General features: G+C 39.4%; 1 protein-coding gene across 3 annotated transcripts; it reads right to left on the bottom strand.

Moving 5' to 3' along the window:
• Positions 1 to 50426: 50426 nt before the first annotated feature.
• LOC135471826 (inactive tyrosine-protein kinase transmembrane receptor ROR1-like) lies at positions 50427 to 137806 on the bottom strand. Of its 3 annotated transcripts, none has more exons than XM_064751195.1 (13): positions 137586 to 137806; positions 103842 to 103913; positions 96302 to 96371; positions 79102 to 79154; positions 65743 to 65944; positions 62114 to 62220; positions 60735 to 60831; positions 57094 to 57230; positions 55806 to 56006; positions 55278 to 55433; positions 54962 to 55114; positions 54367 to 54468; positions 50427 to 53635 (listed from the first exon to the last, which is right to left on the bottom strand). In XM_064751195.1, the coding sequence occupies exons 2-13, from the start codon at positions 103909 to 103911 to the stop codon at positions 51954 to 51956; spliced, it is 3030 nt and encodes a 1009-aa protein (XP_064607265.1). In that variant the 5' UTR covers positions 103912 to 103913; positions 137586 to 137806; the 3' UTR covers positions 50427 to 51953. The 3 variants fall into 3 exon arrangements, with proteins under 3 accessions (XP_064607265.1, XP_064607264.1, XP_064607266.1); XM_064751194.1 differs by lacking the exon at positions 137586 to 137806 and adding an exon at positions 114510 to 115038; XM_064751196.1 differs by lacking the exon at positions 137586 to 137806 and adding an exon at positions 114510 to 115038 and having other exon boundaries at positions 65743 to 65941.
• Between the last annotated feature and the right edge of the window lie 6373 nt (positions 137807 to 144179).

The following is a 144179-nucleotide window of genomic DNA, read 5'->3' as shown; positions in this document are numbered from 1 at the left end:
GCAAGAGGCTGTATTTCACCCGTTTACCATTTTCCATCACACTGTCGTCGCTCTTCTGGTTTTACTCTCTGTGCTGTAATCGTCTATATTAGAAGTTATACTCTATAGGTTATTTAGCAATGCATATTACTAATCCAGGTAAGAAAACAGGATCACGTTTCACCTGGGTATTTTAAACCAAGCTTTTGAGCCTCTGTGCCAAACGCGCTGTAGCTTTTCGAAGACAAGCTATAACAGATATTTTACATATCTGAAGTTCGACGGAAGGCGCCCGTATTGGCCAGTCAGATCTGACATGCAAATGAATGACCAACAGCTGTTTTATAATAAATTCCGTTGCTGTCTTTTTCGGAAATAAATTAGTTTCATTCCACTCTGTAATTATCCGCATGTCAAGTGGAGAATTTGTTTTTGGCGATTTTCTTGAATACCACGTTGCTGTTTTAACACTTAAACAATATGTTTCCAGCTTACATTGTTTCATGTTTCTGTGATACCCGGTGGCATGCCCTTAAACTTCATGGAAAAACCTTCAGTTCTTGCCAAAAAAGAAATGAATATCCATTTCACCGAATGAACGGCATTTTTAGTTATACGTTCTTATGTTCTAAAGCATAATATTTTACTCTGTAGATTAAATATGATAAAAGACTACAGGACAGAGAGTAAAACCAGTGCAAACGACCGACAGTTGTCATTGTAACTGATGAAATATACGGCGTCTAACAGACTTAATAAAAACGCTCCATAACGTAATGTTTCACGCTGTAATGTTGATATTCCAGACTATCTTTAAGCAAATGTACAATAAATCAACCTTTTGTAATACGGAAGCGAAGGGAGCCTGGTTCGAATTATCGATGCTGCAAGTTATTTTTATGGTTCGTAAATTGAAAATTATTACCAAAAATTGGGTAAGGGTAGCGATAATAGAAGGTCCAACGGGACTGATTTTCTAGTCTCAACAAATTTGTCGAAAGATTAGCAGTAATCAAGTAGGGGCTGTGGTTATCACATTTTCTGGGGCTGTACCAAGGATTCATCCCCCAAGAGTACAGCCCATGGCGACAAATATGCTTATGACCGGCCCTAAAGCCTATGACTCACCCGTGCACCACACAATGCAACATTATACAGTGTTGTTGGCAATACAGGCTTCTCTACCCACGAACGTGCGAATTGTCTGCACCAACCACTTAATCTGTACCACTGGTATTCACTTTTGTATTTATACATTTGATTGCTGTTTTTCCCCGCCCTTGGCATAAACCGCGCAGCTATATATACACTAGTGAAGATATTTATTTATTTATTTATTTGATTGGTGTTGTACCCCCTACTCAAGAATATTTCACTTATACGACGGCGGTCAACATTATGGTGGGAGGAAGCCGGACAGGGCCCGGACGAACCCACGACCATCCGCGGGCTGCTGCAAGATCTTCCCACGTACGCTAATGACAATAATAACACACATTATCAATCTCACCTGTATCCTTCTGTGTCACGTCTTTGACAAAAACATCGTTATATCACATACATACTGAACGTGTGCACACAAGGAAACATGTTAAGAACTGGCGGGAGAAATACATGTATAACGTAGTTACATTGTACAACGCCAAATATGCAAGTTTACATTGTGAAGTATGTAAAGTATAAATTTATCGATAGATTGCTGCAACATAACTAAACGTGTAGACTATCGTGAGTGATGCTCAAAGAAATTTATCTGTTAATTTTAACAGAAATTCTGTTGTCTGAGTGATGCTAGAATGTATTCAACATAGTGATTCTACTACACTAACAGAATATTATGTTTAATATGACAGAATATTATGTTTAATATGATACAATATTATGTTATAATAACAGAATACATTCTAGCATCACTCAGACAACAGACTTTCTGTTTAAATTAACGGGTTAATATTTTGAGTGTGCGAAATCTGACAAATCCAACCTTTAACGCACGACATAAGATCACTACAGTTTGGCTATAGCAGAAAATGAATTGAAATTAGCGATCGTTTACCTTTTGATTAATATTTGTACAGAAACAATGTTTGATTCAATCTTCATCATTCATTGATGATATATACAATGCAAATACAAGCGTTTTCAGGAATTCAAGGCTCTATGTCAGGATGTCGGCCGATAATGGAAAGATCTACATCCAACGCCAAATTCACATCAAACAATGCGGCATACAGTTGTAATGCATGAATCTATGGTTTAACGCTGGAGCGAGTCACCTTAGGATAGCCCTAAACAAATAAAAATGAGACACCAAAAGTTGAAAAACATGAACATAAATATAAACTGTGTAAGTTGCAGTCATTAACAGAAACTATATTCTGGAAGCGACACAAAAATATATTTGGTTAATCTACATCGTATATATTGAAAAGTTTTTCATTCCGTTAAAACTAGCATTTGCTCTCGTCATTCCATCACTAAAGTTGTGATCTTACTATTGTGTGAAATTGTGTGAAATTACCGGTAATTGTGATAATGAGTCAAAATTTCAACGTATATATATAGTTCGCTAATGTTGCTAGTCTGCATACACTGTAGTATTATGTATTATAACCAAAAATAGTTCTATATACAGACGAGGTTTTTATTTTATCCATGCGTGTGGCAAGTAAGACAGATTATAAATGTGTCTTTAACACTTATATGTTACGTCAGTGGCCAAATGTTGTCAGCTTATCAAACTGTCAGTTTTGAGAATCTGCCACAGCAGAAAAAGGTAAACTTTGTCGAGGTAAAGAATTCCGAAATGAGCAGTTAATGTGTCTGCTCGTTTTAGTGCCATTGGTAACTGTATACAGGAATAAAAACAAATATCAGTGTGTCAGACCTTTAGGCGATGTTCACAGTTCATAGATTAAAACAAGAATGTACTATATTAGCCTTTGGCACATTGGGAACACTTTGGTAGAACTCGAGGGAGCTAATTCTGACCAGTTAGCCGGTTGACGCCTGTCAAATAACTGCATGCTCGGCCATCGACATTTACCATCATTGAAGCCTGCGATATATAGTTTCTCAAGTAACCCAGGTCACAAGTCAATACATTGTTGCAGTGAAATTTATCGATATGAAAGGACTTTTTAAATTTAATATTGAGTTTTAAATTTCTATTCTTCAGCGAAATCGACCCATCGAATTTTTAAACACGTGAGAACCAAACTGCAGTGTTGCACTTGATTTATTTATGTTGACAATTTGTTATGGCTTCTACTTGGAATTTAGCCATTTCTGCTTGTGGCACATGTCAAAGCGGAGAAGTACCACACGCACGCGGACCGAGACGAAAGCAGGTCTGGAAATGACCCGGGGTAAATACACTTAATGCCTAGTGTAACACTAGATGCCAACACCTGTTGGGTTAAGCTTAACAATTTCCGATACACGCCGTCAATACTTACACAAGAGACATGAACGGAGCAAAGTTGAGGAGCACAGCTTGCTAATGGATATTAACCTAATTTATGAAATGTTGCTTAAAAGCTAATTATCTGTTTAGTTCGTCTCACATCCGCTGAACCATTTGCGTAACCCCAGAAAAGTAGTAGTTATAAATAAAAGGCTTTGATATGAGTTTGGCTTTAAAGTCGTTCAGAAGCTAGAGATATATATATATATTAAATGTCACAAATGCCTCGCAAAATCCGGCTTCTATATTGGCCACGTCAGAAGGTTTGTAAGATTTGTTCCATGTTAGCTTAGATTACCCCCAAAAAATTGTGAAAATTATAAATTTAATCCCTGTTAAGTTTCATTTCGGATTTCAATCTTCTTAAAAATGCAAAAAGTTAAACAAGACAAACTGGCCATCAAAATTCACATTTGAATTCTGTTTTTTTTTCATTATTGAATAATTACGAAATTAGAAAACTGAAAATTGCTACATGCAATATGCAGTGACTCACTCTATCACTTTGTTCGATTGGCCTTAAAACTCGTAACTAAAAAAGCGCCTCCAGTGGTTATACCTGAAAAAGGCATTGTATTTCCTTTTACATGTGTTTCCATGCCAACGGACTGTAATTATACACAGGTCACCAGCAAATATAACTTCATGTAGCAGTGGGTCAGATTTGAAGATTGAAAGTAATTATTATTCTAAAATAAGTGTTCAAGTTTTAAATTAGCGCGAGCGCCTCTGCTGGTGGCAAACTGTCCCTAATATACAAGACTAATCATACGATAAATTGAACAGTGGAACGATGACGTAATAAATGAGTCACGCTCGAAGACACGTGCATGATGGCGACCAAACAGGGTTTGCAGAAAAGTTGTGAGGAAAAAATTCCATGGTAACTTGACAATGTACAACATTACTTGGTAGCTTTGGAATGCTATCATAGTATCTCGAAATTGTTTTGCGCCGGTAGCTATGGACGGAAATACACAAATGGGACAAAAGAGATGCTATAGTCTTACTTCTGCCAATATGCAGTCACATAAAGTGACGTTCACAAGATGCGAGTTGTCGCGTCGACTTGTCAAATTCCACAACTGAATGCATGGAAAGAAAATGGACAAGCTGCTTTCAGAGGTTGTGTTCAGACGATGTGACTTATAGAATGCTACAATTCCGTGAAATAGCATATTTCCTATTTTCACTGGACTAGACGATTTCGACCCGCCGACTAATAAATCGAAACGTGTGAACTGCCTGAAAGATAAGTCCTAGAATGACAGTTGGCTTTCATTTAATTTGTTCTCTTACTTATCATTATTGGTAAACGTTTGACACGTCATTCAGTTTGTTTCACATTCTGCTAAAAATGTAACTTTATCATGCTTGAATTTTATTATACCAAGGTTATTCTATTAATTTACGAGGGGCGTAAATTATCGTTATGACATGCAGTGACTCGCCTTGACGTGGATTTGCCCTTAGTTCATATTTTACCTGCCCCGACAGCACAGGTGGTAGAGCGTCCGCTTCGGGAGCGGTAGATCCAGGGTCAATCCTGGGTCGTGTCACACGTAAGACCTTAAAAGGGGAAGTTGTAACTTCCTCGCTTGGCGTTCAGCATGAACAGCGTTTAATGACTGGTTGACCCGTATCAGTATAATAGCTTGGGCGGGGCGCCTTACTTGCCTTCGGTAAGGCGTCTGGGAGAAGCAGCACTAGATAAAAGAACGGTGGAAATCCGTCCTGCAACAAGGAGGCACATTACACACACTCTAAGGATTCCTTCATCGTCACATGACTGAAAAATTGTTGAGTACGACGTTTAACCCCAAGCCCTCACTCACTAACTCATACTTAAGTTACTGGCGTTTTTAAAAACGCATACAGAATATGGAATACAACTGACTTTATATATCCCTCAACTGACGAAAAATGTTCTGTAAATAATATCGCAAAAAATTGAGAGATATTGAATTAGATATTTTCTGATACAATTTTCATGTCTTTGTTGTCTTTACTGGAGGCATGCCATATAGAATATTTAACGGAGTTCGGCACCTGTATCTGAATGTGAAGATGATGTCGTGGCGTCTAGATAAGAACTTGAAGAGAAGTGTATTGGATTGTGTGTTTCGTTACTCATCGACACCTGGATTTGATATTGTTTAAATGTTTACGTAGCCTACCATTGTACTCACTCTAATGTGTGATTCAACGAAAATCGCCTCTCTGATAAATTAACTATCATCAGTGTAATTAAAGTAAATCTACGTGACCTTTCGGATGACACGTGAACACCCGTGCACGTGCATGCTTGCCCACGTATCCACACGCCTTGGCATCTCAGTTTAACCCCTAAGAAGTATATAAGAAATTGACGTTTACTCATCTTTTTTCCCGGACAACAGATTTATTGCCAGGCACTGTATGGTATATATTACCAGAATATCAACATTGCACGAGATATATAGATCTGGAGACGCGGGTGTGCACCGGGTGGTCGGTAGAAGAGACATGTGCGCAACACTCCGTCGATCTGAGCACCAGACCAGACAGAAACTATCGCAGACTTACCTCACCAATTAGCGGTTACACCGTCCACTTAATCAGCGCTAATGTCAGTTTTTAATGATGCGCCGCCCACTTTCTCCAGGATGTTTCGCAAACGCTGCAATATGTTTGTTGGTTCTGGTCGACTGTTTAGTATAAGCGGTCCTAGGCGGATGGATTTGTATACAGCCATACCCTCCCCGGCAACCACACGGACTGATAATGTGCAATCCATTAAGCTTGAAATGCTTATCACATGTACGCAACGTTGATCTTCAAACCAGCCAAAATTAAGCGGTATCTAATATTGTCTGTGGCCAATTCTTGAAACTTTTATACGCTTATATGGCGATGCAAAGTATGAAGGCCCGTGGTATACGTGTGATAATGTCGACTTTTGCCACATCTTATCAACAAGCTGGTAGCTTAGTTGATTAAGTTTTAGTACGAAATTTTTACATATCACACGCGGCTTAGACAAAACGTTTCTGACAACTCTTAGTAAATCCCAATCGTACTTATATATTTGATTGATGTTTTACACTCCACTAAAGAATATTTCACTTACACGACGACGGCCAGCGTTATGGTCATATGACGACGGCCAGCTTATGGTCATACGACAGGAAACAGGAACCTGTGTCCATACACAATGAAAAGTGTTGCTTGTATCGTCAACATAATAGAATGTAATGTTCGAAGGCTGAAAGTATCCCCGATTAGAGCTTGATCCTTTTGAATCTTTTTCATGTAAGTGTTTATCAAATGTGGTGACAATACAACCTTTTGAGTAATTCTAGACTCGCGACGTCTAATATCTTGCATTTAACATCACTGTATTTTATCTATTTCTCCGTATGGCTATAGAGGACGTCTAAGTTACATTACACTTATATTTTAGAGCCCTCTGTGTCTGACATCCCTGCATGCAATCGTCCGATTAGAGTCGCTATATTTGAATGCAATCTTGTCTTGACTATATCACGCCAGGTGGGAGGTGGAAGTAGGCCTATATATATATATATATATATATATATATATATATATATATATATATATATATATATATATATATATATATATATATATATATATATATACCAGTGATATTAGACGTCACAAGTCTAGAATTACTCAAAACATCTTGCTTCTCATTTCTCAAAGACAAACTTCTCACGGAAATGCTTCCCTACTTCTTGCTCTTCAACCCGTTTTATAAAACTCGTACAGATCAAGGAATGACAAACAAACCCAAAGGTCTGAACCTTTCCCAGCTGTTGTTCATGTGCAGACATGCCAACGTCTTCGTGCATATATGAGCCGTACAATTAAATCCTTAACAAATTGCACCAGTAAAGTTTAACTGTACCTGCATTTTGGTAACAAAACTCGTTAGATTTTGAAGACTAAAATGTGCTCTTTAGTTAGGGCCATATATGAATATACTAGAAATGATAAAATAACCTCTTCAAGCTGAAGTTCAAAACTGAGAGATTTTTTAGTACCCTTGATAAACTATAAAACGAGGCATATAGAAGTTGCCCACATGCTTTATCATGTGCATGTTCCACTATTTAAGTTCACACTGAGCGCAACTTCATAAACAGCAAGTGCTTCGTTTTAACGATACCATTGACTCAACACCTTGGAGCCGGTTATGTATATATGTATATAGTGTGAACATCAGGTAGCAAGACCTTGTTTTGAGGTTTAATTCCTCTAAACGTGCATAACTACCTCGGAACTAGAGCAAATTACAAATTTACTCTGTATTTTTATAATTTTATTAAGTCATTATATTTTCACCTAAAGGAGACATATTTCGTTTCGTAGTAGACTGATTTTGCAAAGCCAATTAGGCAAAGCTGATTACGTCATCAGTTTGATTTTAAATTTATAACCATATAGTTACCACATTATCAGTTCTTGAACCCATTTGTTGAAGAGCTGTTTGTAGAAATCTACATTGATATTAAATAATAGTTTGACGTAGAAACTGAACAATAATGATGTAACTTGATCTATTTAGTTGGAAAATATTTAACAATAATTGCTTACAGTTTTTTGCTGTAAGTTGTCAACTTTCTGTTTCTGCCAAGATGCTTTTTTAATTGCTGTTTACGGCAAAATGTGTTTTTAACATCTTGTTGTAGAGAGCTCATGTCTCCGACGTTATTTTTCTATTGTCTTTACGTAACAGGACGCAGACACTCGAACGCCTAGACCACCGTCGCGTCCAGCCAATCCTACATATGCTTGTTATTAACTTGGTTTAAAGAATGCGCGAATATCTCATGGTTGACAACGTTATTTTCTCCTGAGACTATCAATTTCAGAGATAGCCAGGCAATTTCGAGGCAGTTCTACCAATGTCTGTGTTACATAACGATAAAGTTTTCGGAAGAAGCCGATCCATCATGGTACAATCGCCTGATGGTTTTACCAGATGCTTTTCCGTCGGGTTTTTGCTGTTATACCCGGCACAAATGAGTCGGTAAGGCGAGCTATGATACCGTAATACGGGTTTCATAATGTCGCAATCTGATTACGACATCATCAGCGGTGACAGCAAGACCTGACAAATCTTTGACGGATCACTCCATGCCGAAGTATATGATCTGATTATACCGAGATATCTGGCCTAATGGGAGACATTTCTTGGGCGTCCAATCTCAGATTTCCAAAGATTGTGTTAAAAAAAAGTACCAAAGAAATAAGTCCGTGCTATGTTAATTGTTGAAAAGTTTCATCACAGATTTGATAAAAGTGGAGTGTCACTTTATATAGTGCGCACCACAGGATAATATTGCTTAAACCCAACCTCTCTCCGATTTAATTTTACAAAAACATGTCCTTGGCGTATAATATATTTTTAGAACGAATTAATCTGGAATCAAAGCACAATTGTCCGTAGACACTGCTGCTGAATTCTGATTTTTTATTTGATTGATGTTTTAGGCCGTACTTAAGAATATTTCACTTATACGACGGCGGCCAGCATTATGGTGGACGGAAACGTGGAAGAGCCCGGGGAAAACCACGACAATCCGCAGGTTGCTTGTTGAATTCTGATACCTACTATTCTTCTGTATAGCTGAATATACTTTTTGAATGTCCCCGCACAGTTGGAGGTCCTGACTACACACGCCCAAGCACAGTCTACATGCTGTTTGCGGAAATTCAAAATAGCAGGACTCCATAATAGACAGTTCAGTACCACGCACTTTTTGCCTATAAATTTTCTATAATACATTGCTAAGTATGTCTCGGAAAGTAGGGATTTTCGCATTTTGGCTAATGCGTTCCACGCAAATGTTTCAACTTTCAAACAATTTTCAAGTTTTCATGTTTTTTTCCAATCGGCTCGAGAGCTAAAACTTATGAAGGATCAATGTACATATTTTACTCAGTCTTTGTATAACAAGGCCACGCTTGTTAATAAAGAAACTATTGAGCTGTAACTTCCACATACGTGTAGTAACCACCGTCCAATTACTGTGTGTACATCTGTTCTGGTTATTACGTTATTCGAACGTTATGCGTAAGCTCTCCACGACTAAATCCATCCTTGACAACAAAGATAAAGATACGACATCATTAGTCTGACAACAGCCCACTGCGCCATTGTCAAGCCTGGGAAGGCACCCAGTGTATTGGGCAGGTACGGTGTCAGATGCGATTATCAACGCGTCTGTATAGGGATTAAGCCAACGGGAACTTATATGTTGTACATTTGACTCCGTATGTGTGCTGACAAATTTTCAACAATTCAATGGGGATTTTTTGTTGTTGGGTTTGTGTATACGTGTGTCAAACTAGTGTGAGTTCGCTCACAAAGGGAGACTGACCTGACAACCCCAATATGACATCATGAAAAAGATCACAAAGAGCACCTGTCAAGAAACCCTGACGAATAACCGAACAGTTGTGACAAAAAGGTTGTTTGTGTCAAGATGGGCGCCATGTTCTATTCCCTACAAAGTGTCTGTTTCGACGTATAGATTCACAGTGAATAAATCCTCATAGCATTAAAAGAAAGGCCGGTGAGATGATGTGCTGGACCGAGCACTTGAATGTAATTTTGTGTATTTTGAGGTGTAAGTCTTTTCATTTGGTGTACGGGTGCATGCTTGGTATCAAAATGATGGAAATTGTCCAAACTTTGAGCAGGTATGAGCTTTAATGATGAAAGTTTGAAATTCTGTGCGAGAGGACACAAGGAGAGAGGTGGTGGTGAGGCTGCCAGCGACGTCCCCTAAGCGTTGCTAGGCATCCCTCCCAGCTGCTGGGACAGGAAGGTCCAGATTTTGATGGTCATCCTATGTCAAGATTTTTATGGCTGCTTTCTCACAGGCTGGGCCAGGTATGCACCAATATTTATTGACCACGGAGTGTTTGGGACTTAGTGACAGCAGGAAACGTTAATATTGTTGCGTATGGAAAATGAATAGGGGTCTCAGATCTGCTATTACGAGATGTGGGTGTATTTCCTGACCTGTGTTTTATAAAACGTACATCTTTTCTTTCGACAGAGAGGGCTACACCCTCCGGAAAGCAAATATGTATGCGCACGCTCGAAGAGTTTTTAGAAAAATAATGTTTCTCTCCTCAACCAATCAGACGCGTTCGTTTCATTGCATTTACGCGATCAGTACATACGGCAATACCTGCATAAAATCAAAGACCTTTAAGGAAGTACATTGGCACACATGGCGTGCGCAGAAAACTGCGCGCTATACATATTTTGTCGATCCGACGGACTGCATGGGAGCATTTTGTTGCTTGAAGAATTATACAGCGTGGTTTAAAGTTTTTTAACGAAAACATTACATTTTGCGAAGTCATATGTGTATATCGGGTGGGCATAAAAAATGGGCCGCGCTTTGACACTCAATATCTCCGAAGCCCTCTTACGTCAGCTTCTAAAAAATTACACACTCAAAAGCCATTATGTCCTAAGTATACACACTAAATTTCAATTTCATCCTTTAAGATTTCTGCTCATGAGACCAAAATCAAAATGGAGTCAAAACGCATGTTCCGGACATTTCAGAATGTTGTTCTACCTTGTTTTACTTGAAAAGGTGATCAATTGGTCCTACGTCTTCTCGGCAGACAGCACGCAAAGGTTTCTTCTATGAACTGATTGAGTCCCGAATCTCCTAAAGATTTATTTTTTTTCCAGCAGTCCTTGATGCGGCTCACACAGGTGCACCCTCTACTCATGACACCTGACAGGTGATGATATGTGAGTCACCAGAACGTGCGTTTTTGAGGCTTTGTTTTCATTTTAACACTGTGTACAGACTACTCAAGCTATGACCTTGAAAATTGCTCAGTGTATTAACAAAATCCTGCCAATTGAATGTCTAAAGTTTGAAAGGGTTTGAATAAAGGATAATGGAGCAATTTTTTTTATGCCCACCCGATATCAAAATTAAAGAGGTCTATATTTTTTATATCTCACTCAGAAGAAGTAAGTTGTGTCAACACATGACATGCTTAATACAAATATATTTACATATGTATATTAAAAGAACTGGTCGCACCACCGAAATTTGGAAATAGATTGTCTCCCTTTATAGCAAAACTACTTATCTCTTGAATTGTAGAAATAACTCTTATTTCAGATGGCTGAAAGGTTATACTTTTATCTTCACCAGTTATCAGTTCACTTGCGTGATTGAAATATCATTAACACTACAAACCCATTGCAAACACAAAAAATAGGGTAACGTGATGTTCCGAAGACGACTCATATTAGTGCAGTAATACAAATGTCATAGGGTGCCTCAGTAGAGTGTTGACCCATGGAATCAACTTCCAGTATACTCTGCCGCAATATGGTATATATCAGGCAACTGTCGTTGTACATAATTAACAGGGTGTGTATCTCGCATGCTACTAGCATCACGGTTGGAATGCACACTTATGTTAAAGCCTCTTACTGCACTCATATCGCATCACACTGAGCTTTTACTTCTGGAAACCATTCAGCCCTGAAGTAAGCTGCATTGATTACACTCGATAATGTACGTAATACAATACGTTTGCTAAACTCGCGAGAGCCGATGAATACATCATTTGCTTTTTGTGGTATTATTTTTACCTCAGTTGTTTTTTTTTCTTAGAAACATATCGCTGACATATGTAACGCACTAATGTAACGCTAATAGAACACCGAATACATATATGTCCTTGTGCACACACTCTTGCTGTTTGTTTTTATGTCAGTATCCAGGCTGTATCCGGTTTCCTTAGGCCATAATGGTGGCCACCGTCGTATGAGAGAAAAATTCTTGAGTATAGTGTAAAAAAACGATCAAATAAATAAATCAAATCGTTATTGCAAGGCAGGAATGTATAGCAGAGTACAGAATTTTGCCCCGAATTTCATTGTATTTTAGACTGGAATCACTGCATGATTTCGTCCAGCCACTTAGATTTGATTTATTTATTTATTTATTTATTTACTTGATTGATGTTTTACGCCGTACTCAAGAATATTTCACTTATACGGCGGCAGCCAGCATTATGGTGGGAAGAAACCAGACAGAGCTCGGGGTGAAACCCATGGCCATCCGCAGGTTGTCGGAAAGGAAGCCAGCATGAGCTGGACTTGAACTCACAGCGACCTACCACGATAACCGTATAAGAAAACAAAGTTTTTTTTCTGTAGGGTGTTTAGTTCTGTCGATGCAGAAATAAATTCCGCTTCTGCTACCCGAGGAAGTTGTATAACTCATGCACAGCGGCAACTCAAGTCCATCTTGCTCTTGATACATGGAGTTTATTACACGAGACAAATGCGCCAAATCCATCACAATAAAACATCTTAAATCAACCTCTAGGATCTGCCCAACTCTTTTGAAGTGTGTCACTAACCTGAGAATGCTACAGAATAACGACTCGTTGTACAGTTGTTTTACCTCTAAATCAATTTTTTGTGAAATGGAAAACAAATTAGTATGGCGCTGTGCAGTCTTCTCCAAAAAAAAAAACAGACAGACGACCTGTGTTTTACTGGACACTTATTTATGCCCTCCTTCGCCGGTGTTCCTAAAGAGAAAACGTCAGCCAGGCCTGTGACTAAGGTCAAGAATTACCGCTGCACAGGGCAAATGATTTCTGTTCGCTGTAGGTCGGCACGTATTTGTCTTTCGGTATTGTATAGATAAGGAACCATTAGCACTTGCCTATTTGTCATAATAAAATTCTTAAGTTTTTCGTCATAAAAAAAACACTGAAATAGATAAATAAATAGTATAATTTTATGTCTTAATTTTTGGACATCAACTAAGAAACTATTGACACATATCTGTTTGTCCTCACGAAATTCTGGTTTGACGTTATAAGGGGTTAGCAGCAACGGAAACGGCGCAAAGACTCAGGGGCTTCTCTCTAATGCGGTCGCTGTGAGTTAAAGTCCAGCTCATGCTGGCTTCCTCTGAGGCCGTAAGTGGGAAGGTGTGACCTGCAACCTGCGGATGGTCGTTGGTCTATTTTGGGCTCTGCCCGGTTTTATCCCACCATAATGCTGGCCACGTAAAACGTACGGCATAAAACACCAATAAAATAAAGTAAATAAATAAATGAAACAAATAAAACTGTTATAATAGATAAAATACCCTGGCCGGATGGTTAAGATGCATGTCTTTCAATAGCTAGCATGCACGTGGTGTTGGTTCAATCCCAGCCTTGGCGAGGGAATTTTTCATCACCGCTTCCACTGCTCCAGAGCCGTGGTGAAGACGAACGCTCGATCGCGCTCATGTGGCCGTTAGTGCGGAGTTGTCTATACATGTATACATAAGTCCAAAATTATCGCACTGGTACAGCTTCTTTCAGAGGCATTTAGGAATTGGGATGGTATAGATTGACAGAGGCATTACTGATGGATAACAACTCCTGGATTTATTATGTTGGTGACGTTTCAATGTAGGTTCTTACATCGTTACCAGCTTTAAATCCCATCGAGAATCAAGTAAACGTAGAGAACGTATAGTATTTCTCTGTGACTTATTATGGAATAAGAAACTCTTAGCATTGGACCTGTTAGCATTTGCCCATCTGTTATAATGGGCATTGACATCACAAAGCTCCAAGTCGTGTGATATCCTTTACGCCTTGGTTAACATATCCAAAATTATAACTGCAGCCATGGTCCACAAACATAGTATCGGATCAAGCATGTAGGCTTATTAAAATTAGTGGTACGTAGGAAGGTCTGTTAGCAACCTGCGAATGGTCGTGGTTTTCCCCCGGGGTTCTTTTCGGTTACCTCCAACCACAATGGTGGCCGCCGTCGTATAAGTGAAATATTCTTGAGTACGGCGTAAAATACCAATCAAATAAACAAATAAATAAATTAAAATCAGCAATCTAGTACATAAGTATTGGTTGTTACTGTGTCTTCGACATAAACCTTTCTATATCAGAATAAAGCGATTTGGCACACTTTTATGGCATTTCACTGAGACAAACATTTCGGCATAGAAGCAAACACCATGGTGGAATGACGGCATGAAATAACATGGAAAGTATTATACTCCAAACCGCTTCCCAAATAATATCTACCAGTTTGACATAGTTACACATTTGTTTGATAGCCAGGAATACCGTGAATTGATATCATGGAGGGCATCGACCGGGAATTCACGAGTTTTAGCCTCGCTTTGAACAAACCATGTCCACACAAGGGAATTCATTAAACGTTTCAGCTGAAATTCGATGTCAAACCTGATCAAAGCTTCTCACCTGACTGCAACACCAGATAACGGTATAGCCGTCAGCAATGGTCTGATCAGAGATAACTCTCCTATCTGTGCGTCTCTAAAGCGCCACATGGTGTGATAACGTGTGATTAAAACCTCTGGCGATTTCAGTCACATGTATTACGAGATTCTGGTGACATTAAAATCTCCAAACAACGCACAACACTTGGTTGAATCTACTGATTATTCGTACAAACCAGGACAGAATGACTCCATGCACACTGAGTTCAATAAAGTCATTACCATCTGCTCGTGATCATATATATAATACATTTGATTCATTTTATATTATAAGAAAAAATGAGGAGCCTAAGTTTATTAAAGATAAGTGACAGGAAAGGCTAAATATAATGAATGTTTTGTTTATTGTTTTGAATTGGCTTTTTTTCAAGGATTGTTGTTTTAGTTTACTCTATTTGGGCTCTATAGAATACGGTGAGTTTAAAGTTGTACACTTGCAGCTTCATTTTTTTTTTGTTACGTAGACTGTTTCATGTCATTCTTAAAAATGTTTCATTTATTCAATTGCGTATAGTAATGGTGGTGGCAATTCGATTGCCTGGAGTAAACCATCGACATTTGGCATGTGATTTTGGTTAATGGCGATCAGTCTGCATCGAACGTCATGCAGGAGAGGGCCGCCGACCATTTCTTGTTGGCAATGCCCCGAGAATAAAGTAAAGGAAAGAATGGAATCTAAACAAATTCCCCTCTGTCTGACAGTGGGATTGAAACCGTGTCTAAGACCTTGCTATTGATTCATTTAATTATTTATTGGATTGATAGTTTTTCGTCGTACTCAAAAATGTTTCACTCATACGACGACAGCCAACATCATGGCGTAAAGAAACCAAATAGGACCCGGATGACCTATAGCTGGAGAGGACTGGACTTGAACACAACGATCGCATTGGTGACAGGTTCCTGGGTCAGCGTACTGTGGTAGCTCTCTAGCAACTAGGTCACAGAGGTCCCATCGCCATGATTGAAAGGTAAGCACCTTACCTACGGTTCGACGGAACACTCCTCTACTGTATGTGTGTACCGTAATATGCTTTCAACATAGTTACCTCATTATAAGCAAAAGCCTAGCTGCTTACAACTGTATACTTCAGATCCATGGCACTTTGTATGTATACTACAAAAAATGTGCTATGTTTAAAAGAAAACCTGTTCCCTGAGTGATGTTACAGGACGTATCCTGTTATAATAACAAGATACTGTATCATATTCAGTGTGATATCCTGTTAGTCCATTATAATTTGTATAGAACGAAAGTGCTATATTTAACAGGATTGTCTGCTACCGTAACAAGATAAGCCCCTGAAATAACAGAATACATTCTAGTATCGGTCAGGCAAACGATTTTCTGTTGAATTTAACGGATAATTTCTTTGAGAGTGTAGTGCAGGTCTAACTTTATCTTCTCCAGACTTGTATATCACGGAGAGCAGGCTCCCAGGTTTTATTGGTTGGTAATTACCACCACGTGTCCGCCTGGCTTAAGCTAACTCCCCAGCAGTCCCATAAACCTTCAACAGCAAGCACCACTTCACACAAAGTTGATGTAAAAAAACGTAATCTTGCCCTTTCCCTAATTGCCTCTTACGTAACCCTGTTAATAAGAAATTTACACACACCAACCCGCGCCCTTAGTCACACTGTCTCTGGGCACACCACAGAAAGTCAGGTCGCTGGATCATAAATAAGCACCGTAAGAACGAAATTTTATCTTATTTTATTTTTTCCTTCGGCACATTCCGCGATGTGTGTTCAGTGTAGAATCACACGTATGTACCTCCCAAAACGGTTGAATACAGACACAAATGGCACATCGCAAAAAGCATGCACGCCTTTTTGTTTTGCTTGAGCCTAATTGTGGAATTTTTATATTATCGAGAAATCTTTTATAAATTTTGTATTTTATATAACATTCTAAAAAAAAAGAAAGGGCATTTTACATAGATGATTTATTTTGATGATGATTGTTGTTTAACGTCATACTCAAGAATTGTTCACTTTTATATACGATGGTGGCAAGCTTCATGATTGAAGGAAACCCAGGGCACACCACCGACTAATTTACTGAAGGCCTTTCCCATATATGTGATGTACAGAGTTGCGCATTGGTCAAACGGTTTCCTCCCACCATAATGCTGGCCGCCGTCGTATAAGAGAAATATTCTTCAGTACGGTGTAAAACACCAATCAAATAAATAAATAAATATTGATGAAAGAAAAACTGTAGAAAATCAGTTACATGTACCATGGAAACTGCTTGAAAAGCTTGAGTGCAAATTTCGAAATACATCCCAACCATATCCACGTACGTGACGGCCACGGTAAACGAGAAGTAGTTTTCAGTGATGCCAGAGAGGCAGTCGATATTCTAAAGGCACGACATCCAGTTCAAATTTCCAACCCACAGTTCATCGAAGTTGATAGCTGTAACTGTAAGTACAATGGTACTTTGTTCGTTTATAGCTTGTATATATTACTAACCTACCATAATATCAGTTATCGTTTATTACCACTGCGTGTCCAAACATTACCTCAAAAAAGTCAATATTGCTCTGTGCACTGAAGCGACAATTACATGCATTTACTGAAAATATGTCATTTACCTCAAGACTACAGACTCAACCATCCTTTCAGTCTGTATTCACCATTCTTGAAAAAAAATATGCTAGGCAGTGGGAAACAAGAAGTGCCGAAGAATTAAATTTTAAAACAAAATAAAACCGATTGCTGTTGATTTGAAAAACACTTGATATTACCTTTCACATAACATTCCAGTGTCACCCCTGTACAACACAGAATTCAATTAGCACCTTAGTGAACATGATTCTCAGGGCGGGTTCATTCTTCTTCATGGAGGTAAATTGATTCTTCGGGCAGATCGGCTAGAGAGATATTAAACTGACACATACTACAGTAAATGATAGTTTTCATTAAGGGTTGTGTGTGCATTACCCCGGTCGTTCAACCTAAGACACCAACATCCGGTCGCTTTAAGTCTATACATTTCCAATCCAGTCTCCATGTATGAGTCACCGACGCCATATTGTGTAATGGTATTTATCCCGTTTCACAATCTGCCATGCCCCACCCCTTTATTGCATGTTTATCGATTTTTTTCTCGGTGTTCGCCTAGAAAATTAGATCATAAATTACTAAATGTGATCTATATGTTCCGTGTCTTGGGTTTCTACGAAGTGATTCAGACCTGTATGGGGCTGTTCTCCGAGTAGTGTATAGATTCTGCCACTTCCCCCAAGCCCCCACCGCCAGGAAAAAACCTATACACCCTGGTGAGTCACACCTGTGTTCAGCAAAGTCATTAGTTTTTTTAAACATGCAGCCCTATTCAGGTAATTGTGGCAAAATTAACTAAGCGAGAACATCAATTAACAAAATAATCAGGTGTAACAAAATCCAAAGCTTCAGCACAAGACACGGTGTGCGTTATTTCTGGATCATTAACGGTTCAACGTAATAAGTGATTACGGTACATTGAACATGGGTGTCTCGATATACCCGTCCAAACTACCTCCATCGTTTGGATACATAGTCGGTGAATACTGCTGAACAAATACCTCTAGTATCAACTGTCTTTAACGGCATTTGGTTTTCAGATTAAAGCAACAATATATTTCAGCTGATCGCCACAAATAATCGTCATTTTCACAGGCATGGAAACAAATTACATCGACAAAACGTAAAATGTATGACTTGACTAAATAGTTCAGCATATCGGCCTGTTTGAATTGAGAGCTTTTTGAGACTACATAAAGGATAAATCAAAGCAGTCGAATTAGCTATATATCCCGTTTACACTATTTCTAAAATTACTTCCACTTGTTTGTACCTCCGCGATGGAGTAGATCAACACGTGGAGTACTGGCCTATCGTGGACCTACACCTTATATTTAACCTTACCAAAACGACCAGTAATTTATTAACATGCTTCCACATTTAGCCTGCAACGTAACAATATGTGTTGACAAAGCTTCTTATGGAAACACAAAATTAAGGTATTCATCAAATCGAAATCGACAGTGTCGCAATTTCATCGTTTTTCTGTAACGTCACCAGTTGATTAAATTCTAAGCTTGTCTTTGATGAATATATTTACATCTCAAGAACAATGAATATATTGTGTTCCCTTAAATTAAAAGCATGTCAAAAATGTTTTGACAATAGCCTATATAGAGGTTAATAACTGAGCAGGGGGATGTAAGCGAGTAACCAATATATACTACCTCCTCATTATAAATACGACAATGCCTATATTGTTGGTAAACTTCTGGCTCCCAGTTTCGTCACCACAGTATTGATCCAGAAACGGCTCATAGTCGTTTTACCCGCTATATGCTTTTTCACTAATATCGCAATGACACCAAATGCCATTTACAGGAATTGTTTGGTGTTTTACGCCATGCTTAAGAATATTTCACTTATACGACAGCGGCCAGCATTATGGTGGGAGGAAACCGGGCACAGCCCGGGGGTAACCCACGACCATCCGCAGGTTGCTGACAGACCCATGTCATATACTGTTATGCCATTTTATAACATACCGATCTGACTGCCACATGAATTACATGCCATTTCACCATACGCCAATCTGACGAGACATGTTGTCTAGAGTATTTGTTGCGCCACTTGACCATATACCAATCCTGCTACACATGTCATTTCAGGAATTGCTATGCCGTTCGATCATAGACCGATCCAAAGAAACTTGAAATTTTCTTGACCTGTTATGTCATATGACCAAATACCGATCGATCGAAACCTGTCATTTTCAGGAACTTTTATGCCATTTCACATAATCCAATCCAAAGAAACTTGTCATTTTCAGGAACTGTTATATCATATGACCATATGCATATCCAGCGAAACTTGTCATTGCCAGGAAGCGTTATGCCATTTGACCATATACCAATCCAACGAAACTTGCCATTTTCAGGAAATGTTAATCTAGTTGATCATTTGTATCAGTGTATCAAATTGCAGTCATACAATCATCTATACATTTTATCTATCTATCTATCATCATTTATCTATCTATTTTAGTAAATTAATCAGTCTGAAAGATTGTAGCTTTTTGACCATATTCAGATCCAACGAAACTTGCCATTTTCAGGAATTCTTATGCCATTTGACCATGTGCTGATCAATCTAAACTTACCATTTTCAAGAACAGCTCAGTCATTTGATCAAATACCTATAGGCGAAAATTTTCAGAAACTGTTATGTCATTTGATCATCTGTCCATTTAAGTAACTTCGCCATTCTGCCATTTAACCAAATGCATATCCAATTAAACTTGCCATTTTCAGGAACTGTTATTCCATTTGGCCATCTTCTGATCAAACTAAACTAGTCATTCTCAGGAACTGTTATGTCATTTGGCCATGTGTAAACTCGCAATTTTCAGGAATTCATATATCCTTTGACCATGTATACTGATCAATCTAAACTTGCCATTTTCAAGAACAGTTCAGTTATTTGATCAAATATCTATTAGCGAAAATTTTCAGAAACTGTTATGTCATTTGATCATCTATACATTATCCATTTAAGTAACTTCACCATTCTGAATGCTTACAGCTTTGTATTTCTCCATACCCATCCGTGATAAAAAAGAGGTCGAGTAAAGCAAAATTCCGGCATTAGAATAAGTCAAAGAAATATGTATGTTTGCTGACTCTGAAAACGTCAGGATCTACCACCGATTTCTTATCACGGTTGTTTTAGAAGAATGATGAGTTTTCTAAAATTATTTTCACTTTCTTTTCGTTTAAATGACTAAATAACCTGACAGACAGTATCTGTGGTGATTATGGGGCAATTACACATTACAATAACTCGTTTGTCGAGACCCACAAACAAGCTTGGGTTATAAACTCGTCTCGCCGTAGGTCTCCTCGCCGTACACTTCTCCTAACGCTGGAGGAGTGTGGAAGGTTAGGGTTATGATAAGATAACACTCAGCAGAGAGAGTCCGTTAAAATAACATAGACACAGATAAGCTTGAGCCGTGTCTTAGCGAATCAACACCAAACGCTTTTTGCTTACGCCTAGAACGACTTTTACGACATAAATCCTAGATCTTGCGTCAGCATTGTTTACAATTTGTGATATGAAGTCAGCCCGGTGACATCTTTATCACCGTGTAGCCGAGCTGGGGACATTCCCCTTCCGCCCGGCCCCCTGTAAATTTTACCGACCGATAAAAAGGAGGAAGGTATGAGAGAATCTGGCCATCTTTGAAAAGGCTGGCAACACCTGAAATGGCAAGAACATTCCGAGTATCTTCAGAGTATCTCATCAATGTTGGCGAATAAAGACGTTGATGGAGTTAAATTATGAGAGAGGAGAACAAAGCTTGACAGTGTGGTTTAACTGGAGTATATATCTTCTCGTCCATAGAATATTTCACCATTGCTAAGACATATGCCAATTTTTAATTTCTCAGTAGGCCTACATCTAATGCAGTGTCCTTGTGGCGTTCATGTAATTAAGTGCACTGCAGTGTCTATAATTCACACCTATGGAGTTTCAAGGCAGATAAACTTGTCACGTTGAACTAAAATTACAATTGTGTGACGCTTATATTTATAGCTGTGTGTTGTGATTTAAGAAAGCTAAAAAGATAGCTCTCATTTATCATAAACATGTCACGTGTCTATCTCTATCATTTCACTCCAAATGCAAACTTCAAAAAACTAACTTTAGTAGTGGCAAAGTGAATTAATCTAAAACCGAGACGATGGTTGGATAATTGGCGTTTGGTAACCTACAACGGATGAAGTATGGCCTCTCGGCACTTTTACACAGTCGTTTTATGACAACAACATTTTCTCGTATCGCTGATATTGTAGCAAGTTCTTAAATAAAACACTGGGATTTGACTTCAATTTTGATTAGCAGTATAATTACCAGATTATCTATCAAACGAATCAAAACAGTGTATATATTATAAAGAAACGTCTTCACCAAACAATCGAACGTCAAACATCATCCGCCCAGCTTAGCGCGAATCCCCATGCAGCCAGCTTGCCCTGAAATACCATAAATTCAGCTTAACAGGAAACACCATTTGCCCAAAGAGCAACCACATCAGCGCATCAGAGAAACTTGTCTCTTGAAAGCCTTTTCGGGAAAATATAGTCACCAAATGATTAAAATAAAATGCTGAGAATGGAAAAGAGAACTTTTGAAACAGATGCAACGGTACAGATAATATTAACACAATCTCTATAAATCTGCACATAATGAAAAGCGTCTACTCGCCGACGCCATCTTTTTAGATATTCACAGTTATTGTACTTGTAGGCAGACAAGGCAAGATATCTTGAGAAACACAGCCAGAGATGATTCTATGATCTCGCTAAAATGAAAACAAATTTCTGGATAAGGAAGCAGAAAGATGTTTACCATATGCTTACGATCCGAACGCAGCCAAGACTTGGCTGAGAAAAGGCGGTCTAAGCACGCCAAAGATAAACACTGTCCCAACTGGGGCACAACCACTGTCCCCACAGGAAAAGCCTCTCAATCTGGCATCTATTCTAATATCGAGAGTTTCTGAACGCTATTCCACCACACACATCCCACCTCCTCTCCTTAGGTGTACATGTCTTCTTATGTGTCATATTTATTCAGAAATTCAGTACCGAAGTTGAGGTAACCGAGACGCTCATTGACTTCAGCTGATCGTGAGTCCACACAGGAAAACCTGAGGAGGACAGAAATGTCTAAACGAAGACGGTGACTCCTCGAATTTTCCCACCAAGCAATTAAAACGTCACGCAGGTCAGTAATCATAGCCTCTGACAAAACGTCATGGCTTACTTCCCCTTTCCTGTTTGTCAGAGGAACACCAAAGGGACACAGTGGCCAAAGATAATCAACAACTCAGTAATTGCGCTATAACCTTCACTGGATATTCTCTTGGCCCTCAATTAATTTTCCATAAACAAAAATGTTAACCTTTAGTGCTGTTAATTCAATCACAAACTTTCCATGTCCAATAAGTATTGGTGCCTGCTTTGCCCAGCCTATAAGTCAGTAGCCATAATATTTTTGACAAGGATTGACCGTTAAAATCTGGACCTTCCTATGCTAGCAGCTGAGAGAGCTTCCTAGCAACGTCAAGGGATTGACGGCGTAAAACTCCAATCAAATAAATAAATAATCCAAGGCTAAAAAACGACTTTACACAGGAAAACTCAACTGGACCTTTCTACGCCAGCACCTGGGAAGGGTGGCTAGAAACACCAAGGGGACGTCACTCGCAGCCTCATCACCAGCTGTCTCCTTGTATCCTGTTGCACTGAATTTCTAACATTAAAACTCCTACATGCCTAAAGTTTAAACAATTTCCATCATTTTGATACCAAACATACACCCGTACACCAAAAATGGCAGACTGACAGCGAAAAAAGACAATACACCCTAAAATAAAGTTACATTCAAGTGCGAACAGGGTACTGGTTCCTTATTGCCTTGTTAAATTACCGGCTTATACAATCAACAGCCACAAGGCTTGGCGTGGACTTGGAAGAAAGTCTTTACTGACTTAGCAAAGGTCGATGGTTTACACTTTTTAAAAAAGTTTTTGCTGAGTTGTTGTTTTTGCTGTTGTTATTGGTGCTGTTTTTTTTGGGGGGGGGATGTTTGTTTCTTTGTGGTAGTTTCTCACTTCCCGCTGTATTTCGGCTACCAATGGAAACTTAAAATAGGTTCTTCGACACTCATCAATGTTCTGCTGTACTGACGGGTGTGTGTGTTAACACAGACTGAAACTCTAACTTTTAACATGTGAGATCTTGTTTCGCTGTTTCAAGGGTCTCAATATATGAGGTAAATAATGACGTCGCTTTCGATAATAGGGTTAGATGTTTCAAAAGTGCTGTTTTTAGGGTCAGTACATTATACTAAGCCCGAAGTTTACACGAAACTGTCGAGTTTCCTGGGGTTATACAAAACTGTGTGGGTTGAAGTTCAGATTTATGACCATGGCTATCCGTCAACGCCGTCTAGGCATGAGACTTTATCGCCTTCAGACGTCACTGGGAGGAGAGCAGCCTTTGACCAGCGGACACAGAACACCACAGTGTTAAGACACTGTGTACTCTAGACGGGGCACCCTGATGAAAGACAGCGTGAAGACAAGGGTGTAGGTATTAGCGCTGAGGTTGGGGCGAGAGTTCGTTAACAAACAACATGTCATAGACTTGCGAGATCCACGTCACCTTGTGATGCCATAATCTTAAGGTCCGTACGACAGATACTCTCTGACCCCAAGCCACAGACGCCTTAAAATTCCACCCCCTCAGCGCGGGCCTGATAGAAGCACACCAGATGGATCGAGCGAGATATATTTTGACGATGATAAAGCGAACATTGACAACCTGGTGTTATGGTATCTAGATATCTCAATGTCATTCTCAATGTTTTTTGGCTGCCTACCCCATCTTAAGCAGCCAAGGTGATCGGTCAACGGTATACGCAATGGATTGCCATTTGTTCACAATTACTTTTTTGCACATTGTCTAGGCAGCATTGGAATCATCGTAGCAGAGCTGCCGAGGCAATCTGCCCAGTCCTATCGAGCGGACGGGCGAGTTGCCAGAACCGAACAAACTGAAAAGTCCTATATTACAAGCTTAAACTCCTGGCGAACCTTGATCAATGATTATAATACTGGTCTACGTCGGAATTTCAGCATTTCCAATCGTTCGGTATAGTTTTTTTCTCTGTTGCATAAAAAAACTATCTAAGTGATATAGAGTGAATCCTGTGGCTAGAACTCCCCAATGTTAATGATTTTGCAAGCAAATAAATTCAAGTGTAGTATTTTACGAGACAATTACCGACACGGATTGGCTTTGGTCAACGTTTTTCAGTGGCATTCTAAAGTAGCGTAATTGCGATATACCAAGAAAAAGTGATAGAAAAAACCGAAACTTTCATTTATTCCGCATTAGGAATAAAAGAAAAGACAAAGCAAAAAAGAAAAAAAACACAGAAAAATCGAAACTTTCATTTATTCCGCATTAGGAATATAATAAAAGACAAAACAAAAAGGAAAAGAAATAGAAAAAATCCAAACTTTTATTCATTCCCTATAAGGAATAAAATAAAATAAACTGCCATCCACATGTGCTCCTGCTATCACTTGTTCATTCCTAATTCGTCAGCTTATGGTCTAGCCAACATATAGGAAGGTTCCAAAAATAGTATATGATACAGATTAATATAGGACAGAATCATAAGTCTCGTGTTAAGGGAACTAGTTATAATATCCAGGTATTAAGTTAAACACTTACACATAAACCAGAATCATTCAGTATAGGCCTATTCCATTAATCCCAAATTTCGAAGTCCAAAATTCACTCACTTCTGATTTTAACAGAGCAGGGAATTTAGAACAAGCCACACAGCAACAATAAGTATATATGCACTACGAAGAAAGGTAAGAAATGCACCGATGAAGGTTGTTCGATGCATCCTCACTGACTTCTTGGGTTTCCACCTTACGTCACATGCGTCGCACTCTACGTTCACTTCACATCACTGCCAGCACTACGCAAACTTGACCTTGTAGGCTTGCTTAAACTATAAGTCCTTCCGCCGACCTATACTCAGTATTCGTCAGTAAAGTTGTCCCAGGTGTCCTTTAAAATCACGTTATGCATGCTTTAGATTTATTTATTTATTTAACTGATTGGTGTTTTATGCCGTACTCAAGAATATTTCACTTATACGACGGCGGCCAGCATTGTGGTGGGAGGAAAGCGGGCACAGCCCGGTGAAAACCCACGACCATCCGCAGGTTACTGCAAGACCTTCCCATCTGGAGAGGAAGCCAGCCTAAGCTTCCCTGACATAGGTGTAAAGATACATGTAAAATGCATTTAAGAACCGCCCATAATCAGCCGTTCAAAACTTCTCCACAGCTGTAGCTGCATTATACAAGAGAAAACACTCTTGCCACGGAGAAAAGAGAAAAACAGCCCCACGGAAATTCTAGATAAGGTTGGGCTCGCATTTCAGAGTTGAGCAACTTCAAAGAAAGATGTTAGCGAACACTAATCGGCTTCACTACCTGCTTCTAAAATCCAAAAGAGTATTATTACTGCTAGAGAGATAGGGGATATACCATATCAATGTCTGGCGTTGCCAAGAGTTTGTCTTGTTGCCGCTTGATCTTAAAAACAAACGCAATGTTAAAATCTGACCGACAGACAGATCGACCTGTCTGTAGACCGTCACACAGATCGACTAGTCTGTAGAGCTTCAGACAGATCGACCAGTCTGTAGAGCGTCAGACAGATCGACCAGTCTATGGACCGTAAGACACATCGACCAGTCTATAGACCGTCAGACAGATCGACCAGTCTGTAGACCGTCAGACAGATCGACCCGTCTATAGAACGTCGGACAGATCGACCAGTTAAATATGACAGAATATCATGTTATAACAGAATACATTCTAGCGTCACTCAGACTTTCTGTTAAAATTAACAGAGTCATTTTTTCAGGGTAACGTAATTGCATCCATCGATGAACACTGATAGGTCCGAGTGAGGACACCGTTGGTGAAGCTACTCCTAGACAATCCAACAAACTTGTCTAGCAGTGGTAGTGATGTTAAGCCAGTGTAGACAGCAGTTGCCCCTGGTCGTCTCCTGTGTACAACACGTGCTTTCAGCATGAGCTTTGTCATATTCCTGGTGAAGTACGATGGTTTCCTCAGGTCTCTCCTCGGTTTCCTCCACCAATAAACCCTGGCCGACCTCATATAAGTGCATGGAGTATACCATTATTTACCATAGGCGTAAAATACCAATCAAATATTTTTTTTATTTATGTGATTGATGTTTTACGCCGTTCTCAAGAATATTTCACTAATACGACGGCGGCCAGAATAATGGTGAGAGGAAACCGGGCAGTGCCTGGGGAAACCCACGACCATCCACAGGTTGCTGAAGATCACCAGATCAAATAAATAATTAAATAAATGAAAACACATCCTATTATTCTTTCTGTGGTCGCCTCGAGTTCTATGCCCTGTGTAATAGACGTAGGCATATATCATCTCGATATATTATACCTGCCTAGTATTTACGGTTGGCTTGTGATGTGGTCATATTCAAACGTATAATTACTCTGTAATCATCGATAGACAGAGGATCACGGGAGTACAATCACTCGGTGATCGTGGATTACAACCACGCTTTGGTCATGAAGACAGCCTGATCGGAGTTTTACGCTGTACTTCAAGAATATTTCACTTATATATAGTAGGAGGAAACTCGACAGAGCCCATGGAAGCCCCATAAAAGTTTGCTCGAAGACCTTCACAAGTACGACCGGAGAGGAAGCCAGTGTCAGCTGGACTTCGCATTGGTGAACGGCTCTTGAGTGCTGCGCTAACACTCTAACCACTGGGCCACCGAAGCCCTCGCACAATTAGACGACTGGTCCTTAAATTAAACACGTCACATCTCTATGTTTCGCGTTTGGGAAACCTACTTTGAAGTATATACAGTGTCAGAGGATCACGCGCGTATCATTACGCTGTTATCACAGATACAGAAGACTACGGGCGCATAATTACTCTGGGATGATCGAGGACTCCCAGAAGCAAGGTACTGTAACCCTTACATGATGGATCGCTTACTTAAGCCTGTCACATCGGCGTGGCGGGCGTTTGAGGAACTTTCTGGAACTTGTCTAGTAAAAGTCTGAACGAGATCTAAGCTTTTCTGCTCAGGCTTAAGGCGACTGTGCTGTTCCTTGTCACCTGGACTTTAACTCGTCACCGGATGTAGATTGGTTGCCTAGATGGGAGACAATAGCCACGGTAAGCTGCCGCTTATAGGAGCCTACGGCTGATTGGCAGCCGATCGCATTGGGCAAAATGGCAAAGAAGGAAATATCCGGCGTGGGCTACAAAAAGTCAATGCGGAATATCAATGGAACTTAAGTTGAAAAGGTTAAATTCGTTAGACTCGGCTGTCTCACCTCCAGTCTCGGTGAACGAGCTCCCAGCCAGTAATTGTGACCCAACCGCGCGGGCTGAGAGACTGTTAGTGAAGCGAATGGAATGGTTAATTGTCTGTCATGGTACGATGTCAAATGTCACCTCCAACTGACTCCGCGCACCTTGCCGTTCGGGTTAGCAATATTAAGCCTATACCTGGCCATACAGATCGAAAATCGATTACAAGCTTGATGGTATCTAGCCATGAGGAGAACCCGTTACGTGAGAGTTCGCATCAGTCACGTAATCCTTTACAGAAAGGTTGACGAATCTAGTAAACCATCGAGGTGTAATTACTGAACGACGTCACTGCGTCAATCTAGGTTTGATCAGCAGTAGACTCGTGTGCAGCCGTTTTGTTGGGCGATCTGCGGTTCGTTCATTGTCGCTCTAAAGGAATCGTTAAATATAACCTATAGTATCATGAACAGGGTTTCCATGAACCTGTCCATCCTGCTCATATTGTAGATACAATGGACAGACACTCGAATTATGAAAGTTGGGAAGTAAGAAGGACACTTTTCTCGCTGTTTCTTCAAATAAAAGTGACGCCCTCATCCACAACTGTGACTGATAGTTGTACACTGTATTCGAGTACTTACTTCTCAGTAAAATTCCACAGACAAGTAACACAAGAAAATCGCATACCATTTTTCCTCTCAACACATTATCTTTAGTTTCAAACTGTGACTCTGAGAGCTAAGTCCTAAATATTTGTAGCTACTCGTTGAAATACACATTTTCACAACTGATTGATAATTTTTGTTAGGTCTATGTAATCACATTTACATAGGTCCAGAATAAGACAACAATATTCATGGCTGGTTTGAAAACACTACTGCAATACATCAATGACAACGTTGCTAGATACACATAACAAATTTATTAGAACCATAAAAATATGATGCATAACAGCATTGTTACATACTTAACAACACTGTTAGATCTATGACAACGTTGTTAGATCCATAACAGTATGGTTAGTTCCAAAACACTATTGCTATAAATTCATAACCACAATCCCAAGTTCATAACAACTTAAATAGCTGGAATTATAACAAGACGGTTATATAAAATAAATAATAACAATATTTATTTCATTCTTGTTTTACGCCGTACTCAAGAATATTTCACTTATACGACGGCGGCCAGCATTATGGTGAGAGGAAACCGAGCAGAGCCCGGAAAAAATCCACGACTATCCGCAGGTTGCTGCTGACCTTCCCACTTACGCCCGGAGAGGAAGCCAACATGAGCTGTACTTGAACTCATACCGACCGCAGTGGTGAGAGGCGCCTGGGTCATTACGCTGCGCTAGCGCGCTAACCAACTGAGCCACGGAGCTGAGCGTGACGTAAGTACGTTCAGCTAGCTTTGAGCTAATAACAACATTGCTAGATCCATAACAACATTGTTAGATCCATAACAACATTGCTAGATCCATAACAACATTGCTAGATCCATAACAACATTGTATGATTCATAAAAGAATCATCAAAAACTTCGTCAGACATAGTCGTTTTCCAAGCTTTGTTTATACCTACATATACTTACAAAGTGTTACTCATTATAACCAGGGTGACTCTTAACAACCCCTCTCAAAACAGGGTTATGCGTGTGGCCTTAGCACACATGGAAGGTTTTAAATATTGTCCCGCTGCCCATGTGTACATTAGCTTGGCTCCCTGACTTCTGCGTCTAAGCCAGTGGTCATCACCGTGCTTTGACGGGCTGATGTACCGTTATAGTAGCAGCGTGCAGGGGCATGTGTCAATCATCGCTAAGTCAACTCGGTGCAGCTGAGCAGATATGACCGGAAAGGCGACCGATCACAGCAGCGTGAACACCATACCGTCCAAACTGCATAACAAACATCTGTAAACTGGCCTTTCTGTAGGGGCGCCCGGCCTTTACCGCCAGCTCGACCCGACACCTCTCAGCAGATAGTAATGCTTCTTAATGTTTTTTCTCAGTGCGCTTTCCAGTCGTTTTTAAAGCTGCGACCGAAATATCACGATAAAGAACGAGAGCCAGATGAGGGTGACGCTAAAGTGCACCAGGAATTATTGTCAGGGGTCAGCGCGGCTTCAGTCGAATATCCAAACGCAGAGATTGGTTTGATTGGTTGCTTATACGTGTCCTTTATATTCATCGGCAGCTCACATGGGTGAAAATGGACACAGTTGTAATATATAAACTTATATGTATCTTACATACCAAATTTTCATAATTGTGTTAAAATTAAAATGTGGAATCAAATTTTAATAGAATTATAGTCTTGATACCTATTTATACTTAAACCATAGTGCTAAGTCACGTGTAATTTGCTACTATTTGTGCATTCACATGAACAGTTAGAATAAAACTTTGACTGAGGTAAATTGACAAGACGCCGTTTTTCACCTGTTACGCGTGACCATTTGCTAGCCATCACACCGTCGTCGCTGCTCCGGTTTTTTCTCTCTATGCTCTACGTCTTAATTATATTCTTGTAGTTCCGTTCTACTTTCCAGCAGAAACATCCGTTCCCCTTGTGAAATAGCTCAACCGGTAGAACAACATTGAGTACCTACCTCTGATTTAGTGAGGTCAGAGTTGCCCTGATAAGAAACGAACACGAATTAACCTTGTCACGAGGTGGAGAGCATGGTGGGACACTGACTATTCTCGTATCGTCCATACATATTAAGTGCAAACCAACTTTTAGTCGTAAGTTTATTTGATACGTCTGATTTGCTAGGACCACCTTCTCTATTCGTCCACGACGTGAAACCATATAACCCGGAGCAATGCGCTAATGTCTGTTTCGTAAAGTCATTCTTTGATTAAATTAAAATTTAAACTTTTTCAATTTGTCTCTCAGTTTACATCGAATTAAGTTCAAATTTCAAGTTGTTCCCAAGCTTAAAGCAACACTGCCGTTGTAGAATCATCCCCTATTATTGAAAAATAAATTCCTCTTGCTATAATCCTACATTGGTAAAAAAATAGGCTTAATTAATTGCTCTTCACTCTTAAAGATGTTGAAATTAGCATTAAAATACTTAAGTTAATCACCCGAAATTAAATGCACCTTGAAATCGATTGTGTTTGAAGGCGATCAGCGAGAAAAGCGATACTCGAATGCCCACGCTAAACCCCGTTATTGGTCAAATTATCTTGTCATCTCGTGGACATATTCTGTCCTCAACGTTCGTGCTATATTTGACATTTAAGTACAGTGAGCAGAATTGTGCCAGGCTGGGGTCAAACAGGCGATTTCAATGGATAAGACACATTCAGTAGTCTTATCAGCATTTCCGTTGTGTTTTATTGGTTTTTGTACTGTCCGGGAGTGGTATTCACTACCATCCATATTCGGCAGTCTTATCAGCATTTCCGAAGTATTTTATTGGTTTACGCTCATACCGGAAGTAGTATTCATTCAGCGCGTTGAATGTATAGTACAAAGATTGTTATGTGGCTGAATACAGCTCTATATGTTGTCCGGCATATATTAGGTTATTGCCTTAAACCACGTATTTGTAAACTTTGATTTTCACCGCCTTATCAATACCATACATAGACCTTTGTCACAGTTTTTAATTTGCTGTGACTAGAAAGTTACAAAGAATGTAATTAAGGTTGTTGACAATTGCCTTGTTTTTTGTAGTACAAAACGAGATTTTGCCTTGGTCATTTTATCTTGTCATCTCTCAGCTGGGCATGTTCTATCCTCAAGAATATTTGTTATATTTATTGACAGTTATATAATATAGATTTGTGTCAAGCTGTGGTCAAACGAGGGATTTCAGTAGTCTTATATTTTTTCCTTTGCTCTCAAAAGTCTCTGAGCGGGCAACTGGCGGTTTACTATACCATTGTAAAATAGGATTTCTGCATTCTTTTGATGTAGTTGCAACGCAGTTGCACATTGGTTTAGGACCATTATCCTGTGTTATGACAAAAGGCTCGCAAACGACCAGCTGGCAATATTTAGACTAACAGACTTTGCCAACCGCATTTTACCAAAACATGATATTCATTCAATTCCCGAGTTTTTGAAGCGACAAGAACAACAAGCTGTAAAGCCGGCCACCGTGATGGAAAATTGACTTTGTATTAGCGAAGTTGACTCATGAAGCGGAAAAGCCATAAATTAAGACCAGTTTGGATCATGTGCACGATTCTCGTTTTAGAAATAGCACACAGCTGCCGAATAAATCCGACTTAAGACAATTGTGTGTGTGACGTATAACCTTTCGGGCAAAAAGGTTTATAAAAAATGTTTCATTTTAAAGACATTTAGTGTTTTCTGTGTGATCTGGATAGGAAAGAATGCCTGGTATTGTGAGTTTTATCTGTGATACGATAAAGAAAAGGCTCACGCTATACACATCCCGCCAACCAAGCCGTGGCATCTTGTGTGGCGAATGCACTGTCCGTGCAGAGTCGTTATTGATCAACAGCATAATACTGAGCTTTATTGACAGGAAGATAGGAGACACGTTTGAGATAAAATCACGTCGTGGTCTTTATACACTGTGCTGTCGTGTGTTATATTCACGACGCAATGAAGAGGCGATCGTCAAACAATCACGTCTCCGTGTGGAGGATTATCTGAAATTTTACAACGACAAAAGGATTTGTGTGGGAGCATTTTTTTTCTTTTTGCCATTTTAATTCGAAGATTACGTGTAGAAATAAGATGCTTTTGTCGACTGACGAACAAATAGATACCACAAAGAAGAGCTGCTGCTATCAGTGTTGCGGTATCAGATTGTATCTGCTAAAGCCGTATCTACTGAGGCCTTTGTATCCGACAGATTAATTGATTGATTTTGGTTATTGATTTTTGTTGAATTCTTATAGGATTTGCCCTATGAATTTGTCCTCTGTGGTATATAGTAAAACAGCAATTCCGCTTAATAAACATATTAATTTATTTTGACAGGCTAGACTGCTAAATGTTGCTGGTGCTAATTGGATAAACGTGTCATTGGACAAGCAAAGAAACAGCAACGATTTGCTGCTTAACCACTTTGGGAGCTATCAGTTCGGCTCAGAAACCGTTTGATGTTTAATTTAAGCGGATTTGAAAGCCACAATATCATTCTGGAGTGTTCTGTTTGTGTGGAACTTTGTTAGACGGACTGACAACTTCGTGGGTTTGAGAGGAGCAGTCTGGTATAACCCAGGGGGTTTGCGCTCAGATCTGAGGTGCGATGAACAATGGCTGTTGTCACCGTCACATAGCAGATATTGGATCAGTGCCAATCGACCCCCCATCAAGGTTCCACTGATCTTCATCGGTCGTCGAGGAATCAAAGGCCCTCCGTCGTATTACAATATCACTGAAAAAATGGCTAAATATACAGAAGCTGTGGAGTGGGATGCCTTATACATGACAGCGAACGTGATGCCACAGAAGGCTCAAGGGGGCTTACACACATGTAAAATATTGATAACTGCGAACGCAAGGATAAGCAAAAATCTTGCTCCAAGACAAAGTTACCATGGGGTTTACATCATTAGCTCACAGACTGTATTCTGCTCACACGGTTTGCCTCTTTACCAGACTTATGGAATTTTCTCGAAGATATATCCATAATCCATAATTTCTATTCCCGTTTGGCATAGCCTTACTGCCCCCTCCAACACGTACATCCTCTTATTAATAGAACTACATTGCTGTATTATTACAAACTGCTATTTCTCCTCACGTTTACATTTTTCTATGTTGATCGATTTCTAGCTTTGTTATATATACGTTTATCAGGTCGGGTACTGTTCAATTTCCTGTCGAGGAAAATGTTCACGACCAGAGCTTTCTTTAGCTTTAGAGACATTGGCATGTTACATAATTGTGGTTTTATTCTCCATCAAACTGATCATTAACACCCCAGGGAAGGAATTTCAACTTTGAAATAATATATAAATATGCGGCATTTTCAAATACGGTATTTTCGTACATCTGAGAATAAAAATCAATGCACATTGTTCGATTACACGATGTGAATACTGATTTCACTCATACATGTATCTTCCGTCTTTCCAACGTCACAGAAAACTATTGGCTGTTTCTCTTTGTACGATTCCGTTCTAAGTTTGTACTTTGTATACTTTTTTTAGTTCTTTGGTGGTTTTGTGTTATACGTTGTTCAGGGAACTTGCCTTGCGATTATTGACCTGGGCCGTCCATCTTAGTTGACCGTTGGGAGACAAATGTCTCTTTCAACGGCTAGATATGTAGTTGTTTATGAGAATTGTCAAATGCGAATACTTGTTTCCCCCTAAAATCAACGCATTCCCCATGCATTCTTCCAAATAAATGTAACGAATTAAAGGTTTAAAGTTTCATCATAGTGCCATTTACAATGCAAAGATAACATTCCTCAGCGCGACAGGAAAAGCATGATTCGCACTGGTGGGTTAGTGTTGATTAACCAAATAGGATGCCATGGCACGCCTTCTATTTATACAAGTAGTATGGAACAATGTCAGGAGGTTTGTCAGGCACCTGGGGTGGGACGTAATCCTTCTTCATGTACTCGGAGTGTCATTTTAAACACTGAGTCGAACCTATACTTGTGCTTTTGAAATGATACCCTACACAAAAACTGTTATATTTCCGTTGCTGTCTGTAGAAACAACCCCAATGTTCATAATTCAACCCACAAGGACATAAAAAGAACTTGCATTTTTGGTGCAGGTTAGTTTGATTACCACTAGAACGGACTAGTTCCAGTTCCATCGAGATGGCGTTTGGAAATTTGAGACGACTATTTTGAGAGGCTAGTATGGACACAGTGTTACTATGAATGTAAGAATTTGAAAATAGCATGCTTAGTTATCTAGATGGATTAGATTTGAATGTTTTATTTGAATTCCTAGAGTGTAACAGAAATACCTCAATCATTTAAATCAACAAAAATATAAACAATATGGAAAATCAGCAAATAAAACCATAGGAAATGTATATCAAAACGCATGTTAGATCTACACTTTTGAAAAGGATGTTTTCAAAAACATTCATTGAACACGGAACCATAGTTATAGTTGTATTCCGTAGTCTGTCAAATCTTCATGTTTTGAAAATCACTTTCCTCACTCTGCCGAAATGTAATGCGTTCAAATAATGTCACAAAATACGTGACTCGGGTCGCCATTGTGCGGGGGGAAAATTACCTCAATGCCCCTGGAAAATCCAAGCCGCTTTTAATTAAACAACCTGCCCAATTCTGAGTGAATCTCGCATTGTCGTCACGTCTGTGGTTTCACTCACTTTGCTAGTGGGTGACTCTATGGGTAGATTAAATTTGTTGACTCACTTTGCTGTTGAGTAGCCATGGAATGGATTGACTCTCTTTGTTGTGGATTGACATATCTTGATTTGGAGTGACTCATTTTGCTGTCAAACGACTCAATTTGCTGTGGCACGACTCATTTTGTCGTGGATTGATTCCTCTTTCTATGCGTTTAATCTTTTTTTGGTTATCAGATTCTTTATCTTTCGCGGCATGTAAGCCGATGTCGTCTGATTCATTGTCTCCTGTAATCACACAAGAGTTACCAACTGTGACCAGTTTCCAAATAAATATTTAGTTACGTCGATCCGTTTGTCACACGACTCCATGGCTGATCGCACGGATACACCGAGGACATATATATAGATATTTGCGCCTTTATGCAATTGTTTCCTTTGATCCGGAATTTTCGGATCGGGTTTAGAAAAACTTCTATAAAGCTGTCTAGAATCTCCAAGAGCAATGGCTCATTGTACTGCCACAAAAATTCATTGATTGTGTATTTACGACTGCGGATGAGGTAACTGATCCCGCTATGCTACACTATAGTTTACAGCAACCTTTTCTCTTTGTTTGTCCCGTAAGGCAATTTCCATAAGTTGAATACATCCGATGTTTGATGAGTAGCTTTTACAGTTCCCTCTATTGAGACAGATCGACTGACTTTATTACACGGGTATTCCCAACTTTCCAGTCGGTTGTAATTATACTTTAGGTCTAGACACACCTCCTATTTGTTTCTCCCATTGGCCCCAATCATGGTTTTCGATTAAGTAGCCACTATTATCTTTACTATTGTCCTCAGTGTCATTGATGCCTATAGTTCTAACCTACACCCAGAGATGTCTATATATGTATAGAGAGAGAGGAAGAGGGAGAGAGACTCATTGCTCACCTTGTTTCCTTTATGGGCGTACACTCGTCGTGTCTACATCGTTGATTACTCTGTGGGAATGGCAACCGCTAGTGGACCTTTATACTTATACCCGACCACTTTTCCAATTCTACAGGTATACTCTCGACGATTCGAGACGATAAATGGCGCTTCTACGACAACCCGTAAGCACCCTGGAATTTACCCGTATAGTTTCGGGAATAAGTGGCCAGACCCATTGCCGTTTGTAATTCTGTCTCCAGTTGTATAACATCTCAGGGTGTCTGATGCTCTCGTTAAACAAGCGGTTTAATCTACCGCCCAGACCATTCCAATGGAGGGCAGCTCTTTACCCAATCGAGTCTCTCATCGAATCCGTTGTGGTCAGATTTATTAGAAGACATCCTCCGATTACCCCCCGAGTGGCGCTCTCGGATATTACCTTAACTATACAAACCATTATTACCTACTAAATGACGTTGGTTAAATGTAACCCAGTGTTGATGGTGATGAAACTTATGTGATCCGGGAGGACTGGTGAGAATCAGCGTTGAGCTACAAGAAGATCGTCGTAGAATTCCTACAACATTTCATTTCAAATAACACCGGTTCCATCGGTGAAACACAAGTGATGTGAGTTTAAAACCAGATTCAACCGTTCTCACTACTTGTGGAGTATTAGCAACAATATATTTATCTATTTGTTTGATTGGTTTTTAACGCCGTACTCTAGAATATTTCACTTATACGACGGCGGCCAGCATTATGGTGGAAGGAAACCTGACGGAGCCCGGGGAAGACCGATGCACCTTGGTAACAATAACCCGTGGTCGTTTGAGAATTGCATATGACATTTGTTCAAGACCACTTGTCTTCTGCGTCATCCTGCAAGTAAACAATTCGTGAATATGGTTTGAAGCAACTATCAAATAAATAAACAAACAATGAAATAAACTTTTTGACTTTAGTGCTTGTAAATAATGGTCATATCATTCTTCCTTTTTTATCATATCTGGCAGAAGGTTACCATGACTATTTCAACAGACTTGCTCACTCTGTTAATATAGGGAAAACAGAATGCTCGGGCATTATGCGCAGTGTTGATAAATTGGATTCTTGTGTCAGTATAAGGTAGTTTTGACTGGTGAAGTTAAGTCATTGAGCTTGTGTCGTCCTGTATGTACATAGAATGTATAAAGAAGGATTACTCTTACGAAGAGATAGACATTTATTTATTCCATGTAACTAAACCTTCTGCATATAACTGCTTACCCGTCTGTTTACTGGATGCATTTCCTCAATGTTTTTTTCATGTATGTAGTATGTATGTATGACCGTTTTTTGTTTTGAATACATTGCTCCACTCATACCCTTGCATTGTTTGTGGCGCATATCATTCGGCTGAATTGAGACATCAATAACTTCAACAAACCAACCAATAAAGTGATCGAATGCGTAACCAACAGTAAAAGTAAGAAGTAAAACTGATTAGCTTTACCATTTCTAACATGGCTGGATGAAAACTGCCCAAAGTATATATAAGTACATGTAATATACGATAGCTGATAAATTTATGAAACGTATTGCCTTCCCGTTGGTGGGAAGAAAATGAATTGCCTTTCTGGAGGAAACAAGGAGGAGCCCCGGGGGAAACCCACGATGAACACTGGGCCTCATATATCAGCGTCTATATAGCATCCCACATAAAGTTTAAAAAGTGCATCCGGCCGTACGTGCGTGGGAAGGTCTTGCAGCAACCTGTCGATTGTGATGTGTTTCCCCCGGTCTCTGCCCGGTTTAGTCCCATCAACTTAATAAATAAATAAATAAATAAATAGATAAATAGATAAATAAAAAATGTACCTTTTTTATTGTCATGATGTCGCATAACCGAGATATCGTAGTTTAAAAGTAAGCAAAATCACCCACACTGAGAACATCGAAAAACAACTCCAAATTCAATCAGGTTTCTTCAGTTCGTTATTTCTATAACTCGAGAACGCAGCTCCTTTCGCTGAAGTCACGCTAATCCTGTATTGCCTTTTATGAGCTTAGGATACGGTGACCTAACATCGTGTTTCCGGTTTGTCTAGAACGGCGGTTCCCATGGCGTCGTAAGAATTCCGGGCTGAACCCTGATTTACAGAGTCACCAAGCACTTCAGGACAATCGGCGGTGGTCCCTTAGGTCTGTTTATTTCCCTCTTCCGAAATAACTAATTTTATATATTCACAAAAAAATAGCCTGTTAAATTTAACAGAAAGTCTGTCGTCTAAGTGGTGCCAGAATGTATTCCGCTATTGCACAACATTATTGTGTGAAATATAATATAAATATTCTTATGTTGAATGAGACAGAATATTGTGTTATAATAACAGAATATTGTTTTATAATAACAGAATACGTTCTGTTAAACTTAACAGATTATTGTTTTGTTTTGTTTTTAGTTATTTGTTGTCTAACTGTATAACCAATAGAAAGAAATCCATTTTAGTCGCTCAAAAGCAAAAACCATTCTGAGTACCTACTAACAAGTACTTGTTACTTTACCGAGGGAACCCAAACTAAGGTTGTTCAATGGTTAAATCAATACTTTCCACGTTTTGTTTTGATTTTCTTCAATATGTCTCCTTTGTCACAGGAAGAAAAACACTTAATTTTCAGTGAATTTGTGATCCAGCTTGATTCATGGCTGCAGGCTCATGTTTTATTACGTTAATATCAAATTTGAAATGGAATTTCATGTTATACATGCGTGAGAGTCAGTTATTATTTCTGACTCACAAAACACAGGGTTAGTTTAACATGTCATCCCGTAACGATAAATTGCAGTGCATAGGCTGCTTTTCTCTGTCGTATCATTACAGAGCTTCACGGGAAAACTGCACGGGGAAAGACACCGCGCTCTGATCGATGGCCAGGCCTCTGTTATAGGCAGCGCAGTATGACGCGGACAGCCAACAGCCCTCCCGAACCGATGTGCGGATAAAAACATAAAGAGTAGGGATAGAAAGCTGAAAAGCTTAATGTGCTTTCAGGTAGATGTTTCACCTGAATGGCGCATGTGTGGATCGGAGCATGGCTGGCTGCTCACCGTTTCGGGGAGTCGGGGAGGAAGGGCAGGGGGGTCAGGGTCTCACGGGAGCCACATCGATCCCAATTTCCTGCTGTTAACTGGTTATTTTGTGAACGCCATTTAGACCGTGTGTAACAGTACAAACACACCAATAAGAAACATGCACGGTTTGTTTTTGTTTGAGCGATTCCGCAGCTTGCCTGTCAACACGTAGGTCGCCTGTCGGTCAGTGGAGGTAATTGAGCTATTACGGCAAGGCCCAAAGAATCATGCCGCTCCTCAAAGCGTACATGGCATAAATACTCAAATACAAAGTTCCAGAACGGCGTTCTTTCTCTGCAGTTGTGCCACGGAAATAATTCTGTTGGTTAAAAAAGAAGCACTACTACAGTTACACATTTTGATTATGGCGTTAAAACGATCAGGGGTATGCATGCCCCTTTAATGGCGATGAAAACCATGATGGCTACGAATGACAACAATATCTACTCTATGGAGTGATTCTGCAGGGCAATTTCAAAAGTGATACAAAACACACGCACTGATTAATAATGTTTACTTGAGACGAATTTTGGAGGGTTGAAAATGGCACATTGAAAACTGATTGCGCACTATATATGTAACTATCCAATTGTTTTGTACACGAAAAGAAGCAGATCATATCTCTGTATAGCGCCAACTGCTATTCATCACCAGAAAGCAAGTTAGAGGCCCATTAAATATTGGGTGCGATCTCATTTGGTGTCGATCTAATACTGTACACGATATTAACTTTGGAAAGAAGCCATTTGGTCTAAGATAGAGAATTTATGAATGTGGTCAATTCGAGAGCACGAGAATTACAAGTTATTAGCTAGGGGATTGATAACCGCTCCTGGAAATGGTGCAGTTAGTTTCTCCTTTGTCACATTTTATTGACATCTTTGCAAACGAAAGCGCCTGACACTCAGCATCAGTAAGTCTGTGTACAGAGGTTCAACCTGCTTCTGCTTGTTATCGCACCGTCTCTGAAAATATAACGGGGAAATAGACTCCTGCGAAATAAAATTTATAGCCCAAAAAATTCCATCAAAATAGTTTTCTGGCGTTCTGCTGAGTTGTGAGCTCGCCCAGTCTGGCGCCAAAGAATCGCCGTGAGAATCGCCTGTACGATGAGTCCGGTGTGAATGTTAGGTAACTGTGTGGCAGGCAATTAGAGAAACACAATAAATTGCTTGCAGTATAAGAAACAGTCGTGTTTTCTTTCAATTTGATGGGAATTGTGCTAGCACAGGCTGCACTTAATGGCTTCTCGGATACGAATAATATTCCTATAATAGCGACATACAACACCGGTCGGTGTTTCTGATTTTTCTCGTAAAATTGATTTAATAAAATCACATCCATACCACAATGGACACAAACGTACTGTATAAGCGAAAACAGACGGCTAAAGACAATTGTAATGTTCACCTAGTCGCCTTTGTATATTGACTTAAACATTGTTTTGCGGACATGCCTGAGGCGTGCTATTATGAACAGTCATGTAAATGACAGAGCACTGAAGTCTCTTTTCGTGCCGAATAAGATGTTATTAATGTGAAACCAGCATGTGTGGTACGTACAGCCCGTTTTCTCCGATAAAATTTGCAAATGTATTACCATGCGTAAGTCTGGCATACATTACAAGGCAAACGCTGTCTATATATATGAACATAATTAAATTATAAAATTCCTAACTAAGCTATCTTTACATTGATTTAAATGTACATATTAATTTATGTTTTACGCCGTATTCAGGAATATTTCACTTATACAGACCACCACAGCGAGTATTATGGTGAGAGAAATCCTGGTAGAGCCCGGGGGAAACTCATGACCATCCGCAGATTGTGCGAAGACCCTCCCATGTAAGACCGGAGAGGAAGCCAGCATGAGCCAGACTTGAACTCACAGCGATCGATCGAACTGGTGAGAGACTCCTAAGTCACTGTGCTGCGCCAGCACGCTAACCCCCTGAAGTGTTTCTCCTGGAAGAAACTATACGCTAGTTCCACGCATGGATATACAATTGAAAGGGAACACTATATAGTTGAAAATCGAAGGAGAATTTCATATGTCTGGACGGCTGTTCATCAACTGTTTGACAGGAAAAGTTCAGCAAGTTGACATTATACATATATTTACTTTATTTCTATCCTTTTTCACTAATTTTTATCCTTGTTGACCAGGTCTCGTATGGCTTAAGGTCGGAATCATGGAATATGCATGTAACTGATTGACTGATGGTACAAAAAAAGTCGATAGACAAAGAAGCCGAATGGCGCGATCGTGACGTAGATGGCTGAGCGATACAGTTTTATCGTGTTGGAAATACTTTCTTTTTCATGTAATCTGGCGCTGGTACAAATCAAATGTCGTCTGTCGATATGTTTTTATATTCTTTACATATATCACTATCACTTACCGTGAACAGTTAGAGAAAGGACAATTAATTACAAGTAGATTGAAAAACATCTAAATAAATGTCTCAGCCTGTATTCTCGAAGTCTGTATACCTATAGGTTTATAGACAAGATAACAACCAAAAACAATAATAATCTGTTCAATGAAAGTCTATTGTTTGACTGACGCTAGAATGTATTTTGCTATGGCAATAGGTTATTTTGTCAAATATAGCGCACATTTTCTCTTAATTCAACATAAAGATAACACTATATTTCACAGCATTATGTTATAATATCAAAATACATTCTATTATCACTCAAGTAATAGTCATTCTCTTTAAATTAACAGATTATTGTTTTGATTATTAGTATTTTCTCATCCTATCATAATTTGTGAGAGCAATTCTATACACCATGGTCGTGCAAAAGTGGGTTTTGGTGGATAGTGTAGTGTTTTTTGTGTCCCTGCTCAGATATAATTATGAATGTATTCTCATTAGACATACGAGACGCATTCAGGTCTTGGCATCAGGGATGTCTAGACCGGCTTTGTAAAAATCTTCTCTCTTCGTCACCCGGAAACGCTCTAAGGGTAGGTCTACGTCTGTCTGTCTGGGACGATGGTATTATGAAGGCATCACTATGATTCACATCTGAAATAAAGATACTGTTACGTTAATTCGGAAAATTGTTTATTACGTATCGCGGTAAAAAAAAAAAAAATACTATAGTTGTGAGGCAGAGACAGAATGACTGGTTGCCTGTAAGGTCACTGTCATCGCATTCTGATGCAATGTTTTGTGTCGGTAGCGCGGGTTACTAGACGCAAGGGTCCGCTACTCTGTCGTCAGTCGTACATCACTCCCGCCAACCCCGCTCATAAATCTCCTCGGGAAACCTGTCGGCGAGAGACGCCTGCTGTGATTGGCTGCTCCGTCACCTCCTGCTCGTGAGGGGCCGACCCGTAGCTCGGCCATCTTTCCGCACCGCATATGGCAACACTTTCTTGAGTCGTTCCGGAATTTTAGAAATGAAAATTTTCAATCAGGCGAGGGTCAGTTAAACAAAGTAGGTTCTGAGTGATTTGTCTGGGGTCATTGCTTGCATTCTAGTGCGGCTCCTATCGGTACGACACGGGTTAACTCGGTTCACGGGTGATGACGACTACTGGACGTATACCTAGCCTTGTGTTAGTCGTTATGGTCAACGCTATGTTGATTCTTTTCGATGGGTCCTATCTGTATCTCGCTTAGCAGATTTTTTGTGCTAAAATTTTGGCTTTTAAATGCAGTTGAAAACACGAGTGTATATGACAAACAGTTTTAACGTTAGATTGCAGTTTCACATATAACCATGTACTTACCTCAAAGCGGTGAAAAGCCCGTTAACGTCTTTCCGTTTAGTACGTTCTATACTGTAAGAACTAATCTGTTAAATTTAACATAATATCGTGTTCTGTAAGTGATGTCAGAATAGATGCAGCATAATAGTATGTTGTTAGCAACACACAATATCATGTTACACCGACAAAAGTATTCTGTTGAATTCACACATACAATGTGTCATGTATAACATAACAAAATGCAGCAGTAGCTGAGTATATTCAGTCACCACAAAGAAAACGCAGCATTCTATGAATTTAACAGATTATTTGTCCAAATCGTTTATCATTTTTTTTATTAGAGGGCTTTCTACTTGGCCTAATCCTTTATTAAATATGAACATGTAAAAGCAATATATGTAACTATGTACATTTTGTCAGAATCCTATCCTGCTTCCTCTGAGGCGGCTGCGGCTTTACGTTATAAATGTTGTCAAAGTGCAGTAGTTTCTTTCACCAGTCAAACTGCTCTTACTTAAGGGGAACATTGCTGTTTTGTATGTAGGGAGGGTTCTTGGTGTGGACTGATTCATTTTTTCGGTCTGCATGATTCATCTGACAGACGAAACCACTTCAGTATATCTAAACTGTGAGTTAGTGAGTGAGTGAGTGAGTGCTTGGGGTTTAATGTCGTACTTAACAGTTTTTCAGTCATATGACGACGAAGGAGTCCTTAGGGTACATGTACGTGTAGTGTACCTTCATTGTTGCTGGACGGATTTCCACCGCTCTTTTATCTAGTGCAGCTTCACTGAGACCGAAGGCAAGTCAGACGTCCCGCCCGAGCCATTAGACTGATACGGGTCAACCAGTCGCTGCACTATCCCCTTAATGCTGAACGCCAAGCAAGGATGCTGCAACTCCCACGTTTAAAGTCTTGGGTGTGACCCGACCCAGGATTGACCATGGATCTACCAAAGCGGACACTCTACCAATCGTGCTACCGGGACCGTCAATGTCAACTCTACAATAATAAGCTATGTCATTCACATTGTATGGCTATGACCATTTTATTCTACTTTCATAATCTGTTAGCCACAAATGTCTTGGGAGCTAGTGTTAAACGTTGTTATGGAAATGGATCTTGCGATTATCGACTTGGAACGCCTTTTACGGACTACGAATGGTATATGAATGTCGGACATGACCCTTATATATATCACCCATACTATGTGGAATTTGATTTGATGCTTTTTCCCTTCCGACAGACAGAACTGGACGTGCTTACATTACTGAAACTCCTAACATGTATTATTCATGTGTTGACGTTGCATCATAAGCTAGCTCTTCAGTGCTTTATTATAGGGTCTGTTGATGGTTCACGCATGTTGCTTTATTATTGTATTTTAGGTCATCATAAAGTTATATGGCAGCGCGGTTTATCATTTTTTTGCTTACTTATTTACAAAGTATACGAAGATTTTTCTTTATTTAAATTACTGACAGTTAATGCCTTTGGTGTGTTGTGTTGTTAATTCACGACTGCTTCAATATAACCACTGTTCAGATCCAAATGTGCGCAAAAGACTGCATTAACGGAGATAGTTGTGTTCTTATACCGCGCTATTTCCTGTATAGAGCCTACAAAGTGGTATATGGAAAAACACAAAACGTAAAGAAAAAAACGGGTGACAAGTATAGTGACTGTGGTGGACATTTGTACAGAGAAATATTTGTCAAATTTAGGAACTGTTGTACAGAATTTTGTATGTTTGTGACTAAATGTGAAATCTTCAAGCAGATGTACGTGGGACGGTCTGACATCAACTTGCGCATGGTCGCGGGTTTCCCCCAGGCTCTGCCCGGTTTCCTCCCTCCATTATGCTCGTCGCCGTCGTATAAGTGAAATATTCTTGAGTACGGCGTGAAACACCAATCAAATAAATCAATCAATCAATCTGACGTTATCCATTGTCAAAGTACGATATATGATGACTTCCGTGATTTAATTTAAAGCCATGCATACAGGTAGATGAACACCTGTTTGGAAATCCATTACATACTTGGTGTGCTAATTTTACATGTACTATTACAATGTTACAGCACGAAGAGTAAAACTAGAGCAGCGACGACAGTGTGATACTTGGCAACATGTGACAAGTATAACCGTGGTGAAAACCGGCCTATTACCGGTCAATTTACAGTTACATGACCCCGATGTCTAGTTTATAGCCGTAACAATGGATCTGGATAAACTATAATCGGTGCAGGAAATAGGCAAAGTTACGATGGTGGAGAAAAACCAACTTTTCTGTCAGCAAAAAAGCAGATTCCAAACAGAAATGCCTGTAGGAGATGATCCACTGGTGAACTTCGCTGTTCGTAATTTACCAAGTTTGAGATCAACAAACCGGAGGATAGGGTGGAATTACAGATTCCCAGAGAGTCGGATCAAAGGAAGCCTTGGCAGTGATACAAGTGAGGCGTGAGTAACGTATATTCTCAGCCACAGTGTTGTATGTATACACGTTATCATCATCAATCACAACGAAATTGTTAGCTCAAACAAGCACCTTCATTTAACCCAGTGGGCAGTTGCTTAACCGTTATTTGGTGAAATATTTGTCTTGAGTAAGCAACACTGATGATTTAGTTTTTTATCTATTTATTTATTTACGCGTATTTCTATATTTTATTGTTGTTTAAAGCCTTACTCAGTTTTTCACTGGTACAGTTGTGGTCAGTTTTATATGTGGAGAAAATCGGAGTGCCCGGTTTAAACCATCGACCTTTGGCAAGTTACTGAGGGAACTTTCTCACATGTGGTGAAGAGGCCTCCGTGGCAGAGGTGGTTAGCTCGCCAGCACGGCGTAATGACCCAGGAGTCTAAAAAAACAATGTGGTCGCTGTGAGTTAAACTCCAGCTCATGCTGGCTTCCCCTCCGGGTCTATCAGCAAGTCAGTAAGTGAATTAAGGTAAAATACCAATATAAAAATAAATAAATAAATCATCATATGGTATAGAGAGGTTCGTTGAACGTTATAGACTGTCCAAACGGCGACACGCTTATTGTGTCTAAGTCATTGCGAACTGTGAAGGCTGGGGGAACAACAAGCAGGGAGGCTCTTAGATGAGATTCTGGGCTAAACACAGCCGTGGATGAGCCGTGATAGGACCGTTCTGGATGAGATGAGGTTCTCGGTTAAATACAGTCGTGGATGAGCCTTAACAGGGCCCCTCTGGATGAGATGAGATTCTGGGCTAAATACAGCCATGGGTGAGCCGTGACATGGCCACTCTGGATGAGATGAGGTTCTGAGCTAAATACAGCCGTGGGTGAGCCGTAACAGGGCCGCTCTGGATGAGATGAGGTTCTGGCCAAAACACAACAGAGAATGGATATGAGAGGATCGCTCTGACTGAGCTGAGGTTCTGAGCTAAACAAAAGTGGGGTTGCGCCGTAACAGGGCCGCTCGGGATCAGATGAGGTTCTGGGCTAAACACAACTGAGGTTGGGCCGTGACAGGGACGCTCTCTCTGAACTGAGGACCTGAGCTAAAACAGGGCCGGTTTGGTTGAGAGGAGGTCGTGAGCTCGTGACAGGGCCTCTTTGGCTGAGGTAATGTTCTGAGCTAAACATAACCGAGGCTGAACAGTGACAGAGGCTGAGCTGAGGTTCACAGAGCGAAACACATTCGAGGTTGAGCCGTGACAGTGACGCTGTGGATGAGCTGATCTGAGCTAAAGACAGCCGTAGATGGGCCGTAACAAAAGGTGTGATAGGACCATTCTATTTGAGAAGAGATTTTGGTCTCAACCCTACTGTCTGTGCTTGACAAGAATGACGGGTAGAGACAGCGATTCCGCAGTTAAGATGTAATATTATATTCATACATGACGTTCTGATAATTTGCCAACACATGCAATAATACAACTTTCGAATATGTCTCGTCTGGAGTTAGGTGTAGGCCCTATATATGTAAGATCAAAGAACGGATTAGATTTTAACGATCAAGAGCTCTCCTATTACGTCCTGACCATATATTCAAATGTACCGTTATATCTGATACTGGAATGAGAATTCCATGAGGCTAGTCTGGCAGCACTATTCCTGCCGCTATTTGACAGCGCCTTATCATCACTCTTATCGGCTACAATCCTCACATGAGTACCTGGTAGGGATTCAGTGGCGCCTTACACGTAAGACATAGACACGATGTTGTAACAAGGACTGAATGCGCATAACAGTCCAAAACTAGATGCGTTTTATCCACAGGATTTCGTATGAACTACTTTTTGACACTTTCACAATCCTTTCTTAGTATACTATGTGGGATGTCCACAACATTTACAAGAAAATTCCGAAAACTGCCTATTACTAATCAACACGACGTGATGATAGTACTAATACGTTTAAGATGAGCACTGTGCTTTATTGTTGCACGTTTCTTGGTTTATGATAAAAAGTTCTTCACGCCCGTCATCGGTCAGTACATGAGCCGTCCTCTGGCTGCTTATATATATATATATCTCCACATCAGGATTCTGCCCAACGAGATACGATGCCAGGCAAGAAATATACATAACTCCATGGGTACATTGTTATACTGTAGTTACACATCACATTAAACGTCTTTTTGTACCATCTGCAAAACTGACCATCAAAAAGACGTCCTCAAAGGATATTGTTTAATTCTAAATTGGTCTTTCTTTTTGCTTCTCGCTTGAGCCTAAAGACACTGCACCCTTCAAAATAAATCATCCCGTTCAACGTCGCTCTGGTTTAATCAGTCCGCCTCATGTTTCCAAAGCGCCAAATTTATTTGTGAAGTTGTCCTACGAAAATAAATGCAGGTGTTCTCAGCTGAATGGACATGCGAGTGTTCGTGAGAAACCCTTTCTGGTCAGTGCCCCACGACCAGAAACATGCGCGTGCGTACATGGTGTCACCTTGACCAGGACACATAATGGATACCCATCTACATTTGACCCTGGTGACAAAAATGCGCAGTAAATTCCAAAGCTACGACGCCCAATAGATTAAAGTTCACACTTATAAATAATTAACAATGTGGCTCACTTTTTTGAGCAATTTTGAGCAATTCTAAGTTAGTGATGTCTAATAAAATTCCACGTAATGCCAATACTCAATTTATGTCGTCCTTTTGACTTAATTGGTCTGTGTTTGTATAGTTTGGTGGCTCTATATCTGTCTTCCTTTGACTCGATGGGCATATGTCCATTTGATTTGATGTCCGAATCTATGCTCATTTCATTCGACGGGCTTATGTACATTTGATTTGATAGGCCTATATATGTCTATAATTGCGCTTTGATAGACCTACATGTCTCGATTATAAGTATGTATATATTAATGATTTGATACGCCATTTGACTCTATAAGCCTTGGCTCCATGTCGATTTGATTTATAGAACTGTATGTAATCAGTTTAATGGGTCCATTTGACCCAATGGACCACTGTCCATTCCACTTTACGGGCCGCTGACCTCACTAGAATACGACACTAAAACTTACGCTTATACCCTTTTGGCTCTTACATCAAAATCACTTGCGAGTATCAAAAGGTCCACGGCCATCATATAACATCGGGCGAGAGACGCTCTAATCACGTGCATATGGTTGATAACAAACATCTATACGGCGGTTGCTAATGCGGTGTATGCAACAAAGATGGTCGCATGAGATATCTATGCTCAGGTTACCAGATAACTCAAATGCACGGGCGCTCAGCGTTTTGCGACTTGCACAATTAAACCTTTTGGCACGGCACGAATACCTTATATACCTGATGATTGTTGTCTTCGGCATGATGTCCTGTTTAAAAGAGATTGATCTATCCGTCTAAACAGACATTCATACGACAAAAGCACGCAAAAAGAAGTAGGTTTTTTAGATCAAGCCACCATCGTGATAAATGCCGATGTATCTTGTGTGCGGCATTTAGCCAAAAATGAGACAGATGCTTAAGATAACATTATATAACAGCATTGATATAACTTTGAAAAATTTTTAATCGCAGGCGCTGGGATGACCAGCCAAGTATTGAGTGCCCAAAGGAATTACATGTAGAGATTGTGCACACGAGATATTTAAACGACCACCATCCACAAAGGGATAATGCATGTGTTTCTCACACACCGCTTCTTCAAAGGATTTTCTTTTAAATTACAACCCAGCATTATATCTTAGAGGTTTAATCGCAGGATGCTGACGTCTTGTAGATCACTGGGTACATGGCTTCCCTGGGAACTTCTCATTGACTTTCTTAAAACCTGTCGTGTTTGCAGACAGTAATGTCAGCGAATGATCCTTAGAGTGGACATTTTCAAAGCTTGGTTACCGACCAAGCATTTGGTCGTCGGGAGATTAGCAGTCAATAAAACTGGCGGCTCTGAAGATGAGGCGGTGTTCTTTTCGTCTGTATCACTTGAGGTATTTGACCAGTCGCTCTTTTCAAGTGCCCTTGGACACTTTGATAATTTCACCCGACACTCCCTATGGTATATGCCAAGAGGCTTTTCTTACAGACAAGGCACTTTCTACAGGATACAATGTAAAGGGTACTGTTAAAGGGACAGAAAGCGTTAAACGAAAAGGGGAATAATGACCCAATCATGGAGTTCGTGCAAAACTACGCACATAATACAAAACTTCTGCACTGGGGTTTGGTTACTTCTATTACAAACATTGTTCCACACCAAATAGGCTTAACCGCTGATACCCTCATATATAATGAATACGTTTAAGCGGAATTATATATGTACCTAGACAAAAGGTGTGTCCATACAGTAGGTTAATGTTCATAGTTAACTTTTTGAGTGTATTGGGCTAAATATGTCAGTACATATTCTCTCCTGTAACTGTTAAGGCTATTTCTACATGTATATCTATAACCATTAGAGCGAGGCCAAATCACAAAAACCGTACCAATGTCTTGATAGTATGACATGACTTTGTGGAGAATGTCTAAATATGACCTTTACGTGTAAATAAGGGAGGGTTGGCATATGCGCGTGCGTATCAGAGCAAGACCATATCACAAAACTGTCCCACAGTGTTGTAACATTACTTTGTGAACAATGTTTGAAAGTGACGTAGATAAAGAACTGATCTGATCACGGCTATTCAACCATGCTCATATTCCCCCAAATCGCCCCGGGCCTCGCAGACGAGCTGGGAGGGGATAGGCGAGCTGCGTCACTCAGGCATATGAGTATGTATCTATATTGATCTTTTTCACTCCTTTGATGTGTTTCGACCGCGCTTGGCCAGACGATGGGACATCAAATTAAAGCCGTGGTAAGTGTCTTCTTGACACAGCTATCATTGGGTAACCGTATTGAGACTCAGCTCCTCAAAGTCCTTTGAGGCAGGAAGCCCGTTAACAGTCCAATTCCAGTCTGACAAGCTACGGGAAATTCATTTTGTATGGAGCATTTTTTAACAATTCCAGATCAGAATTCGATCAACGTCTTACATTCCCATGAGGAAATTAGACCCTTCAAGATCATGGCATGCTTTTACCCGAGTATAAATACACAAAAACACAGCGATGAAGAAAAAAACACAGGGCACATTCAGGCTTATTTACAACTGTTGCATTTTATTTGCATTCCTTTTTTAAAATATTTAAAGCATTCGGATAAGCAAATACAACTCGGCTGTATGCACAGTATAATAATCTCATACCCAGTTTAGATTGCAAAATGACTTATTTTCGAAAAATAGCCTTAACAACTGACAACAAATGCATAACAGTAGACGATGTAGAAACAAACTGCAAGACTGCAGGAATTCAGCCTATATACAAAAATTTACAATTCCAGAAATTCTGAATTCTTGCAAGCCTTCTGAAAGTTAATAATCCAAGCTGAAAGCGTGCCACCGTTGATTATCGTAATGTATGTAGAGGCACGAATTATCGCTTTTGGCGCGTTTGGCACAGTTAACGCCATGGCACTTTCCATAAAGCTGTCTACCTTTGCAAACGATGACCATGGTAACATTACATGGAGGTAAAGCTTATGATTTTGTATCGGAACACATGAAAACATTACTACATCAGTAAGCGTTTCTTTTTTTCTTAAACTGTTGATGCCGAGCAAACTGCTGTAGAATATCATGAATATTTGCTTGAGGCTATTAGAACCGGTTATTGCACAAAACTACGAAGGCATTATGCGTAGTATATGCCTGTTAGAGGCCGCTGGGTCAGTACACTGTAACAACAACGCCCAACAGTGGGTAATCTCGTCAAAACAAACAATCACCAGAAGTCTAAAGTCGCTTCCGACTCATAAACTAGTCCGTTACTTTATCTATCAAAAACAAAACAGACACTTAACAATATAAATTAAACATATAAAAATCAATTGGTTTTAAATAATTGGTAAATTTCCTTTTTTGTGGTAAGAATAAGGGAAGATGGCCAGGTGTCCAATGGGCTCACTGTAATCGTGTACTTATCAGTTATTCTATTCCCTGTAAATTGTAATCTAGTATTGACTTCAATCACGTGATGGGGCTATGATTCATTCTCAGTACAGGTTTCTCGTTAAAAATCTCGTCATTTTTATTTATTGAGCACTAGCGTTATGTTCAATTCTTGTCAATGGTTTATCTGCCAAGAACTAGTTCTATCCACAGCTGGGTGACTATAGCTACCCTACATACCTCTACAGACCGCGCGTGCGCATGACGATCGTCACAGACCAGGCAGAGAGGCATCTGTCTGGATGACATCATCTTGACACTGTAACTCTTTTATGATTGGGTTGTGGTCCAGGGACCCTGTATCTCTAAATCATTACATTCAGCCCAGAGGCCACACTTTGTCCACTCGCACGTTCTCAAGCACACCAATGCAGATTCCATTACATCCCAGCACGTACACGGCACAATCACACAACGGACATCCGCATAATTAAAACAAGATAAGAACTAAAACAGAGCTTAAATCCAGCTGTCTGGGACGAGTCATCTGTCAAAATGGACCATCCAATATTCTAAAGATCACGTAGGTTGCTTAGAGCACTTATACAAATGTGAAATGCTGTTTGTAATCCACTGATATCTTAACACAGGCTTGCACTCACGTGTCTAACGGCAAGACAGCTAGTCAGTCTTACATTTCGGAAGTCCTACCTTCAGGAATGTATGTGGTATTTTGCATTAACATATTACTGAATTTTCCGGAGTCAGCCTGGTTCACTGCCATGGCGCAACTCGCCGGAGCCGGCATGCTGTTCATGTTGTTGTTGTATATAGGATTTGGCGGCAACGCCACCTGATTTGGGGCCGTCACGTGGCCTGGTCGGTGGAAGTGTTCTCCAGAGCTATGTGACCCTGAACTGTTTGACTGGTGGCTGGCAACTGAGCCTGGTGGCGATACTTTGGCTTGTAAGTAGGGGTTTACACTGTTATACTGCGGCGGAGGTCTATAATTATTAGAATAGGTCGGCATTGGTGCCATTGGCATTGGGTGTCCAAATGTCTGCAAGGGTATGGGTTGCATATAGGGCGCCGGTGCCGGAGGGGGTGGGCGAGGCTGATAATGCATGGGGTCCGAGTTGTTGCTGACAGCGGTGAGGCCCGTTGTTGCCGTATTGTTGCCTGTGCTGGGACCAGAGCAACTGTGGCGACTGGGCTGACTGTGTGAACTGTGTTGAGTACTGCTAGAGTGCCCGGAGTGACTTTGGGACAGGCAAGTGCTCCAGTGAGGGTTAGGTACCATGGCTTCACCTTTCCACGTTCTCAGTTTGTTGTGCACTTCAGTGAAAGTGGGTCTCCGCGTGGGTATTTCATGCCAGCAGTCCACCATCAGGGCGTAGACTCTGCCAGGACAATCCTCTGGACACGGCAAAATCTGACGGTTCTTCACCATTTCGATCACTTCCTGGTTTGAATACCCGAAATAAGGCTGTACTCCGTAGCTAAATATCTCCCAGAGAAGAACCCCGAAAGACCACACGTCGCTTTCCGTTGTGAATTTGGCGTAGAGGATTCCCTCTGGGGACATCCATCGTACTGGTATCAAGGACTTGTTTTGAGCACGGTAATAGTCAGATGAATAGAGGTCTTTAGAAATACCAAAGTTGGATATCTTTACAGTCAAGTTATCCCCTACTAGAATGTTGCGTGCGGCTAGATCGCGGTGAATGTAGCGTTGGCAGGAGAGGTACTCCATGCCGGCGGCCACGTGGGTACTGATATGAAGCATTTCCGTGTACTCCAGCACACGCTGATGTCCTTCGTCGTCACTAACAGACAGGTCCGAATGAGGAGAGTAGCGGTTGAGAAACTCGTGCAGGTCGCCGTGGGGCAGATACTCGAACAACATGCACATAGGCTGTTGCTTCATGCACACGCCCAGTAGGCAAACCACGCTGGGATGACGCAACTCCGTCATGAGGTCCACCTCGCGACGAAAGTCGTTCTGGACTTTTGGAGAGGACGTCTCCTTCAGCGTCTTAATGGTGACTCGAACTGGAGCGTTGCCTGGCTGAAGCCCCAGGGCCTCCCCTCTGTACACCTTCCCGTAAGTACCTTCACCCAGCTCCTGTACGAAACGGATTTGCTGCAGAGGTATCTCCTTAATCCTGGATCCTGATTTTCCCGTCAGCGGGCTGAGCTCCATCTGCTGGTCTGGGTGATGTGGAAGGTTCTGAGCCTTTTTGTTGTTCTTCCGGCGGCAAAAACAGCATAGTGCCGCAATGAGGATCAAATACACAAGAGGCACTGTGATGCCCGGCACGAGAATATAGACCAAACGGTTGATATCGCTATTTCCTGCAGGCGTGGGATCTTCTACAAAATAGAAATCAAGAGTGTTTATATGGCGCTTTTATCGTCAAAGATATGTTGTGAAAGTCACCAGTAAATATGAAAATGTAGAAATTCATACGTTGTTAAGTTTAGCGGCTAAAATCACTTACACCTACTTTATTTGTCCTGAAATTTTGCCCATGACTAAGTAACTCATTTTGCCTGATCCTGAGAAGATGCACATTTTGGGACAAAGTTTTTCAGGCAAACAATTTTCAATATGAATAACCATAAATTGACACATATGAACTTCAACTGTTTCTTATGAAGAACGGGAACTTTGTAGAGTAGTACTAAACAAGTGGACTAAAAAAATTTGGCTCAAACACAACTGAAGTCATAAAGGTGAATGCAGCCAATCTATTTGCCACCGTCAATGTAACAATAGTTCCCGAGAGTGGTCCAGACAGACACAAGCTGCCAACCCGGGTTAATTCAGGGGGACTTACTGCCGCGTGGGGAAGCACGAGGTACCCAGACAAATTAATCCTGTCTGCTGCTCTTCTTTTTTTCACAGTGGATATCCCTGGAATTAGTCTTAGGTTGATTTTTAATAAGGTATGGCTATATACTGTACAGTCTAGCGTCAGCTATGTGCATTTATCCCGCTTAACTGGATTAGTCTATAAGAGCTGGGCTTAAGTTTGTCCTAGTTGCACACCACCAGAACCTTGGCCTGTGCACCACTGATCATCAGCAGATACAGTACTTACCACAAACTGGAATGTTGCACAGTTCTTTCTGTACATCCTTATTGGTAGTGAAACACCAAGGTCCCTCTTCTACATTTCCAGGATTGCGACAGTAATTGTGACCTTGAAAACCAGAACAATGAAATCGATGAATTCAAAGAATATACCAAGGAACATCCACACTTTGACAGAGACAGTATACTTGTCTGTGACTGCTTTACGTTATCAAATTAGGATCACTAATCCATTGGTGGTTTTGCTGTGAAGGCAATGTGTATGCTACCATGTAATGCTTTTTGGACCAAAATGAACTCACACTGTCATGAACATAAACACCTTCACTTGGTTTGATACAACACAAACCAATCTCTTCACCTTTGATCATATCTGCTTTAAAGTCTTATCTGAATGACTTTTTCAAATGTACAAAAGAACGGTCACACGGTTCATAAAATACATAAAAATTAATACATATACATTCTTGGCCGACAAATTTCTCATAACAATGATGTTCATGAACATAACAGGTTTTACTGAATCTGATTAAAACACCTTATTACACTTTAAACCTGGCTTCTTCTCCTTTAATTAAGATACAGATTAAGTATTTGCTTACCAACTAAGGCTCTGTAGGCTGCCGACTGCTTAAACAGCTCAGCAGGTAAGTTTTTAGTCCATGGCTGACAGAGATAACCAGACTTGGTTCTGTTCACTGTTCCCTTGTAATGTTCACCTGTGCCATTGTAGCAGTTTTTCATTTGTTTTCCACCTGCGAATAAACAAAATCATGACCACAATTAACAGAGGATGAGAAATATTCTAAAGCAACACAAAAATTTTAATTTTGAATCACAGGCGAAACTTTTTTGACTTTTGCCACAGGCTCACAACTTCACAAAGATTAATAGAAGAGTCTTAAAACATTTCCTTACCTGTATCCTGACCTGGGCTGTAGCGTGCACCGCCACCAGAACTACCAGAATATCCCCCTCTTGGAACCCCTGGTATCCCCAGGCGTATACAGTTCTGAGCGGCCACAGTGCCAGGCTCTGGAAGCTCTGCACAGTTTGGTAAGACAAGCTGATTCACTGCAAAGCAAGAATATATTTATCAATAAGAACTGAAATGGGATGCACTCTTGTGAGTATACCGCACTTTTATTTAAAATAAAATACAACTTTGAAGCTAAGTTCAAGCTAATGCGGCAAGTATTAAAACACTGTGAAACCTTTTTCACCTCCTACTACAGCTAACATCAGCAGACAATAAACTTTTCTCCAAAATGTACATATTAGAAAAACTTTATACTGAATAAAGGCCATAATATACTAATTTTGTTGCTGAAAGTAGATGTCATCTTAATTTGGAAATAAACTAAAGAAAATACTTTTCTAAGATCAACAGAACGCTCAGAATTGGATCAAGTGAGTAACTCAGACATGGTTGAAATATTCCCTTACCAATCAGTGGGTATTCCCTAGCCCTGATGTAATCCTCCCTGCATATCTTGTTCTCCAAAAACTCACACTCCTCCTTGCATATCTTTCTGGGTCTCTGTTGCTCACCCTGGTCATCACACAGAGGGAAGGCATGGTAACAAAGGGAGGGAATTGCATATTCATGGCAGCTCTTGGACAACTTGCTCATTATCGTGAACGCAGCTGAAAAACGAAGAAAAAAACCCTTAAATCTTAATGTCATCCAAACTGCCACATAAGCATTCATAACACACTCCATATTAGATTATAATATCTCTCAAAAATGGAGTTTATTAATATACCTGTTCAGGACTGGTAAATGAGGAGATGGGGAAAAGTTTATACCGAAGTAAATAGGTAAAAGTCACGGGGGAATTTAAGCTTTCACATTTTCACATTACCCTCCCTTCTGAACTGTTAGAATCCAATTGATTCTCTACTTCCATGCGAACTACACGTTTGCTTTTTTCTTTCACAATTTATTAGTGTACCGTGTAAGTTGTTGTTGTTGATCTGGATGAATGCTGCCAACGCATGACAGATGGGCAGGGTAAATGCCTAGAGAATAAGCTAATAGGCACGCCATTGGCTGTCAGAGAGGGGTGATCCCTAGCACATCCTTATGAAGGCCTAATCAAGTTACCCAGCAGAGGCTATCATCAGCGGATCTTGGTGAAATACATGAGACAAATTTCGATTCCATAACTGGTGGAAAATCAATCCAATTATTATTCATATGACATTTCTGTAAAAAGTCTCAAGGTATTTGTGAATGTGCTTTACAGGAGTGTGTGAAAGAGAAGCCGATGATCAGTGTGTACCACTGGGAAGGGTCTCTTGGGGTAATTAAGAACAACTGTACTCTGCAATCAGCATCAGGCTAGATCTACCCAAAAAAAATGACAGGATAATTTCTACTTGCGGATTTTCACATTAGAGTATTATAAAGGGTTGATTACATCCAGAACTGAATCTGATTTTCGCTCCCATCCGTTATCCCTAGTCTGCATCAATGTACAATCTATGTGAGAAACATCCACTTGTAGTCGCACGCGGCCATAACAATGGATATGTCATTAACATGGAGGTATTTATGCTGAAAATTAGGTAGAATCTTGAAAACTCGATACAGTGGGTACCAAGTACCCCTATCTACCATCTCATTCTGTCGCTGTCGGTATTTAAAAAAGCATTTTAATAATACCTATCCTCGAAGTAGTGTTTACAGATTTCCAAATATACCAATGGCCAAGTCTGAGTTCCAACTTACCAATAAAACGCTGTTCATTGCTGTTTTGCATAGTTCTGGACGTGACAAATATGCTCTTATTACCGACAAATTTGGAACATGTCGCTCCTCTGTATGGTTGACAAAAGCCAGCGCTGTTGTACCCCGGTGTCCTACGACTGCAACAACAACACACAACAAACCTCTTTTTAATCTCCACTACAACTATCTGCTATCAAATAAGTGTCCAGATACTTAGGGGTCACTCATTATCACAGAAAACGGAGCAAACGATGTCATTATCATATGTATGATCCATTGTCTACGAAATGCTACATAATTCCAGAAAGCCAAAACCACATCAAAAGACTGTCAAGAAAAACTGAAGAGATGAAATTCAAATCATACGGCAAAATGTGATTGCAGAAGCATGCCTCGCCCGTTCAACTGTAATTGACGCCACTGAAGTTTTGACAAGTAAGTGAAGTGAATGAATATTCAGGAAATTAGATCATAAGATCACCATATATATGTTGTTTTTTTTTCCTGAACATTTCTAACTTAGAAATGACATATTCATTTAGCAAGAAGCAATTCCACAAACTAGACAAATCACACCCCATAGATGTGCCCATCATTGAGATCTGTAATTGAAGTGGTATATATTGCATGCCTACAATATGAACCTGTATAATATGCCTGAGAGAGAATTGACGGAAGAAGTTGTACAAGTGTTAGGGCACAAGCATCATCATCAAGTAGCACAAACTGTGTTGATTATCAGGCCCTATTGACATATATGAGGGTGGAATAATTACAAATCTGTCAAGACACTGACATGAGAAATCTGCACCAGTGCTGTGATGAGACTGCACTAGGCATCGTTCTGCAGTCAGGGGCCATCATCTCAACATCCTGCTGTCAGTTTTTGTCCCCCACTCTGGTACCCGCCCACAACTGACAATTTGCGAGGCCTGCACCCTAAGCCCTGCCAATAATTGACTGTGTATAAGCTGGGTGTCACATTCAATCAGGAAGTGTGAGTGCATGCAGTTAGCAGCAGGTTACGATTCAGCTGCTTTTCTTGCAGCCGGATTTATCGCCTTTCCCGCAGTACTAAGTCCGTGCAGCATTAAACAACTGCACTGGTCTTCAGCACAGTGGCAAATGTCAGGACCTTGCCAATTAGACCGCCAGCACTGGACACACAACACCCTTCTCAGAAGCCTCTATTTAATGATGCGGGAATAAATTTCTCCCAACAGAGTATTCAATAAAGATTTGCAATTATGATACAACCGGAAAATTACGCCATTGAAAAAGTGCCATTTCGAAAAGGGATGCTAGCAACCCTGGCAAATAAATGTCTTGACTGATCACATAATAACCTCGCCTTTATCGCCCTTAGGGGAGATGGGCAACTATGGTAAAAACAACCCTGAGAAATTGTAATCAGTTAAAAGAGAAGGGAAAAAAAAATAAAGAGAAAAACAGCCTGGCTATTTGTCATGTCTCCTACACTTCAACCACGGCATTTCACATCAAAGGACTGTCCAGTAAAATTGGAGAGATGAAATTCAAATCATATGGCAGAATGCGATTGCAGAAGGATGCCTCGCCAGTTCACCTGTAATTGGTGCCATTGAAGTTCTGAGAAATAAGTGAATTGAGTTTATATCCAGGAAATTGTAATACCTCTGGCTCTGGTCTATTAACAACGAGAGAGTGGAGGGGAAATGACATAGCTTTATGAAGGAATAAAGGACTGCTGAAAAAGAGGAGCAGAGAAAAGGAGAACTGACAGGCCTTGCTTGCTACAGAACACAAGGTTCATGTACGACAGCTACATCAATATGATCTGACAAAATAACAAAAACACCATCAAGAGGTACTGAATGGTCAACCAGTGTATAAGCTCTGGTAGTTTACATGTACTTCTGGTGTCTTTTAATTTGTCATGTTCATTATTGTTTATGCACTGCGGCTGAGGTCCTTCAATCCAGCTAGATTAATTAACGCACAGAGAATTGATTCACCAGGATAGATTATACAACATTATATTCAAGGGTTCAAGTCGCGGTCAAGCTACCCTTCCCTCTTTGTTAGAGTATACCATGAAGCAACGGTCTTTCTGTCTGTTACACAATCTGATATCTAAAACTCATTGATTTTGCTGATAACAAACCAGCACTCCACTGCACCTGGAGAAGCTGTTATTAACAAAAGCTGCAGGAAGATCACAAAGGTGCAAAATACAACACCTACAAGTCAAGATCACTAATTCATGCTCACCACCATTGTGGAATTGTCTCTTTCATCCTCAAAGCACAATAAATCTTAACAAAAATTTATCAGAAAATGTTATACTAGTGGTGATGCTCGGGAACTCAGGAATATACAAGTTTGACAGGTTTCACTTCATGATTCACATGTTTGGGAAAAACCATCAGCTGTAATCTATCTAGCAATATGCCAACAGTATCCCAGGTATCATGAACATGCAAGCTAACACTCAAGCTGGTTTCCCTGCGACCAAACACTGCACAAAGACGGCCGAAGCAACTGAGACATGCCAAGAGACATTCTTTCTCAAGGGAGCATTAAATGAGGTGCTTAATGCTGTCAGAGAATTAGCCGCTGGCCAAAAACCTTGCACATAAGTGTACACTTAATCACCTGGTGCTTCAGCTGCTATTACAGTGACTGACACATAGGGAATTTAGCACAGCCAGATAGTATGCCATACATGCAGCCTGAAAAAACACCATGTAGGAAGCCAGAGAGAACACCATTCAGGCAACCCAAGAAAACACCATGGATGAAGCCTGAGAGAACAACATACAGGCAACCCAAGAAAACATCATGTCGGAAGCCTGAGAGAACACCATGCACTCTGCACAGCAGAAAATCACACAGGCAACCAAAGAGAGCACCATAAAGGATGCCTGTGAGAACACTATGCACTCCGCACAGCAGAAAATCACACAGGCAACCAAAGAGAACACCACAAAGGATGCCTGTGAGAACACCATACATACAGATAGCAGCCTGAGAAAACACAATACATGAGGCCTGACCAAATACCATACAGGCTGCCTAAGAAAAAAGATGTCTGACAGAACACCATGCCACCAGTTTGAGAGCCGGCAATCTGCCTTGTCCAACTCACGCCATTTGAATACAGGCTTGGCACAGAGCAAAACTTTCTTTTCAATTTATATTGACCCATGCATGACACAGTACTTTCTGACAAGGCAGCCTGAATCAAATTGCATCCTTAGCATTGCTTTTTTCATTCCAGAAAAACACAGAATGCTAAATGATACCCAACGAAATTTACCTCATTTCTCATTTTTAAGGGCAGAGGCAAGCACGCACACATGACAGAAATCATTTTACAATTTGCTATGAATCAACAGGGCCCAGTATAAATATTCAGCGGCATTCCTCTACATGTGCCAAGAAGACAAACAAAATGGGCTTATTTTGTGGCAGATACTATACCCACCATGACGGAAAAAGCAGTAATTCAATGGCAAAACAGGGCTATTCACAATCTGAACGTACCTCCAACAACAGAACAGGGAGAAAAGCTAACCTCTCTTCCTTCATGCCCGCACTCCCCACACCGCCCGAAAAAAAAAAAAAAAAATTACAAAAAAAGTGCAATGGCTTAGACTTACTCATCATTATCGCTGGTTCTTGAATAATGATCAGACCCGGGCAATCCTTTCGGGAATGGATCAATGGCTAGCGTTCTTTCCGCATTAGGGTTTGGTTCTGAAAGAAACAAGAGACGCTAATGATTATGTGAGTTTATCTTCCGCAAGATTTTTCTCTCATCCTGCTGGCAAAGAGCGGCAAATAACTCCTCCAAATGTTATAATCCCTGAAGAGATTGTCTGAACACACCTCCTCAGCTTAGCTGGAGTTGATCACAATTATATTAGAACAGGAGGAGAGATTAAATCTGATTTGGTCTGTGGACTTCTGCGGTATTGGACTTTTGTCTTCGAGCAACCATTAGTGGTATCAATCACTAACAGCTCCTAATCGCTGTGATTTCCCACAATTTCCAAACAGCAGTGGCAGGGAGAAGAAAAGGCAAATTTCAGTGCAATCAAGACTAATATCCGAGTGCAATTCTGACAGAAAATTCTCACTTACAAGGGAGTACCTAGAATGATCTGTGTGTAGTCATTGTTTCTCTGAGTCAGGACACATGCAGTTAAAGCTTGATCAAGAAAATTGCAATTTTTAAACTGCAATCAAGTTCCTCATGGAAGTCCAAACTCCAATCATTGGACATGAAATGAGCGCTATTTTTCAACGTAAAAGAGCTTTACTTTTTCAACATTCTTTCCCATTATTGGAAAGTTTTGTTTCAGAGTTAATGTCTTTTTTGCTTTTTATTATAGTTGTATGTGTTTGGAAGACGAACATAATGATCTAATGCATCAACAGAATTGCATGTCTGTTTTCCGCAACAGCAAGCATAAACTGAGTGAGCCAATCTGCAATAACCATTCAAACCAAGCAACAGTGGTCCAAATTGGCAAAAAAAAAACATAAAATCAAATAAAAAAAATTCTGATGTGATGGAAACTTTAAAATGCATTTCAGTTGGTTGGCTATCCTGCCAAATTGCCTTCTGGAAAACTTATCTATGGACATCCTTTCTCATCTCATTAAATAATTCAACCTAAAACCAAATACCCATGCACATCTACATGTCATAATAAGGACTTTGTCAGAAGATGTCAGCACATAATTCAAAGTTCTGTTATACATGTACTGCTGCAAAAGGTCTTTGTTAAACTTTAAATCAATCAAAAACTGCTAGTGTTTTACCTGAAGTGTAGCTTTTTGGCTTGACTCTGATTGACTCATTCACCTTATACGCCACTTAAGAGATTTTTGCGAAGTGTTCAGTTTGATGAATTTCTCATGAGAAAAACTTTGCGCACTTCTTAAACAGCATTTCTTGCTGGCCAATCTTTAGGTCAAATACAATAATTGTGCAAACTGTGAAATTAAATGAACCCTGGAGATATCTACTTACCATTTCTGACAATCAGCTCTCCTGTAGACGTAGCCTGACCAAAGCGATTGTAACCCATACATGTGTAATTACCAGAGTCTTCAGGCCTCAAACTTCCAATAGAAATTCTGAAAAGAAAAGAGATTTTGTGAACGGAGATTTTATGAAAAAATATGCAAATATATACTCTTCGTCTATCCCTTGCAACCAACCTCTGAAATGCGTCCATAAATATTCATGCTAATTAAAAACTCTTTGTACAGAACATCAAAGAGAAAGATTTGACAAAGACTGTCTGCCGCCAGTGTGTCAGTCCAAGCATGGACAGGGTGGTCAAATATTGGTACCTGAGCATTTTACAGAAGAATAAACCCTACTGACCTACATGTAAACCTTAGAAAAATGTCAATTGGGCACATCATTCCTTTATTGCTACAATTCTACTGCTATTTAGATCATTTTAGAGGACCAAGAACACTGTTAGAGAGTGGAATATATGAGACCATTCACACATAAAAACTCCACACAAGTTACAGGTGCTCTGCTCCAAAACTGAATTATACCCACACAAGTCATATTATAGTCGTAGCTATTTAAGTGCCCCTATACAACAAAACTTCACAGCTATTGGTGTGTGTGTGTGTGTATGTGTGGGGGGTGGGGGGTGGGGTTGGGGGGAGAGGGTTCAATTATATGGAAATATCCCTGCAGAATGGGCCAGCAAAGGTAAATATTTGGTGGGTGTGTGATAGTAATGTGAAAACCAAACAGCCATTTTCACACCAGATTACTGAGTATTTGGTTGTAAATCTGGGGAACAGCAGCTGAAAAGCCGAGTCTCTATTGATCCACACGCAGGCTGAACAGGTACACACAGCCCCGTCACTATCTGCACACCACAGCCTTACTGATCAGTAATCACCCACTTTAGTGGCCAAATGCTGGTAGAAAATGCTTCCACACCCGTGCTACAATGCATAGGTCTTAATTTTTTTATACTTTCTCCCTGATTTCACTAAAATACCTATTTTCCAGACCATTAAAGTTATTTTCAATGAAACTAGATGATATAAGAGTGACTTGAATTATTTTTAATAAAATTGAAGTTCTATACAACCTTGGTTACAATATATAGAGGCTAAAAGATGAATGGTGACATTTAAGTTTAGCAAGCAGATATGTAGAGTTTATTATCATATATTCTTACATATGTATCTCCAGCCGTTCAAGGGAAGGTTTGCCAGCAACCTGCGGATGGTCGTTGGTTTCCCCCTGGCTCTGCCCGGCTTCCTCCCTCCATAGTGCTGGATGTTGTTGTATAAGTGAAATATTCTTGAGTACGGTGTAAAACACAAATTAAGTAAATAAATAAATACATAGTTTTGAATCAAAATCGAACTGTTGAACTCCTGAAGAACTGGATTCACTAATGAATACATTAAAGGTATTCAACAAAAATGCATACATTTCAAGTCTGATAAGAGAAAGATACATCAAATCTGTACATTCCATGGAAGGCAGAGCAAGAAAATAGGCTGTTTTCCAGGAACACATGTCTGCTAGTTAGGTACAAATCAATGCAAACAGCACTCGATGAATTGATTCACCAGGCCCAGGAATGTGGAACGGAATATACACGATTTCCCTGTCAAAAAAACAAAAAACCCCACCCCCTTTAACAATGAAATACCGCCAAAAGTCTGACGATTGCAGACATGAAAGTGTGCCAAGATCAACACATTGCCTCATCAGCATATGTAGCGTACTAACAAGCCAGGTTGTGATAAGCCTTCTCTCATGGAGAACAGACGATATACACACAAGATGACTGCTGCACAGCGTCAAATACCAGAAGCTCCCTTTAAGCCAGAGACAAGAAGGCAGATTGGACATCAACTGCTCTTTTATCTCTAACCCATTGATCCAGAACAACAATAAACAGTGTACGGGGATCAGGCCATTCTGTAACCTATGTTATATTGTCTCGAGATACTATTTCAGATTTGTTCACAAGAATGGTTCTGTGTTTACGACCCTTGTGTCAAGGAACTGCTGAGGTTTTATGCATTGTAACAACTGCTTCCGGATTGTCACCAAACTAGCTAAAGGATTAACACCAAACCTGCAGACAGGCTTGTTGCAAACTCGATCAATATAACATGACAAGGTTCAGACTTCACCGAAAAACATGTATATTAAAGTCTTCACTGTCTTAGATAAAGTATTTTAATCTCTTAGAGATTTTGTTTCTTAACATGTATGAGATTAAGTTTTCATCCCTGCACTCGATGGCCGCGCTACCCTAGGGATCAGTGAAAACTAGGGAGCAATGTGGCAAAAATTGGTGTGGTATCATTCGCCTGTGTTCTCAATCAGCACGTCCTGGCTGCACAGTGCAAAGTCTGGCAGGGTCTGCATGGGTGTGGAAAACACTGCTCCAGATGTACACCTTTGGCACCACCAAACAGAGGAACAGCGCAGCCAATCAACACAGCCTCATAGCATTTCAGAGAGAATCGCTACCAAACAAATTAAGTCATTTGTCCAAACAATGCTGTTCTGTGCAAGACAGCAATGTTTCCTCGGCAATTTAAACAGTGGAAATACAATATCCAGGCACCAGCTAAAAATTATCTGTACATAACACATATATACACTTATAAACCACACATGGCCATCATCTGTATTTTGGAACACACCAAATGACTACCATTATTTTTCATTTACTGACAACCTGAATTTGATGATTTGTTGATTGCATAATATTTTTTCACCTGGCAAATGGTAGATGTCTTAACATAGTGCTGCATGTGGGTAAGAAATGAGCATCAATTTTTAACTTATGCTGGGCTCATATCATCGATTAATATCTAAATCTGTTGATTCTTGAGAATGCTTGAAGAAAATCTAATACTTTAGTACATAGAGGCATTTAAGTTTTTAAGACTTCACATTTTCACCTCACTAATCAGCAATGCAGGCAAACACTCTGGTATGGGTTTTTACAAATGACAGGTGTTGAGCTAAGCCAGTTTAACTGAACCTGGCTTCTCCAAATCCATCCTTAAGCATTCCTGCCACTTTGGATGAGTCTATGTTATGTGGGAAATGTAACCGGTCTCTTGCCAAAGGTTTGGCTCATCACTCTTAACGTTGTTAATTGAAGGCTATTTAGCTTTTGTGTCAGAAACGAGCATGTAACTGGCAGTTGTTGTGGTTCTTTACACAGACGCTCGACTGAGAGACTATACCAAACGACTGACAATTGGTATGTTCTCATTGTTTCCACTCCATTATGTAATCAGCAGCAGCTGAACTTCCAGCAGGCAAAGACAAGTGGATTATTTTCCTCACTGGTACATTGACTGAATGCTCTCGCTGTTTTTCCAGCTCTAACACACAAGGCCACACTGAGACAGCAGATAATGGATGGCAAAACAAGCCGTAGATAAGCTCAAGTCTACAGCATTCCCAGGCTTCACAAAATCTCCGTAAGAAACTCTCGGGTTCATTCCTAGAGATGTTATGGCTGACTGTTCTAACATTACAAAAAAAAAATAAATCAAAAAAAAAATCTAACAAGCTATCCTTGCAGGCTTTCATTGAATTTTAGCCTGTTTGTCACTCCACAAAAAAGCCCGTCTACTAACCTTGATCCCCAATTTGTCCTCTTTATCTTGAACTTTCGATCGTTCTCGCTGATAACAATATCATCTTTGTACCACTTGTACCGAGGTAGCGGATCGCCGGTGATTTCGCAGCTGATCTTCACTGCCTCATCCCTGTATTTCGTGAAGTTTTTCATGGGAAAGTCCACTCTGACATATCCATCCTGTTTGTATATGCTACCTTCTGAAATCACAAAAAAAAAGAAGGGAAAAAAACCATTAGAATACGCAGATTTCTCCATGGTTATAAACCAAAGAAATGAATAACACTTTACAAACCACACTAAGTCATCTTTACTTCCTGTACAGAGGAGAATGTTGGGAATTACATGAAATAGCTGTCCCAATGTTACATATCAAATATCCTACTCTTTCACCATGGCAGTTTTATAAGTCACCAACTGCCTCGTCTTCTCTCTGTTGTCATGGGCTTTTTGGTTAAACTTTTTTCACATTCTAGTCTTCAGTACTAACCCAGCAGGATTTGTCTCCTGGGTCACCCACAAAGGCTGAAGTGTCACCAATACATTGGAATTCCACAAAAAAGTTTTAAATTGGAGATTTTATCATTTTTTCTTAGGACAGCTGAACTCTGTATTCCCTGACCACATTTATCAAGAAACCTCACTCTCCCTCCATCACCCCACATCTTTTTTCCCCAACCCTCACCCTCATATGGGTGCCTTATGTTGCTCAATGAAAGACACTCTTCACAAAGAAAAATTATATTTGCACAGGCTCTAAATTTAATTCTGTGTTACGTCTTGGGACATTTTATTAAGGCCAGCAAACTCCATGTGGATCTACTTGGCACGGCAGGAACTAGCATCAGCATCAGAAACAAGATACTAGAGCAAGATAATTAAATCGGGTCCCAAAGATCGCATCTCTGGTCTCCTGTCCATAATCACATGTATTTTTTGTTCTAATTTTTCACTGTTAACCATAATATTGAACAGGAATTTGCTTAATTAAGTTCCCAGTGGTTACCCTAACCTGTCAATCTTGACATGAGAGGAGAGAAAAAAGTCCCAATTACCCAGCCGCCCCAAAAAAGTGCCCCAAATTGAACGACAGGTGCTTTCTGGCACGCGATCCTCAGAGACGTCCATTCTGACAACAATTTGAAACAATGGGTGGGCGAGATGTTAAACCTTGTCAATTTTAAGGCTCAGTTTAAAGTTCTTTGTGTTAAGATAACATCTCAATTTGAGGGCAACTGGATGTGTAATAGCTTAAAAGGAAGAGTAACACTGGCCCAATGTATCAGACCCATGAACATAATTAGACATGACAACGTTCTTTCTTGTGCTAAAAACTATGTCAAAAACAGGAAAGTGGGGGTTTCCATTACCCGTGCAGCACACAAATATTCGCTAATTACCCAGCTATATCAGCCTAGTCACAGATGGTGAGTTTTACATGAATATTTATTACCATATGCTGGTAAACAGTTATGAATAATGAAAGAGCTCGCTAAAAGTAAAAGTGACCCAATGTCATTCATACACTGATTTATATACTTATTTATTTATCTGACTTGTGTTTTACGCCGTACTCAAGAACATTTCACTTATACGATAACGGCCAGCATAATAGTGGGAGGAAACCGGGCAGAGCCCGAGGGAAACTAACAACCATCCACAGGTTGCTGTCAGACCTTTCCACGTACGACCGGAGAGGAAGCCAGTATGAGCTGGACTTGAACTCACAGCCACCGCATTGGTGAGAGGTATCCGAGTCATTGTGTTGCTAACCCCCTTGGCCACGGAGGCCCCTTATTTATACACATTTACATGTCTATGAGCATGTATTCCATTGGTTGCTCACAATGCACTGCAGAACACTTCACATAATCAATGACAATCAAGTTATTTGGTATAGGAGTTATTCTCACAATCTTTACTAATAGTGTTGAAGACAGACGCAACAAAGTCCCGTTAAGATTTCTATCCACGAGGGTTTAGATACTATCTTGTACTTTTACACCATAGAAAGCAGCATAGCACACACTCAGTTCCAACAGCAGCTAGAAATTAGGCTCTAACAGGGTGAAGATGGACCCCATACCGTGTGAAGATTCTCATCAAAATGAGCTAAACTGGCCGCAGGATGAGACTCAGCTGTTCCAGGCCACAAGTGGGTTCAATTTGGCCGGTGCTTTACGATTCTCGGCACCAGCCTATGTGCTCAAAACTTAGGTATATCAACACCTTCACCTCAAATGTTACACTCAGAGATGACTAATTACCACCTGGCAACAGTTACCTTTACTTGGATGTTGCTAAATACGTGGTTCTATTTTGAACGGTCAGAACAGAGTCAAAGGTATATAACATACATACAGATGTCTCTATGCCAACAAAGCAACTAAATACAGCTTAAAAGTGACCTGTTCAATATTCACTCCCAACAAGGTAGATGTACTGACAAAGTATAAAATGTATCAAAATTCAAATGTTTCTGATACATTTCCATTTGCATTGTTGTAATGTGATTGTACTGTATGCTAAATCCAATGACAACACAGCATTTTGATTCTAGAGCAGTGAAGTCTGACAATATGCAACTACAATTTACCTTGCCTGGTTCTGCTTAAGTCCTGGCTCCAGGGTGAATGTATGTTGATTTGTGTATTTACATGAACAGTTAAAATAAAACCCTTACTGAGGTAAACTGAATAAGTAGACTTCACCAACGTACGGTTTCGCTCTCCATGCTCTAAGTACGACTTTCATCATATTTATTCACGAAACAGGCTGCAAATCTTCCAGGTTCTACCACTTGTCACTTTTCTGTATATACATAGTATTTTATGACACACCTCTCTACCAACATCACCAAAAAGCAAACCAGCTGCCTTTGACCCCAAAGGTCAGGGTTCACTGAGGAAAAGCACTCTCCAGACCTCAAGGTGACAGGTCATATGTTGTTTTAACTTCCTCAATACTTTTTTTAAACTGGAGTTTGAAAATGTGGTTAAAATTGAAGTGATATTTTGACACAGTCACCATGTGACAGCTAGCTGTTGACACAGCTTTAATAGTGATCCGTTCCTCCTGACCCACAAAAAGCAGGCTTCATGGGAGTTGGTGTCCACCATGACGGTGCATAATGTCCAAACCAGATCACAGCCAACCAGGGGGAAAATTGCTACCACCATAATACACCAAGAAACTGTTGTAAATGTGGGCCATTTGAGGGAGTGGCGTTTGGAGGGTAGTTTTGATGGTCCATACATGTGCACTAACTGGAAAAGCCTGACAGTCTATTTTAACAGATCTCTGAAAATTGGATACTTACATTTAAATTTAATTTTGTCTATATTTTTACATCACTGTTTTCATTTTTTTTTTCATTTCAACTAGCTTTAAGGAAGTTTTAATCAAAAAGTTGCTTGAAATGATGAAATGAAAGTCTCTTGGAGAAAAGCATTTCATTCTGTTATGTGGGCCATAAAATTTTTTTAATCAAAAACATAACCCTTCCACACATGGACTATGTTAATAAGTGAGTCACTCCAGTGTACAGACCAATACTATAAGAATGTATCAAGATTTTACCCTTATTTTTTTATATATTTTTTGTTGTACTATCAATCCGCATTAATTTTATGCATGATGACAGGTGTATGTCATCTTTGACATGTACATGTATAGCCAAATGTGTGCATTTACCATCCAAGTGTTCAGGGCCATTAACTCTTGTGAAAGTCGACCAACACCTATAAACCTAGCCAAAAAACATTAGCGTCAACTTGACGTCAACTTGGCCTTTTGAGAGGACACTTTTTTTGCCCATCTTGGAAATATTGCCAGAAAAGTGACCAAAAAAAGTCACAAAGTTTATTTGGATCTGGAGTCAGTAAAATTCCTGAAGTCAAAGTGATTGGGTTGAGCTTGGACTAATAAGCCTGAATAAACACAATTAATGGTAAGAAAAACAAACTTTGAAAATAAGCTTCCAATCAAAGTTAACATTGCCCACAGCTGCAGACCTGGTGTTATCAAACTTCAGTAGAAAATGATTGGAGTTCTTTTCCACAAGCATGCTTTTCCATGCACCTCAACCAAACGTTCACACTGGTTCCACATGCATATAAGTAAGGAGCCAATTTTCTCACTCAAAATAAATACCCGACTGATAATCAAAATGCATGCAGCCAATCCCTGATGGTTGGTTGGTGGCAAACATGTCTTCAAAGTAATTGGCCCTTGAAAAAAAGAATTCACACCACATGCACCTAAAGTTGTCTTCACACAGCGAGATTTTGAAATAAACTTATAGGGAATGTGCTATTTCACTTGACAAAACACAGTCCAAACGCAGATTTATGAAGTCTTACACTCTATTCAAATGGTCAAACTTGACATGTTGATACAACAAATCACACTGTATGAATTAACACAGATTTTGCCAACTGATTCACTGACTGACTGAATTATTTTTTGGTTAGTTTATTCAGGCACCTATTTGTCATAATACACTGATCAGATGTCACCAACTCGATGATTCCATAGAAAATCAGTCATTGCCAACAGAATCAACTACAGTATTATTAGATCTGCCAAATTACTGTTTCAACAGGAAATGGATCCAGTAATACATGCCAATATCCACTGACAGTATTATCATCAATCACATAAGTGCTTTTGTCACTATGGGGCCTCCGTGGCTCAGTTGGCTAGCGCGTTAGCCCAGCGTAATGACCCAGGAGTCTTTCATCAATACGGTCGCTAAGAGTTCAAGTCCAGCTCATGCTGGCTTCCTCTGCAGTTGGTAGTGGGTCCCCCCCTGGTTCTGCACGGTTTCCTCCTGCCATAATGCTGGCCTTCATCTTATAAGTGAAATATTCTTGAGTACGGTGTAAAACACCAATCAAACAAATAAATAAGTAAATAAATGCTTTTGTCACTGTGTCCAACAATATAGCCCCATGATGACTTGTAATATCATCATCATCTGCCACATATGCTTTAGTTGTCAGTGCGTCCAGCAGTCCTACTCACTGTGACGTGTGGTATCATTAGATGTAACAGGTATCAGTGTACTTACCTATGTGTTGAGCACTACCAATACTTGCTAGTGCATGATGAGTTATAGTAGTCTCCTACTATAATAGAGTTTGGGCCAAAGTTCTCCAGCAATACTAGCCACTATTACCAGCAGCGTTCATATCAGTATTTGAAACACTGTGTCTACTCTCTTCGATATGTGGTATGATTCGATTCTCAGATCTGCCCCATCAATGAATGTACCAATGTGCTGAGCAATGCTAACCATGCTTTATACATTATACTACTATCAACAATACTAGCCTCTATAGCCAACAGTATTATGTACCTGTGTATTTCATTAATTAATACACACCGTGCAATACCGTATTCAGATCTACATGAAAACCAACTGTGTTTTGTCAAGTATTTTTTATTTCAGAGTTTTATCAATAAGATCAATACATGTAAGTGATCTGAATGCATGCTGCCATCAACATCAAACAAAACATCACAGAATGCTTATTAAATCCTTACATTTGGACTGAACTGTATTACATCACTTTATGAGGAGCTATCATAAAAAAATTTTTAAAAAATGCAATTTAGCATTTGTTTAATCCAAGCACTGACTGGACAGAAAAATAAACAAACATCCCTTCATAAAATATTTAGAAAGCAACTTTTTCAAGTTCAAAAAGAAATAAACAACAGAGCTTCTAAGCTGCAATTTTACAAAAAAAGCAAGTTGAAAAAATGAACTGAAATGACAAATGGCCTATGATTCATCGGACACAGAATGCAAGGGGGAGGGTCGTAAATAAGCTGTAAGTCCTCATACATGAACATAATAAATTTATCCCACAGCCAATGCAGGAAGCTGTTAGTGACATCCTATGGTTAACACTGCTGATTTATGGCCTGTGAATTGTGTACCGTACTGCCTAAGTTAACAGCAAACCTTTGAGAATTCAAGTGAGAACAATAAACTCGCCCAGATGATACACATGGCATCCTAGCTTTCTGTTGAAATCCAAATCTTTAATTATTTCCATTATTTTTAATTTGAAGTAATGGCACGATACAGACAACTCTTAATTTCCATCCCAGAAATCCTGCGAGGACACCAAACTGAATTTTCATATTACATATTCTGCTGATCTTCACAAACATCAGCACACTGACAGTCTTTTGACTCTCTAGGAAAAAAATACTGCTTTAAACCTACGTTCTATTTCCATTAGGTCCTTTTGTTAGACAACTTAGTAAATTTAGATTCATGTCTTCATCAAAATGAAGCAAAAAAAAAAAAAATCCTTATTGACAAAAACAAAAGATAGCGAGAAATTAGCAAGACAATGGTGAAAACAAAGACTGATTACTTGTTGCAGTTTGAAGGATTAGAGGATGTAAGGTAAGCAATGTGAGTGAATGAGGCAGGCGATGTGAGTGAGGTGAGCGATGTGTAGCTGGCTGCTATAAAAGCTCCGATTTAGTCGGCTATCACCTGTGGAATGACACTCCTCATACATCACAGCCTATCAACGCCCCATCAGTGCTGCCATCAGATTCCTATCTCTGTTAAATCATCTATAATACGGAGCTAAGCTTAAAACCAGACTTACACATTTGTATGAAGGGATGTCTGCTTTAGCTCCTCCAGACCATATAGACCTCCAAACTATTAATTTATACCCCGACAAAACTGGTGTTATTTCTACTATTAAAACTGCTAGGATGATGATATATGGATAAATAACTGTTACCTGCATCAAAGGTCAACCGGGGGCCAGGATTAAAGTGGCCAACGCCCATATGAATCAAACCTCTTAGGACATAAAAAATATATTTCTCTTGAAAGTTTAAAGTTAGTACACTAATTCTTTACTGCAGAACAATGTACCAACCACAATTTGAGTTATTCCCTGTTCTGAGTTTGGATCTCAAAGCACTTGCAATTTATGACTTAATCAACTCTTAATTAAGCTGCCTGATGAATATGAGCCCTGGCATATATATATACATACAACCAACACGATATTATGATTTAAACCTCACCATGATTTTCCTGTAAAGGCTTTTATAATGCACGACATATTATTTCAGTGGATTAGAGCTCTGTGATCCAATTCATGCAACACTGCATGAAATTTGTTCAAAAATAATAAACTTTTAATTAGTCTCCTGTATGGCTACTTTTATTCCTATATCCTCATCTGTCCCAGACCACAATGAGTTAATACAATCAATATTCTCTCTGGCTGTTGGCTTACCCCACATTGGCTTAAGAAGTATAGTTAGCGCTGGTAAATTACCCTGAGTAAATTCATTCTACATACACTACTGTAACTTCAAATGCTTCCCAGATGAAGATGAAGATTTAATAAAGAACAATGAATAGATAATCTGTCTGGGTAATATGATGTTATCCTACTCCTAGCTGTAGATAAGTCACTTCAGCTCTCCCCTACCCCCCCTTTCTCCCCCAACAAAACCTATCCCCTGGGGGTTAAACAGACTAGTACAGCTCCACTCACCATACATATGGTCAGCCTAAGGACCATTTAATTGGTCAAGCTAACAGTATCAGTCAGGCCTGATGGTCAGTGCATGTCCAGAGGCTGGAAGTTGTCAGTCAATGGAGATCTAATCTTAACAGAGGCCAGTCCAATTAATTTGTACAGAACTGAGTAAACAAAGTTCAGTGATAGTCAGCCTTCAGACATCAGTCCCATCAGAGCAGCTAGCTCATCTGAATCAGTTCACATGAGGCCAGACTTTGTAAGTTATAACCCAAATCATCAGCATCCAAACCTTAATAGTAGCCACTAAGCACTTACAGAAGGAATAACCCTTGTAGATAAGCTGTAGAATGTATGGCTCTATATCCCCATAACCTCTAATCTACAGCAGATTAAGCCGGGGTCATGAGTCCCCCTTGAGGGCACAAGGCAGTAAACTTCAGAAACTGGGCAACATACTGTAGCTTTGAAAGAATTCAAGGGATTTAATTAAAATATCACTTCTGGATAACTTAACTTAACAAATCTTTTGATGGTAAAAGTGATGTGTGCTTAATAAAAGCCAATAATAATTAATCAACATTTCTCATCAACCTGCATCCATTGTGTATATTTAGGTGGTCAATAATTCAGCACGCTGTCTTATTAATTGACAATTTGGGGAAAAAAATAACACTAAAATTTTGCCTTATGTAGAAACTGCTTCTGTGATTTTTTTTATATACAATAAACTTCAGGTCAATAATACATGTATATGTTTTCATTTGCATAAACTCATAAAAAAACATTTCTTCAAAGTTATAACTATTAATAATTACTGCTTGTATGATGTGTGATTTTGAGGAAAATGTCATGAGAGACTAACAATCAGTTACTATTGGCCTGAGCCTTTAAGAGCTGTTACAATGATTATTCCCAAGATATCTAGTTTTATTAAATACACTAAACACCCGATGGTAATTTTTTTGTTCATTTGGGAAACAGGCATACAGGTCAACAGGGAACTCAATCAGGATAAAACATTTTTCCTCCGATATTCCTAATAATGGAGATGTTAGACCGGAAGGCAGACTGAATAGAACCCAAAGGCAGGTGTCCAGTTGATTGTTACCTGTCGGGTTCATAAGGCACCTGTGTACCTTGGAGAGGCTGTCATCAGACCATAATGATCAGTCACTGACCACTGCTGCACTCTCCCACTCTTGCTGCACAAAAGACCCCCTCCGGCCATTGTTTGCTCTCTTATGTCAGACTAACCCTTTCTGTCCCTTTCATCTGAGCCAGCTATTAGAGCAGTCCTCTTTAGCACACTTAATTGATGTACAGTCCTGAAGTGTGTCTGACATGCTCCATCAACCCTAACCTTTAAGTCTTCCTTACACAGAAGGCTTCCCACAGAGTTACTAGTGAGATTACCCACCAAATCAGGGCTGTCCCTAATAATTTACATACACCAGTGTAAGCTTTAATGGCCAAAAGGTACCCATTTAACTTCAAGCCAGAAACAAAGTCTGACACCGTTAAAGTGACCAGCTTGCCACTTACTGTCACTGTCCCTTTTTTATTACCTAAGCTTATGTTCTGTCACTTTGCCAAGATATTCACGTACATCATGCACAAACTCTAGAGGGCAAAACTGTCTGGTTTCAATGAAATCACTTTAAAAGAAACCTAAACCTTTTTGACAAGAGAATAAATACTGAAACATCATAATTTGTACAGACAAGGAGTCTTCGTGGCCACACAAGATGACTCTGACGAAAATCCTGTATACAAAATGTACTCATGTCCTCAGGTGCATTTATCAGTAATTTATTTGATTTTTACACCAAACCAGAAAGTCCCCTTTCAGCCAGAACTTGACAAAGACTTTTTTTCTATGCTTTTTAGTCATCAGCCAAAGTAGGAAAGTGCTCCAAACGTTTGGTTTCAAAGCCGTCTGGGATGTTTTGAAGTTGCATCACTTCAACAACCATTGGTCCGTGCCAGAGGCTGAGGTAATCCAGGTGTTGTAGAGATAAACACAGGACAAGTGCTTCCTGAAAATCTCCCTGATTCTTCCACCAAACCTAATGTCTCCATTAACAGCTGCTTGCACAAGTCCTTCGCTTACCCTATGTTCCAGCAGTATGCGGCTGTTTGGTGAGAGCCAGCTCTAACTCTCAACTCTGTAATTGCCTTTCAAACTTCCATCGTTAATGATTTACAAACCTGCCTTGTTTGTTTATGTGCAATCAGTCGACCGCCAAACACTACAAGCCTGAGCCACTTCCTTGCAAGTCCCTGCGTATTCCTTTCCCTATAAAAGCCATTTACCTTTAACGAACGAAAGGGGGCAGGTGGGAAAGCTAACAACTCATACAAGAACTTTCATTGTATATCTGACACCAGGGAAGGAGTGCCGCTTAGAAAGCAGAGAAGAGGTTTAAAAGGAGATCAAACTAGCCAAGCTAAATTTCCTGTGTTGACTAAACAAAACAGTGGCAACTTCAAGACTGGAGCAACCTTTGCAAACTTTTATCTAAACACAGAGGCATAGTTCAGCTGCCAAAAAAGACAGGCACTAGTGACCGCGTGAAGATAAGGCTGTTAACAAGGCTCACTTGACTCTGTCTATCTTCTGTCATTTGGTTCGGAAATGTTGCAGCTACGAAAAGCATTTCGACCTGAGAAACTTTTCTTCAAGTACCTGTAGGAGCACTTTAACCATTGTGGATGGGATTGGATTACTGATGGTTTCTGGATTGGAATAGGAACTTAACCAATTGATGCAGAATTACTGTCACTCTTAAAGTGACCAGTAAATCGGATACCAGATCTGAAGTCAGAGTGTAAGACCGACCTTGACTGGTGTCTTGTTAAGACTGTCCACTGTCTCTAAAGGAGAGCAGAGTGGGAAAAGAGCAGAGGAGAATACAGAGTGAAAGGAATGGGCACGCTGGGGATCTGGTCACAGTGGTATGAAGTTATGCTAAACATAGGGCTCAGAAAACATCCCAGTGCTGTTTGGAGAAGGCCTGGAACAATAAACCAGTCCAAAGGAAGCTGGTATGGGACTGTCTCCAAATATACCATAGATCCCCTAAACACTAACCACTTCAACCACACAAGTCTCCTGAAAAACACCCGCTCCATCTCGAAAAACATCACAGATAAACTCAATTACTCATCCATTTTACTGGGAAAATATCCCGCTTTCATCACAGCTGATTCAAAAGAAATATCATTTGATTTCTTCAAGATCAAAAAAAAAAAAAAAAATATGAATACCATTTAAATATAGAATGCATCAATATGTTATAGCAAAAGTGCATGTATTTAATGAGTAAAGTCAGTATATCAAGATTTTGTCTACCAACCAGCTAAAAAAAACAACATTCCATCTGGATATATGTTTCCGAGCTGCTTACCTAACTGTGCCTGCATTCCTCTCAATCTGGTTACAATACAAGACAGCACACCTTGCTTCCAGGGACGCAAAAATATACAGACAGTAGAAACTGTAATCTATTACCACATTGGCAGGATGCGCCAACATTCAACACTCTTTATTTCTCAATTCAATCCTGTTTTTGTTGTTCCGTATTTACACAAATTTTGAGTCATTCGGTATGGCAGATATAGGATGGTAGGAAATTGGTCTGTTGTTCAGAAATCCGCCTTAGTCCGTGTTGTGTAAGTCTGAGGATGAATGGTGGTAAACAAACAGTAGCTGGATAGGCCCGTGAGTTGACACTAAGCCATTTCAGGCTTAGGGATGGTGTCTTTCCCACACTGATAGTATCACCTTAAGCAAACCCCATAGTCAAGAAGAGAAAAAAAAAACACAAGAAAAAAACCCCAAGAATCTAGATAGCTAAGTAAAACTGAGATGTCACATCTTTAAAACTTGCAAATAAATATATCCCACAACATTCTTTAACAGGAATCCTTGGACTAAAAAACTGGTGACTTTCAAGTGCAATTTACACTAGGCCTGAAAGTTATGGGCACGTAACCATAATGGACCCTCTATTGAAGAAACAGTAACAAACTATCACTTGTTTGGTATGATGACAAACTCTTGAGCAATGTCTCTTTATAAAATGCTAAACTGTGTTAAACAATCTAACTTTATGATTCCAATTAACCAGCATGATACAGGGACTGAGCGGTGTTCTCTAGTCTGTGACAGCTTGTTGATTCTTAGCGCTTAACTGTAGTGGGGCGCTGGCAGTTGACACTAAATATGTTTAGCAAGTTATAAACTGTTAGTCATTACTTATGACACTTCAGTTAAGTTGACAATAGGGGATTAGGGCTGGTCTGCTGAGGTACCCAGGGGGAGATATTGGCCCTGCGTGACAAGCACTACTCCTTAACAACTAGCTTGGCTTTATCAATTTTCTGATAACAGGATTAACTGTTATCTCTCAATTACTCTATTGCTTGTATCAGTGAGAACCGATTACATATCCACTCCAGCCAAAATAAACTGTCTTACATTCTTCAAAAGAAAAAAAAATCCCATAGGTACTAAATGCTTTTTGAAAAAAACTCACTTGTCAAGAAAAAGGATTTGCTAACTACACATTGTAATGAAGTGCCACTGTAATTAGTACTCACACACAGGAACCTGTTCATTTTACAAAGCTAGGTGGATGTCATATGTTGGATTAACTGTTTAATGAAGTGATCTATTCTAACCTCACACCATGTGCTGAAGACAAAGGGGATTATATCTAAGCAAAACCACTTTTTTTGTGCCACAATATTAGTTTTAATCTGAAGAAATATATCACGTTCCAGAAAAAATAATCCGACAAAGTACACCCAACTGAGTATGATTCCTCTTACGGAATTCATGTATGCTGAAACATGAAATTAGAGATTTCTTCTACTATGGCCTTACAGCACATTATCTGCTGATCTTCTATCCCAATCCCATTACAATGCCCACAATAAAGATTTATCAGTAATCAAACCAACTGACATTCTGTTTCCTGACAGACCTTCACGGAAACTTTGTAATCTGATCAGAGACTTCATGGTTAAACAGTCCCAGTATTTCTTTGGTTACAAAAATGCGCCCACAGCTCTCAGGTAAGCTTTCAAAAGCATCAAAAGACTTGCATGGCAATGCCCTTTTGGTTAGCCGGACGTAAGAAGAAAGGGCTAACAAGCAACGTGCAGTAACTGTTGTTAAGGTAGACTAATCAATGACTGCTGCAGCTGTAGAGTGCAGTCGCAGATTACCTGTCCACATCACCTGTAAACAGGCAGCTGCCTCTAATTAAGGTTCTGCTCAGGTGTGCTGAAGTCCCAATGTCAACAAGTTAGCAAATGACTCAAAGAGAAACACAGTCACAAACCAACAGCTTCCTCCTTATTATTCTTGCTCAGCACACAAATGCATAATCACAACAAAGATGTCATTTTTCTTTTATAATACAACACACCATTCATATTTTGTTGCAAACTTATAAATAAAAGGTATATATTCAATAAACATGTATATGCAACAATCGAATGAGCTATAAAAAAAAAAAAAAAACCAGATCCTGTGTCAATAATTCATCCACCTTTTCAGTACAAATATCTATATTCAAATACCTGAGAACATCAGCAATTTTACTCCGTTTTGAAATAACGATGAATGAATAATTTTATGACATGTCACAGACTTGCTTAGTCCTCAATGAGACAAATATTACTATATCCCACACCAGCTCTACAGTACTAACGAAAGGATTTGAACGCAATGAAATTGATTTTCCAATCCCTAAATGATGAAGAATAACATACATACATGCAACACGAAAAGAAAATAATTCAAAACAGCTTACCTTTTGTAGTGTCTGTTGGTAATAAGTCAAATCCTGGCATGTCATCAAAATCTCTGAAGAGATAAGAGAAAGGTAATATAAGTAAAAAGGTAAGACATCCCAGGTGTAACCTTGTTGGTCCTTCCATCCTGCTCCACTCAGGTGAAGTGACTGACTGGCCGCTGGGGGGATAGAACTCAGTCTGTATATAGCAGCTCTGTGATTGGTACCATGTAGATTTTACCTGTGGCACTCCTGCCTGTTCAGTGCCACAGCTGTTCTTCACAGTGTTCACAGTTCTGCCCTTCTGATGGCAGTGACCACAGAGCACCCAGCACACTCACACCTATAAACACCCCAGGAAGAGTTGTGTGCAGAAAGGGGGGGAGGAAGGGGTTGTTAACTCCACAAGGGGGTTACGTAACAATGCTGTACACACAGCAGCCTGCAGTATAACTGAAGGTAGAGTAAGCCTGATGCAATTGTTAAGCTTTGCCGCGCCGAGGACTGGTAAGCTCTTCCGTAAACTGTAAACTAAAAGGATGTCGCCTCTGGTGTGGCACACACAGCCTCTGCTGGCTTGCTTCTCTGTTCCAACCAGCTGGCCCTATACCACTAACCCATCTGCTCTTACACTCATCTAAACATTGTATCCCAGTGGTCAGTAGATCTAATTGACCAGTCATTTGGTCAGTCTGGTACAGACTGCAGGACTTAACATATTAAGAACTGGTCATTTTCAGAGGTAACTGTGGGTAAATAATGACTGGCTGGTTTTCGGGGTGAGCTGGACTGGCATTGGCCATTCTGACACACTCCTTGAACCCCCTTAATAAAAGCTTTGCAGCAGGGTTGCTGTAGTATCCTGCTGTGCCAGTCTATACACTGACAGCCTGCAGTCCTCGCCCTGCCATAGGCCTGGTTACAAGTGACCAGGCTGGTGCTGGTGTTGGAGCTATAGTTACAGTCTTACACCATTTGGAAGCATTACATACAGAACCTGGAGAAAGCACTGCTGTTTGCCAGGCACACCAGACCCAACTCTGACTTGAGATCTTGGACAAACTTGGATCACAAAGTGCAGAGTGAGAGCCAGAAAGTAAGATAAACAATTCAGCCTGTGTAAACAGGGACCCCCAAAGTCAAGAATGTTTAATCAGCCCCAGAGAGACATGGTGTAAGACTGGGCAATGGTCAGTCCAGTTGGTTTGGCCAGACCAGAGCATTGGAGCTTTCACAGAGACAGTAGCCTTCAGCTAAAGCAAACTTTACTGGGTGGGTGGGGTGGGGTTGGTGTGTAGTGGATAAGGGCTTTCTGTGAAGCTATCGCTAGTTAAGTCATCAGAGTTTACATTCAGCATTCCACCCAGGTGACATCCCACTCTGCCACAGGGTTAAATCAGCGATATTTATACATGCCAAATTCTGCTAGGTAAAGCGGACTGCATGGGCCCCTGGCAGAGGGGGCCAAAACCGCTGTGCTGTTGCTGTCAGCCCATAAAGATGTGTGACCTAGATGAAGTGGGCCATGTGTATGTGGCAGTCTTTAATAAAGATTCTTATCTGGTCTTCACAAGCATTCTCTCCAATAACAGTTTACATCACTATTGTCCCACACTGTTAACAGTGTTCCTCTGACAGGCCAGGAAAAGCCTAGCCTGTCTGGAGATTGCGTAACACAACATTAATGAATCTGAATGGATGGTATTATACACATCACAGTGTGTAGATCGCCAGCATGCAACCATGACCCTTTCTGATGGCTCAATCTAAAGCAATTAGTCTCTGATAAAGACATTTGTGCCACTGCGCATTTTAACCCACGTACAATGCATAGTGCTTATGGATTCAAAATGTGTTCAAGTTTTATGGTCACAACATCACAAGTCCCACCTACATTTGCTCAAAGTTTTATGGTCACAACATCACAAGTCCCACCTACATTTGGTCAAGTTTTATGGTCAAATGATTATGAGTCCCACCTAGATCTCATTTTACCACATAAGCAAAGTATTATGTTCAAGTTTTATGGACAATTTAAATAAATATGGGTTCCACCTTAAGAACCTGCATTTTCACACATATCCAAAGTGTATTTTTTATGGATACAAGATGTGTTAAAGGTTCACAGATAATCCAAATAACTGTGAATTGTCCTTCTAGACAAAACACATTACTCATAAATCCAAGTGTGTTTTCTGTAGTGACAGTTATCTGTTTACTAACACTTTCATTCCTTTCATTTTCATAAATTGAAAATTTTCAAAGATAGCTTATCAGTAAAATAAATAAATAAAAGCACTACGAAACAAACTTTTTTTGTTAAAATTTGTTACAAAATGTGTTCAAGTTTTATAGATACTTCAAATAATTGTACATGTACTCAGAGTTTCCTTGCTGACAAAATTATCCATTATTCATACATGTACATCATAGTATATATTCTACAAAAACTGTTATCCTTTTACTAACACTTTAAATGAAACTTTCAAAGATAACATATCAAAAAAAAAAAATAAATAAATAAAAACTCCAGGAAATGCACTTTGAGTACTTGATAAACCTACAAGGAATCAAAGATTACTCAACTCCAAATGAATTCAATGTTCCTGTATTACAGTAATATGATAAGAGGGTTTGATGATATTTAACATCTTAAGTGTCTCATTTCTGTGTGGTCTGAAGCCCATGGCTATATGGGCTTCCCAGAGATCCTGATGGAAGAAAGGTTCAAGACTTATCATGGCAGATCTAACTCTCTGGAAACACAGTGAAGTAGCTGATGGCTGGAATGTTGGTTATTCCTTCAGCCCTGCACCGTTATATTTCTTAAGTATACATGGATGATAGCTTGCTGCCACAAACCATACATTTCCATCTATCTATATTTTCTGGGAGGTTGCCTCAATCTGCTATATACAGTCCACCCAAGGGTGAGACGAAAACATAAACAATCTACCCCTCCAAAATAACAATTAGCAAACCTACAAAAGGCTTCCCAGATGCCTGGCTGTAGTCAGCCTGACTGATCTGTTTATATAAACACCTCTAGAACACCACTTGGTGAGTAATCCCATTCTCTGTGCACAATACTGTAATCAGTAGTGTGTTTGTGACTATTGTGTAGCAGCTGTCATAGGGTCAGGAGTTAATCTAGATAATCCCCCTTAATCCCCTGACTGAGGTCTCACACCTAAATGGCTGACAGAGTGGTACAGTCTTGATTTGACATGAATACTTGTGTGACATCTTGACTCATGTTCTGTAGGAAAACAACTTAATACTACTTAAATATACGAATGGTATAAAGCTTTACAAAGCATTTTCAATTTTTTTTAACATTTGCTCATAAATCAAAAAACTCAAAACATATTTTAACTGCTCTGCTAAGAAAATGGTGCTGTGTGAAGTTCAATGGAATGAAAAACTATTTCGAAAAAAAAAAAGAATCTTTCTAAATATAATTAATTTAAAAAGTTCAAAAATTCAGCTTTGGAAAACATAAAAGGGTTTATTTATGATCATTAGCAATATCGTTACACAAAGTTCACCACAAAAGGCTTCCACCCATGAAAGAAAATGATTTTCAAGGTCATTGAGAAACCTAACTGCTTTCCAGCACTTTCAATGGTCATTCAATTAGATAACAAACCTTCAAGTGGACTCAATTACATGTATACTAGGTATCAACTGATTTTGACAATAATTCAGTATGGTATTTAACATTGAAAAATAGAAATATAATCTTTTTCAAGGATTTTCCAGGTCTTGAAAATGTGTTATTTGAAAACAAATTTCAAATACTTTCAAAGGTTTTAAAGACCAAATGTAACCCAATGTACAATAAGTATGCATTATTTCTTTAGAAGAAATCTGGATTCTGGGAGAGTCAGATAAAGATATTAAAAGTGTACTCCAGAGATTTGTTACTAGCAGTATCACCCACTCTTCCCTTAAGCTTCCCCCTTCCCCACTCAACCTTCTCTCCCTGCCCCCACCAAAAGGCTACATGTACATCTCTGGGCTAAGACTGATTTATCCCCACCTGAACAGTTCCACCTGTTCCTAATTTACGCCTCCCCCTGAGCTGGAGGATGGGCTTAACTGAGTCTACAAACTATCCATCACTTCAGGCCACTGGAAATGCAGTCAGGCCCCATACAGAGGGGAGGCTGGGGCCCAAACAGCAGGTAGATTTATCCTTCACAGCTATCCCCATAAAACCTCCCGGAGAGAGATGCTCATACCTGACCATGCTTAAGATGTCTTAACCCTAAGTACTCTAACACACCTGTTTCCCTTATTCCAATAAAACATTTTTTTTCTTAGAACTTGAAATGTGAAAACCTAGCTAGGACCAGTTGTTAAAAAATGCACACTGTATTTGGCTGGCTTTATAGCCATTATAGCTTGCACTAAAGATCTGTATCTAGCGCATTACAAAAACACACACAGGATATGAAAGTGCATGCTGGTAATTTTCTGTATTTCACCTGAAGTTTGCAATGTAAAATGCACTTTCACAAGATTAGAAAGGACTTAATAAGATACAAGCACCAAAAATTTTCTGACAAGAAATTAATCAAACTTTACAAAAAAAAAAACTCTTAAGTGGCCAGATGACATGTAAGAATCAACCAGAGTGAAGCAAAATGTGCCATCGGAAAAGTGGTAAACTTTAGGTGAATTTAGTGCACCTGTACAGTTACTGTGAGTTGATTTTTCATGCACTTTTTACGCATACAGGCACATATTTATGTGATTCTTCATACATTTTTTACACACACAGGCACATATATATGTGATTCTTCCTACACTTTTTACACATACAGGCACATATATATGTGATTCTTCCTACACTTTTTACACATACAGGCACATATATACGTGATTCTCCATACACTTTTTACACATACAGGCACATATATATGTGATTCTTCATACACTTTTTACACATACAGGCACATATTTATGCCAAATGCACCTGTAACTGAACATACAGTATCCTCACTGTGACAGTACCAATAAACTGCAATGTCATATGGAGAAAACAAAAAGGAAATTTAATGTCACACTGCAAATTTGAGAGCAAACAAAATTACCCAAAAATATGAATGATTAATGATTTAAAACTATTTTGCTGTTCACTTTTCAAATGATGTACAGATAATAAAAAGGATGGAAAAAACACACACAGGATACTGACTAATGTTGAAATTACATCTGCTATTCCAGGACAATTCCACTGTTTTTTTTTTTTGGAAATAACGGTGAACAGATCATATGTGGAGTGCTCAAAAAAAGAGGTCAATATTGACCCATATCCCATCACTTCTACATGTATGTACATATGCTCCATGTATCAATAATACAGCTCCATGTGCTTTCCTCTGGAAACCTTACTTAACCAAACAATACTGCTGTTATTCAAGTAAGCATGAATCCCCTGGCACCCTGTGTCTGTCAGGGCATATATAACAGGGAGCAAGCCTTATTTAAAAGTAATTACACAGTCAGCCAGCATAAAATGTTTCCATGGTGAAAGGCAATCGTGTGTTGATGGTATGTCACTGAGTGGCTGGCTGGGAGGGGGAGGGGGCATCAGAGGCTAAGACTGGACTGTGAGACAGACCATGGCTTACAGGGTTCTCAACTTTCACAGTTCCATGCTCCATCAGCCTGTTATGTTCAACCTCTTTAATCTGACACAGTCTGACCATTTTGCTTGACCAGTCCAGACAGCTACTGGTTACCCTGGAGTGCACACCTATTTAAGACTCAAACCATGCACGCTGGGAAAAAAATTCCAAACCAAATTAAGTGACCATTTTCTGCGCATTTCATTTGTCCAGCAGAATAAGGTTGTAACTATCGCTCCAAGCAAAGAGTGTGACTTTACAACAGTGGGAGTATGGAATAACATGAAATGCTTTCATTACTTTAGAAGCGGATTATAGGGTTGGAAGGTACTCCAGTAATTACAGGAGCATGAAGTAAACAAAACACACCAGGGACCAGTCTAAACAACACACCATGAGCCATTCATGGGAGGAAATAATAGCCTGAAATGCTTCCAGACACAGGAGAATGACTGGAATAATGCAATGAGCCGACTCTCCAGGGGTTCAGCTGTATCCATCAGAGCAGAAAAAGAGTCCAATCAACAAGGGCTTGAGAAACCATCATTCTTACCTCCCTTGTTCTGTATCAGTTTCTTTCCCCAGTGATTCCCAACATAGTTTGAGCGAATTGTCCTGACCAGCATTAGCCATCATAGATATCTGATGTAGTGAGTGGGCAGATTCTTGATTTGATGGCAACATACCACATCAAATTTAAGAGGATTTGAAAGATAAGTAAACACAGCACCAACAAGCCTGAACCAAGCCACTTTTAAATGCCACAAAGCTCTTCTGTTTCAAGCAGTCTTCTTCTGATGCAGAGTGCCATACAGTGCGAATATGGTGTATATATAGCCAGTTATCAGTTTAACGTACCATTAAACAATCAGTACTTTATAAACACACATACATCTTCAGCCAGAAGCATGTCAGAATTCAGATACTGCAAGTTGTAAATCTTTCACTACAAACTTTTTATTTATCACGTTTATATATAAATCCAAGCAAATCTGACTAAAAGCGAACATATTTACAAGTGCAACACAAATGTTTTAATGTTAACTTCAGGGTTCAATGTAAGGCCGCACGGACACGCTATAGCTATCAGTGCAAGTTCCACCAGTTTTAGACAGCAATGTTCTCTTTCATACACAATTTGATATAGGCTTAAAAGCGCATATATACATCCTGTCATGCAATATGTACATACCAGTACCAATAACTCATAGCTGTTTCCTACAGCGAAATATAAGAACCCTGCGTGTTATACTGGAATAGCTGTCAGAATTAGCTAACTTCCACCAGTTTTGAGCTACAATATTTCCTGTTATGCACAATTTGTTCGTGGCCTAAGGGTAGATATGATGTCATGCTGTGTTACATGGAAATAATTCTTCTGCTTTCCCACAGGGTGATATAAACCATAAGCATTACAGGATTAACTCTCACAACCAATTTCCACCAAAAACTTCTGTTTTGTGCAACCCTATTTTCTGTTATGCACACTTTGTTAGAGGCTTTAAGGTGGATATGAACTCTGTCATGCAGCGACACACAGCAATAATTCTTGTACACCTTGAGCATGATAGGAATAACAGCACACCAAAATCAAGCCACTAGCATATCTCTAGCTCCTTGGTATCTGTCTTCTAGCACTACATTATATTCATACCACTGATTTAGCATTTCTCCTCAGAGATTGTTATGCCTGTGGCATTTTGTCGTTCACAATTTCTTCAAGGCTTAATGGCAGATTCACATTCTGCTGTACTGATTTACACACAGCAACATGACAATGATTCCTCTGCTTATGGCATCCTATAATATTTTGAATCTTGTTTGTTAAATGAATGCCTATCAGAACTAATTAGAACTGATTACACCAGTTCTGGGTTACTATATTTTCTACCATACATGATTTGATTGTGACTTATAGGTAAGATATACACTCTGCCATGTGATGTTGCACTGGCAATAATTCCACCGTTTCCTTCAGTGAAACACACAGGCCTCGTACATCACATACATGTTTATCAGAGTTTAACCTCTAGAATCTTGTATCACAGACAATATTACAGGTTTAAACGTAGATTTACACTCTGTCATGCAGTATTACATGTGCAGGCCAATAATTCTTCCACTTCCAATAGCCTGGCCTTGATATTTTGTATCTTCTGTGTGTACAGAAATGGGAATATCAGAACCAACTTCCACCAGTTTGGGGCTACAATGTTTTCTGTCATACATAGTTTGTTCGAGTCTCGGAGGTAGATATAAACTCCGTCATGCAATGTTACCATATGCAATAATTCTTCTGTATCCCACAGCAAAATACTCTCTATCCTGTGCATTAGATGAATGGCTAATTGACATTAAGGCTTCCAGACATAGACTTTGTCGGAGCCATTATTCAGTCTAGGTGACCTTTTGTTCGTGCTCCTGCGATACTGTGTGTAGTCTGCTGAATCCAGTCCCATCTGGACGATAGATTATGTCTCATCCCTTGTAAAATATAATTACTGGACAAATATGACCGGACAAACCCTGGCCTAACTAGGGTAGAAAGGGTGTAATTGCATCAGTCAGAATTAGGTTGTCTTGTCTCCGTCAGGCCTTATGGCTTCAGACATGCTGTCTTTGTCTTATTGCAGTCGAGCAGAACAAGACCAGCAAAAGTCAACGAAGATGAAATTATTGGTTTAAATAAAGACTGGCCAATGCTGTTCAAATAAGACCCTCATTGGATTAAAGGCACTTCTGTGCGTTCCCCATGAGGGCCTCATCAATAGGTTGTAATTAGCCTGTGTAGCACAGTAACCAGCCATGTAACCCTTATAGAAAAAAGGGGCCTCTTGACAGTACAATGTCCAGTCAGGTGCCTTCTTGAGGGGCACAATGGTGTTGCCAGTTACTGGACCGTGGCTTGACCAGTCCTCATGCCTGTCTGATCAATGGCTACACTCTACTAACCAGTGTCCACTTCACTGCAGTTTCCACATCTGGAACAAGACGACTTCCCTGCTACCAATTTGGTGTCAACACAACCCATCAGTGACATTAAAAGTTCAAAATGTCACAACCCTTGTTAACCAGTGCTTCATTGCATCCATCCTGCCCTCTATGTCAGTGACAGAATGCATGTTCTGTAAAAAAAAAAATATCCTTAAAACATCAAGGAACATTTTGCTTGAAATTACTCCTCCAGTAATTTTTTTGTTTCCAGCACGCAGTTAAGTAAGTTAATTTTCCAACCTTTTAATCAATTAAACTACAGCCTAATTTGACAAAATTTAATGAGCACTTAACCAAGATTTTAAAATACTTCTTTGAAGTTCTTCATGTTATCATGACTCAAACTGCACTGTAAACTTGTCTCTGCAGAAGCAATTTATTATCAATGCAAAAAGTCCACCCAATAAAAAAAAATCTGATTTTGATATAGCCTCATGTTGGTCTTCATTCTTAAAAAAAAATGAACATTACAGTTCATTCCATACATGTGTGACATCAAATATTCAGGTGTGACTTTCAGTGAGGAGGTACCTGACTGTAATTTGTAGTTTACTTTAAGTACTCCAATTTCCTGCCCTGATAAACCTGAACACTGTCATATAGGACAGTGAAAAAGTCTTCAGCATGGCACTGAACATCAATATAAAAAAAAAAAAATAAAAAATTAATATTTAATTGGTGTTACATATTTTCTCTGAAAAACCTTGAACTTTTAAGAGAAAAGATTATGGGTTGGGAAAATCTGATCCAACAAGATGGGAGTGACGGGTATACATGAAAATGTAATTTATAAACAGCTCAGCATAATTATAATTAATTACTTCATCATTAATGGTAAAACAGAGTAGCTACTAAATGCATTACTGGGATTTTCCAAGATATGTTACGATTCCATAAGATAACAGTTCCATGAAATAAAAGTTCTGTGAGAACAGTTCCACGAGATAAGAGAATAGTGGCCTGAGGTGGGAAGAGTACGCAAGAGCTTGTGTAAGGGGGTTTGTTATGCCCCCAACCCCTCTCTCTGTGGTCCTCTCTCAAGCAAATCCCAATAACAGACGTCTCCCCTCATATGGTAGCAATTTGCCTAAGCAATAGACTGGCCAGCTCAGATTTCAATTCCTCAACATACTTCAGCTTCCACTCAGGGTTCACCACTTTTGCATCACACACTTTAACTGCAGCATGGCGACCCGCACACTACTGCTGTTTAGGGGTGACGGCAGTGCTTACAAACCTGACTGTGCCGCGTTAAATCCTTGTAGCAGATTTTACCGGTACAAGGCCATTACGCTTTCTCCAACAGGATATCCTCTTAATAATGGCTCAAGAAGTTTATTCACTGGAATAATGTACATGTAGCTGTTATTAAAGATTTGTGTTCATGGCCAGAATGCAAAACTCAACTGCCTATAAGCAGCAAACCTAGCATATACTGATATATATAACATACATTTAATTAGTTCAAGCACTAAAAGAATTTCATCTATGGCTTGGCATGTAAAAATGTACTTCCATGAGCTCATAAAAGCCTTAAAATTAAACTTTTGATGCCAACCCTTAAGTTTTTCTGATAATGAATTAATCTGAAGCTTCATGAAACACTCTTTTCCCCCCCTGGGTTCTGCCCGCTTTCCTCCCACCATAATACTGGCCGCCTTCGTATAAGTGAAATATTTTTGAGTAGGGCGTAAAACATCCATCAAATAAATAAATAAAACACTCCAAAGTTGCCCTATAAAGTGGATGAATAAATCGGAATCAAGCAAAATGTGTCACCTGAAAAATGCTAAATTTTAGGTGAAACACAATAGTTTCAAAAGTTCAAAATCCTCACCTTGTGAACATGTACAAAGTAACAACTGGACAGTTATGATGATTAATGTTATAACAATTTGAATATCTATTTTCAGAAGAGAATTAAAAGACATAAAATTCAAATTGCAACAAGAGGATAATGGCTGAACAGCATGTTGGCAATATCCCGGAGACAAAATGTGTGACAAAGAGCTAACAGATTAACACATATGTTAATATCCATCAAGCTTTCAATGACAACACAGCAATCTGCGTGGTGAAAGAGTTCAATATTGATTCTGGTTGTCGTTGAGGTGCTCAGGACATGGCTTTGTGGCAACCCACATTCACCCAGGTTATGTCCCTTATGAAGCTCTTTTTAATTCTGCTTGGATGGACCTTTTTGGTCATGTTTGTTAATGACCGTTCCTTTCCCCATCAATGATGTCAATCGGGGGTCAGGATAAGGCAGACATTACCCCACCTCTAATCAACTGGTCCCTGGACATTCCCCAAGACTCTATAATGCTCTAGCCAGATAGGCTTTCTCGATTTACCACAAAGATCTGAGGGAATTCCCCTTGCCCGAGGCTACTACTTGGGCTTCTGACAATGAAAATAGCGGGTCTGTCTCTGGATGTCTCGCTGTTGGTGTGACGCCCCTTTCGCCAACCCACCTCACCCTGCCTCTATCCTCTCCAGTAGTAATTAGGTATGAAGATGCCCGCGGGCAAAAAAAAACTGTGCAGACTGTTGACTGTTTATCAGGAAGTGTGGGGCAAACCCCTGGCAGTGTGGCTAACCTAAACAGCTTAGGATGCCATCACTGGGGTGAGGCCGCTCACGGGGAAAACACAAACCCGTGAGCGCAGCCAGCGTGCTGGGCAGACATCGAGTGAGCAAGGTAATACACCTAGTCACTTTGGTAAAAACACTGCGACTGCGATTAGGCATAACTCCTAATGTAACAAACAGATTCTGAAACCGCAGACTCTCTAAAATGGCTGGAAGGGAGCAAAGCAGCTTTTTGCCATCTGGGAAACAAGGTGATATGTATGTACATGTACCTTTACACGGTGATTTCACTGGTATTTAGTACATGTATACAGGCAATGTACTGGCAACTGGAACATGTATGAAGTCACCCTTTGGACTATAATTGCATGTACCTATAACAGCTGTATGACTGATTTCTGGATATATTTATTTATTTATCTGATTGGTGTTTTACGCTGTATTCAAGAATATTTCACTTATACGACGGCTGCCAGCATTATGGTGGGAGGAAACCGGGCAGAGCCTGACAGATACCCACGACCATCCGCAGGCTGCTGACAGGCCTTCCCACTTACGGCTGGACAGGAAGTCAGCATGAGCTGGGCTTGAACTCACAGCAACCGCATTGGTGATTTCTGGATGTATGTATTTTGACTTCATCATAAGGACTGTTTTCAAGCCATACTGAAATTTGTCTATGCATCAACCTAATCTGATAATATAGGCATACATCTACAGATAAAGATCACATCCAAATTTTCCAGCAACTGCATGATTTTGGACTTTCAATATTCTGAAAGTCTAATGAAAAATATTTCCACTCACAGCTCATTAAAAAAGGGTTTTTTTTTTCTTCAAATTTTTGCCCATAACTGTATATAACATCAGGTTATAATGTCAGGTTTCGGCTAGTTATATGTACAGACACTCACTTCCTCCCTAATGCAGTCAAGCCTTCCTGACAGTCTTTCCTTAATAGATATTCAAAAATTCATCAAGGTTAATCATTTTAGGATTACATGAGTTCCAGTCCTATTGTGTCACAAAATGTCAATTTGATCCACCCCAAGAACAATCCTATATACAAATCAGTCACCTTAATGTAAGTTTGCTTTGGAGATAAACTATTTACCCCACTATGATGACTTCGCTCAGCTTACAAAAAAAGATCAGAATAACATTATACGGTAAGATTTCCTGGAAAAAAAAATGATGGAAAAAAAGAGCAAATCCACAAAATGGCAATCTTCTAGGTTTTATCCTTCTTAACTTAGGTAAACATGTGAGCTAGACCAGATGCAGAGAAATACATTCCATGCAACTTCTTGTGAAATTCTCCATGGTTTCTGGTCATAGCTACTGTTAGTTTAAACAAAACAGATCTTTGCCCACTAACCAGATTCCCAAATAGAACTAATGTCAATTATGCTAAATTGGATCGGTCTTCTAAAGATACAAGATAATTGGGTTACCGGGCTCATGTGTCCATTTCAGAATCCAGTGCTTACAGCATTATCCAATGATTCACCCAGTGGCTGAGACATCAACCTAATTAAAGTTACACAGCGAAAGACAAACAGTAATTTGATAAATTAACTGGGCTGTTATCTACCATGTAAAGACTGGAAAAGTATACAATGAGTTATTTGTTGTTTGTATCTTTTATTTTACATATGATTAAATAATGCTTTCAACATTATTTGAGAGTTTATGTGACTGAGCCCCTTTTTGTTTTGAAACATGCAAAACACGTACTTGCCAAATTAAAATTCTGAAGACATGTGACTGGTCCCGGGATTGAACCTAAGTCTCTTGGTATGAAGACCAGAGAGTTTCTGAGTAACCTGGCAATTGACAAGCATCGTATTCACAACGTAAAGAACTAAAAAATAGTCAAATGGTAAAAAAGCACTCAGTGTTAATTATGTGGCAAATTAAAGAGAGGCTAAGAATGCCAGGAGTAAACTATTCTACAACTTTACAGATTGAGTGCTCAGTAAGTCAAGGACGAAGCATGTGGAAAAAAGGAGCCAGAGGTTGAGGTTTATGGCATGGACCATTACTCTCTAACTGTGACCCATAAATCAGAATATTGCTGGTTTTTGCGGCACTACACCAGCTGATGTAACCAAAATGATGAAGCCAGAGAAAACTATCCTATCTCCCCCTTTTTAAAAAGCAAGATTTAACATCAACCCTACAGAGCCACCACTCTTCCTGAAATAAAAAGATCAGACGTGATATGGGAAAAATTATGTTTTCTCTTCCAGCTGGAATTCTGTTTGAAGCCATCTTGGCGTTTTCTGACCTTAATGTATCTAGCAGTCATAGCTGTGAGCCAGGCTGACAAGAGTTAAGGGGTAGCTTGATGGAGAAAGGCAGTTGCTTCGACAAGGGTGGGTTGAGTGGGCAACACAGAGGCAATTTGTCAGGAGCAGATATATAGCTAGAGTTTTCTAGGACTTCCCAGAGATTATCCAATCAGGAATGCCGTAGACAGCAATGGATCGCTTCCCGTATTGCTTACAGCACCAACTCTGCCCCATAGCAGACATTGTCATTTACAAATAAGCTGATCTATGTGCGACATATGGAAGACATCCCACAATGCTTTTGGGCAAAGCCTATGTGATTAACGTGGCAAAGGAAGCAGCGCATACACTGCAATTCCTCACCTTTAAAAACTAACAATAGATACCAGCAGACAAAACAAATTCCCATTATCTAGAGAAAGTTTCTGTTCTCTGTTTTCCATTAGAATCTGAGATGACGCCTGCATTATGGTTGATGAGAACTTCCTCACTCTTTCAGCCATCTTGCATTAATTATCTTAAGAGTGTATGTTTCCCATCAAGAAATATTTTGAGAGACCTACATTACTGACTGAATATTTGGGTTCCACTAAGATGCTTGCTTCATAAAGTACCCGTTCTTGTTCAAGAAATGATTTAATGCCAGCTCACAACTACATAATTCTGTCCAAACAACTTCTTTTAGTGGTATTTAGAAGTTGGGGAGTGAATACATGCAAGGCAATAAATTACGTTACTGATGAAAACTTCTCCCTTTCTCAAAGATGAAGTTTTGGTGTCGATTCTAACATCTTTATCAAAACAATGACTGGTTTCAGCATTGATTTCATTGATGAGCTCTAGATTTATTTGGAAATAGAAACGTTACTTGTATCAAGCAGTTGTCACCCAGAAGTAAATTTCTGACATGTTGACAAAATTAACCACAATATGTGGCAATTACCTTATTGCAGGAAAAAGTCAATTCATCAACAATGTGAACCAAACTAAATCCTTCCTGAAGACTCATCCTTTGATTTTAAAAAATGTATCACTAATGCTGCAAGCTGTTAATAATTGGGTCATCTGAATTTCAATATAGAATGTTGACTACCAAATGCATTTCAAATGAAATAAAAAGTACTGGCATCAGCCATCACCAACAACCATATACCATGAACCCCATCAATCTCTATACTAAAAACCTGATCTCCATCAACAAATTTGGTCAAATTTGACCTGGTAACCTTCCAGCATTATAACTTTTCAACAGCGACATGTTATGGTCTATGATAATATGGTCGTTTCCATTGGTCATTGTGGATTATGTTAATTAGCTATCTGTATCAGTTGTGTTTCATGAGCTCTCTCAGCAGAGGTGGTAAATGGAAGGCTAAGGACCTCTGCATGAGGAGCGTACAAGCCGTTCTGAATCCAGTCAGTTTTCTCTGTTACATTAGTGATCCTCACATTATCATGCCAACAACCATTTGAAAATGTCTAAAACACATTGCTTTACAGATCACCAAGTTTCCCACAATATGGAAATACTATCATGGCTGACAGTGGTGTGTTTTCTACTGTCAGTCTAAGAGGAGCTCCCAGAGCTGATGGTAAACAAACATATTGGCCATGTAAAAACATGGGGATATCAAATAGGCTTTTACTTAATGACCTTGTGGCATTTCGCTATTTACAAAATACCACTTAGCAGGGAATGGAGAAAAAAGCTTAAAATTCCAGCCATATTAGAGGCTCATTCAGACAGGTAACCTGACAGAGATGGATACAAGGAAGACAAAACCTCTTGAGGTGCATGTACACGTGTCTAGTGCACAGAATGTACAATGACTGCAGGCTGGGTAGTTTTCCTTTGGATCATTATATATACATACTGTATAACTCTTGACTCCCAACCTAAACCATTTCTATGACAAAGAGGAGTAAAATTTAAAGGTTAATAAAGACCAAATTTCTAAGAATTTTTCCACATGAAGAAGTTCATCAGAGAAGTATCTCATGTTAACACTTGTGAGAGCAAAGAGTTAGGATGAGTTAACAATTGGATGACCATCTGATTAGGATGGGTTGACCATCTTGATCATGAAGGCTGTAGGATGGGTTGACCATCTTGATCATGAAGGGTGTAGGATGGGTTGACCATCTTGATCATGAAGGGTGTAGGATGGGTTGACTATCTGATTAGGGCAGGCGTCAGATGAGTTGATCATCTGAACAGTATGGGTGTAGGTTGGGTTGGCCATCTGAACAGTATGGGTGTAGGATGGGTTGACCATCTGATTAGGGCAGGCGTCAGATGAGTTGATCATCTGAACAGGATGGGTGTAGGATGGGTTGACCATCTGAACAGTATGGGTGTAGGATGGGTTGACCATCTGATTAGGGCAGGCGTCAGATGAGTTGATCATCTGAACAGTATGGGTGTGAGATGGGTTGACCATCTGAACAGTATGGGTGTAGGATGGGTTTACCATCTGATTAGGGCAGGCGTCAGATGAGTTGATCATCTGAACAGGATTAGTGTAGGATGGGTTGACCATCTGAACAGTATGGGTGTAGGATGGGTTGACCATCTGATTAGGGCAGGCGTCAGATGGGTTGATCATCTGAACAGTATGGGTGTAGGATGGGTTGACCTTCTGAACAGTATGGGTGTAGGATGGGTTGACCATCTGATTAGGGCAGGCGTCAGATGAGTTGATCACCTGAACAGGATGGGTGTAGGATGGGTTGACCATCTGATTAGGGCAGGCGTCAGATGGGTTGATCATCTGAAAAGGATGGGTGTAGGATGGGTTGACCATCTGAACAGTATGGGTGTAGGATGGGTTTACCATCTGATTAGGGCAGGCGTCAGATGAGTTGATCATCTGAACAGGATGGGTGTGGGATGGGTTGACCATCTGAACAGTATGTGTGTAGGATGGGTTGACCATCTGATAAGGGCAGGTGTCAGATGAGTTGATCATCTGAACAGTATGGGTGTAGGATGGGTTGACTATCTGATTAGGGCAGGCGTCAGATGGGTTGATCATCTGAACAGTATGGGTGTAGGATGGGTTGACTATCTGATTAGGGCAGGCGTCAGATGAGTTGATCATCTGAAGAGGGTGGGTGTAGGATGGGTTGACCATCTGAACAGTATGGGTGTAGGATGGGTTGACCATCTGATTAGGGCAGGCGTCAGATGAGTTGATCATCTGAACAGGGTGGGTGTAGGATGGGTTGACCATCTGAACAGTATGGGTGTAGGATGGGTTGACCATCTGATTAGGGCAGGCGTCAGATGAGTTGATCATCTGAACAGGGTGGGTGTAGGATGGGTTGACCTTCTGATGAGGGAAGATTTTGGATGGGTTGACCATCTGATGAGGACAGCATAGGATGGGTTTACCATCAGATCAGGATGGGTGTTGCTAAATGTATATTGGATGACTGAATGGGTTATCTTTTAGCGCCGTATCAGGCACAATGGTTGACAATGCAAACACACAGGATGGGTTGACCACCTAATTAGCTCTATAAACACACACATATTGTCTCGAAAATTTGAAATTTAGGCTGTATAGCATTAAATGCAGTGAACCAAAACCATCAAATTTTAGGCATTGACCAACATTGTGCAGTTCCATTTTAAAAATGGATACCTACACACCGAATACAATTAGAGGTTTGATAATGACAAAATGCATGTATACTTACGGGTATTCTCCATTAGGCCCTCTTGTTGGGACAGGGGTGGGGTTTCTACCTCCGTCAGCCTGACCGAACACTGAAACGAAATAAAAAAATAATACTGAGTCAAAGAATTGAAAACCTACACACAAGATACTGGGTCTTGCAAGACTTCAGAAGTTTGGTCCTGATTTGCAAGGGCAGCGTCTTATCATTAGAGGGATATGTAAAAACAAAGACCTAACCTTAAAAAGATGTTAACAGCCAATAGTTTTTACCATAAACAGTAAACAATATTGCCATCTCTTTGTACAATATTTTTGTCCTTCATATGACATGCAAAATTGTGCAATCAGAAAGAAATGATAACAGGGTAGAGATTCTCCAACTTGACAAGCTCAATTGCACCTCACCAAATGTAATACTAAAATGATAAACTTAGCAGAAAATACATGCATACATTTATATGTTAATAATGTGTTATGTACTACATGTATATTCTCTCTAACAATTTGCCGAAAAAAGCTTATTTTTTAGCAAATATATGTCATAATTTATAGTTCTTTAATTGTGTTTTTTCCACGTAGGATATTAGCCCATATTCCAAAAAAAAAACTTTAAAACAATTCAGAAAAAAACTTTCTGATACAAAATTGCATTTTACTTCTACCTTGATATCATGAACAAAATTATAATCTGCAATTGACAGAACTGTGATACGGAAATAATTACTTAATCTCCAGAGAAATGAATTCTATTGCACCACCAAGTTTCAGATACTTCAAGGCCCGAGAAGTAGTACTAATATTAACATCTAATTCCACCTGAAGTGGGAAGACATATGTTCTTCAGAGCGATTCGCCGTGGGTGGTACGAATGGTAAAATAATTCAACAAATCGTTAACACCTTACTTTTTCAGCCATTAATTACCCACCTATATATCAGTCCCAGAACTCAGCCAGTTAAGTCTACAATTACATACGCATCATATATAAAAAAAAAAGAGTGTAGACAAATTAGAGTTATTCAGGAGTAACTTGACTGACACAGTTATGTGTTTTTGTCAGAATATCACTGTATTAACCTGTCTATGGCTTTGGTGGTCAATGTAGCGTTTCCCAGCATTCCGGGAGCAGATTCAAAACAAGAACGGAGAAATGGTTAAATTATTTCCACGCCCTGAGCCTGTGTGTAAAACAAAGATGTGTGTAATCTCGCAAGTTTACAAGAGCAAGAGTAAAAACCTAGTAACCCAGTACAGTTGACAGCTTCTATTTCAGTGTAAAAGGGAATATATCATAGAGTACATTTTGCTAGCATGTAGAACCAATGCTTTTCACAGATGGTTACACATGCAAAGGCCCTCCTGCCCAGAAACCGTGTTGGGTTCAGTTAGAAAGTAACGAGTCCCACCCTCAATCCCCATCACTACAGTTTGTGCATTCATTCCACACACTGCGCAAGCTACACAGTACAATGGACGAAGCATGTTGCCTTCTTTATATCGTCACACTAAATATCCAAGGACAAAATGTCATGGTGCGCCAAGGGCATTATAGGCTCTCACTAAATATGAAAATCAGAAGTAGTATGTGGCCTAAAAGTGCTTGTCGCTCAACCATTATGAACACATGAGGTGTGAGTTCAAAGCCAGCCTTGGACAGGGAATTTGTAGATTCCCTACCTTTGACTGCTTCTGCAGCCTTGGATATAATTATGTGGCTGGCGATGCAGTCCAACAATCATTGAAAATCAACACAACTGCCTTCCACCAAAATGGTGTGCATGCCTGTACATAACATGTTGGCAAGTTTGCCAGTACTTTGCCAAAGTCTGGTGGTTTTCGCTGGGCACTATGGTTTCCTGTATACTCATAAAACTGTCACTGCCATTATACAAGTAGAAAACCCCTTGAGTACAACATTAAGTAACAATCAAACAATGTCCTAGAACAAATTGTCAGTGTAATCTACAGGCTTCAGTTCCTCACTAAATATGCAAATCCTCTGGAATTGTAACAGTAATTTCTGTGCTATATCAATTAATGGATGTCTGTGTTTGGTTTTGTAAGAGAGGTGCAATTTTTAGAATAAAGAGATATAGCTTGACAGAGCCATAGAGGCCATCAGAGATGATTTCATCCAGCTCAACAAACCATTCATCTAGCTTGTGTGAATCAAGTTTTTTTTGTTTTTTTTTTATTTTGCTGACAACACCGCATCATTTTCTGTGTGCAAGCCTTAGATACATCTGTACCACACTGTAAAAGATCTCACAGGTGGCAGGCAATTTTTTGCTTCATTTCTGTAGGCTAATCGACAGAAGGGATGCAGCAATAAAGCTGAATTGATTTTCATCAGTCCATGCTACAGCAGCCTATCCATCATTATACCTTGCAGCAGATCTGCTTGTATTAAGCTTTCAGATAGCGTGGCCTGCCTCCCTGACTACAGTAGTCAGGCAGCAGTGTTATGCGCTCTGCAGCTAGTACACGCTGTCTTCCTCCATGTTCCGCTTAAATGTGCATTATCTCCACAGCCCGATCATTCACTTCCGACAGACAAAATGCAAGCAAAATCTCGACAAACAGTTTTAAGGGGGTCATCTCGGGGGCTTGATTCATTTACGTCTCAATTAACCATTTAACAAGCCTCAGCCATTGATTTTACTCTCTGACCCAGACTCTTAGCGATTTGTGATACGAAATTTAACGCACTCAAAATCTACTGCTCTTTTTATCACTCATTTTTATCATCAGCGGCAATGCAATAAAAGCCTGCGTGATGTTTTAATGATTTCCAAGAGGCTACTATACTCTTATAACACATGCACCTTTTTGTCCCAATCCCCTTCTCCTTCACTCCTTCTGTAGATCTGCATTAGAGTACTAGGTCGTGACCCCAAACCAAATGAACTGATGCTTTACTGCTAACTACTTCATTGATTTCTCATTCCACGGGAAACATTTTGCCATTTTCATGTGCAGCCCAGTAAGGCCTCGTTTTTTCTCCAGTCTGCTCACCATTTGTAAATTTGCAAGTCTATGGAAGAGTTTCTTATGGCTGGGATTTCCTATTCGCGTTCGATGGATTCCTGGTTTTACAAATGCCCATACAAGACAATAAAAAAGCCGCTCTTTTGTAGCCAGGAGCCTGAGGCTTTAGAGAAACAAGGTACAATGTATGCCCCAGAAGACACCGCGATCAGCTGTTAGCTCTGCGGCTCCAACCACAGTTATGCTCAATACTGAAATGTTGACTGAGGGTTTGGGGCAAAATCCACTGTCAAAGCTGGCACAGTGGCTCAATGTTCAGGGAGGAAATCAGGATTGGAAAGCCATGAATGTGAGTCAGCAGAGGTAAAAACTTTCATGATAGAAACCAAATTCCTATAGAGTTCTTCATGTGACTGCAAGTAGCTGGCATTCCCCTGTCGCTGAGTCTTAAGTGGCTCCCTTCTTGCAAAATGAACACAGGCTTTTAGTGGGACTGATCCGAGAGGAAATTTGTCCAGGGTAGATAATAGGGAGTCAGAGATGAGGAACATAACAGGTAACTTAACAGTGTGGACTTTGGCTGATGAAAATGGTCGCATGTAAATTATAGGTAGCCCAAATATCACGTTTACCTAGTTCATTTTTGTTATGGGCATGTACTCTAATTCTCCAACCTTTTCAATGGCCTCTGCAAAGACCTATATTTTCAAACATTGTGATAGAACTATGGTGAATAAAGAAGTAATTTGCACAGTTTCATGTAGATCCCAGCCTTTATAGTGTCACAAACAAATCATTTCAGCATTAATTGTCTTCCTAATAATTGTATGTATAAAAGTCAACAAAAAAAGGGTTTCACGCAGAGACTGAAAAGATGGATGATATACAGTTCACATTTACTGTATAACAGCATACAAATCAACTAAATTAATCTATTTATTTATTTATTTGTTTATTTATTTGATTGGTGTTTTACGCCATACTCAAGAATACTGCACCTGTACAACAGCAGCCAGTATTATGGTGTGAGCCCGGGGGGAAACCTGCAACCATCCGCAGGTTGCTGGTAGACCCATTTTTAATTGCTAAAAGCTCACCAATACAACCACATATATGGAATAATGGATACTTGTCAGAAAAGGCAGAATGTTTTGATACAATATTAGAACCCAAACAATCAAATGATAATATACTTATTGCAATGAAACTCCTCCAACCAAAAGTTTGTCAAACAATTAGCAAATAATCTTTAAGCTCATGCACCACAATATGTTAACTTGCATAATCATAATCAGAAAAAAAGGAAATGATTAACTTTATATTGCAATTAGTCCAGAGAACTGACTTGTACCACTGGTACTGTATACCATCATACCAGCAGACGTATGGGGGTCCTCATGATGTAGCTGGGAACACGCTTTGGCCCAATCTAGGCCTGGATGCCATCCAAAACCCTATCCAACATAGCTAACAACTGTAGATATCTGTTACTGAAATTGATCTGCGAATCTGCATCAATTGAGCGTCATTGTGACAGCAGCCGAAAGCGGACCAAACTGTATATTGGTATTCTAACGTCGGCAAAATTGGCCCATTCAACTCCCCTGATGGTTTATCGATGTTGGTAATGGATCGCGTCGCTCCAACATGCTGTCTGTCATCATGGAATTGAACCAGCCGCCGCTATTTGTTTTTAACTGAACCTGGCATTTTTCAAACTCTGCCCTAGATCCATACATTACTCCAACAACCTCTTCCACAGATCTGAAGGGTACATACGACTGTACACCCAGGACGCTAGCACACACACACACACACACACACATATATATATGTATGTATATATGTGTGTGTGATTTGTAACTTTTTCCATATCCTTTAATACTACTACAGAAATTACGACTCAGATCAATTCCAGTTACATGCATAATTAAGAGACATATTGCCTTAATTTACCTGTATTTATTTATTTTATTTAATTGTGGTTTTATGCCACACTCAAGTATATTTCACTCATACAATGGCAGCCAGCATTATGGTTGGAGGAAACCATGCATAGCCCAGGGAAACCCCTGGTAACTATAATGTAAAATGTAACTATAAGCAAAACATACAATATCTATAAAAGTTAACTGTTTTAGCAAATAAAGCATAGGTTTTGGGGGGTTTTTTTGGCTTTTTTCTTCAAGTAAGAAGCCTGTTGTTCATTATATATCAAAGGACACTCCTCTTCATCTGCAAGTGTGTTTTATTCTGAATTCCTTCACATTGTTTTCACTACATCTCAATCAGAAATATTCATGGTGAACCCGGTGAAGGAATTTGGTATGCTAAAAGCATTTCCAGGTTGCCAATTTCCCTTCTGCCCCTCAAAATGAAAGAAAGCCTGGATTTTGCATGCGGAACATGCGGGGACGGACACCTCCCTCATTAATAAAGCAAGAGAAATGAGATTTTTTTCCACGGCGAATTCACTTAATGACTCATCTGCCTCTAGCCATGTTGCCTAATTAGTGCACACTTCAGTTTGGAACCACAGCTATCTGACGCTATTCACGCAGCCAAGATTTCCGAGTTTTGGAATCGTCATCCACATTGGTGTCTCTGTCATCCCAAATTGTTGACCAATAGAGGAGTCGTCGTGTGACCAGTCTCTTAATTCAACCACTGACATTTGCCTAATCAATTTACCTCGTTGCTTTATTGGTGTTAATATGTCATCTGGGAATAGAACAGCTTTTGTCCGCTGCGACGGAATTGCGAGGAGGAAGTGTCATGAAGGCATGACCCGTCTGGCAGTATGTTGGGGGTAATTGTGTCTGGGTAACAGGCACCCCACATAACAACGCACAATGGCATTTCCCCACTTACATCATCTCCATCTAGAATTGCACAGTACTTTCACAGACGAGAGGTGACAATTACAACAACAACAACCCATTTAGCCACCAGCCGATTTTCCCAGCCCGTGCCAACAATCATACTGGCGGATCACGGGAACAACCAAAGACTACAGAATAAAGGTTACCAGTCTGTTCTGAACACAGATCAGCTTGTGTATCACAGTTACAAATGTCACAATGATTTTTTTTCTTTCTCCTGATTCTAATCGCATGGGATAAAATATCACTGATTTCTAACAAAGACCGCCAAGTATTTTTGTCCAAATCTCACCCGAATCATTACCTAACTGGCAGAATTTGCAAATAAATAGTCAGACAGGATAATCACATCGCTCTTTTTAAATTATTCATGAAATATCCATTCACTACTGTAACCCTAATTCCTCAACTTTTTTGCATGTGAAAGAGCAACTTCCAGTGCAATACATGAACATTTTTAATTTGATTTTGGAGACAACAACATTGGTTGGATTGGCCTATTTCAGGGCTTCACAAAAAGTATAATTTTATCAGCCTACACACAATAATGCCTTAAGAAAATATTTGAATAATAAACACTTTGCAAACATGCGAAAAGGATGAAGAATTACAGTAAACTGAGGGAGATACATTTACATATGAATCACAATACAGGTTGATTGATCCAACACGTTAATAGATGACATTCCTTTCTACACCCAGAATATCACGTAATCAATTACATAATCAATCTGCTGTATTTCACCTAAAGTTTAGCTTTTTTGCAAGTGACACATTTTGATTGATCCCGATTGATTCATTCGCCTTGTAGGGCCACTTTAGAGGGTTTTTTTTTTTTGAAAGTTGATTAATTTCTTGTCAGAAAAAATTAAGTGTTAATATCGAATTAGAATCATATTAAGTCCTTTATATGCTTCTGAAAGTGCATTTTCACCTGCCCAAGTGAAATACATATTGATTTCTGGATTTCAAACTTTATGTTCATCCAAAAATCATAAAAAAAAGACCTGCACTCCAATTGGTCTACAAATAATACCATATAAGCACCTGTGCGCTTAACACAGACCCTGCAAAGTTCAAGGCCTCAAGGGTTTCTGAATCTCTAGATATGTCTGTCACGTGAACATGCAGTCTGGAAATATATTAGTCTGAGCTGCTAAAATACATGTAATACATGCAGTACCGAAACTCCACAACAGAAAAAAACGACAGCCATAATTTTGTTGAAAATGGCTGAAAACTCGAACTTAAGTCTGTAATCCGTACCAGTTGAAGCCACGTACATGTGCCAAATTTAAATTCAAAATAAACAACCGGCACAGAAATGGTAAATAATTTTTTCTTGAAAATGGACAAAACTGGCAAAAACCTAAGCCATCATTGTAAATCATCATAGTAAAAACATGTACTAATTAAGCTTGAATTCAACACAATGAAAAAGTTTTATTTGATTTATTTAATATTTGATTGGTGTGTTACGCTGAACTCAAGAATATTTCACTCGCGGCGGCTAGAATAATGGTGAGAGGAAACCGGACGGAGTGAAATAGTTATATATACATATATATGTATCTAATGAACACTTAAAAGTTTACAAATGGACATACAAACTGACAGACAACAATATTACAACCCATCACACAGGCAAGCACATAAAAACCAGTTACTACCATAGGAATAAAAACCTACCAACACTTCCATGATGCACCTGGAGGAGAACCGCCAGTAAAAGCATACGCCAAGCCCTCAGTGGGTACATCCCTGAAAATAACAACGTTAACAACACTTTAGTGGTCATTCTAATCAATATGCTACAGGAAACACACAGAGGTATGTCATAAATGTTAGACTGATACATATACTCATGAATGATTTAAACAGCATAATTACTGAATCTATGGCTACTTTTGATACTGTAATGTGTGCAAACTCTTTGTCTGATTACTGTTAATATTTACTTGTAAATGTCGTGTTTGTTTTGTCACCCTGTCAGAGGGCCTCTGGGAAGAACAGTTTTTGTAACTGACAGAGTAAATGTTCATCATTTGTCACCCTCAAAAAATAAAGTTACATATATATTATGTATATATTTGTATATAATTAGCAAGTGCTGTAAGCTTACTTCCAAAACTTAATTCACTCAAAAGGAGAATTCCTTGTCACAAGATTGCTATAACATCACAAAATTTACCAGAAGTTGTGCAAGGATTTAAATAATCACAAATCTGTGCAGTTGTGTTCAATGAATGCACCGGGAAAATTTGGACAAGTCACAACAGTCAACAAAATTAGCCAAAAGTATATTAAAAAAAACATAAACAAATAGCTAACTTTTCTTACAGTAGTGAAATAGTAAGCAGCATTATTTTTTTTTATTTCTTTTGATTTTGAACCAGTCTTGCTTCATTTAGTGTGATCAGTCTTGTATAAACTATGAGAACAGATTGAATCTTCATAATTTGCCATCGAATCATATCAACTGTTCCCGAACACTCATGAACACAAAGTTTGACCCGAACTCTTTTTCACATAATTTACATGTGTAATAAAGAACTTAATTTATGCATTTAATTATTACCCCTAAATAATGTAGCCCTCTTAGATACTGAATGTGGCGCAGTATCCTGTGCTATGCTGGAGATACAAGTACTCCTGGGGGAAAAAAAAACTTGTAAAAGCTTTCCGCAGCTTTAACCACGGACTGGTAACAGGTATGTTTTGACGGCCGACACAGATAGACATTACCTGGGCAAGCTAAGAGATGTAAAGACAAAAATAGCACGGGGCATCTTTAGACAGCTGGTTTAAAAAGCGATCACTAATGGAGGACCATTAATGGACTGCTGTCATGTAGACAGCTTGGAGAAAAAAAATTGAAAACAACAGACTGATCTCTCTTTTAAAACGTGACAACAATTAATCGTCTGATGTGGTGGTAATTGATGAGTGGTACATCACTGAGGAGGAATCCATTGGTCTTGGTCTTGTAGCTTGTCAAAGTCAGTGATGAATGACTTTCTCTCCACACTTACAAAGGCCAATTTGACATTATCTTTTATCTTGTTGAGCTGTCAATGTGGTACAGGCTGTGATCTCGTCCTACATAATGTAATACTGTTTGTTTACAACTACCTGCTGAGTGACCTTAACCCCACACAATCCTTCAAGTTCCACTGATATTTGTAACCATGAAACACTCACTGCAAAACTTGCCTTTATCAGATGTTTGTGCAATTCGTCATTATGACAATATACAGACACACCAGAGCCATGAATTTTGTTGATTTTTTTGTAAGATTTATGGGCAAACAACTGGGAAGTCTTACAAAATATTTACTGCTGCAAAACAGTAAATATTCACCATCAGAAATGTGTATGATAAGAATGAAGTAAATACACATGCAGTTGTTTAAAATCTGCTTTTGCTTTGTGTCAGTGGAATGATTGTGCCCAAACATCAATCACAAATGGCTGTGCCCAAACAACAATGATAAATAATTGCTCCACTATTACAACTAACGGTGCTCAAACCATGAATGGTTGTGCCCAGGCAATCATGAATGATTGTGCCCAAAAACATCAATCACAAATGGCTGTGCCCAAACAACAATGATAAATAATTGCTCCCACTATTACAACTAACGGTGCTCAAACCATGAATGGTTGTGCCCAGGCAATCATGAATGATTGTGCCCAAACTACAATCATGAATGATTGTGCCCAAACAACAATCATGAATAATTGTGACCAAACAACAATCACAAATGATTGTGCCCAAACTACAATCATGAATGATTGTGCCCCAACAACAATCATGAATAATTGTGACCAAACAACAATCACAAATGATTGTGCCCAAACAACAATCATGCAGGTGTGACCCTGCATTATCCCCGTTGGTAATCACAATGGCAACTAAAGAAATACCGAATAAACAAGATAGATTCAAGCTTTCCCAGCCTGTACTGCCACTATTGTTCTGTGGGTGCCACTGATGTGGAATAAGCCTCTACTGGAATGTATTCTATTTATCTCTGTATGCAAACACACACTAACTGCTCAACAGTCCTTTGATACAAATGTGCCGCTGTTTAGAAATGGAAATTAACTGACCAATAAACTTAATCCATGGTTGATTCTGTAATTGTCTGGTAGATTCAACAGATTAGTGAGTCAAGTCAATGCCCTGCAGAAGTCACCATAAAAATAGAGTAATGGGTTTCCACACCAGTGGTTTTTGTGAGAGCTGTAGGAATTGAAGCCATCAACTGTAAAACTACACCTAGAACTAGTGGTTCCAGTTAGCACATGTATGTTTACATGTCTATGATATAGGTATGCATGTAGAGACAGGGAAGACCTCCCCGTTGACCATGCCATTGATGCCTGCAACACCATACCTATACAGTATAATATGCTTTACTCTTCAACATATTGACTGTATATACATGCAGTAATATTATACAGTACAATTCCAAACATATTGGCTTACAAAATGAGCAAAGTATATACTTACACGTCACCTGAAATGTATTTAGTAACTCAAACTTTATAATATCTCAGAAATCATTAATGTGGCTTATTTCAAAGCCAAAGTTAATTAAATCTTAATTAAACCTTAATTAAAACCATGTTTTAAGCTTTGATCAGTTTTGAATGATCATGTCTATACATACAGCTGTAACATTTGTCCATTTTCTACAAACACCAAATACCTGTTGAAAGTCAGTGAACTTCACCAGCTGACCATTTAATGTTGTTTTGAAAAACTGTTAAGTTCTTAATGCTTGTTTTCAATAGGTCCAAAATTTTACCTGACTGACAAATTCAACACCCAGATTAAAGTGTAGTATATAGATCTTGATCTTTCTTTGTTGCTTTGTAAGTCGAAAACTGCCTTCTGACCACAGCCCCTTTTTTCATTTTATGTCAAAAGGTAAATTTACACTAAAGTCAGTGGCAAGCACCAATTTAGATTTATTTATTTATCTGAATGGTGTTTTATGCTGTACGCAAGAATATTTCACTCATACAATGGCGGCCAGAATTCTGGTGGGAGGAGACCAGGCAGAGCCAGGCGGAAATTCACGACCATCCATAGGTTGCTGAACACCTTCCCACGTACGCAGAATGACCTGGACTTGATCTCACAACGACTGCATTAGTGAGAGGTCCCTGGGTAATTACACCGCCATGCCGTGCTAACTCCCTCGGCCACAGAGGCCCCCCAGAAATTTATAATAGCTGCAAAAAACATCCATAAAAAGCCGATCCTGTAGCTTTTCTTGATATCTTGCATTGTCCATGTACCACCAGATTCTTCTCTAAGTGAATCACACATATTGTTACTGATAAGATGTCAAAACCTATACTGGATTCCTTCACTTCCCTGCTTGTGGGTCTAGAAACATAATGAGTGACAACACTCACCAAAGGAATGCAGGTTTGTAGTTAACTCAAGGGAAAGTTAGTCACTAACCTGGGAAAGTTAGTCACTAGCCTGGGAAAGTTACTCACTAACCTGGGAAAGTTAGTCACTAACCTGGGAAAGTTAGTCACTAACCTGGGAAAGTTAGTCACCAACCTGGGAAAGTTGCTTGGGAAAGTTAGTCACTAACCTGGAAAGTTGCTTGGAAAGTTAGTCACTAACCTGAAAAAGTTAGTCACTAACCTGGGAAAGTTAGTCATTAACTTGGGAAAGTTGCTTGGGAAAGTTAGTCACTAACCTGGGAAAGTTAGTCACTAAGTTGGGAAAGTTAGTCACTAACCTGGGAAAGTTGCTTGGGAAAGTTAGTCACTAACCTGAAAAAGTTAGTCACTAACCTGGGAAAGTTAGCCACTAACCTGGGAAAGTTGCTTGGGAAGTTAGTCACTAACCTGAAAAAGTTAGTCACTAACCTGGGAAAGTTAGTCATTAACTTGGGAAAGTTAGTCACTAACCTGGGAAAGTTAGTCACTAAGTTGGGAAAGTTAGTCACTAATCTGGGAAAGTTAGTCACCAACTTGCCAAAGATCTCTGATTTGTGCCAGGCATTCCGCTTTGCTTCCACCCATAAACATGACCTCCATTGTATAAGTGAAAAATTCTTGAAAGTCAGATTAATCAACAATCAAATAAATAATAAATCAATACATCATTTGATTAATTAGTCTTTCTCTACACTAGAGGTGAATACCTGGTGCACTTGTTGATACACTTCAGACAAACTGACCCCTGATACCTTTTACTTGTATCTAAAACGGCACTTTCAATTCTAGCACATAAATGCATTAAAATGATACTTTTGAAGCCAACAGTTAAAATTTTCTGATAAGAAACTGATCAAAACTTCAGAAAAAAACACTTTTACATGGCCATAAAAGGTGGATGAAGCAGTCAGAATCAAGTCAAAATGTGTCACTCAGAAAATGCTGAACTTAAACTGTGTACATGTATATCGTGCAGTTACAGCAGTGTTGTCACGCAAGTGGGTGTTAGTTACCCAGTGTATAAAGGTGCGACAAGAACAGGTGAAACAGACAGGTGAGAATGGGAAAGCTGGTGACATTTTACCTTTCACATTAGTGTCGGCAATAAATCTCATGACAGCATTCACCAACACAAAACTCGTTTATCTTGCATGCATCTAAACCTGACTAGAACATACACAGCAACATGATCAGAAATAACAAACCTACCGCTACAGAAACAAGATCAAATTTTGTCTTTTTCAATGTAATGCACAGCATTAGACTATCTTGGGAACAACTGAAAACAGGGGACTTGAATGATTTATCACCAGGGTTTAAGATATCAATTATTACGAATAGCCAGAGGGTACACTGTGGCTCAGCTCTGCCTGGAGAAGCTGTATCAACAACGACGCCCTCTATTATAACAGGTGAGAGCTATCCTGAATTACACACAGCTAATTACAGTAGATCAAAGGCTTGATCCGTCTCATCTCCCAAGGTAAATGTCCAGAAAATTGACCCCGTCAGGATTCGGATGAGCGTTAGCACCGGTGTGTAAAATATTGCTTAACAACGATCAGAAGATAGCCTAGCTTATCTCTCGTCTTTATCTCACATAACTACTCTTATTACATAAGCCTCTATTACTATATTAGCTTAAATAAGCCCCAAAACGCCACATTACAGCAGCTTGTTATGGCCATTACGTGGTAAAGAAGTTGCAACTCGCCCATTAACTAATTGCCAGCAGCAAAACAAGTTTATGGAGAAGGATGAGTTTTCCGTTAAACTCAAGCCTGCACACTGGCTTAACGGCTCTATGTTCTTAGCCATCATCGCATGCAAGTTGTAGCTAAACCAAGCCCTTAAATAATAATTCTGATGGCAACACTTAAATTTTTCTCTCACAAAGATGTCCTAATTGACTATATAAGGTGGATGAATCAATCAGAATCAAGCAATCTCTGTCACGTAAAATCACTAAACTTGAGCTGAAATACAGTAGGCTGCTTAACACTCAAAAAACGATAGGAAACGTTTCTTTGTGATTACAATTTCAACATTTATTTATCCATCTTCGGGAGAGTGCTAAATATCCTGCGCTCTCCTGGTGAACTATACATATACATTATGTACTTATTTACTTATTTGATTGGTGTTTAATGCCACACTCCAGAGTATTTCACTTATATGATGGTGTTCAGAATTATGGTGGATGGAAAATGGGCAGTGCCCGGGGGAAACCCACAAGCATCTGCAGGTGGCTGGCAGACCTTCCCACGTACGGGCGGATATGAAGGCAGCAAATGAGCTGGACTTGAACTAATAGCGACTGTAGTGGTAGGAGGCTCCTTGACTTGAACTCACTGCGACCGCATCGGTGAGAGACTCCTGGGTCAGTGGGCTGCGCTAACCACTAAGCCACCAAGGCCCCTACCTTAAACTCTGTGATGGGACTACAAAATTCTGCTTGTGTACAACAGTGAGCATGAAATCTCTTCACCTTTGCTCTGCTGGCTGAGTGAAAAAAAACAACAACCCATCGCTTTGCTAATGACATGCTGATGCAGCAGTTGTTGGCATTTACCAACGGCGTACTAGTGGGACAAGCTTACTACAATGGTGCTCTGTGTTTGGTGTACAAATCGGACTTTCGCCGCCAAAGTCATTACCTGTTGTACACGTACATCAGGCAAACGACAGTGTTTGGCTATAGAACACTGTAGGGTGGAATCTAGGATTTGTATGTTTAATAACATCACTGACGATACATATGTACATGTATCCACAGCATGTCCGTTCAATAAAGTCAATGGCAATGCTGTACATGTACATCCATAGCAAGTCCAATTCATGTACATCCCAAGCATGTCAGTTAAATAAAGATAATGACAATATATATGCACCTCGAGAATTTCAGTTCAATAAAGTTAGGAAAAACAAAACATATGCATCTAGAATATAAAGTTTGTTCAGTATAATATATATATATATATATATATATATATATATATATATATATATATATATATATATATACCAAGCATGCACCCTTCCAATAAAACCACTGACCAACTGCATCTTCAGCAAGTCTGTTCAACTAAGTGGTGCAGGACACCTGAACACAAGTTTGATAACAAGCAAATCTCGCTCTAAAAGGTTATTTTGCCTTACTGGAATTCTCGCCGAAACTAGTTTCCTTTTCTTGTTTTAAGTTGTTTACATATTACATAAAAAACACTCCAAGCATGACCAGCTCATATTACACAACCTCAAACAGATTCCAGTGATCACCTGACCTCCTGAATCCATGCAGACAGCAGAACTCTAGGCTTGATCAGCGTATATTACAAAACCTCAAACAGATCCCTGTGATCAACTAACCTCCTGGATCAGGCACCACTAATCCATGGCAGACATGATCAATGAATAGTACAGAATCTCACACAGATCCCCATGATCAGCTGATTGACCTCCTGGATCCAGACGCCAGAAATCCAAGCAAGATCAATATATATATATATATATATATATATAACAGAAAATTACACAGATCCCCATGATCAACTGATCGACCTCCTGGATCCAGAAAACGCCACTACAGGCATGATCAATGTTCAATTATCAGTATTGACCTTGACTCTGACATTATTGAAGACCCGTATTTGTCTGGTGACACCCCTGATCGTTTTCTTCAGTTAAACGAAAACAAGAATCCCTTGCACTGTCTCTGCACTATTTAACTCGCCTCAATCTCCAATTAGCGCCATCTGTTTTCTCAGCAAACATCAGGGGTGGATAACTTACTAGCTGAGCCGTTACATTTTAAGCTGTACAATTCACCGCTGTCATTATTACTAGATTCACTGTTTACCTTGCTCTGCTAAAAGGCAATAAAGCTAACACTAGGCGAGGCTCGCACAGGCCACATGCATCGACTTCTCTCAGACTGCGATCGAAGCGGGGAGACTGTCGTGGAAGTTATTTTATCCTTAGCACTGGGAGAAGATTTCCATGGACATGCATATAATAACATTTCATAAGAACTTTTCAGACGCATAAAGAATCAGAATCACTATTCTCCAAAAGGTCTGCCCTGAACAAACACGAACCCCTACTGAAAAAAAAATCTATGAGACGGTAGTTACCATACTTGACAGTCTGACACACAAATTGTCTAAGACTGCGGGATAAATTACTGAGTTTTCGTGCAACGACTCTGTATGTTTTATTCACCACTAAAGCATACCAATTAAACACTTGTAATAAAGACAAGGCTTAGGTACACCATTCAGCTCTGAAAACATTGGTCAATTATTCATACGTGTGACTCAGATGTACAAAAAAACTTCCCTATAAATCAGTGATTAATTTTCACTTGAATGTTTGCGAAAGATTACCACCCATTCATCTGGTTCTAGGTGGCACAATATACACAGGCATCCATCGTTTTTATCAAGTTTGGTGACTTGGAACAAACCCAAATCTGACCCCAACAAAACAGGGCCTCTTTGGTATACAGCAGGCTAAGTCTAGCTCCCCGTCAAACATTAGGCTTGTGAAAGCAATTTAGTTTCTAATACCCTAACATTAAAATACCAAGACTCTAAAGAAAACATAGACTTTAGTGCTGTAAGTGACAAGGTACATTACAGCCAGGAATTGCCTTTTAGCCTACTTTACTTGTTGTTAAGTTGTAAATGCTTTAAGTCTATAACCAGTAACAGGATTGAGTGAGCTACTGGTAGAAAACCCCACGTTCCATGTTGCAGATGAAGGGAACCTTAGCAGCTCCAAGAATGTCAAAACTGTACACTGGATCTAACAGCTGTCAAGCTGAAAGTGGAACTCCAAAACCACAACCTGGAATTATAACCAAGTTTGAATCTCCTACCACCAGTTATTACTTGCTAGTGTAACAGTCTGACAAAAGTTCAAAATTAGCACAAGAAGTTATAACATTAGCCACTAACAAATACAACAGTCGGGATGCTCATTGCAGCATGAGAAAGTCAGGAGCGGTAGAACATTATAAAAGTTGGGGGGGGGGGGGGGATGAGACAGCAGAAGTAGTATCCCAGCCCACGAAGCAAGAGTCCAGGGGGTGTCCTGAAGACGAATTCTGGTGACAAAATTGTGATAAATCCAGGATAGAAAGACCATTATTTCAATGGAGGGGGAGCCCCAACACTTTAATTTCGAAATCGAAATTGATTCTGTATCACTTTAAATCATATTTTTAATGCCAACACGACAGTTATCCTTACACAAAATTTATCAGACTTCACAAAAAAAGGGAAGGTTGATAAATCAGTCAAAATCAAATGAAATATTAGGTAAAATACATTAATTGAAAGAGACACACACCTGGATGTATAAACTAAAAATACTACTAAATTTTATGTCAGCTCAAGTGAAATAAAGCCAAAAGGTCTCACAAACAAAGACACCCAGTAGGATGTATATATAGGTCCCTATATATACCTTGTACATATATATTGTATATGTATATCTGAAAGATGCAGCCATGTTGGAAATTTGACACATAAAAATCACGTTTCAGCCATGTTGGAAATTTGACACATAAAAATCACGTTTCAGCCATGTTGGAAATTTGACACATAAAAATCACGTTTCAGCCATGTTGGAAATTTGACACATAAAAATCACGTTTCAGCCATGTTGGAAATTTGACACATAAAAATCACGTTTCAGCCATGTTGGAAATTTGACACATAAAAATCACGTTTCAGCCATGTTGGAAATTTGACACATAAAAATCACGTTTCCATGATGCAAGGTAAGATAATTTTATATCAGCTCAAAGAATCGCTTAAAGATTCACACAACAATCCTGATGCCAAGAATCGCATTCTACAGATTATGAGAATAACAGATTCTACATGATAACGAAGAGAATTGTGTACGGTTCAACTACTGTCATATGTGAATGTTAAAAATATACATTTAATTGTTTTAACCTGTTTTATATAGTAGGACAACTACATCCTCAAGTATTTTCATTGCAATTAAGTGAATGAAAAAACAAAAACAAAACAAAGGACCATCATGTGCTTACATAAGCGCCACAGCAATTTGGAAGCAAAAAAATAATAAAAAAAATAGAAATGCATTAATGGCAATTTCATGAACGTAATTCAATTAAATTAACCAGAGACACTACATTAGATAACATTCTAGGGCAGATTTTTTTTCTCTCCAGCTTGGAAAAGCTGTGCATGAGTATTTAAGTGTCTTTTTCATAAAGCTGAGTTTCCTGAAGCAGTTTTGCTGTAGATGATAATTCGATGACCAGATGGTATAGACAGTATGAAGACAACATAAAGACATGGTAAAGACAAGCCAGAGACCCGTCTACAGTCAGGCGCCCAAGGAACTGGGCGACAACCTCCCAAGTGGAATATTACTTTTTTGCCTCTTGTAAGAAACTTTTCTGCCATCTCCACCAGCCAGGAGTACATGAAAGTCCAACAGAGGGGACACTTTGATGAAGTGCCTATCAAGAAATGGGGCTTGACAGCAGAGAAATTTCGTAACATGCAAATTTTTTTTCACAGGCCTTGTGATTTCTGCATCAAACGGAGTCAGGAATGACAAAACTCGGGGAGCCGTAAATAAGGAAATCTGCAGGGTGCCATGATAGCTTTGACAGAAACATTCATATCAATTATAAGTTACAGAATATTTTTTTTTTCATAGCCATATATATCTGATGTGGAAAACTGACAGATGCTGACAGCATTAAAGCCTAGCATAAGGGGTATACATTCATAATGACTGGGCTAGCTGGCATGCCGATACCATTGACAGTCAACGCACATCATCCTGTAAAAACAGAAATCACGGCAAATCATCGAATTTAACAACAGAAACCGACATTACCTGTTGCTGGCTGTAGGATAATCCTGAGGTTTGGTTAGAATTTATCCTGGTGTATGGGATCATCTGTGATCCTGGGCAGCCTGCAGCGTGCTGCCGTTATTCCTTACTGTAGGCCTGCCAGAAATCCAAGGTGTTGATTTCAAACGGATTTCACAGGTAGATGCACTGAGCCCTGATCTGTTGACCTGCTACTACACCCTGACCTGTTCTATCTTAGCACCACATCAGTCAAGATTTTACCGGGGCATCACCGCATGTGGACTATCCAAAATCATCAAATAACCAGTCTCTTCACTACACTGCTAGCACACACATCAGTCTTTTTTCCTCTCAGTTCAAAGATTTCAAAGCTTAACTCCTGCACCCCAAACAAAATAGATCCCACATCATTCTGTCTCGGGTATGAATGCTAGTCAGCTGCTAGCGAGTCAACAGAGTGTTCAATAGGCAATGACAAAGCAACCCGCTGAATGCGAGAAGGTGTTGTGTGAGGCAGGACTCGGAGAGAATAACAACACAACACCGCGGCCAACAGTACACTGAGAGCTGAGCTTTAGCTGTAGCCTGTCTGTGCTCTGCTCTCTGAAGTCATCCAACAGAATGAGTTAGGGGGAGGCCCTAACATACAGCCAGTAAGAGCCCGGGGTCAGCCTTGTCAATGGTGGGCCCCATCACCCCCTTCATTCCAACACTATGTCCCTTCACACTTCATTACCCCCAGATACCAGCGCTAAAACGACAAAGCCTTTATGGTGGCAAACTTCCATTCATGGAGTAACAAGAGTTTTTGTTGGCCGATCAACTGGAAGTAATGACTACACCACCTTGTGAATTTTTATGGCTTCATTTTCCGCGGATTTCTACCTCAATCAAGGAAAACTACATGAGGGGAGAACCTAGGTGTTAGTTAACAGTTACTCTCACTATAACTAAAGCTGAACTGTCGCCAGATTATTTCGACTAAATACTGCTCCCTTTCATAACCCCGAATAAGATTTGATTGACAGAAAGTGGACAGCCTGGGCAGAGAGCTTCTGATAAAATCAAGCTCCCAACATCAAAACGCCCCTCAGGTTTTCAAACAAATTCAAACCACATGATACATGATGTTTACACATCAATGAAGACTCGTCACACAACTCACCACACCATGTTTATAAGAGTTCACAATATTTCCTGTCCGCACAGAGATTTAATCTGCAGTTTACTAACACTGGCAAAAACACCAGTCAGTCTACCCAAAAGACATCAATTCCCTTTTAAGTAGTTACAAAATTGATATCCATTAGCGGAATACATTTGAAGATTATATCATTGTAGGTACACTGAACAAAATCGTTTGAGAAATGGTTACCATTTATCGTACTTTAATTATAGATTGCCTTCCTATAAAATATCCTCCAAAATGTTATACTGTTAAAGAAATTCAAAAAGTTCTTCATGTACTTTTCAGAGAGAAATGTATGTAGATAAATTCTCAGGCTGTTTAACATCCTTTGATGATAAAACAAAGGCCACTTACAGTGTGTTCTTTTTTTTCAGCAACAATACAGCATAACTGTTACACCATTTGTGTGAATGACAGCCTCGATTCTTGTCCACATGGAGTACATTCTTTGTTACACTTTATTGCCTTAGGTAACAAATACCTATGGTGTTTTTTCTGGCAAGTATCAGTTTTGAAGAGGAAACTAAGCTGTGAGAAAAAACTTTCCAGAAAGGCCAAGAAGATTCACATATGTTCAACAAGATAGGGCCATCATTCGTATAGTTAACACATGTCCTTCAGTCACGAAGAGACAAAGACTCAGAAGTCTTTCACCAAATGGAAAAACACAGGAGCTGGCAGATATTGTTCAGATGTTCAAACATTTTAAGATCTTAGCTGTCTGTGCAAACCTACGTGTACATGTTTCACACCTAAAATCAATTACTGATGAAGTTTTCTTTCTTTGATTTTCATCTTCCTTATTTCCATAGGGTTTAAAAGTCAGGAGTAACACCACAGGTATATGAATGAAATTAAATACTGGTTAAGCACTAATAAGCTAAAAAAGATCTTTTCCTTCGAAATGCTTTAAAAGAGATCCTTATGACATATTCCATACACGGAAAAGATCAGAGGAAAGATCTATTTAAATATCACAGGTATGTGACTGAAATTAAAAGCCGATTTTAAGCACAAATATGCTAAAAAGATCTTTTTTTTTTTGCTTTACATATGCTTTACAAAGAAATGCTTCCCTATGCTGATCAAAGATCAGATAAAAGTTCCGTCACTATTTCAAGTTATCTAAGGCCTCACTATTTTAAGAGTATCTAAGGCCTTAGCACTCTCAGGCAAAAATAACTGGCACTTCTCCACGGAAGTTCTAGAACTACATTTCAATCTAACATAGACATTTCTTCCCAATCACAGCTATCATCAACTCGCACAGGTAATGTCTCGCTGAGGCAGACCTTAAGCCACGCTTATTATTTATGTCACGTCTGACAGATTGTCTGTCCTGCAATGATACCAGTAAACCTCTCAAAGCTGTGAAAATGTTTGCCTGTCCTGAAGTAGTGGCTGCTTTGACTAGGCCATTTGTCATCACTTTGGTAGCTGTTTCCACTGGAATGTTCCAAGATTCCATCCAATCCTAGACACTTATGCCACTGGGACTGTGGCCAAACTTTGGCCAAGAGCAGATTCCAACAGTTCTGATGAAAGCTTCAGAGAGGTATGAAGGCGCAGAGCTCATATATTTTGGCTAGACAGATAATAGTCAAATCGGCAGCCTCTTCACCTTCACTCTGCCCACAGCATTCGTGTAGTAGTCATATTCACCATTATATAAAATATAATAAATGATACATATAAAACGTCACATTAATTTATGAGATAAAAGTCAAGGTTAAACTGGAGAAACCAACAGCTACCATTAACAATTTATTCAAGTCTTATATTTAATACAATAAAGATATCTTGAGAATACATTTGAAGATATGAAGATATTTCTCAACTTTGTTCCAGTGTTCACTTTTAAGCTTGCTTTTTTTTCTCAATTTCTGAAGTACATGTAATAAGGGTTAAAATATAGCCAACCCATTTAAATGAATAATACGAAAATTAATACGCACAAACTTAAAACTGTCTTTTTATGTCACAACTAGTGAAAGAAATAAGTAAATCTACACAATATTAAGATGCTGAAAATGCATACTTTACTCCAAGCCATTTTCCAAGTTATATTTTGATTTAATTATTGTTTCTTGCCATACATACTCAAAAACTTCTTGTTTACAATAACAGCAGTGAAGAGAAAATAAATAAAATGCAAAGAAATAGTTAAAAGCTTAATCTCAATTGGCACATCGTGCAAAGTTGACTATCTTGAAGCTTCCTATACAGCTGGAGCTTCTAACCCATTACAGAAAATGTGGTAAGAGCAGCAGGGAAGAAAGTGGTTATCTCCTTCACCCAGAGACTCTAATCAGTCATCAGCTTTCAGCTAAAACTTTAAGTTGTGCCCTGTAACTGGGCACCCATCTTAAGGGCTTCTTACTTTGCCAAGATGCCCCATGACCCTGGCCCCATTAGTTTTAGAGTCTGGGCTGTCAGACAACCTATCCCTAGTCAAGGTTAACATGTCACCATGGTTAGAACATATTATTCATCCATCGTAAATCTTTTGATAAAACATCAGCTATCTTCGCTACTAAAATTTGTCTGGAAAACAAATAGATGGAGGTCAGGTCACTTTGCAAGTCAGATCAAGTTTACCTTGGAGAAACCCGCCTAAGTCAGCCCCTTGAAATTTTCACACTTTCCCTCCTTCATAAACATTCAATGAATCCTGCCCCTTGATGTTACCAGGATGTAAGTCCGCACATCAGGAAACGCCACCAGGTGAAGTTTCGCAGGCAAACACCCTTATCAAGAACCACCCAGCTCGATTCTAGTTTATGGCACTGCCACATGGCAGTCACACTCTGACAATTACTTAGACTGGTTATCTCAATCAAATTTCCTGCTTTCCACTGGACACATAAAGTAATAATAAATTCCTACTTAATCAGGGTTTTATTTGTTTGGACAAAGGCTTGGGCATGAGTGCATCTCTTCACTGGCCTGCCTTTGGATGTTTTTTTGGGCTTGCCCAGCCCAGAGCCCTCGGGGCTGGACTCCCCTCAAGGGGCACCTGCTAAGGCAACCCCTATTGCCCTGTCTGGAAAAATAACCCTTCTGAGATAAACAGGTTATCTCCAATGTACTTCACAAATGCTGACATACCCCCAACTGCTGGCATAGGCTTAGCCTGCATGTAACTGTCACCAGTGATTAGCTGGGCTTTGAAGGCATTATGCAAGGTGTTCAACTAGGCATGGGCCTATTTAATTGAGGGTAACAATAACAGGTGATGTAATGATTGACTGAGGGCACACACTATCTCATGATTCCACAATGAGGATTCAAGTCCTTTCTGCTACACTGTCTCATATTGTCTAAAAGGTGTAAAAATTGGGCAGACTGTTCAGGGTACCAGATTTCCACTTCAGCTGTCAGGGAGAATTGGGAGGAGCAACAACAGCATGGCAGATAATCAATGGGCTTCATTGTAATGACATATCTGAACTAAAACAGTCTTTGGAATTTAAAAAAAAAAAAAAAAACATATTATTAACTGCTGCACCATGTACTACATGCACGCGCTAATGACTACAGCATTATTCAGATCATGAAGCAACAGGAAGACCACAGAGTATACACACACTAAATTTTCACCATCAAAGAACATAAGCCGTTCAGCATCTAATTCCTTGTCTAGACATTTCTTATTATGAGCTTGCCAACAATCCCACAAAATATAGCATATGTAGTTCGCGTGATAATGTGGAAGAGATTACATCTTACGTCTAGCCTTACATGTACTGGTAATCACGATCAAATGTGACATTAGTCCCCACAAACAGCCACTATATATGTAAATCACATTGCCTTTGCCCTTAACAAAGAAGGTAAGAACATTTGGAAAATAATTCACACTGACCAGTTCCTGTAAAACTCAATCATGCAGTAGACTTGCTGAAGAAATCCATTAGCCCTAAAACCTATCTGGCTACATGTATATGTCAAGCACATATTTTTAGCATTGCAAATGGGTGGTTGACCTCCTGTTTCCTCATATACTAGAAAGACATAGAGAGCGAGAGAAATGTCTTTCATCACATGACTGTTACAGCACAACACCCTACAAGCCCCAGCCTCTCCCCCTCCCCAATCCTAATCCAATTTTCTCAACTAATCATCCTGTCATTTCCCCCTGCATTTGTTTCAGCAACTCAGGGAATCTTAACGCCCATCTCATGAAGTCACAGTCACTCCGCAGAATCTTTCAAATATATATCTCAACACATCAAAAAACAAACAAATGATAGGATCATGTTTTTAAAACAATGTAACTCTTAACTGTCTGTCTCAAATAAATATATAAAGTTTTAAATCTCGCTGCATAAAGATATATCTACCTAACTATCTTATGCATAAAACTGCCAACAGGCCAGTAGAATTAATTATATTTACTCAGTGTATTCCCTGATAATGACTGCAAAACTCACCATTCAGACAAACATTGCTACCTATAGCACAGTTTATCTATTTTTCAGATTTATCAAATAAACCTCAGGAGGATAGTTAAACTGAAACAACTGCTTCTCAGAATTTTGACATTGGTCTACCATGAGCATACATTCCAGTGTATATGTCAATTACTACATATCAATTGCAGTCACATCAAGTATTATTTTCATATCTTTCTAGTTGCTATATAACATTAAAACGCACACAGGTAAACTTAATTAGTCAATGGGAATTATGAGTTACTCACTGCACATTTCAACAATCCTGTCCTTCAAAGTCCATCAAAGCACAAAGATGTGTGAGATCAAACTAAGTCCTATAATCTTCTTTGGTTGCTATGCTACACCAGATGCAGCCGCAGTGCATTTTTCACTGGAGAAACACAAGTCCTCACTGGCACACTTTCTGCTATGTCTCAAGACGGCAAGAGCTCTTAGCTATTCTGGGGGTACCGTGAAGCATGCACATCTTGACACATCTGCTCCTAGAGGATGCCTGACCCCAACACTGGTCACCGTTGACTGGATCGTGGCCTCCCTGGCCTCTTTGCTATGAGTGTTTGATCGGCGGTGATAATCCGCACTAAGTACAGGCGACAAATCTGTTGTACAAGGATCAGTGCACACGGCCTATCACGGCCACAGCTTGCTCGTCTATTGTTCACCTTCAGCTGCCACAAAGCAGCGCAAATGTCCACTATTGAGCCGGAGATACCTTTTGTGGCAGAGAAGCCGTCCTGAAAGGTGCAGGCGAGTAACCAGTTAATATGACTGATCAGGATGAGGTGGACACGTACAACCTGAGGTGCCCACATTTACTGACAGACCACTACCCCAGTGATCTGTCAGTAAATATACAACCTGTCCAGGCTGAAATTGGGTCCAGATAGTCTGGGAGGGGTGTGTCGATATGGAGAGCTCTTCAGACTCCGATACCTGTATGATGAGGTGATCAAACTGGAACAAAGCCGTGTTGAGGATCCATCACGGAGCATAACATCATTGCGCAGCTGTAGACAAAACAGCGCTGGACTGACCAGCCCGCTCAATCAATACCAGTCGGGCTAAGCTCGGCATTATATGGCCATTACAATCGGGGGGAGATGATAGCCATAGCGACAGAGAGAAGGAGTGATTTCCACAGAGTTTTGGCCAGACAAACAGCTGACTTGTGTCCCATCAAGGACGTCAATACAAGAGGATGGAGAAAGCCAATTCCAGCCCCGCTTCCCTCTGTCTCAATCTCTCTCTCTCTCAGCATCCAGGACATACTTCCCCATCACTTATCTATACCCAGGACGCCCCAACCATTCCATTAGGGTAAACCAATCTATACTGATCTACACCAACAACTATCTACCCAGCTTCTTAATCAAGACTGCTGATAGTTGCCCACTGCGGAGCTGTCTACAGTGAGATGACTAGCCACTGTGTTGAGTGTCAGACAACTGTGGCCAGGAATCCCATGGTCAATTCACAGCTAGGGGAAACATATACATATATATATATACATATATATATATATATATATATATATACATATATATATATATATATATATATATATATATATATATATATATATATATATATATATATATACCAGAATATGGCCGCCAAGTCAAAACCAAAGGGCTCATTAAGTATTCAAGTTCTAGTGACAATTACATTATTCGCAGGTGAATTTTGTCCCCACCTGTTGCCTGGGTCTGTCAGGGTAAAGTAACATCTGCTTTGAAACATAACAGTGTCTTGGTGCCAGTTTCACTCTGAAACAGTGCTCAAACTAGTACATGATATTTCAATGATATTATTGATGTACATTAACAATTATTCACAATACTAATTCATCACAATTTGGCCGCATCAGTGGACATCTAATCATTTGAGTAAACAATCAGCTTCAATAATAACTAGTTGAAAGTATATAGCGGTGTATCAAAAAGTATATAAAATGAATTTCATACATTTTCTCTAGAAGTTTACTTCCAGTAAGCAGATGCATGTACACACCTGCATATCTATATACCTGCACATGTATATACAACCAGAAATGTGCACAACTTAGTAACTTATTGCCATGGCCATACTCACTGTGAGACCAGTTTATCTATTTTGCGCTGCCATTTTGCCCAGGTCATGTGCCGTAAGATGGTCATGTTATTTCTACACGCCCGCTGATTGGCTACATTGACTCAACTTGTTGACAAAAAATACGCATACACATTTCCGATTCAACAAAGTTGGTTGGTGTTGAGTGTTGCTGAACGGAGTTAAAGAATACTCAACACTGCTCAACTTATTGATTCAACTTCAAGTTAACTCTTATTGAGTTTACAAAAGTTGAGTGATGTTGGGTAGTCTGGAAGGAGCTTTAAAGAAAGCTGAAAGTTAGCTGGATGTTATATAAATGTAATTACAAATGAATAAAATCAAAGATCTACAAGGTGCATTGCTGGGACATTTACACCATTTTCTGAAGAGCTGGGAAGTCGTAGGAACCATTCGAGTTTGACATGAAGAATACACTGCTTGGCATTCAGGCATTTGGTCAACGATGCATACAAGGAAACGGTGAATCAATGCAACTATTACAGTACTGAAGAATCACAAATTCCAATGGATTTCCTGTCATTATTTGCATGTGCATGATGTCTAATGCAAAAAGATATATTAAATATCTAATGCCTAAGGTGTACAGTTCTTACCGTTGGAAGTGGAAGTCATTTAATCCATTCGTTTGGACTTCAACCAAGTAGCGAGGATTCTGCCGTGTACATCAACTTTGGCACTGAACTGACACAGCTTTGCTCAATATTTTATGCAAATTTAAACAAATCCATTAACAGGAGATCTGGAACCGAGTATCACAGGTCACAGGTAACCATCAGCTTATGCCCCTAGTCTCATCAATTAAACTCAGGTGAAAATCCAGGTGAGCTTCGAGGCAGTTGAGGTTAAACAGGTAGTCGATGCAGATACACGGCCAAAGGGTTTGTCTCCGGACTAATAAGTCTGTCAGATTCATGCCCCTGAATAAGAAGTACCTCAAGACAATAACCAAGGGGGGGTGAGGGGGCCGAAAATTGACTGGTGAGCAAGCCGCCGTTGGCGGGAGGGGGGGGGGGGTCACACCAGGGAGCCTGTCATTAAACTGAATTCATGCTGGATTTATCTGCCCAGCCACTAAGTCTGGAGTGCAAGGATCCTTATACTAACTGGACTGTCAGCAGCGAAACACTGACCAGTAACTCTGTTTGTCTGGGTAATCCGACGAGTTAAGACAGCTCACAAACCGTGCTATCCACTAACTATATGTGAGAGTGCACATCAGCACACCTGTCCAGAGATTAACACGCTATCTCATGTTAACAATATACTGCTTGCTACTGGAGACTAATATAGACCAAATTGTATCTCTTTCTTCAGGATAAGAAAAACAGGTTCTGAAAGATTCTCATAATGCCCCCCCCCCCAATCCCTCTCCCCGTTTTAACATGGTACCCTATGATTATTAATGAGAAAAAGGTCAGCTTAGAGCCTAGGCAGGATACCCTCACACTCAAAAAGTGATAAATAATCCATGCAATGTCAGGCTAAGAGAGGCATTAAAAGAAGTGGTTGTAAGACACCAAACCGTGAGAGCTTGTAAAATTGGTTGGTAAGTGGAGTCACTTACCTGAGACTAAAGAGTACATAAGCTCCGGTCATGGAAGATCAAAAAAACCTCTGGCAAAAATTCCTGGCCATCTTAGCTACAATGGTGTGCGTGTGTATACATACCTGTACCCAATTCTTCAATTGCTAACAATTTATCCATTAAAATATCCTCCTGCTCTGACATTGAAATCATTAAGAAATTTAAATGAGATATAGGTGTAATTGTTTGAGTATAACACACAAGAACGTTCGTGCTATAACTACATGTTTATAGCCACTTAAAAATTTTGGCAAATTTACAAATCCATGTTTTACCAAATGTACAACACTAACAATGCTACGTGTTTTATGTAAAACACTAACAATGCTACATACAAGTACTTTTGAAAAAAAAAAAACATTTCAACAAAAACAAGATCCATGAAAATTCTATTCAAGAACGATGTGTGGTGTTTATCTACATATTCACAGCTTCTACATGTACTTGTAATTTATATACATTTCACCTATGTTTTTAGTCCCCAAAATGAGCTCATCACTTCTATGTGTCAGATCTATGAATGAAATTGTCAAAGTCAAAAGATTAAATCCACAAAGCCTACAGGTAACCAGTGCTCCTAAGTGGTCTAAATCAGGGTAACAAGAAGGCCCATACATGTACCCGTATGATACTTAATGGCTTCTCCTATTAGGCACAGGTGAGTAGATTAACAGGTAAGTGTCAGGTAAGTGTGTTTAGCTACTGGCTAGGTAAGGTCACTGAGAAACCCCACTGACACCTGAGTGACTGGTAACGGTGCCGTCTGAGTGGAATACTGAGTGACATGTACTATACACCTGAAGACGACAAACCATAAAACAAGTTGTCAAATTACTGAAACATACAAACTACTCAACTTCTCTAGATTTTAGCCACATTCTGAAATCAGAGTGCCTCATTCCAAATTTTATCCTGTCTGTCCTATCTCTGAGATGTTAATATTGTCAGACTACAGGGTTGTCTTAAAGACACTGAAATCTCACAGACCCCCTTCCCTTTTTTACTCCCCCACATCTCCCAGCTAAACCTATGAGATTGCCACTGAGCATTAGTTGAAATGTCTGTCTATACCTTTGGCATTACAGTATTAAAGTTTATTGGTGAATCAATAAGACACCATCAGAAATACATGTACTTGATATATGCACTCACTTTACTTAGAGTTCCACTCATACTTATATAATAACACAAAGAGAGATTTGTTTCTGGAATCTTAACTGACAAATGCTAAATATTTAATTGTGACTTGGGGGGGGGGGAGGGGGGAAGTGAAAAATTCTTGGGTATGGCTTCATAAAGACCAAAAAAAAAAAAAATTTTCCTTTGATATTTAAATGATTCAAAACCATGGTTAATATATATGTACAGTATGTCCAAATGTGACATCATGCAAATAAACACATATTGATATATAGTACCAAGAAGACACCACTTCAAAAGATGTCACGCTTTTTTAAAAGTGTCAGAAAGAAACTTCCACATTAAATCAAAGAGTAAAACTCTCAAAATGGACATCAATCTTACTATCAAGAAAAGTAAATTAACATGAACAGGTAAAGAGGGATTAAAAATGCCAAAATTAAAACCCAGGTTTCAATTTAAAATTTATCATGAATACGTAAAAACAAAATGAAAGCTACAGCAAATGAATAAGGGATGGGGCAGAGGAGGGAGGTTGTAGTTCAGAAGGGCACAGGACTTACACACGTGAACTTTATCCCAGACTTCTAACAGAATTCAAGATTCCTCAGGTAAGTTATTAAGTGTCTGAGCCCTTAAGGAGATCCCTTTGGTTTCTTTTAGCCCACCAGGTGGCCTGGAGCCATGGGCAGGTAATTTACCTGAAATCTCAGGTGAGGTAAGAGGAGAAGATCTAGTCTGACACACTTACTGTCAGTGGGGGTTTGGTTGTAGTAATCCTACCCTCAGGTCATACACCCACGTTGCTGTTAACACTTTTTTTAACTTCCACTTTAGCTCTTTGAAACTTTGCACAAAAGATACTGGGATAATTAAGGTGACCCCTCTATAATCCTTAATCCAAGAGTTTCCATGTCTTTAGTTACGTCTGAGAGACAGAGGCTCCAGTGAATCTGACCAGATGCCAGCTAAGCCAGGTATACAAAATTAAACCGTCAGACAGGATAATGTTACCTGAAGCCAATCTGTATCAAAGTACAGATGGGATTCATTGAAAGCTGACCCATATGTGATGGCTCGCCTGTTTCTAGAGATCACTGTACATGTACAACTAAGCCAATACACCATAAAGGCTACCTTCTTCTTCACATCTGAGATCCTCTCACTATCATCTTCAATTTCTCTCCGATTTCCAACACTTTATTGATGTCTACTGTGACAGAAATGAAAACTGTAGTCAAACAAAATCTGTAAGCGAATCTTGCATTCACCTCACGGTTTCAAACCTATTAACTGAGTCAGGCAAGGCAACCAACTCTGACCTTCATTTATTACCTGAATTTTTTCACTGAATGGAAACCGAGTTTGATTGTGATTGTCACAAATGTGCTTTAAACGGTCAGCGATCTTGTTTTTCTAGCAACATATTCACTACAAAAAAAAGCCATGTCCCTTCATCTGCCAGGAAAAAATGCTATTTATCTACAGTCAGGCTACATCATGTAACAGTGTAACTGGATAGTCTACAACAACAATATGCCAAAATGAGTTTTGTCAGCCTTGCATTTGGTCTTGGCCTTCTGTGGTTTATGTGCTTTTTATGAGCCTTCCTTTTCTAATTAATTTTTCAGCCTACATATATACTTTCAGGCACATTTTTTATACTTCTACATGTAAATAGAATTTACAAGGGCATAAACATCTGGAATTGGCAGAAAAGAAACAGCCCATGTCAGAACTGAATATGGCTGGAGCTGTGTGGATAGGGGCAGCTCTCCTACATGCAAACATATATATACAAATATATACATAAAGCATACGCTGTATATGTATATACAGATAAGCATGGAAATACATATAATGACATAGCAAGTGCATCATGCAAATGCCTGGTGGACAATTTAAAGAATTACATAGAAATTCCAAAAACTATCAGTCAAAATAAATATTCCATCGGATGTGTCCTGACATCCAAACATTTCCTTCACTTTTGACCGAATATTCAAATGAAAGCAAGAACAACCATTTGCAAAGAAAAAAATAAACAAAAAGTTAAGGAAAACTGGATCAGTACAAAATAAGGAATTAGTAAGTTTTAGGCACAAACATCATGAAAGTCCTTAATCGTTCGCATGAGCCATTCAACTGTGGAATGCAACATGCATATATAAGTACCATTTTGTCCTATCAGGGTTCACACATATACATTTTAAAGATTTCAAATTTCCAGGTGTTTTTCAAGCCCTTTTCAGGTCCAAAGTTCACATTTTCCAGGATAATTGAAGTAAAATATTGTACATCAATTATATGCTTACTACAATATAAAATGACCTTAGCTGGTTGAACTGTCTCATCTTTCACACAGAAAGAGCAGTGGGTTACTGAATTTCAAAAATGTTAGTAAATAAACATCTCCAACAGAATGTCTTCATACTATATGTACATGTATATGTAGCACTGGCCAGGTTAATTATGTAGTCTCATTTCCCAGACCCAACTGCAAAATAACCTGCTTCTCCAGGCTTTGCAAGGCCTTGAAAAGTTACTCTCAAATTTCAGGATTTTCAGTGTTTTCATTGCCCCATATAAACCCCCTGCTCTATGAATGAGATACAAGATGGTAACAAACACCTTTAGTAAATTTGCAATCTGATACAATTTTAAGTTGTTAGTAACTTTAACAGTACAATCTTTACATGTGCAAATGTAACAGAAATTTACATGTATCACACAATTTAAGTCATGGTCTTAAAAACCTAAATACATTGTACTCACTGCCTGATATACTGTATGCATAGGAACACCTTCCTAACAACACACTATTGTCCACCTATTTAGCCTCTGCCAGACCTAATACGCCTCTGGAAACCTGTTGCCACATTTACATAGTTGGCGCGAAGGATTACTTTTATACTACCTCCGTCTGGGGATTAATTACTTCTCCTTTATGTAGCCGTTATGTTTAAAATGTAGAGAGGGGGCAAGTAAAGTTGTATACACAGCTTGGGAGACACCCTTCCAGTCCCCTCCAGCTGCCTATATACACAGGCCGCAGCAGATATAAAATATACATAAAGCTACAGATGTTATATGGCTCAAAAAAAAAAAAAACCCCAAAGTAACTGCTCCCATTGGTATACACCTGCACCAGAGATAAATGCCCTTGGATATTTAAATTAGAAAAAATGAGTATTAAAACATTTTACATTTATTCTACGAGTGCACAGCTTTAATATTAGAAATTTCCCTATATCTCCAACTGCACGTCGTGACTCTTGTATTGGGCAAAATTAAATCTTCAAACTTTTCAATCACTAAACCACTTTTTTCAGTGGAACTTATGCATTCAATTATTATGAAAATGAAAAAAACGCTGTTTGTGTCACTAAAGTAGCAAGCTTTACAAAACCATGCAAATCATTTCTCCACACACAATAGTTCTCTCAAAATGTTTCACAATACTGGTAGCAGGTGTTTGAAAATGTTGAAGAATTAGGGTACCGGCTATATGTCATATGGATTCTAGAGCAGTGCATGCAATTATAAGTGATTCTTGTGATGTCAAAAACATCGGTTTGTTTGATTTATCTGATTGGTGTTTTACACAGTACTCAAGAATATTTCACTTATAAGATGGTGGCCAGCATTATGGTGAGGGAAGATATAAACATTTGGATCAAGGCCTCTGTTCATGTGCCACAACACCGTTAATGTTGAATAAACTTGCTTTAATGATATAATAGTACACTTCTATTAATATATTTCCACAGAGATAATCGTCTGAATATCTGACACACTCACAGTCTGACTTCTGATGTAGACAGCAATATGTGATGCTCATTAAAAACTGTGATGAAGTTCCACAGTAGGACTTCTGTAAGGCATGACAATGAGTCACACGCAGGTAAAGGTAATGTGTTACACTACCATTCTACAATGATGTGTCACACATGGCGCACACTTGGCGTCACATCGTAATCTGTAATTAAACACAACAGTTGATAAGATCTTTTATACACGTACCTGTTCATCTCTAGAGGTAACTAACACTTTTTCTCATTAAATAAATCTGAACCTCTGACCCTTGCGAACAAAGCAATATAATGAGGGAGGTTGTGGCTAAAGAACATCATTCACCATTTTGTAATTAAATTATATTAATTTACAACCATAATCAGTCAAAAAGACTTTCAATTAAATTCATTTGCACGGGATATCCATCTCACAAGACAACAAAACATTTCTCGCTATTCGCTCTGCTGGCTCTGTTACAGATAGGAGACAGCAAAGAGGCAGACAACAGGCGAAGCATCTCATAAAGTGTCATTTGTATATCTAACATGACATCCATAAAAGTGACATTAATTAACCTCATCTCACATTTGACAGACCACCGAGTGAGGTGAGGTGTGAAATGTTGATAAGTCTAAGGGAAAACAACATGAAGAATAGTATTTTAGTCAAGATATATATTGAGTAATGAAACAATCATTCAATCCCCAAATTAAAGTGAACGGTGTGAGTTCAAGTCCAGCTTCCACTCCGGCCGTAAGTGGGAAGGTCTGTCATCAACCTGCAGATGGTCGTGGGTTTCCTCTGGGCTCTGCCCAGTTTCCACCCACCATAATGCTGGCCACCATCGTATAAGTGAAATATTCTTGAGTACGGCGTAAAACACCAATCAAATAAATAAATAAATAAATAAATATTAAGGTGAACATAATGTCAGCCACTAAAGCTGAATTAATTAATAAAGTAGTATTCCAGCAATGTTCTAGAAATATTTTTAAAAATTCTACACAGCTTGTCAACAAATAAATAGCAAACATTCGTCTGTACCTAGCCACTCATTTGGTGACACCATTTTGCCATGTTACAGCTATCTAGATTGACACCACAAAACCTGGGCGCTCTCCCTTACCATCGATATTAAACAATGTTACACTGAGAAAATACAAACAAAAACGCCTCATACCAAACCAAAGAGTATCAGCTCTGTTCCTAGTTCAAAGGGCCTATGTTTCTTTTAGTTTGACACTCGGTTAGGGCGATGTTCGTGGACACAAGCGTCATGTTTTAGGGGTCCTGCTCGTCCTAGTCCTGCATGGGGGTAATCATTTGGCCTAGCTGGCTGTACTGATTTCAGGGAATTTACCAAAAATAGCAAGACATTTTGATTGATAACAGTCCCCTTCATTCACATTTTGATATGAGATTTTCGTAATAAATTTGTCTTTGCTAAGGAAAATAATGCTAACCAAGCAATGACTCTCCCTAAGCGGTTTTCTTGCCAGCTCACCCCAAGAAGTTACTGCAGTATCCTGCCCAAAATGTACGCATTGTGACACGGGCAGACATTCTCAGTTTCCTGCTCATAAATGGGTGTTTCAAATGCATGTTTAACACTTAAACTACACGTAACTGCGAAATCAGATTTATTGCACTGATATCTGTCTATCCACAACAAGAAACCACACTGACAATCGAGAGCTTATAGGTTTTTGACGTGACAGCCAATTATCACGTGACGGTTTCAGCGCTTCTGATTGGCCAAGTTCATAAGGACTTCCACAGCACGGCTGCTCTGAGTGAATTGTCCGTCAGTGCCATATCCCAAATGCTGAACTTCATTTTCTCGGCTTTGAAAACTTTATAAAATTTTTTACCTATTTTTCTGTGAAGAAGAAGGAAGTTTGTCCTTTATCATTTTTTCTATGTATATATTAGTGGCAGACTTTGCATTCACGCTGCATCAAGTTCTCTAGAATTAATTATATAAATTAAACTTAAAATTTAGCAAAAATATTTATCACAAATCTTGCCAGGACAGTTTCCACAGGAGATAACTAAAAATTGAGGGTTTCTGTTTGGTTTCATCAAGATCTCAATCATATCTTTCTCTTCATTGGTCCTTCACCTGCATATCGTATCTTTGTTCACACATAAAATGTTTATCTGCATCAATAATTCAGGGGGATCCATCATCTTAATATATACACACATCATTTAAACTTCCATCAACTCAAGCTTATTATGATTGAATGAATGCATGACACTTGTTTAACATGCTTATTTTTTTCATCATGAAGTTCATCTAGCGTACCATATAAATGGATTGTAGCTAGAGAAAATTCTTCAGCGCATCCTTATACAAATTTTAACAAAATATCATCTCCTCTTCATTCAGTGCACCCTTATATAAATTTTAACAAATCTGATCTTACTTCATTTAGCACATCCTTATACAAATTTTAACAAAATTTGATCTCCTTTTTATTCGGTGCATCCTTATACAAATTTAAGCAAAATTTGATCTCCTTTTCATTCAGCGCTTCTTTATACAAATTTTAACAAAATTTGATCACCGCTTCATTTAGCACATCCTCATACAAATTTTAACAAATTTGATCTCCACTTCAATTACAAGCAGTGACACAGATCTATTTCACAAATGGAAGCTGCCACATGATCGCAGCATCTTAAACTCTATTATTCATGTGCAAGTACCGACCATGCTTCAAACAAGGAGACTGGGAAGTCTCTAGGCTGTAACTGATGTCTACAAATTGTGGCAGTTTGTTCTCTATGTAACGAGCCCCCCCAAATCCCTTTCTCTGGGAGGCCCACCATGAACAGTTGACAGAGACTAATAGTGGACATTAGGAGAAAGCGATCTGTACTGTTTGTTTGTCTCTCCTGATCTCCCACTGACCAGTGGCCAAAGTCACTTTAACCCTTTGACCCTGGAATTGGAGAGAAAAGTCATCACAAGTAGCCAAGAAACACTATTGGCACACGGTGTGATGAAGTTGTGATGGAGGTTCCAGCCACCTGTCAGCAGGAAGCCTGCTCCCTTCATTGGCACGAGCCAGCAGGGAAGCAGCCAGTTTCAGAAGCAGCCATTTAAACAGGGAGGGAGGCTGGCAGAGTAATAAGGGAGGGACAATGAGCAATCCATGCACACAACCAATTAACAGAATGGCTCTAATACAACTTCATCAAGTTAATGAGCAAACCCGACTGAAACAATCAAGAAGAGGCCCTTTGAAGGAGGAAGGATCAAAATCCCTTTTGGCCTATGAAGCATGACTGTACAATTAATGGTCAATAAAATTACCAACATTGCCAAGGGAACAATCGAAGACTCAAAAACAGTAGGAAACAAGATTTATGATCAGTTCGCAGTACATGTTAATGTCATTTTTTCAAAGATGCGTATCAGATGAGCTATGTGCTTTGTTCACAAAGGCCTGTGTTCATACCCAGAAAGCGGGGCTATTGGATTCCCGACATCGAATACTTGTTAACATAACCTATGCCACTGCATTAATGAACTTCAAAGCCGTTCACTTTGATAACACATTGGCAGAAAAACCACTTCAATGAAGGCTTCACCAAATGGTAGGTTTATGGGCTAAGATGGTTTCCTTGCTCATGGAAAAAATAAATTCACCAAAAGCTGCATCAGAAACAGATTTTCTGCAAACATGATTCATCATGATTTTGTTTCAACTAATGTTTTGGCCACCCAGAAAAAGGAAAAAGAACACTTGTGTAATTTTCGCTTCTGGCTTTTACAGGCACAAATGGTAAACTTTTTTTCCACTATATTCATGGAGATATCCTGTTTAACCATCAATTTCCATTTACTATGACGAGGTGGTAAAACGAAACTCAAATTGTTTAGGAAAAGCACTCCCTGTAGGGCATGGTACTTAAGACGGCATTGGCCCTTGGAGAACACTTTGAATGGTAAATAAGCATAGGGTGTCCAAGTTTACAGTTAGCTCTGGGCAAGAGAAGTAACTGGGCACCAAGTCCTGCCACTGGACACTTAGTGACCACAGGCCACTTGGACTGACCATTTCCCCTTACAGGAGATATGTGATATTGGTAGAGGGTGGTGAAACCCAATGATAGATAGGAATGATAAGATTGGGAACACTTCCTCCAGGCTCTCCACACCCCTTACCCCACGCCATGCCCTGACCCCAGCAGATTTATGTCCTGTTGAAGGCAGTCTTGACATCTGCCAGACCCAAGAGCCCTACCTGCCCGCAACCAGACAGGGGTCTGCACTAACCCAGACTAATATAATCTTACCCTAGACAGTACAAAGGGGACATAACCAAGTGATGAAGACTGCCTCAGCATGTTCTGTTTTATATCCAGGAAACTGAGCACCATAAATCTACTAGGCATCTTTGGTATGCAAACACTTGAAGTAATAAACTTTCTATGCATCTATGTATCAGGTGACGTGCGCACTGAAGGGGAAAACCTGTGAAAAAGCACTTACTATAGGTGCACTTGGAAACTCAACTGTCTTCAGCATTCTCATCAGGAACATAATACACACATATGATATCAAACACACATGATATATAATATTGTGAATACCGTTATCTGACAAACAATACATAGTACATATCATGAATCCTGCTGTTATCAAACACATGATACACGATACCACAAATGCTGTTATCAAACACATATAATACATGATATCACACTGTTATCAAACACACATAATACATGATATCACACACAGAATACATGACATCCTGTCATCAAACACACATAATACATGATATCATACTGTTATCAGACACACATAATACATGATATCATGAATACTTTTATCAAACACAGATAATATGAATATTGTTATCAAACATGCACGACAGATAGTATTATGAATCCTGTTATCTGACACATGATACATAATACATAATATCATGAATACTGTTATCAAAGCATAGAATACACAATATCATGAATACTGTTTATATCAAACACAAATAACATATCAAATCATGAATACTATTGTCAAACACACTAAGTACATCACATCATGAATACTGTTATCAAAGCATAGAATACATAATATCATGAATGCTGTTATCAAAGCATAGAATACACAATATCATGAATACTGTTTATATCAAACACAAATAATACATCACATCATGAATACTGTTATCAAAGCATAGAATACATAATATCATGAATGCTGTTATCAAAGCACAGAATACACAATATCATGAATATTGTTTATATCAAACACAAATAACACAACACATCATGAATACAAGTATCAAAGCACAGAATACACAATATCATAAATACTGTTTTTATCAAACACAAATAACATATCAAATCATGAATACTGTTGTCAAACACACTAAGTACATGACATCATGAACACTGTCATGGACTGGCAATACTGCAGGTATTTTTGAAAGCTGAATTATCAGAAATCAAGAAACAGTTATCGTTCATCATGAGTCATAGTGCTAACATGCTGGACTCACACACCATGCATACACGAACATCGTCAAGACAACAAGAAAAAACGATAAAAGCCAAATATAGATTCATTCTGATGGAGTTATTGTGGAATACCTGTACATGTGCATATAAAAATTGAATGGTCATGTGGGGTGGAAACTTGTGGCCTGTACATGTGTGAGAGGATCGCACATTGTACATGTGTGACAAGTTCACAGTGTGAGCTGTCACACTGGTATCCAAAGACATCTATGCCTTAAGAACCTTGGACCTCCAGGGAGCGAGGGGTGGGGGCAGATCATTTTTGTACTAAACTTGTCTGAGCCTACATGTAGAGGACAATAATGGCACCTGTAGTTAACAGATCTAAACAGTTTTGTCAGATAAACACCTGGATATACAAGAGGGTAGACTCAATAGCCAACATTCTATTACTAACAAATAATTCTAAACATAATTAACACATTGAACTTCTTTTCACTTATAATAATAATTATAATCATATAATTTCCATTAAAATGAAAATGACAGTCACATGCAGGGTTTCTTTTTGAACTAAACATCATTTTGAACACTGTAATTTCTCAGCAGTAACCGAACATAATGGATCCACTGTTAAGGGTTGTTGATAAAAGTTCCATTTTCCCACAGTGTGGATCTGTCTAGTGAAATGACCATTCTGGCCAGTTTTCCTGACCGCAGTGTCAGCCGCTCTGTTCATCACACGCTCATCATCATCATACTGTATAGGTAAGTTATTGAGAATAGCAAACTGTTGATAGATTTACCAGTCTGCCCTAAGCAGAACCATACACCACGTATTTATTAGTCCTGTCTGTTACTGGTCAGGAGTTGTCCAGCCTGAAATGACCCGGTCCAGCCCTTCACACACACAAACTCATTATTCACAGGCCAGGGGTCATTTGTCAGAAGTTAGAGTGGTCATGTCCTCAACCGACAGCCCTTGTAATTAATGAGGGAATGTCTGGGAGATAAGGCCAACAGAAGAACACCTTGGATACCTAGCCCTGGTTGTGGAGAGTGATGAAAGTCATTAAAGGTTCATTACCATCACTACTGAGCATGACCAAGTGGACATAAATTAGCAGTGTGCCATAACCGAATCTGACAATAATGTTAGAGAGTACATAGCTGCTTACAGGGATCTCAGCATCTGCAGCCTATCCATCTCAACATGCACACCTACAGAGACAGACGTGCACTGGCTTCTGTGTTCAAACTTAAATGCATACAGCAGATGAGCTGGAATTATACCTATATGTTTACAGTTGGCTACAGCTGCCGGTTTCTTGACAGAACCATTAGTGTGACCCTTTTTTTAATCTTGACTTGTTCTTTGTCAATCTTGTATCTTAACCAGTTCCACATTCAACTGGCCATTCCAGTCAACTGCATGGTTGTCTGCAGTAGTTTCTGCCTGCAGACGTCTAAGGCTGGCCAACCCTTGTGTGGTCAGACGAAGATGGTGTATAATCACTTATCACCTATCAGTCACCCCACATGCCAGGAAGCATGGATCATTGATTTGCCCTGATGTACAGGATTCCTGTCCAGATTCCATGCCTTTACATATTCCATGTTTTTACATATAGCTACTTTGGTTTCACAAACAAGTACAGTAAGTTGTAAAGCTCCTTATAAATAAGTTACAAATTTTTACAAATAACATTACAAACCCTTAAACAAAAGTTACAAACCCTTAAACAAAAGTTACAAACCTCTACCAACAAAATTACAAACCAAAAGTTGCAAACCCTTCCAGAAAATGATCTACCCTTCCAAAAATTAAAAAAAAAAACAACTTTTAAACTCAGTTACAAATTGTTACAAATAGGCTCAGAATTATTATACTATGCCCTTTTTTGTTTCACTACACTGAATTTACCTATAAATAAACGAAGTAATAAGAACCAATTTAATCTTAAAAGTTCAAATCCAATTTAAAAAATCGCATCATAGCAGAATTGTTGAAACATGTTTGTATATGTACTTAATATAATATGGATGCATAGAGAACAGTTCTGTATGCATTTACCAAAATACAAGTGCTAAAATCAACAGCCACTCAAATCCAACCATCTTATCTCAAGGACACATTCCATACCACAACCATCTGCATGTAACATGTATTTACTGTAAATCTTCAGCCTTTACCATTTAAGCACTTTTTCAGTGGGATTTATGCATACAATTGTTATGAGGATGACGCTATAAATGATTTGTTTGTACCATTAAAGATGCAAGCTTGATAAAACTGTGCAAATTATTGCTCTACACCCACAGTTCTCTCAGAATGTCTCAAAACATTGGGGTGCAGAGGCCATTGAAAAGGTTGAGGAAATAGGGTAGCTCTTGCATAATTACCATAGACATAATGGTCTACATTTTTGATATACCACAGAAAAAACCTTTTGATAGCCACCAATAAATTGTAGACAGCAAAACACAGCCACCATATGTGTCAATATTGTGAACGAGTAGTGCATTTCATGACGATAATTCATGGAGAAAAGTAGTAGTTGAGACAACTTAGTCTTATCTATATACACAGATATACACGCTAAAGCATTTGTGTTCTTTTTTATGTGGGTATGACAGATTGCCACTGCTGTACATCCCCTTCTCATACTCTCTCAGGCATTCCCACATGTTGATTGTAGCTATCTACAATAGCAGCAGTCAGCATCTGGGAACCCGCCTGTATCTGCAAATCTGTTTATTTTCATCTCAAGAAAAAGCAGCCTTCCCAGCCTGAGGGCAATCAGGGTACTGTTTGTAACTAATGTGCAATAATCCTGCCTTCTTCACATTTCAAAGGGAATCATCTGAGCTTTTAAGCATAATGCTAACACATGATTTCTACATTCCTCTCAATGCTGTAAGCGTCAGATGAATGCAACCTTAAATTACAGTGTGCCCATAAAACTGCAAGACTACCAACATGCTCATTTCAACATACATGTACTGACAGTTTGTCATAAAATCCTCCCAACCCAGTCATACACTTACAGGTACAATATAGTTAATGTTGCCTTCGAAAATTAAATGCTTACGCAGAAACACCTACAAGCAAGCCTGCATCAAAAATTTTAAAAAGTTTTTTTTTCAACAATTATGCAGTTCAACTCTGAAACAGAGCTCAACATGCCATGAACTTTGTAGTTTCCTAAAATACATCTTAGCCTGAAAAGCTCAACACTTCATATTTAAGAAAAACAAACAGTCACATAAATAATAAACTATCACCCGGTCCATTGGTTTGTTGAGTAGTGAACAATGGCTCAAAGTGTGCTGGTACTTACCACCGTTTCAATCAGATAAGCACCTGATTGTGTCCCTTTGCTAATGTCAACTCTTGCAGATAGGGTTTCCAGTGACACTGGTTGGGGTTAAGCCGGGTCCTCAGTGTGGCAGTCTGCTGCTGAGACAGGGAGGCTCAAATCCACGGAATTCCTAAGTCTGCTGACACCTGGGTTCTTGACACATTCATCCCACGGCCTATCCACTTACTTATGGGATTATCCCCTCTTCTCCAGGGTTCAACACCTCTCTAAGCCTCCTCGTCAGGGTATTTCCTGTCGAGGAATATATAAATATATCACTTGGTATTCTAGATAGCTCGCTGGTAGAGTTAGTCTGAACCTTAAGTTTTACAATCCTCCCCAGTTCGTAGCTTGGAATTAACATTAAGTTTGACAATCCTAGCTGGTTCATACAGTTAGTCAGAAAGTTAAGTTTGACACCAGTCACTAACAATACATGTTTGTTTCCAAAACCTTGGGTCTTGTACAAACAAAACAATGACAAGATTTAAGTTCAGAAACTTAATTGCATTTCAAGGCAATTTTATAGAAGTTACACAACACTGATATTTGCCCAGAACCATTTTTCTCATTCATTTACATTATTTATGAGTTCAAAAATGGAAGTCCAAAATATATGAAGTCAATCCATAGGTATCCACAATGACATTTGTCCTGGTGCATAATTCAAAACTGAAATTCTGGCACATTTTCAGTTAAACACAAGATTCACAATAACATCCTGTATCCTGGTGCATATATTGTGATGAATTCACAACAGTGTGTCTGCCACAAACTAAGTCAGTGACCAGATGCTAACAACATCTGTTCAGAACCCAACATGTCTAACAAGACCTAAACCTCTTTAACTTCCAGGTATTTTACGAGGGTTCTTCCACACATACTCAAGAGTATTATCTGGCACAAATTTACAGTATGTCCACTGCCAGACAATCACAATATCATCTGTCTAAAAACTACATGTCAGGCACTGCTTCCCCCCCCCCCCCCAAATGACAAAGCTTTTGATCATAGTTCCATGTGTTCCACCAGCCAACAACACCAGTAGTTAGAGCCCTACTCTTTACAGGCTAAAGGTTTGTGTTTCCAAGCAGTACATATTTTCTTATCTCTACCTCGACTAAACAGTTCTCATTTCACAGCCACATGTTACCAGGGACATTGTTGCTTAATTGTTGACTGTGGCGTCCAATTTCCCATCCAGACAGAACACAGAACTCTGGGAGAGCTGAATCTGTAAGTTTGCTACATCAAGCTTAAAGCCTTACTACATGGTTGCCTCAAAAGCGTCTTCCGCAATCCCAGGTAGCCACAGTGTCTATGTTTGTACACATCCTTGTGCACTGGGCATCGAAGAAGGTTGCTTGTAAACTGGCTATAGTAGCGGAAACACTCCCAGGGTGCTATCGGCCCCATTCTGATAAAATATATTTTTGTTATTCTTGCTCAGGGGCTAGGAAAAGCATCAGCCGAGCTAGGAGCCACCGCTAATGAAATAAAGTATTTCTGGATGTGGGTGTCTGCTTACAGAACTCTGTATCTGTATTTGTTTGGCTATCATCTGGAACTGACCGCACCATCTTGATATCAAGATCTCCTTCTACCCCAAGGGCTAAATGTCCAGAGGGCTCATCCAGCTAAGACTAATGCATGCTACCTCAGAGCGAGGCTACAGTTACAGTAAGGGCTGTGGGCACCTTGAGAGTAAACCACAGAGGGGATGATCCCCCCATTCAGCAGGGAGAGGAAATCTAAGAATCCTGCTTATATCTGGAAGATTATCCACTTTCACTTGTGAACAGTATTTATTAATTTAAAAAATGTTACTATCCTACACATAAGCTTTTAACCACATCAGTTGCCTCTTCACAATGAAGTCTACCCAACTTAAGGCCTATGACTATACATGTACAGCGAAAACTTTTTTTAAAAACACCTGACACAGATCAGAGAATATACTGTACTCTACATCTCTAGAAACAGAATTAAAATACATTATTCTGTTAAATAATGTAGTGACTATGATTTTTTTTTAAATTTAAAAATTCACAACCTTTGAGCCAAATATTTTATTTATTTATTTATTTATTTGATTGGTGTTTTACACCATACTCAAGAATATTTCATTTATACGACCAGCATTATGGTGGGTGGAAAACTGGCAGATCCTGGGGGAAACCCACGACCATCCACAGGTTGATGCCTGACCTTCCCACTTATGGCCGAAGAGGAAACCATCATGAGCTGGATTTGAACTCACAGTGATCGCATTGGTGAGAGGCTCCTGGGTCATTACGCTGCGCTAACCGACTGAGCCTAGGTAACCTCCATTACTCTGGGCTACAGTGTACCTGATAAACAAATGTACACTGTGCATGTTCTTGATGTGTGGTCCAATGATTACAACAGATCTGACACAACTAGTGTCCATGACAGCACAATCTCACTCCCCATCTACAGGTAGAAAGCTCTAACTCACACCAAGTACATCAGAACTTACAGGGCAGTTTATTCCTTGGAGCACAATGACAACAGCTTCAACCATCTCTTCAAGAGCCAATTTATCTCCATCTTATGTAATCAGAGGTTTTCCTGCTGATATGACAGCTCTTTGAAGAGAACAAATGTGGCTGTGTTTCAATAAAGCCCAGAAGGATGGAAGCAGACAGAGGGGTAAACATAGAAACATGTCAAAATCTTCCACTTGTGCCAGACACGAACCAGATGGGCCTCTCCAAGACTTTGCGATGCCTGCCTCAGCATATATTACCATGATCTGTCCCAAGACCCTGTTCTATTAATTAATGGAGAGGTGGCAAAGTGAGGGATCACAGGGGAGACTTGACTGAAGGATGTTAATGTCAAACAGCATTACCTCACTGTTAACGGTCCCACTTCATCTCCATGGCAACAGACGGACAGCAGAAACAACAACAACAATACTTGTCCAGACTGCATATAGGAACACAGATCTGTACAAACTTTCACACCAATTCTGGATGAAGATTAGTCTTGATCAAACTTTTTGTACTTTTCATGAAGCTTGTATAGATGTTAACAGCAGGGATTCGAGAAAAAGGACTGCTATATTCATTCTTTTTACTTTAAACAGCAGATGGGCATTAAAAACAATAAATATTTCATCCATTTATCGGCAAAAGTTTGATATCTGTTGGAGAACGGTGCAGATAACTGAGTGTCATATATTAAATTGGTCTCACAGAGTCCCACTGTTGGAAAGGACATCATTTAAAGAGGTTATACTGGGGACTTTCAGCAAACATATCCATTTTCTCCAATCAAATCAAATTTCCTGTATTAATAGATCAAATTATTAACTTTCATTAAATATCAGACTTGTACAGTCTGTACTATTAACAGTGTTCAAATGATTCTAAAACTTGGAAAAGTTATATTGCGACCCAGTTTAAAATGTTAGGAACCATCGCTGAACTACAGTTGTAACTTTATCACAGATTTCGAACGGTCACATACGCACAGACAAGGATGGTATTTTGGTAAAGGTTACAAAATTATTTGGGCCATTTTAAGATAACAGCAATAATTTGATCATATTTGCACTGATCAATTTGTTTTCAAAACTCTCTGGCATAGCCGCTGTAACTGTATTGGCCTTGTGACTGGTGATGGTGAAAAGAGAGAGCAAATAGAACTGACTCACTGACCACGATCTGAGTGTCCCAAGCCAGAAGAAAAAACACCCACCTCTGCCTGTATTTGCTCTAGAATTAACACTAGCCCTTTTACAGGAACACAGCAAATACGACGGAATGGCTACTGTTTTCTTGGTGGCACTTTGACCTTTCACTACAAAGGTTCCCTCGTCCCTGCAATTCACAGGGTTCTAGTTAATTGTTGTAATATGTTTTACCTTCCTGACCTCGGCCAACCCTGCTGAATTTGAAACAACTCATGATTTCTGTGTAAAAGAGAGTTTTTGTTCGCAGCCTTAAAATCAGGCTTTAGTTTTTTTGTTTTGTTTTTTTTTTTCTTTTTCTTACATAATCTATCAAGCCACTTACGGTAACGAAGGAATGACAGTGACATACTTTGCCTAATTGTATGCAGGACTTAACTGACAAATAACATGTCTGCATGCCAACATTAGTTGTAACTCTTGTTCAGTAATGTCCATCCACATTAATCTATCTGAATTCAATGATGCATCTTGCACTAGCACCTCCAATGAATCTGCACAGTAATATTGCTACCGGATGAGGTTTTCCTTTTTTCTTTTTTTTTAAAGGGAACTGATGGAAATAAATAGTTTTGTAACACCTAGGATCATGTTATAGTCATGAATTACTTTTTTTGTATCCATGTCCTACCTGTCAAACGTTAAATACTTTTTCGGGGGACAGAATCAAGAAATAAATGAATCTTGCTAACCGAAAGTCAATTAATACTCAACTAAACATGTTTGTTTACGTACCCCTTAATGTTTGACACAAAACACTTAATACAGCTATGTCATCTCCCATTCAAAGACATTTACATGTAACTGAGACTTCATGAGAATGCCAGATGACATGCAACAGAAATTCCTATCACATTACAAGAACCATTTGGAACTCATTGTTATGTCATTATTGCATTTAGCTTTGGAATTTTACAACAAACATCTCATTTTTCTCAGCGGACTCTCCTGAGAGCAATTGCGAAATAAACTATTTCTGACATGCCATTGGATAACATGTTGCGTTTATTAGTCTCTCCACGACCGATTTTCTGTTTGGACATGTGGTTCACAACTGCCTCAGGTTGGCCACAGATGTAAAGTGTGTGTCCGCCCAACCCTTATAAACACAGAACTCTGGCCCTCCAAAACAAATACACTGTGTTCAAGCACACAGAGTTGTGCAAAACAATGTAATTAACCAGCACATTTCTAGATATATTCTACCCACAACATGGCTGAAATACTGCCCAAATGGTGAGAGGATACACCTTTTTATAAAACTGGAAATCTACCTTCTTATTCTTGATGTTTTTATGATTTTCTTGTTTTTGCAGGATCTTCATGTTTTTATGATTTTCTTGTTTTTCAAGGATATTGATGTTTTTATGATTTTTCTGTTTTTCAAGGATCTTCATGCTTTTAAGATTTTCCTGTTTTTCAAGGATATTGATGTTTTTATGATTTTTCTCTTTTTTTTTAAGGATCTTCATGTTTTTTAAGATTTTCCTGTTTTTCAAGGATCTTGATGTTTTAAAGATTTTCTTGTTTCTCCAGGATCTTCATGTTTTTATGTTTTTCCATAAAAAGGCTTTCCGACCATTTCAATAGGTCTTCAGCAGATAAAATTGTCAAGACAGTCTGCCTTTTCCACAAATGAGATGATTTCCAAGTTTCAGTTTTATTTCATACCCTCATCTAACATAGAACAAAACATCTAAACCATCAGAATTCTGCATGCATTGGGACTAGCAATTAAAGAAGATGTACCTTTTTTATGGGTTAAGTGTCATATTCAGACGCAGTATTTTTAATTTTCTTGCAGATACAGGTGTGGGGCGAAACCTCAGTGATGCAAATGTTCCATTTTTAATGAGTAGTGGAACTACAGATGCTGTCTTTGACCAATAAACATTTTTTCATCCAAATTATTGCGTCAGTTTGGAATTGATTTGTACTGTCAACAACAACTACATGCATCAACCACTTAACTGAATTGATGCACATTACTTCATGACAACCATGGTTAACAATTAAAAAAAAAACAGAAAAATCAGAAAAGTACAGAGCGTAACCAAGGTAAATGTAATTAACATGTGAACAAAGTGATGGTATCAAAAATACCATTTTAAAGCTGTATATGCTTCTGCATTTTGACATACCCAGCATTCAGTGAAATACAATACCTGTTGTAACAGCCTATTCTGATAACACGAGACGGCCAACTGCCCTGTACTGTCCTTGAGAAATTGCTACGCCGTTCACTGCTAAGACAATGGGAAAGCTTGTCCAAATAAAACAAGGAGAAGCTAAGGCAGGTTTTTGAGGGGTGGAGGAAAGGCATTCCTCATCATCCATGTGAAAGATGCAAAGGGCAGGTGCGATGATGAGAAGAATCTGTCTTAGGTAAACAATGACAGATTGTTACATGTTGGGACCTGGGTAGGTAGCCCAGAGAGATAATGTTAAAAGCATGTCCGTCAAAGATGTCGGTATGCAAGATATTATTGGGCCAACTTGTCTCCTCTGCAGATTTTGGCGGGGTCCGCTGGCCATGTACACAGCCTATCAGCTTCAAGGATTCAACACCGCGTAGACAAAATGATTATGCAGTCAACCTTAGCATGCGTTATTGACATTCACCAGCAAACAGTGACTCATGTCAAAGACGCAGAAAGACAACACCACACAAACACTTTAACACTGGCGGCAGAGGCGGGCCAAATTAACGCTGTAATCAAGCTGGTCTGACGACACGCCATGCACCCTACACAACCAGCATGAAGAATACAGGGGACAACAATAAAAACTCTGAAACAATTGTATAACATGCGGTGAAGGACACAGGGATGCAGAAACAACTCATAAATAATTCA

Source organism: Liolophura sinensis, chromosome 7 (assembly GCF_032854445.1).
Source record: "Liolophura sinensis isolate JHLJ2023 chromosome 7, CUHK_Ljap_v2, whole genome shotgun sequence".
Classification (NCBI taxonomy): domain Eukaryota; kingdom Metazoa; phylum Mollusca; class Polyplacophora; order Chitonida; family Chitonidae; genus Liolophura; species Liolophura sinensis.
The sequence above is the reverse complement of the archived record's forward strand: the minus strand, read 5'-3'. Positions and strand labels throughout refer to the sequence as shown.

What these genes read in the sequence shown, in the direction of transcription:
- LOC135471826 (XM_064751195.1), bottom strand. Translation starts at nt 103,911, where the DNA reads ATGTACCCACTGAGGGCTTGGCGTATGCTTTTACTGGCGGTTCTCCTC. An exon ending in CAATGAACAGCGTTTTATTG is followed by an intron (nt 56,007 to 57,093) that starts GTAAGTTGGAAC and finishes TTCGTTTTTCAG; the next exon opens with CTGCGTTCACGATAATGAGC. An exon ending in CAGCCCAGGTCAGGATACAG is followed by an intron (nt 55,115 to 55,277) that starts GTAAGGAAATGT and finishes GTTTATTCGCAG; the next exon opens with GTGGAAAACAAATGAAAAAC.